This window comes from Pygocentrus nattereri, chromosome 3 (assembly GCF_015220715.1).
Source record: "Pygocentrus nattereri isolate fPygNat1 chromosome 3, fPygNat1.pri, whole genome shotgun sequence".
NCBI classification, from domain to species: domain Eukaryota; kingdom Metazoa; phylum Chordata; class Actinopteri; order Characiformes; family Serrasalmidae; genus Pygocentrus; species Pygocentrus nattereri.
Window position 1 is genome coordinate 38,399,372 of NC_051213.1, and position 120,531 is coordinate 38,519,902.

Here is a 120,531-nt window from a genome sequence, read left to right on the forward strand (position 1 = left end):
CTGTGTAGTCCACTGCATCTGAACTAGTCCACATTGGTTTGATGAAGCAGACATAAAGGAATGGCTGGTCATTTGTGGTTAGCCTTAGCATGGACAACAGAATGGTTCCGTTTCCTCTCATCACGAGTCGTGGATCAGCTGATAGCGATTTGACTGGGACGCATGAATGAGACAAATCATTTGATACATTTTCGGAGATGATGCATACAGGGAAGAATGATTAAGGAAGAATGGACAATTCTTAGGCTTAAAATTCTCATTTTGTCTGGTTGGCTTCTCATCCTCCAGCTTTAAGACACGTAACAACATTTAGCACAGGTTTTGCTGGGCCTGCGGGTCTAGCGTTAGAAAGTAAAACTGACTGGTTTATCCATTTTTGGTTCAGTTTTGTTTTCACTATTTTGCACATTAAATATTCTTAATTTTCTTTGGTTATTAAAATGGTCCTTATTAAAAGTGAAGGGACATCCCAGCATTATATTTTTGTCATTCCATCCACTACTAGCAGGATCACCTTCCTCCATATAAATGACAAAACTGGTCCTAGAATTCACTTAGATGCTAGACTGAGGGAAGTAGTCATTTGCTTTTTTAAAAATCACTATACTTTTTTCCTAAGCCTACAAAAACTTCTGTATTCTTCAGGTCTAATCCATGTTTGTCTGAGGCACAGAGCATCAAAATCATGATCCGTTATGATTTTTATTAGTAAAACAAACTTTGTGAGCTTTGTGTAGTAAATTCAAGGTGATGAAAGCCTGATACTATGCATCACAAGTACATTTCTTGATTAAGTTTTGATTGAGTGGGACACTTGAACAGGTTTTTTGTTGCATTCAGTCTGAATCCCAAAATCATAAACATCCAAATTTATAAATATCAGGTTTGCTTAAATACAGCTTTAAAGTAACACCAAAATGGCATCAGTCCTCCCCTTTAATTATTTTAAATTTCTTCTTACATTTCCCACGATTGCATAAGCGATGATTCAGATCATACAGACAATGAGAAATAACACTGGGATCTAAAATTCAAAAAAATCAAAACTAAACCAACCAGTTTTAGAACTTGTACAAGTGACCTGGCCACTTTTTCAGTACAAATACAAAACTGCGACTAGCAAATAAACCATTAAAAATAGACATAAAATTTCAATCCTGAAGCCACACAGTGCCCCAAATCACTATAAATGTCAAGAACCTTTTCATTAGAAGTATGCTGGCTTTAAACTGACTTAAAGCCCAAATTCTGGCAATTCCTGATTAGTGTCAAACAATACCTGGCCTTTCCATGTGAAGAATCTAATCCAGTCATGCAGTCAAAACTTCAGATTATTTGCAGTTCTGAGTGTGGTGGGACAAAACTGTCCACTCCTCCTGTCCAAACAGAGAGATGCCCACACAATCCACTGAGGCAAGGACTACTTCAGTCAACATCTTAAATATTTGGCTACAGGTAAAAAGTAAAAAAGAAAAAGAAGGATAAAGCCCTGTCAACTTTTTCTCAAAAAATCTGAGATGTACCCTTTCAGACTGTAAAAGTAAACTGCTAAAGCTTGTGCATATGCTTGAATATAAAACTGCTGTCTCAGGATGGCAGTCCAGTTTCTTCTTTGTTCTGCTGAATGCGTTCTTGCAGAAGATTCCAAGCCTTTACTACCTGTAGAAAAACACACACATACTCAGTAATTATAGCACTTGGAACTAATTTCAGACATCATAAAGTAATTTGAAAGCAGACTATGTTTCTAAAGATAAACAAACACCACTGCAATTCTTATGTGAGGTTTGAGTGTCCAGGAGAGTATACTTGTCTCTGAGTAACATCTGGCTCCCACAGTGTACACAGTACTACATTCGCCTGCTCCACCAGCCTTGCATTAGACCACTGACTCTGCAGTCTCCTCAGTGCATCCTCCTTACTTATACCATCACGCTCCACTATACGCCTTACTGCCTGAGAGAGAAGAAAAAAAATACTAGGGATGTTATACAACACATCAAATTGTATCACAGCATGTATATTGTGGCCAGCATATTAGCTAGAGCATTAGGGGCACTAAAGCACAGCTTTTGTTCCAAATGTTGTCCTTTGAGAATCTTGAATGCTGAACAAACTGAAAATGGGAAAATGGAACAAACATTTTCTTCATATATCTGCTGTATCAAAAAAACATATTGAATCAAGATACAACAGTTAAATGAAGATTGATTTGAAATTTTTTGTATCATGACACCCCTTTTGGGTCCCATATGTTGGTGCATTTTTGTGAAGTTCGATGTGGAAATAGAAGGCATGGGAATACACTACCTCTTCCTCTGGTATAATGGCCACCCAAACCTCATGCACCATGTCTTTCCATCCAGCCTCCAATAAGACTGCTGCATCCAGAACACACACATGCTTCCCTACAGAAAGAGTGGGAGGGAGTCAAATATGCAAACAAACACTGCATCAAGTGTGACATTTTCCTGAAGTTTGCAGAGAGACAGGGAAAAAGAGGACAAGACAATGTCAAATAATCTTGATTCATTTTCCAGCCCTTTCAATGAATGTTTACAATATTAACAATACCAGTTTGCAGAACTGAGACATTGAACCAATTTATTCTAGAATCTACAAAGCATCATTCCTCCTTCTTCAAGAATTTTGTTGCATCTAGCTCAGTGGAGGTGTGTCTATATCAAGCCAGGTTTTCTCTGAAATTAACATCTTTACCTTGAGCCAGTCAATATGGTGACATGTCCTGTTAAAGATGTGCTTGAAGCAAAGCTTGTATTTATGTACTGCAAAAAAAAACTATAAGACGTGGAAAAACACTTCAAGCTAGAAGACCTCAAGAAGGACTTAAAGCCTAGCTCAGGGGTGCACAACTCTGGTCCTGGAGGGCCAGTTCCCAGCACAGTTTGGTGATTTACCTGCTCCGACACACCTGATTACACTTTTCTGTTAATTGCCAGGTTAACTGGATGTGTTAGAGCAGGGAAACCTCCAAAGTGTGCTGGACACTGGCCCTCCAGGACTGGAGTTGTGCACCCCTGGCCTAGCTGTTCTAAACTGCCATCAAATACAAGCCTGGAGTTCGTTCTTTCTGTGGACCCTATCCATAGTAATATAGCCAAAAGAGAAGACCAGACCCAAGGTAGGCTGTCTGTAATTGCTAAGAAATGTTAGATAGCTTGGATAGCACTAGAAAATGTCTTAGCACAGTAAACTTACTTAGGATATACTGAATTATGTTCAGTTTGCACTGATAAACTAATTTCCCAGACTCCATTTTTTCCCTCTCATTCTGTAGTTTGATGACTCATTGTTTGTGCTGTTGTTTCTCTTCCATCACTTTCAACAGGTACATTTTTTTATGATCGTTCCAAAATGAAATCCGTTTCATATTCTGCCATCACGAACCCTGAAAATGTAAATGTATCATTTGACTAAGCCATGTTCAAACTAAAGTCTGGTCTAACCCCTGCTGTATCTAGTTCTGTATTCACAGCTGGTGTTCCAGGCTGCTGTTTTTATTGTGTGTGAGTATAAAGTTGATGTGTCAGTGGATGGGAGTGTGTAAATCATTTCTGTTGTGCATGAGTTTAAAAGAGATGAGCTAGCGGACGGAAAGAGAAGCTTCACACTTCTGTTATGTGTTAGCTACAAGGAGACAGGCTAGCACCACGATGGTCCTCTCTGTTTGAGATAGGACCAAAAACATCACTAGACTGTTTGTCCTCACTTTTTTCTGTGATATGGTTTTAACTGTAAACTGCTTTTTTCAAACCTCTGGCATGTCACAGCACATTCTGACATTTAAAAATAGCAAATCAGGAATGTTTCCCTTTAAATACACACACCTCATCAAAAGTAAGGCCTTTGTTAAAAAGCATGATTCATTTTTTACTCTCAGCAGCTTTCTGATTGGTGACTGCGTGGTCACTGTCAGTTACTTGGCTCATAAAATGTAATTTGTAAAATATTGTGGTATGTTTAATAACTTCTGCAGCTTTCTGATTGGACAATCGTTTTAAGCCTGGTACTAAAAATGGCACCAAGAAAACATTTAGCTAATATTTTGCTTGATAATTGAGAATTTTTGTTTTTTGATGTTTTCATTTGAATTTTCATACAAACATACAAACCAATAGGAAACATGTAAATAAAAAAGCAGAAATGATTTGTAAATCCTTTTGACCTGAGGTAAATTGAAAAAATACAAAGACAAGATACGTAAGATTTCAACTATTCAGCTTTATTTCTTTCTGCACCATGCACCTGCACCATGCTACCAAAAAAAGGGCATGTTTCCCACTGGAAACATTTTTACCCATTCTTGCTTGATAATACTTCAGCTGTTCAACAAAGCCATGCAGTTGTAACAAATGCAGAATGTGGCTTGGTGTTGCCTTTAAAAAAAAAAAGCAATAAGGTTTCTTGAAAAAGAGTCTAGATGGCAGCACATGTACCCCTTAATACTTAGTGTCTTCACAGATGTGAAAGCTGCCGTTGGCAGGAACACACCCAAAAATAATGACAGACACTGACTTAGGAATTTTGTTGAATCGTGGTGACAACCTGCATGTCCCTTTTCTTACTTGTTCTCAAGAACTCGACACCCACTTATTCCAAAAAAAAAAAAAAAAGCAATTTGAAAAGTGGACCGTCCCAATTTTTCTGGAATGTGTTGCAGGCATCAAATTTGGATTAGTGCATATTTACAAAAATCAATAGTTGATAAGGCAAAATATTAAATATCTCTCCTTTGGACAGTTTTCAATTAAATATGTGTAAACAATTTTACAAATCACTGCTTTATGTTTTATTTGCATTTGTCCTACTGTCTCAACCTTTGTAGAACTGGGATTGTAGTTTATTTCACTACGATTTGCTGCATGCCCCATTGCTTTTGTACTGCATCTGGAATGCTCTGCTTGCGCAACCCATGTGAATGCTCAAACCTTTTAACATGAACAGCATGTTCCGCATCAGTCACACAGAGGTAGTATAGGTGAATCAGGCCTGAGACTTTCTTCACACGCTCAAAAAGTAAGTCAGAGAATAATTGGTCTTACCTTCTTTTTCAGCCTGCTGTATTCTTGCTTTAACCAGAAGGGCAATCTCCGGCCATACTATATCAGTCAGGGCTTTCAATCGCTCCTGGAAAGAGGCAAACATATGTTTAGTGTAATAGAAAGTACACATCTTAAGATTCTTCTCAGTTCAATACAGGTTGCTTTTATTACCTTGTCCCCAAACACCTTTGTCCCCAGATCGCGCCTGTTAATGGTCTGATCCTCATTCAAAATATCTGACATGAAAGATTCAAACACATTATTTATCAATAATACAATAAGCCTTTACACATATATAGTCATATGCAAAATATGAATCAAAATGCATGTTTTGTAGATTGAAGTGAAAATTATTTAACACATACAACAGTGAACAAAATAAAAATATGGCAATTTATTTTTTATTTGCATTTATTATATCAGAAAATATAAAACATGGCATAACTTTTGCACAAGCCACACTTTATATTTTTATTTTCCAATATGTTTAATTTAGAAAATATACAACTTTTCTATAGAAGAATGTAAAACTGTACTTTCACTTACTTAATGTAATTTGACTTTGGTGGGTGGGGGTTGGTGCCCAAACATATGCACATAATTATAGTCACATTTATTCCCAGGTTGTTTATGTATATTGACTTCTAATGAGGAGTTAATGGGTATACCTCTAACATTCTAACATTCATTGCCTCATGTCACAAAGAGGTAGAAGTATCGTTCACATGCAGCACAATGTGTCAGTTTAGTACAATGACAGTTTCAAGAAGTTTTACTGGTTCACTTTCATCTGTTTCTACTGATATGACCTTATGACCTGTGCACTTTTGGCAGGTCATTTAAGGTGTTTGTATGGATTCCCATAACTTTTGTTCATTCACCCAGCAGTTACACACGCACGTTGTTTCAGGTTGAAAAAGGAAAAAAAAAAAAAGTTAATTAAAAATCAATTTTAGTTAGGCTGTAATGTTCTATTAGTGTTTTGTGCTTTGCTAGATAATGTTAGCCTTGTTAAACAGTGTTTCTGCAGTTAAGCGGGCTATTAATAATTAACAACTACTCTTGCAAAATCCTGCTATGCCAAAACAATGCAATACGTCTTTCACTGATGCCAAGACAGAAATGAATTTAATTCATTCAAATTTTCATTTATTTAGCATTTTCTATGTTCTATCCAAAAACAGACAGAAGAGGAAGAGGGAAAAGATGTCTTCATCTTTCACTGACTGTCCTACCCTGATCGCATGGAACAGATATCACTGTGCAGATATGACTGTCACTGCAATACAAACTGTAATGTGAACCCATGCCAATGCAAGAAAAGTACACCTGGATCATATTCTAGTGCTGTACAATAACCCAGATGCATAATATAACTGAATTACTGTTTTAATTGGTGAAACATACTCAGTTACTCAATTTACTTTTTGCAAGTACATTGTGTGTGTGTGTATATATATATATATATATATATATATATATATATATATATATACACACACAGTCATTTGCAAAGGTTTGGGCATCCCTGGTCTAAGGACATTTTGTTGATTTTCTAAATGAAAGGAGTACACATCATCATCAGAGATTTCCTGTTTAATTACTGTTTTTATATATACACACACCGACCAGTCACTTCATTAAGCACGCTTTCTTGTTTCTATACTCAATCTCCATTTTATCAGCTCCACTTATCATATAGGTGCTACAGCTGCAGACTGTAGTCCATCTGTTTCTCCACACACATTGTTAGCCCTCTTGAACCTGTTGTTCAATGGTCAGGACCCTGACAGGACCAGCACAGATCAGATAGTACTTGGGTGGTGGATCATTCTCAGTGCTGCAGTAACATTACTGTGTTGCTGGAGTTTTTAAAACACCAGCAGAGGTTCATGGATGGGGGCCAGGCCTGTACTAGGGGGTCTGTGGGCATGGGCCCCAAGGAGAACTTTTTAATTGCAAAATGTTCATGACACTTAGAGCAGCGAAAGAAAATGTTTTAAAAAATGTCTTTTGGCCAAATTGGCACCAGGTAACTTCATAGCACAAAGCTAGTATGACAAATACTATATGCATCCACTTACAACAGGCTCAGATTAAGCAAAAGTCAGGTTATCTTCTTTCGCTTAGCTTAGCTGTAAAGTCCTATATATATATATATATATATATATATATATATATATATATATATTATTCAAATACACAGATTATAGATCAGTTCATTCTCAGCTGATGGAATCAGAAAGAGTGTGATTTGCTCTTGCTTAAAACAACTCCCAATCACTTTCTTCTTTCTTCATTATCCTCCACAAGATCTGCTCATTCAGCTCTGTCAGGCTCTAGGTTTCTTTCTCTCCCTCTCCTTGGCTGTTTAGAAAATATATTATTTGATTAAACTCAAATTTCATGAAAATGAAAATAATTATTCATTTGTTTTAACTGGTAAAAATCTTCTCATTTGGTTTTCGACAGAGCTGCCACCTCTCATTTTCCCTCTATAGGTTGAGGAATATAAAACTGTTCTCAACAATACTATATGACCTTTTCATTGACATTAACTTCACTTTAAACTTACTTATACAATGACATATGGTAAATACTGTTTTCAAATACACTGCTCAAAAAAATAAAGGGAGCACTCATAACACATCCTAGATCTGAATGAATGAAATATTCTCATTGAATACTTTGTTCTGTACAAAGTTGAATGTGCTGACGACAAAATCATGAAAATCATCAATGGAAATCAAATTTATTAACCAATGGAGGCCTGGATTTGAAGTCACACACAAAATTAAAGTGGAAAAACACACTACAGGCTGATCCAACTTTGATGTAATGTCCTTAAAACAAGTCAAAATGAGGCTCAGTATTGTGTGTGGCCTCCACGTGCCTGTATGACCTCCCTACAATGCCTGGGCATGCTCCTAATGAGGTGGCGGATGGTCTCCTAAGGGATCTCCTCTCAGACCTGGACTAAAGCATCCGCCAACTCCTGGACAGTCTGTGGTGCAACGTGACGTTGGTGGATGGAGCAAGACATGATGTCCCAGATGTGCTCAATCGGATTCAGGTCTGGAGAACGGGCGGGCCAGTCCATAGCTTCAATGCCTTCATCTTGCAGGAACTGCTGACACACTCCAGCCACATGAGGTCTAGCATTGTCCTGCATTAGGAGGAACCCAGGGCCAACCGCACCAGCATATGGTCTCACAAGGGGTCTGAGGATCTCATCTCGGTACCTAATGGCAGTCAGGCTACCTCTGGCGAGCACATGGAGGGCTGTGCGGCCCTCCAAAGAAATGCCACCCCACACCATTACTGACCCACTGCCAAAACGGTCATGCTGAAGGATGTTGCAGGCAGCAGATCGCTCTCCACACTGTCTCCAGACTCTGTCACGTCTGTCACACGTGCTCAGTGTGAACCTGCTTTCATCTGTGAAGAGCACAGGGCGCCAGTGGCGAATTTGCCAATCCTGGTGTTCTCTGGCAAATGCCAATCGTCCTGCATGGTGTTGGGCTGTGAGCACAACCCCCATCTGTGGACGTCGGGCCCTCATACCATCCTCATGGAGTCTGTTTCTAACCATTTTTGCAGACACATGCATATTTGTGGCCTGCTGGAGGGCATTTTACAGGGCTCTGGCAGAGCTCCTCCTGTTCCTCCTTGCACAAAGGCGGAAGTCGCGGTCCTGCTGCTCCACGTCTCCTGGTAGCACCTCCAGCCTCTGGACACTACGCTGACAAGACACAGCAAACCTTCTTGCCACAGCTCGCATTGATGTCCCATCCTGGATGAGCTGCACTACCTGAGCCACTTGTGTGGGTTGTAGAGTCCGTCTCATGCTACCACGAGTATGAAAGCACCACCAACATTCAAAAGTGACCAAATCAGCCAGAAAGCATAGGTACTGAGAAGTGGTCTGTGGTCCCCACCTGCAGAACCACTCCTTTATTGAGTGTGTCTTGCTAATTGCCAATAATTTCCACCTGTTGTCTGTTCCATTTGCACAACAGCATGTGAAATTGATTGTCAGTCAGTGTTGCTTCCTAAGTGGACAGTTCGATTTCAAAGAAGTTGAACTTGGAGTTATACTGTGTTGTTTAAGTGTTCCCTTTATTTTTTTGAGCAGTGTATGTTGTCACTGTTTGCAAATACTGAAGAAAACTACATAAACAAGGAATAAAAAGAGCAGCCAATTAAATTATTTATATCCCTGTCACTAGTTCACACTCCCACTATGAAGTGAAGTTTCTTTGCACACTTGTTGGCTTGTCACTATCCAGCTAATGTTAGCATGTACACTAGGTACCTAACCCCTTCTCTTTGCCTCACATAAACCCAAAACTAGTGAGCCAAGTTAACAAGCAACTGAGTAAAAGCTTTACTACACTGTATGCACAATTATTAGGCAAGTCTTATTTTTGAGGATTATTTTTATTAATGACCAACAGTGCTCTCGGTTAATCAAAAATGTTAATAAACTTCAAACATTAATGTTTAAGAAAAATAAAGTGAAATCTTGGCTTTCTTAGGAGAATATCTATATGTGCACATTTATTGGGCAACTATAATGATGCAGAATTATTACGCAGCTAAATGAAAAACACATTTTCCCATCTCACTTTTTTATTTTCATCTGTTCAAGTGAGAATTCTAAACAAACAACTCAAAGCTTTCCAATGAACATTTCTGAGAAATAATAATAATAATAAAAAAAAAAAAAATCTGTGACCATTATAGCCACCCTTCTTGTCAATAACAGTGATAAGCCTTCCATTCGTGGAGTCTGTCAGTTTCTTGATCGGTTGACGATCAACTTTTTGTGCAGCAGCAACCACAGCCTCCCAGACACTGTTCAGAGAGGTGTACTGTTTTCCTTCACTGTAAATCTCCCGTTTAAGAATTGCCCACAAGCTCTCAATTGGGTGCAGGTCAGGTGAGGAAGGGGGCCATGTCATAAGTTTTTCATCTTTAATGCCTTTACTGGCGAGCCATGCAGAGGAGTACTTGGATGCATGTGATGGAATCCTGCATAAAAATCATCGTCTTTTTGAAAGATGCAGATTTTTCCTGTACCACTGCTTAATGAAAGTGTCTTCTAAAAACTGGCAGGAGGCTCGGTAGTTGATTTTGAGTCCATCTTCAACATGAAAAGGTCCTACCAGCTCATCTTTAATAATACCAGCCCATACCAATACCCCACCTCCACCTTGCTGGTGTCTGACCCGAAGTGGAGCTCCGTCCCGTTACTGATCCAGCCACAGGCCCATCCATCTGGTCCGTCAAGAGTCACTCCAATTTCATCAGTCCATAAAACCTTTGAAAAATCTGTCTTCAGAGTCTTCTTGGACCCGTCTAGACACTTCATCTTATGTGTCTTGTTCAGTGGTGGTCGGATTTCAGCCTTCCTTACCTTGGCCATGTCTCTGAGCGCTTAACATCTTGTACTTCTTGATACTCCAGCTAGGTTGCAGTTCTGGAATATGACAGAACTGGAAGATAATGGGTTCCTGGTAGCTTCATGCTTGATTCTTCTCAAATCCTTGGCAGTTAATTTGCGTCTTTTTTTCTCAGCACGTTTTTTGCAACCCTGTTGACTATTTGCAACAAAACGTTTGATGGTTCTGTGATCACACCCTAATATCTTAGCAATTTCAAGTTGCAAGTTCTGCATCCCTCTGAGAGATTTTTGGTAATTTTTAACTTTTCAGAGTCAGTTCAATCTCTTTTTTGGCCCATTTTGCCTAAAGAAAAAAGCTGCCTAATAATTATGCACACCTTGATATAGGGTGTTGACCTCCTTAGGCCACACCCCCCCTCATTACACAGATACACATCACCTGCTATGTTTAAATCCATTAAGCATTCAAGTTTATCCAGCTTGGAGTTAGAAAATATGCCTAAAATGATAATATGGTTAAAATACTCACTTGTCTAATAATTGTGCACACAGTGTATAGCCTACATATGCCAAAAGTATTCGCTCATCTGCCTTCACACGCATATGACATCCCATTCTTAATCCATAGGATTTAATATGATGTAGACCCAATCTTTGCAGCTATAATAGCTTCAACTTTTCTGGGAAGGCTTTCTACAAGGTTTAGGAGTGTGTTTATAGAAATTTTTGACCGTTCTTCCAGAAGCGCATTTGTAAGGTCAGACACTCCACACCAAACTAGCTCATCCATGTCTTTATGGAACTTGCTTTGTGCACTGGTGTGCAGTCATGTTGGAACAGGAAGGGGCCATCCCCAAACAGTTCCCACAAAGTTGGGAGCATGAAATTGTCCAAACTCTCTTGGACTGCTGAATTATTAAGATTTCACGACTGGACTTGTTGCACAGGTGGTATCCTATCACGTTACCATGCTGGAATTCACTGAGCTCCTGAGAACGACCCATTTTTTCATAAATGTTTGTAGAAGCAGTCTGCACGCCTACGCGCTTGGTTTTATACACCTGTGGCCATGGAAATGATTGTAACACCTGAATTCAATGATTTGGATGATTGAGTGAATACTTTTGCCAATAACGTGTGTGTGTGTAATTACAATTTGCCATAAATCCATTCTGTAGACTCTGCAACTACATACTGTTTCTCAGATTTTGATCAATGTCTAATGATTACTTAAGTTAGCTTTATGCTCCTGTCTTCAGTTTTGGCAGCTGCCGAATGAAATTATTTTACAGAGTGAGCAAAACCAGAGATCCTAAACCAGGTCTGTTATGATTGGCTAACAACTTGTGAGGTCTGATATGATTGTCTGAGCTGCCAGCTCCAATTTTCACTTTACATAAATAAATCTCTGATAGCACAGCAGAGACAGAACAAGTAGTGCCCTGCTATCACAGTATACTGTGAAGTGAGACATGATGGCACGGTTGAATAATGAAGTATGAACAAGAAAAAACTACAATGCACTTTGAACTAATAAAGTACATTTATTTGGGAAGGAGGACTAAATAACACCCCTAAATGTCTCTGCTGGATTAGAGACTAGAGAATAACTAACGCAAACTGTTCAGCAACAAATTAACTACTGTCTCTGACTTTATATCTATGGTGGACTCACAGAGTAGGTGTGTCTAATACAATGGACGGTAAGTGGACACTGTGTTTACAAACTTCAGCAGCACTGCTGTGCCTGATTCTTATTCTAGCACAACATACACTAACACACCACCACCATATCATGTGTCCCAGCAGTGCTGAGAATAATCCACCACCCAAATAACACCTGCTCTGTGGTGGTCCTGAGGGGTTCCTGACCATTAAAGAAGAGGGTGAAAAGGGTCTGTCAAATTATGCAGAGAAACGGATGACCGTCTGTAATTGTAGGACTTCAAAAAGCATCTGTAAAGCGGAGGTGATAAAACTGACAAAGATTGTAAAAACTAAGAGGTGTACTTAATCAAGTGGCCAGTCAATATATAATTACTGTTTATTTGCCGAATTTAAAATATTTCTAATATGTTAAACTTAGCAAATAAACAGAAATGTATTACTAAATGAATCCTCTGCTTTCTCTCACCTCTACCAAATTCCTGCAGTATCTTATGGTAGGCGACAGAGCCAGGTATGTAGGTTTCATGGCCAAGTTGGTCAGCGTCAACCCGTACTGCTCCAAGCCCTTCTAGCCTCTGTGACAAAGCACTCTTCCCGCTCCCGCTGCCCCCCGTCAGACCAACCACATAAGGCACCTGAGACAGAGCAGGTCGAGGCTGGCAAGAGGGAGGAGACGTGACAGAACGTTACATCGCTGCACAGAGCTGCACTGCGAATTTCACTGAATGAAATAAACAGGTTGTAAAAACAATGACTTTTCTCAGTAACAATCTTGAGATTCGCAAGCCTGCAAAACACTGTGTCAGTTTCCTGTCAGCGATTAAGCCTAGTCTTGGACTACACATTTTCATTCAATGGAGAACATCCATTCAGGATTCTGTGCTGTCCAAGACTATGCTTAAGTCCTGTCTGGGACCCTAGAACTATCACACATGGCAAAGAAGCTGAAAAATCCAAAAAGCTTACATAATGTCCATTCACCACACAAAATCATAAGTAACCGCAGATTTGAATGGCATTATTTGCTTTCAATAATCCATGATATAGGAATTCATGTCCTGTATATGTAACCAACATGTGCAATTTCAAATTTAAAGCTTGACGTGGTTTTGTATGACAGAACATAGTTGAATACTGTTCTACTGCCACTGACGAAACATTCGAAGGCCACACTGCATAACACCATGCTCCAAACCACAGCACTGCATGCTACAGCTAACAAAGCTTTCACACTACTTTGTCCAGAAAAAAAATAGACATACTGTACTCTACAAGAGTTCAATTAATCCCCGTGTCCTCCAGCTCAAATAGTTGGAGGTTTTTTAATAGTCCACTTTTGAATGATTAATACTTTTGAAATTTGAAGTAGCTGAAAGAATTGAAACACCTGCACTCTCAAATAACCAGACCTGACCGGTGTGGTTATGTAAATGGATAAAACCATGGAAAGTATGGTGAAGTGAGATTGGAGGCCTCTCTTCTTTCATTTATCAGTTTAACATTAGAGTGATTGAATGCTTTGACAAATGTTCACCAAGTTCACGGTGCTTCCTGTGCTGTGCTGCTCATATTCACAATCGGAGTCATGCAGTCAATGCAGGTTACACATACACACGCAATATATGTACAGAGATATCATTTACTATTTAAATATATTAAATACTGTATAACTGATGTTGTTCTCTTAAAAAAGACATACAAGTAAAGCAATTAATGCAGTTCTTTTTAAGCCAGTGACTTGTGTTGACAGGAATTTAAACTGTAAAATGTACTACATTATGACCAACACTGAACTCTAATAGATTTAAAAACGCCCAGCGGGTACCATTCTATTTGCTGCAGACGATGGATTGCACATACAGGATTTTCACTGTAATCACAGTAAACCGGATGCAATAAGGATAGCTCAAATAGCACCTTCCAGAAGATTAAATAGACTGAACGAATACTATAGACCCCTTGCATTTCATAAGGTGTCCTAATATCAGACCGACTGACAGGACAAATGAAGAAAGGAATAAACAAATCAATAAACAGGTGAAAGCAAGACAATTATGAATAAATATATTACAAATCAATAAATGGACTGGCAATTACCGTGGGAGGCTTGAGGAGTGTGCCCAGAAGTCGTGACCGCAGACTGGATGAACTGATCTTCTCCTCCTCTATGTCTGTGTGATGTGCATCTTTAATAAGTGGAATCTCATACAGGACCAGCTCTGATAAACCCTGTAAATACACAGCATTAAATGTGATGAAAATAAACAGTTAAAACCAGTTGCGCTCCCCAGATCCGATTCTGAAAGGCCATAGCATCCATGATAGTTAAAAGTTTTAGCAGGGAATCTACTCACAGAAGCAGCGTAGCAACAGGTAGAGGGAGAGAATATTAAGCAGCATTTTTTATGGTAATGAAATTTGTTTTCTGTGAGGGCTGTTATTGTATTATGGTCAACCATAATACAACAATGACAATGCTCTCTGCCATACAGTAACTGCTTAGCAACCATTGCCTCAAGCCTTCAATTTGTTTAAGGTCAAACACTGACATGCTGAACTTCCAGTCGCAGTTAAAAGATGTAGATAAAGAGAACTGGAAAAGTAAAATCCTATTCCTGGTAGAGCAGAGAATGTCATTTCCACCCATCTTCAAATTTAAAAAAAAAAAAAATGCAGATCAAAAAATATTTTTTGATAAATTCACCATTATATGCTTTCATGAACACTGAACAACTGCATGCATAATAAAACTGCACTAATGAGACATACTATGAACATGTACAGAACCTGCATAAACTGCATAGTAACAAGTATGTGACAATGTAAGCCATTATCTTATTTTATTAATTTATTTTTACTTATTCATTTACTCAGTTTTACATCACTGCCAACCAAGCCCCATCAAATAAATTCATCACAGACTTAGTGCTGGACAATTCGAAGTGTTGCACTCCTGTTGAGTGATTTAAGCCTAGCATCTAGCATCTTCATATCCTGTAATGATGGACTGTTCTCCAAGTAAAAGTTTGCCTAGACTACATGTAACTGGTAGCTTTGCTGGAGCCATGTTGGGATGACTGATGCATAATATGAGCAGAATAAGTTAAACAAAAAATGTAGTACATACAAAAATACAACAAAATACAATGAAAACCCTCAAATCCCAAAATAAAAGTGGGAAATTTTGCGTGATCCAATCCTGGTCCTGGAGATTTACCACCCTGGAGATATCCGATCCAACAGAGCTGGCACTAATTTTCTGATGCTTCTGACGGCCTTCATTACCTAGATAAGGTAACCTCTGCAGTGTGGCAGATCTCCAGGACCAGGACTGGGCACCTCTGATCTAAGGCATGAATAAATGATAGGGTCACAAAAATGTGTGCTTGACAATCTATGTATTATCTAGCTAAATCAACTCCTACACAAAAACCAGTATATGCTAATTAAAATACCAAATCATGATCAACAATTATATTCCACAACCATTATACAACCATGAGAGACATCAACAAGTATTTTGATGATCAGTAGCATAAAAGTACTCCAAACTAAAGTCCTTAAAGCTTCAGGTTTCACTAAGGAAAATTTTTAACTGGAGGACAACAGTTTGGATTTCTAGTCTGAAATTACTGACTTACTAACAATATACCCAGTAAAATAGCAAGGTATTAACCTGATGCTTGGACACATTGAACTCATTGAACCCTGCTCACAGCTATGCGGAATACAGTGAAATACACTTCTAAAATGACCTGTCCTCAGATCACCTCTTTTGTAACCTTTCCCCTATTTCTTACAGATTTTATTTTACATTAGCATTATCACAACTCTGAAACTGCATTAGTACTGTTTTTTTTACTTTGTTTATTGAAGTTTGGTTTTAGTTAGCTTTAAAGATGCAGTAACAGAAACCAGGCCTTACAAACTGGACTCGGTTAATCCCTCCCAGTGAGTTTTACCAATTTAGGAACACTACATGTGTAAAACCGTAGAGTATACTCAGCTATGTGGCAAGATTTACACAAAGGTATGACCCTCTGAATATTTAAGGTATGACATAGAAGCAATCAGCTTGCACACTGTCCCTCAGGCACTGAAAATAGTTATTCCTCTACAATTCTATCCCTTTTCATTTGTGAATACAGAAACAAGAAAAAAGAAACCATAGCCTGGACTTCGCTTTGTCTACTTTGTGTACAGTAGCCACTGAGAAACGTACATTTTCTGCCCGTTTCCTGTTGACAGCCTCACCACCTCTCCTAGTCTCCTCACTGACAACGATGCACTGCAGCTGTGGGTCAGTGACAGACGGGCCAAAGGGGTCAGACAGAGGAACAATCTCATACTGGAGAGACGGCTTGACATCATTTAGAAACTCCTTGAGCTTCTGCACGCGCCGACTATATGGTTCAATCAGCTCCTTCAACACCTTATCTACAAGTAGAGTAAGAGAGAAAGAAAGAAAATAAAGCAATGGGACTAAATTCACCACAAAAAAGTACAAAGAAATACTACACATGAAACAAGAAGGAAACCAAAACTGAAATTTGACTAAAAGGAATACTAGTGCTCTCAGCTTACTTTTAAGGAGCTCTTGGTCACACACCCCAATCAGAAAGCGCCTATTGGCCAGCAGACAGCAAATATTCAGCAGGGTCCTATGGGCACCATGTAGACGGTCAAAGGTTCCCCCCACCACCACGTCACTGTATGTCTCTATAGGTTCTTCTTTTTCTATTCTTTTCTGCTCCTCATCCTCGCACTTGAGCTGTGGATGCAGTATGACTGAGGACAGCTCAGGCGTACAGACATAGCAGTAACCTGCATACTTCTGCAGGCACTGAGATACCAGCGATGACTGGCTAGGATCCTGAAGGGGATAATCTGTCAAAACCACCTCAGGGAAGTGGGACAGGGTCTGCGGTGAGGGGAAAGGATTGGAGACTGCACTCGCCCCCACCTGAGACACTCCCGACCGTGCCTTGAAATGAGTCAGCAGCACCCTGACGTCTAGATGACTGCACACGTCAGCTGCGTTACTGTAGAGGCGAGAAATGACACTGGGAAGGTCCACCACAGGTTGGATGAAGGCGGGTCGAGCCTGTGTGCCCGTGGCCAGGTTGAGACCGGGGTGAAAGTGCACATATAGGGTGCGTTCCACCACCTGGGCAGCAGAGCTGAGGACAGGCGCAAGGCGGAGAGGGAGGGTCTGTAACGGGGACGTGAGAACCAGGAGACCAGTGCTGAACATTGACATTATGAAAAACTATTCACCACAGCCTCATCCAGCAACCTGAAAGTGAGAGAATAGAGACCTCATTCATTCAAAAGAAAAGTGTTACAGCTGAATGACATTTCTTGTCTTCTTAAAGTGCACTACACTGTCTACACTACAAAGCAGCTTTTCCTTCATTCGTATAGTGACCATCGGTCCCGTACAGTTTTCAACTCCTCCCTGCATTGATGTTGGCTCAGTTGTGCTGAAACAGGGAATAACGCAGTGGGTCCTCAGGTGCCGGATTAAGAAACTCTCATAGAGAGCATTCTATAGACAGTTGTACAATTTTTCTGAATTTGCACTTAAACTGAGTGCTTTCCATCTATGCAAAAGAACAGTATATCAAGCACAGGATCAAGTATAACTGCCAAACAACCTACTTTTCCTCAATTCCAGTTGTCATGAGGCTTTAGTTACACATCCCTTTTTTGGTTAATTTTATTATTTTGTTATTGAAAGCAGCTAAAAATGTTTCTCTCATAATTATGACTTAGTAACTCATTATAATGGCCTATTAACTTACTATGTCATGATTTACAATTTCATAAATTTTGACTTAGCATCTCATAATTATGACCTGTCAAAATAATGACAATCTTATTATTATCATCATCATTATTATGTGAAACTAACTCACAAAAATAATAATAATAAATCATAATATATTAAGTCATAATTATGTAATACTTTCTCGTTATTATGACTTACTAAGTGGTTATATATTTTTCTCCAGTCACGGAAAACTTGCTTCCATAAAGAAAAGGATAGAGCCTGACCAGCTAACTGGCAAACGTGCAGATACTGGATTTATCAATACGTTCCACTAAGTTCTATAGGGAACCATTAGGTTACTTGTTTGGACAGTTTTTCTTTTTTGGTAGCCGCTTTTACTTAAGTCGTAACTTAGTTTAGGAAACAAAACTTTTACTTCGGTGTGGTTTTAGACTCTTATCTCGGCATGACTCCTAGCTACCTCTGTCAAGTGTCACGCCAAGGTTTAGCTGGCAGGCTAGTACAAGTTTTCAGCGGCATGCTAAACAGAGACGAGAACCTGGTTTAGGTAATGCCTGTTCAAACACTGCAGATGAAATAAGCAGCTAACGCAATTGAGGTTAAAATGGAGGAGGTCTGAGGAGCCTGTGAGCTGCCAAAAAAATCGCTATTTGAACAGAACGAGCCACCAAACCTGCAATAAGGTCTGTCTAGATTTACCACTTGCTTCGCTCATACGAAACGGCCACCTACCAGAATGCCCTTCTGATCCAACGTGTACAGCCAAGGCACGTTGGCAAACCTCTCAAACGACAACTAAGAGCTAGATTTCATCATTTTTATACACATCGTTTCTGCGCTGTCTCATTACGCTTCCCTCAAGGCAGTCTCATGCCCATTTGCCCGAGCTAGAGAACACGTGACAGCCAAACAGGCTGTTTATTGGAGGATGAGCGGAAACACAGCTGTGGGATTTTGGGATTTGTAGTACAAAAGTAGTTTAGCGGTAAAGACCAGCGTTGAGACTTGTAGGTGATGTTAGAGCTTCAGAAATAGTTCTGGTGAATAGTTCTGGTGAATGTACGAGATTTGTTAATGTTATTTGAAATGTTAATTAAAGAGGCATTCCAAAAACTAACGTTTAACATGTTACTTGTCTATGTTGTATATGGTATATCAATAGCGCTGTGTTCCTACAGAATCATGTCATTATCATATATGCAATGTTGAGCCCATAATATAAATAAATAAATAAATAAATCAATAAATAAATCAATAAATCAATCAATCAATCAATCATTTCAACACTATGCTTTTAGTTTGATATTTGGTATGCTAGTACAGACATTTAATTTACACAAAATAGGTAACTTGATTTAAATTAAATTTATTTCCAGACTTGTATATTTATACTTAATGTGATTCTGCAATAATTGTGTCAAAGCGATCATTTAAATGTCCATCCATCCATCCATCCATCCATCCATTTTCTTTTTTTTTTTTTTGAACAATATGTTTATTACAATTTTTCAAAAGTGTTATGTACAACTAGACAGGTAAACAACAGAAAAAATTATACATTATGCTTAAGAAAAAGGAATGACAAGAAGATTTAAAATGTGAAAACGCACACAAAAACAAAACAGACAGGGCGTACAAACTAAGGCAATGACTTATCTTCACTAGTGCAAAGCCAGCATTAACAGAAAAAAATTTTTTAAAAAAGGAAAGAGGCGGTTAGCCTATCACATTGTTTCAAGGTCTCCATCAAACTCTTCGAGATGGTCCAAGAATGGCCGCCATATCTTATAAAATTCTCTGAGATTATTAGACAGATTGTACCTGATTTTCTCCATGTGCAATAGAGATGTGAGCTCAGATAGCCACATCTTGAAAAGGGGCACTGCCTCTGACTTCCAAAGCATTAAAATGAGTCTTTTTGCGACAACCATTCCGTACATTATGGTGTGTTGTACACGCTTACTTTGCGGCAACAGAACCATTGAGTACCCAAAAAGTGCCACCTGTGGGTCAGGCTTGAAAACACAATTGTACATCTCAGAGAACCATTGGAATACACTGCACCAAAAGTCATACAGTTTTGGACATGACCAGAAAAGGTGGGCTAAGGTGCCATCTGCAGACTTGCATCTCTGGCACAAAGGGGAGACAGTTGGATATATTTTATGCAGTTTAGTTTTAGAGTAGTGGAGCCTATGCATGACCTTGAACTGAATAAGGTGATGTCTAGTGTTGATGGAGCAATATTGTATTCTACTGAGACCTTCCCCCCAGACAATATCATCAATCTGGATACTCAACTCTTCTTCCCAGGCACTCTTCAAAGACTGGGTGGCACAGTCCACTTGTTCAGAAAATATTTTAACAAAATTTGAAATCAGGTGTCTTGAATCCGGTGGGCCAAGCAAAAGATTATAAATCTTACTTTCCTCAGGAAGAGTTTCAAAATTATGTATGTTTTGGTGTACATAGTTCCTAACTTGCAAGTACCTGAAGAAATGTGTTGCTGGGAGGGAGAACTTATGTTGCAGTTGAGTAAATGAGGCAAAATGCTTATTAAGGTACAAATCTTTTAAAGCAACTATGCCTTTTAGTTTCCAACTGTGAAAAGTTGCATCAGACAGTGAGGGTGGAAACGCATGATTATGACACACAGGAGCATAAACAGAGGTACCAGGTAGTTCACAACACTTCTTAATTTGCTGCCATATTCTCAAACAGTTGCGAATTATTTGGTTATTCACTTTTAAGTTGAGAAGACTAGGTGTTGAGAAAAGAAGAGCTGGGAGTGAAGTGTTTTTAACACCAGCCTTTTCAATGGCCACCCAGGCTGGAGTTTCTGCTGAGACACCAGGATTGTAACCTTCAACCCAATAAGCAAGAGGTCTAAGGTTTGCTGCCCAGTAATAGTGCTGAAAGCATGGCAGTCCAAATCCACCCTTTTCTCTTGGTTTTTGAAGATGCTTTTTGGATATCCTGTGAGCTTTAAACCCCCATATAAATGGCATGATTATTGAGTCCAACAACTTAAAGAAAGACTTGGTTAAAAAAATTGGAAGATTTTGAAACAGATAAAGAAATCTTGCCAGCGAAACCATCTTTATAGCATTTATACAGCCCACCATTGAAAGGGGAAGAGTGCGCCACCTTCCAATATCTACTTTTAGTTTTTCCACATTTTCACCGAAATTCAATTTAAAAATTAATTTTGGGTCTTTTGGAAGGGTTAGTCCAAGGTACTTCAACTTGTCTGTAACTTTAAATGGGAGTCTATGCAAAAATTCTGGTTTGGGATTTTTCCCAAGAGGCATGAACTCACTTTTTTGCCAATTGATTGTGTACCCAGAAATGTACCCAAATGACTTAATAAGATCTAACAGAATAGGAGTGGATAATTCGGGCTGTGACATGAAGATTACCACATCATCAGCATATAAAGACAGATGGTGGTCCACACCTCCTAAATGGATGGGGTTGAGAGTTTCATGCTGTCTAATACGGATTGCAAGGGGTTCAATACATATTGCGAAGAGGAGTGGGCTAAGGGGACACCCCTGACGCGTCCCACGCTATCCATCCATTTTCTAAGCCGCTTCTCCGTGAGGGTCGCGGGGGGATGCTGGAGCCTATCCCAGCAGTCTTCGGGCGGAAGGCTTTACATTTACATTTACATTTAAATGTAATGTATCTTATATGCATTTTCTCTCTCTAAAAACACCCTTAAACTGCATTATACTGCTTAAGCTTTTCAGTTGCTCGATCCCTGGCTCGGAACTGAGTGGAAACTCATTTTTTGTGATTGCAAATGTAGTTGTTGGCGGTCTCAGTTTTTTGCTCACTTTTCTGCTAACTTCATCATAAAACTAATGAGGCAAATGACATCACCCATCAATTCATCACAACACAGTATTTGGAACCAGGCCACTGAATGGAGACTAAACCGGCAGATAGACTGTGGGTTATATTTTGCTTCAAATGTCTTGTGTCTTGTCCTGCCTTCCGCCCATTGACCGCTGGGATAGGCTCCAGCACCCCCCATGACCCTGAGGGAGAAGCGGCTTAAAAATGTGTATGTTCATATGTGTGTATGTGTGTGTGTCTGTCTTATCAGTTAAGATTAATTCCCATCTGAGCTGAAGTTAAAGGAGTCATTACTGGAGAAATTATTTTCACCATGCATAGTGCATTAGGGGCCCATAACATAATAAACAAGTGATTATTTTTATGTGTATAAGAAATACAGGACATTAGGTGTGATGTGAATGAGAACGTGTCCAAGTAATGCACACCAGGTTAACTAAGCATTTACAGTATCTGTGACTTCTTTCTTTGCTAAATTAAAAGTTCAGTTTTTTATTTTCTTCATTTGTTCCCATATAATGAAGATACCATTTTGTATTTTTATTTTTCTCTGATGTAATGATTTTTCTTTTTCATTCACTGTAAGAAATGGCTTGTCAGTTTAACATAAGAATATTTCATGATATAACAAGCAATTGAAGTGGTTTAATTTACATTTATGGCATTTTGCTGACGCTCTTATCCAGAGCAACTTCCATTTTACACAGGTAGGCCAAGGTGATGTTAGGAGTCTTGCCCAAGGACTCTTATTGGTATAGTGTAGGCTGCTTGCCCTGGTGGGGGATTGAACCCCAGTCTACAGCGTAGAAGGCAGAGGTGTTACCCACTACACTAACCAACTAATTAACTCAATGTTTTTAGTAAAACAAAACAAAGTAAAATTAGATGAACAAAATCAATTTTTCCATCAGTTTAAACCTCAAAAAACTTCAAATCAACTTTTACCCTTTCCCACTTGTTTACATGATCAGCAAAGGAATAATAAACTGATCATAAAAAGAAGCATGGCCTGTGAACTACAGATTCCCATTAACACAGACAGACACCCCTCTTTCTGTACATACAAATGAATACAAACATTTGTGAACAAATGAAGAGGTCAGGATATTCTACAGGCGGGCTTTATCTGAGAATGTTGCTGCCATTGTGGAAGACACGGTGTGGGGCCTGAGAAAAGTATAGGTCACAAATGTATGAAGACGTTAACAATAGACATTATGACCCTTCTTGTCGACCCGTCTGTAGTCTATCTTTAGCTAATCTTGGTAATCAGAAAAATATTACATATATTTTGGCAGTAAAATGTGTTTTTTGCTGTATTTTCCTGTGTTCCATGTGTAATCACGTGCTCTGGTTTTGCTCTGCCCCAACAGCTAATCTGATTGACCGACTTCATCTTGACAGATCATAGCTGAGCTCTGACTGGAGCTCTATAGTTGTCCTGGCATGTTGTCTCTAAAGACAATTCGAACTTTACGTTTTTAGAAAAATATGCACAAATATTTCTTATCAAATTATATATATATATATATATATATATATATATATATATATATATTTTTTTTTTTTTTTTTACATTTATATACATTTTAAATAAATGTATATAAATTTTTCCCTTGTTAATGAAAAAAAATGTAGATGTAAATACAAAAAGGAGTGTAGTTTCTTGCTAGGGTTCAACAAAATGAGTATTTTTGCGGCTCTGGCCACAGCCTACAAATGGGAAACAGCAGGTCTCCTCTTCACAATTACCCATTCTTGCCTAATGCACTCATTGTGTGGCAAAATGCCTTTGAAAACGCATAGACAAGATTGTATGTTCATGGGCTGTGTCCAAATTAGCCTACTACAAACTGATCATGCTCAAAAGTAGTTAGCAGTATGCAGTATGTGCCCAACATGATTTTTTTTGTAGGCTAAAGATACCCAGGTGATTTTCTGGGAGTATGTAACCACTGATGTAACCTCCTAGATGTTTAATTAATAAGCTGTGTCCCTATTCAGGGGCTGTGTCCCTATTCAGGGGCTGCATCCTTCAGAGGCTGCATCCTTCAGAGGCTGCATCTGAAGACCGATTGCGTCACAGCGGCATGACTACACTGCCCCATGTTGACTGCGCGCCAGCGAGGCTTCGAGAACATGGCGACGTCAGCAGAGCAGCCAGCGATGCCTGGGGAGTTTTAAATGTAGGCATTGGGTTTAAACTCGTCAAATCGCTCAGATACATCACACAACGTATCTGAGACTGCCGAAGCATCTCCAGCTCTAACAAATGGAAAAAAAAAATAAATAAATACATAAAATAAAGTTTCTGGCTCAATTTTTATAGAACGTGACAGGAGCGGCGTTTCGTGACGCAACGGTAAAGGCGGGAACAGCAGTGCTGTGACGCAAACAGGAAATCCGCTGTATAGCAGACACGCCTTCATAGACCGCGTCCTTTAAAAGACTTCGAACAGCTATAAAGTATTTGATTGGATCATTAAGACCACGTCCACATGTTAGCAGGCAAAGATCTGCCTGTGCTCTGATAGAGCTGGTCTCATCACCGTTACTGCAGAAGGATAATAAACAAGCAAAATAGACCAGAACGATAAGCAGAAGCTTCAGATGCAGTCTCCAGAAAACACTACAAGGAGAAGGTCATCTGGCAGGTGGACTGGAGCCGTATAGCCTGCACAGCATTTAGAACAGAGAGTTAAGAAAATCCCGGTCCGATTGGTTGAGATGTTGGTTCACAAACACTGTAACATTTTGCTGAGATGCCGTTGCTAAGAAACGACTTTGACAGCTGTAGGAGAAGCTCAAGCCATTTGAACGTTTTTACTTCTTACTTTGGCCTCAAACAGGGAAAAAAGGACAATTTTAAAACCAATTCCGAAATTTTCATTACCACTGAGCAAGCTTCTCAGTCAGCACCTGTGACAGAAGAACTAGCCAGAAATGAACCGAATACCATTCCGGCTAATTCCAAGTTGTTTAGGTGTTCTTCTGTCACAGCTGCCGACTGAACAGCTTGCGCAGTGGTGATGACAGTTTGGGAATTTAGTGTAAGGAGCCGGAGAGCGAACTGCTGGCTGTGCAGCCAGTGAGCCGGGTTCATTACTCTGACATAGCAACATTAAAACATATTAAATGCTACATTCATGACCCTATTTATTTATTTAGTTATTTACTTATTAAACTATTGCTTAAAAACTAAGAGCAGTGGCTACCAATGCTCTTAAATGGTAAACATCATACATACATATCAACCCCAAATCAGCTTTCTTATTCGCCAGCTTCTCATCTGAACTTTCCGTTTCAGCTTAAATGGCGCTCCAGTTACACTAAAGCGCCTTAAACGTAGAATAAGTTCGAAAAATGGTGAATACGAAGCGAGTACCGGCTTACCTCAATAAATGATCCACAATCAACGACTAAAAAGGTTTACCGAGCAGCTAACGTGGAGCACAGCGACGCTATAATCAGCCATTGATTGGAGCTGCTGAACGCGATTCACAGACTGATCTGGTGCCGCGTCCCAACCACACACTTCTGCCCTTCACCTGCTACAGTAATGAGTGCACTTCTAATGGTATATGCGCTGTTTTCCGAATACTAATTAGTGAGGTAGTGTGCGGTTTATTTTGTTATCACTACAACCACAGATCAAATGAAATGAAGTCGAAACACTCAAATATATTGCTTAATGTGCTTTGAAAATAAAAATAAAAACGTTTAAACGTGTTTTACAGCCTTCGCTGGGTTGGTTATGCCTTTGTTATCTTACTCCAAACAACCACAGCGCCGCTGGTGGCAGCGCGACTGTGACGTCATCTGAATACTATCACTAGACCACTGTGGTCGTGTCCTCATTTTGCAGTGGGCGCCATGTTCTTATGCCCATATTAGGAACTCCGGGTCTAAGCCCCATCTCTCTATGGCCAGAATGAATAGGGGATTTTTTGAAGAATTGCCTCTGTCGCACTATGTGTTAAATAAAAATTTTCACAACCCTTTTGTCCTGTGTACATTTTTCTCCCTAATACCACTGGATCCTCCGAATTATGAGACCGTTAAGGAGGCTTAATTAATACTAACATTGCTATGCATGCTAAAGTTAGAGCGTGTCAATTTGATGTCACTAAGCTACACAAAACTAAGGCTGACTATGCCGGTGTTGTATCAGAATCAGTTCCCCCTCAAATTCACGTTCCTTGAAAATAATATTTATCACATAATGTTAATTATGCTGTTATCTTGGGTAATTTATATTGGTGATTGGGTGAAAAAAACGTAAAATTTTTAAAATCTTTTTTCCTCCCGTAATTCTGGTGTTGCTTGGTGCTGTTTTCTGTACAATAATGCGCGCCCGAAGACCTGATTTGTCAAAGGGAATGTGAATTTGAAAGGAAACTGATTCGGATACAATGCCGGAACTACAGTGGCGAGCTGGCATTCGATCAGATGTTTTGCAGTCTGGTTCCTGCACCGTGAGCTGCTGTAAATAACGAAAGACCAGCAATAAAATAATGACATGCGTTTGATTGTGGATTGTAGAGCACATTTTTGTCAAAGCATCGGTTTACTTATTTGTTAAATAAGACTGAAGAGCACTTTACAGTTACAGACTCCAGCAGCACTGCTGTGTGCACTCGGACATTACCACAGAGAAGACATTACCTTCCCTGTGGTGGCCCTGTAGGGATCCTGACCAATGAATAACAAGGTGAAAGGGGGCTAATAAAAGTATGCAAAGCAACAGATGGGCTGCAGTCTGTAATCGCAGAACTACAAAGTGCACCTATACGATATGTGGTGCTGATAAAATAGACAATGAGTGTAGTTATAAGGAGGTGTGTTTCAGTATATTCCTTTGTGAAAGGTAATTGTTCTAATGGTCTGACAGCATCATCACTAGCCATCACCTGCTATATAAAAGCACTGTCTCCTCACTGGGAGTGAAGAGAGCGAGGCAGCACGAGAAAGGTAGGCTGTAATCTCTTGTACCTGCATTCATTTTAAACTAATTTGATTTGGCTTCCCAAGGCTTACGGTTTGGGTTTTAGCATTTGACAGAGAGATGTTATTATGATAAAGATGTTATTTAATATTTTAGCCCTGAAGAAAAACACTGCAGAAGACACATAATGAGAGCGGTAATAATGTCTCCTTAATATTGCAGTGTATAAGGACATATTCATATTACCACTGAGATGTGTAAACACACTGATTTCACACTACAACCTGATCTGGAACTAATTATGCGTTCTGCTTCTACAGTATTCACAAAATCTCTGCAGGATGAAGAAGGCTGTGCATGCTGTTTTGGTGCTGTGGGTGGTCTCTTTTCCAGTGGGAGTCTTGGGCAAGTCAATCTTCGAGAAGCTCTGGACGCTGGAAAATGCACAGAACCGAGACCTGGTGAGCTAACAGTGCACTGTTGTACCTTAGTATTCACTAATAGTAAATTTGATGATTAATTTGCAATATTTTAAGGAAAGAAAGCAAACCAATGTGTTCAGTAAAGCTCTTCTTTCTCTTCCCTAATATATTTTCTGTTCTGCACTGCTGTTTCTTTCATCTTCTGTTCTACTATTTACATTCTTTTTCGACTCTGCTGTGTTCTGTTATTTTAAATTCTGTTCTATTATTTTATCATATTTTATCATATTCTGTACTATTCTACTCTGTTCTATGATTATATCCTATTCTAATAATGTTTGGATCTTCTCTGCTTGATTATATTCTACAGTATTCTATTCTGATGTACTTCATTTTTTATGCTATTTTATTTTGTTCTCCTCTGTGTTATATTCTATTTTGTTCTATACTGCTCTGTTCTCCTCAGTTCCTCAGTGCTCTTCAGTCGTATTTCAGTGACAGGGGCATGTACGTGGATCGCACAGCTCCAGAGTTCCCAGCGCTGGTGCTGAAGAGCATGCAGGTCAGGGCAGCTCAGAGGAAAGAAAGATACTCTGATTACCTGGAGTCGTCCATGGAAAACATATATCCCACAGGTTAAAGCAGGTAGAATAATTGTGGTTTTTCCATTCTGCAAATGCACCACTGATCTGTTCACTGTTCTGATTGATACCTTTTCTGTCTTTCTTTACCAGATGAATGAGATGCCAAATGTATTTATTTGTTTTTGTTCAAGTTTTACAAAATAAATACTGTACTGGTCAAATCTTAAATGTGCTCTCACTTCACATCTATGCAGTTTAAACTGCAAAGCAAGAACCATCAGTGCATACATATGTGATCAAGGATGCTTCATATACACTATTCTACACACAAACAGGCCACTTTATTAGAAACCCATACCTTGCAGGCCTTCATTGGGGGTGTACAGTGGTGTACACCGATATAGTAGATATATAAGGTAGATGTATCTCATACAATAAATTACCTTTTAATGGAAGTACAAAATAGGGTTTCTAGTAAACAGTGAGTGTAGATTACTATACAAGCCATACACCATCCACTTCCATTTGTAAGAAAACCTTTTCACCACCTATCAGACATTCACGCCTTCTTGATCACATTTAAGATCAGCAACCTTAAGATGCCTTCACAGTGACAGCAGAGAGCATGCGTCATTTGAGACATGAAGGGAACTTGGCCTTCATCCTTTGTTTTGTTGTCCTCTCTTCTCTATTTTTGTCTAGAGAAGAGAGACTCTGAAGAACCTTTAGATTTCTACTTATCACAGGACACGGACAAAAAGCCTTAAGCTTAGACTATGCTGTAGCGTTCAACCTTCAGTTATTCATCTCATAGAAATAGAAACCATTTAGGCTTTAAAAACGATTTTTTTTACAACCCCAATTCCAATGAAGTTGGGACGTTGTGTAAAAACATGAATAAAACAGAATTTGATGATTTGCAAATCCTTTTCAATCTATATTCAATTGAATACACTACAAAGACAAGATATTTAATGTTCAGACGGATAAACTTTATTGTTTTTTGCAAATATTCACTCATTTTGAATTTGATGCCTGCAACACGTTCCAAAGAAGTTGGGACAGGGGCAACGTTTCTCAACACGCATTTCATCATCTACAGTCCATAATATCATCAAAAGATTCAAATAATCTGGAGAAATCTCTGCAAGTAAGCGGCAAGGCAGAAAACCAACTGAATGCCCATGACCTTTGACCCCTCAGGCGGCACTGCATTAAAAACTGACATCATTCTGTAACGGATATTACCACATGGGCTCAGGAACACTTCAGAAAACCATCGTCAGTGAACACAGTTCATCGCTCCATCTACAAGTGCAAGTTAAAACTCTGCCATGCAAAGCGAAAGCCACATATCAACAACACCCAGAAACGCTGCCGGCTTCTCTGGGCCTGAGCTCATCTGAGATGGACTGACGCAAAGTGTCCTGTGTCCTTTTTTTTGGAAATCATGGACGTCGTGTCCTCTGGGCCAAAGGGGAAAAGGACTGTCTGGTCAAAGTTCAAAAGCCAGCATCTCTGATGGTATGGGGGGTGTGTTAGTGTCCATGGCATGGGTAACTTGCACATCTGTGAAGGCACCATTAATGCTGAAAGGTACATACAGGTTTTGGAACAACATATGCTGCCATCCAAGCATCCTAGACTGGCATGCCTGCAGTCCAGACCTGTCTCCCATTAAAAATGTGTGGCACTTTATGAAGCACAAAATACGACAACGGAGACCCCGGACTGTTGAGCAACTGAAGTTGTACAACAAGCAAGAATGGCAAAGAATTCCACCTACAAAGCTTCAACAATGAGTGTCTTCAGTTCCCAAACGCTTACTGAGTGTTGTTAAAAGGAAAGGTGATGTAACACAGTGGTAAACATGCCTCTGTCCCAACTTCTTTGGAACGTTGCAGGCATCACATTCAAAATGAGTGAATATTTGCAAAAAACAATAAAGTTTATCTGTTTGAACATTAAATATCTTGTCTTTGTAGTGTATTCATTTGAATATAGGTTGAAAAGAATTTGCAAATCATCGTATTCTGTTTTAATTTATGTTTTACACAACGTCCGAACTTCATTGGAATTGGGGTTGTAAACAGATTTTATCTTCTTTGAGTCCAGCTTTAACAGGATATGTAAGACTTGATGAAGATGTTCAGAACATTTAAAAAAAAAAAAAAAAAAAAAAAAACCAGCATACATTTCCAGAAGTAAGTGGTTAAGTGGTTTTAATGATGCATTACATTTTTTCTTCTTTGTTAGCGTGAAAGAGGCTACAATTTGAGTTTGGTCCATAAATGAATAAATACTTTAAAGTGTAAAAATGATATAACTGCGGAAAAAACTCTTAAATGTACCATGAAGGACAGACATTAGTGATAGGAAAAGAATAGGTTTTATTCACCAAGATACAAAAATAGCATTTCATTTTCAGCAATTTCTAATCACATTCAAATGGATTCCTGACAATTAATGCTACTTACACTCATAAACGAAAGTGCTCAAAAAGACAGACAGGCACTTGTACTCTACTGGGTGTAAAATACATAATTTTGAACTTTTAGTCCTGCATTAAGATTTACTGCTTGGTAATAACCTTCTGAAAGTAAGTGTTCAAAGTGTTCAAAGTCATTAAGTTCAAATATTTTTGTGATACATGTTCAATGTTGGCTCATTTTTTTTTTTACTTAAAAAATATCCTGCTTCGGTAAAATTCTTGATTTTTTTTGTCCTCCCATAATAAAAGTAGAAAAGTGTAAACAGTGATCTAGAAATAGATTTCTTTATAAAAGTAAAAAACAATTTTCAAAACAGAAATAGCATAAGACAATAACAAAAGGTGTGCATTATTATCAGCTCCTTGACTTTACAATTACACATTATTACATTATCCTAGCCAGTAACATTAATAATAGACATTTTCTCATAGTGTTTCATCATGACTGTACAAGTGATTAAGACAGATGCTGGAACTCTAGCTTCTTAACATTTATATAGATATTTATAAACTAAAATATTTTCCATGAGATTTGGACTTACGAAATATTTACAACATTTCACAATCTCATATTTAATATTTACTCTGGCACCTGAAAATTCAATAGAAGTGGAATTTCTAATTCAAAAGTACAACACAATACACAATAAACACCGTCTTGAATCAAACTAACTTTCCTTCTAACTTTACTCTGGACTTTTACCTCTGAGCATGTGACCTTCCTTCCTGGCCAAATTGGATTCAGCTACAACATAACATGCACATGCAGCATAATACACACTCAAGAGCCAGTTTATTAGAAACAACTATCTTGCAGGTCCACCTTGTTGAGGTCAAAAACTGACCAATGATTAATGAGGTAAAGGGTGTCTCAGAAATTGAGCACCAACAGATCTACAGTTTACAGTCTGTAACTGCACATCTATACTGTAAACCTAGAAGTTAAGTGGACCTCATAAACAGGTGAGTGAATGGATGCTTAGGGTAGTGGTTTCTGATTAAGTGGACTGTTAGTGTGTTTAAATGATTTATGATCTGTACAATAATTTTTGTGCTGCAATTTGCTCACCCTTTCTACATTTAGCTTGAAAAGGCTTTATAAAACAAATCTGTTGGTTAAAGGTAGGCCTGTGCCCAGTGATGTTTAACAGAGAAACAGAACCATGGTAACTGATGGTACAGTCAATTTAAAGACCTGTTTTGCATTTGTGGATTTATTTCATGTAAACCACTAAGATTCCCAAATGTGAATGTAACATCCCATTTATTGTACCTAGAATGGAAGAGATTATTGTAGAAATGTAGTTCTTGAGCTGCGCTGCTTGAATGCGCTCAGGAATGCAAGCAGATTTCAAAAAATCCTACAAAAAAAAAAAAATCATCTAATGAGCTTGATCTTTAAGAACAAGCTTTTCAAGCATTTCATAAACAAACAAATTTCTGGAACAGAAAGCATTGCTATCATTATTATGACTATTAATAGTACTAGAAGTTGTAGAAATAGCAGTATTGGTATCTCAGTACATCTGTTAAAGCTTCTAGATCAACCTATGTTCCTGGAAGTATCAGCAGATGTACTTAAAATAATAATAATAATAATAATAATAATAATAATAATAATAATAACAACAGCAACAGTTTTCCTTTTCTGAGTAATTGAGACTACATCACATGCTAAATGTGTTCACTCACATAAGCTAAGCTGACCCTCTCCTTCTTTTGTGGTCTATAGTATCACCACTTCAGTTAGATTTGATGTTGGTGTGTTGTGCTTGGCAAATATATTTTTGCACTTTTTATATTTTTTTAATATTCAGTCTATGATAGCTGAGACAAACATGCCTTACTTCAACCTCTTCAGTGCATGTGGATAATACTTGAGAAAGATCCGTCGGGCAATGTCGTAGGTATCCCCGCTCGGCTTGGACGGGTATTTTCTCTGGTTGTAGATGAAGCCTTTCTCCACCTGGAACACAGCCTGGTTAAAAGTGTCCTGCTTGAAAGGACGGCTACGGTCCAGACACTCCACAAGCATGTTCACAAACAGGCCCCAGCGCTGTGAGTAATAGTCCTCCATTAGCCCTGCCCACTCCTTGCTGGCATAGTCGAGGATGTTGCCATCAGGTCCCCAGAGTGTGATCTGGTTGCGAGCGTTCAGGTCATACAGCTGTGCTTCCTGCTCATCGAGGCCCAGTGACCGTGCCTGCTCTATCCATGCCCCTAAAAGGAAATGGGCATCGCTGGAAAGGAGACGGTCCAGTTCAGGTAGCAGGTCATAAACAAGCACGCCACCAGCTGTCAGGACTTCTGAAAGCTTCTGAGCCTGAAAGTCAAATTAATTTGATTAAACTAGTTGAATGCAACTACTAGTTAAACTAGTAGTGTGCAGTAAATAATAAGAGCTCTTTAGAAGCAAGTCAGTTTTAACACACAAAACATTAAATTCAACCTTGACCTCAACATTCAGACCTTCAGAAGGCCTGAAATACATGTATGACTGCGTATCAGCCAAGTAAAGTACAACCCCAATTCCAATGAAGTTGGGACGTTGTGTAAAACATAAATAAAAACAGAATACGATGATTTGCAAATCCTTTTCAACCTATATTCAATTGAATACACTACAAAGACAAGATATTTATTGTTCAAACAGATGCAAATATTTGCAAATATTCACTCATTTTGAATTTGATGCCTGCAATACATTCCAAAGAAGTTGGGACAGGGGCAACAAAAGACTGGGAAAGTTGAGGAATGCTCAAAAACACCTGTTTGGAACATTCCACAGATAAACAGATCAATTGCAAACAGGTGAGTATCATGATTGGGTAGAAAGAGAGCATCCCTGAAAGGCTAGGTCGTTCACAAGCAAGGATGGGTGAGGTTCACCACTTTGTGAACAACTGCGTGAGCAAATAGTCCAACATTTTAAGAACGTTTCTCAAAGTGCAAATGCAAGGAATTTAGGAATTTCATCATCTACAGTCCATAATATCATCAAAAGATTCAGAGAATCTGGAGAAATCTCTGCAAGTAAACGGCAAGGCAGAAAACCACAAATTGTTTTTGGAAATCATGGAGGCTGTGTCCTCCGGGCCAAAGAAGAAAAGGACTGTCCGGATTGTTATCAGTACAAAGTTAAAAAGCCAGCATCTCTGATGGTATGGAGGTGTGTTGGTGCCCATGGCATGGGTAACTTGCACATCTGTGAAGGCACCATTAATGCTGAAAGGTACATACAGGTTTTGGTGCAACATATGCTGCCATCCAAGCAACGTCTTTTTCAGGGACATCCATGCTTATTTCAGCAAGACAATGCCAAGCCACATTCTGCATGTGTTACAACAGTGTGGCTTCGTAGTAAAAGAGTGCAGGTACTGCCTGCAGTCCAGACCTGTCTCCTATTGAAAATGTGTAGCGCATTATGAAGCGCAAAATACGACAACGGAGACCCCGGACTGTTGAGCAACTGAAGTTGTACATCAAGCAAGAATGGGAAAGAATTCCACCTACAAAGCTTCAACAATTATTGTCCTTAGTTCCCAAATGCTTATTGAGTGTTGTTAAAAGGAAAGGTGATGTAACACAGTGGTAAACATGTCCCTGTCCCAACTTCTTTGGAACATGTTGCAGGCATCAAATTCAAAATGAGTGAATATTTGCAAAAAACAATAAAGTTTATCCGTTTTATCGTTAAATATCTTGTCTTTGTAGTGTATTCATTGTCATAGTGTATTCATTCATCATCGTAGTCTGTTTTTATTTATGATTTACAAAATGTCCCAACTTCATTGGAAATGGGGTTGTACAAAAAGATTTACTCTACGTAACAAATTTTTTTTCTATGTAACAAAAAAATCTAATTTACACAGTCTTACCCTTATCCCAAATGTAGTCAGTCAGTCAAAAGTTTACAGCATACTGCTGTCAATAATAAAGGGGACATGTATTGACAACACTCAGTGTTCAATATGGCTGCTACTACAGTATGTCCAGTGTCAGGAACCTCATAAGCAGCTGAACGACTACATTTGAGGTAAGAACAAAATTGTTAAAAATCGTATTTTTAACCAAACTATTGCTCTAAAGAGGCAGTGTTTCACCTGGTATGCGTCTCTTATTTCTTGGTAGAATTCTGCAGTAAGGAGCTGTAGAGCCTGTCGCGTCACATCCACCAGATCATACCGGAAGGTTTCCACAGAAAGCAGTGAAGGTGCAGCCTCAAATAGCAGCCTCCATGCCTCATAGATGTCAGCCGGGTCATACCAAATATCTGTCTGCATCTTTAAAGACGGCCTGCGCACCAGTGGACTTCGGTTGTGGTTCTTGTATCCAGGGATGGTGCAGTTGTACGCGCTCCGGAACAGGAGGCGCCAGGCGACTGTCAGATTGTCATCCATGCTGCCATAGCGGCGGGAGGCATACAGCGACACCCATTTGACCAAGTTTACGGGTTCCTTTCTCCAGGCCAGCTCAGACATCAGCTCGTAGACCACTGGGTTTTGCTCGATGCCCTCAGGGGCCATGCCCAGCCCCACCAGTGTGGAGTTGTGGAAGCGGAGGGCCTCAAAGGGGCCCAGGTTGATCCTCTCTACTGTTCCAAACAGACCACTGTTTCCTCCAAAGTTATGCAGCATGCACCAGATGAAGGGCTGCCCATAGAAGGACTGAGTGAAAGAGTACGCAGGCATGGACTCTGCAAATAGATCCAGCACAATCATGCGGCCCAGCGGGACACCACGTAGCAGGGCCTCCACCTGGGGAGGCTTCCAGAACTCGGGGTCATTGACAAACAGCCAGGCCTGCATCAGCCAAACCGCCTTTGGGTCCACTGCCAGAAACAGACAACAAGAGAGGAAGAGAGTGAGGGAGGCAGCCAGGGAGGGCATGAATAAACAACAGTGAGGAGAATCTATGATGGCCAATGTATGTGAGCACCAACAGGGTGTGGGAGTAACACAGTTTTCATGACACCTCGAATAAGAAGCAGACAGTCTGGGGTTGAGGACCCCGACTGTGTCCCAGAATTGCAGGCGGGTCAGTTCTGGGTTATGAAACTAGAACAATTACAGTCAGACGCGCCATGGACTGAACACGGTGCTGGAACATTAATTGAGGCCGTCTAGCTGACACTGAGCTTGTGTGTGTTCTTCACTCAAAGCAGGCAAGCCTTTTAACATTAGCCACTTCTCCAATAAGAGAAGCTCTCAGCCTTCTCAACTGCTAATAGATCTGTCCTGTAGCCGATGTATTAGTGGCCAACATATTAAATAAAAAGGAAATTTTAAATTAATATTATAATGAATAATTATTATTATTAAATTATTGATATTATAATTAACAATAATTTAAATTACAGACATTAACTTGGTGCCTCTTTTTGGCTCATGTATGTTTGTTAGTGGTAGGCTTTTTCTGTTTGCTCACCAATATGGCTAGCATAGGGCCCTACGTTTCAAACCAAACCTCTAGATAGTACAGATTTTTGCACCAATGTAACTTGTAACAAATAGGAATAGAGTGAAAACGTGGACCAGGACGGTTTTGAGAACCGCTTGACTAGAATGGAATGAAGCTACCCAGCACTGGATACTAGGGCAGTGGATACCTGAGTTTTAACTAAAACGTACAAGTTTTAAAATGCTTTGGTTATTGGTATCTGTATAAACCAAATTCTGTCAATAATCTGTTTAAAACAGTGCACCCCCTATAGCAACCAATCATTTTGGACGTCTGTAATACCTGAGGTCATAGTGGTGAAAACAGCACGGCTAACTGAGGCAAGATAGGCAGGGTCAGAGGAGGCAGGATTCATCTCATTAAAGGTGTCAGTGTTGTAGATGTGGTCTGTCCCAAACTCCCTTACAACCTGGGACAGGAAGAGAGAGCCGATTCTCTGGAAGAGTGGGTCACGTGGGTCCAGGACATAGGCACAGGAATAGCTGCAGTTAAAATGGCTCCAGGGACCCAGCTTGGTCACATTTGCTTGAGGAAACAGGCTAAAGACAACATAATGGTGTTTAACTCTTGAACACAGGATTCTGAAACTGTTCCATTTGGGCCTGCACACTATGCATAAAATGGTGACTATAGCATTAAATTATTAAATAGTAATAACACATGACAAATCATATTACACAGTCACAGTTCTGTACCAACTCAATTTCATGAAAAACACAGATTAAGATGGACTAGTCTGAAATATTTTGGTTTTTACTGAAAGTTGTTACCGAGTGATTCCCTGAGGCACAATCCCTGAGAAGGCCGGCAGTACAGGAATCATTCCAAAAGCTCTCATACGATCCAAGATCTTAAACTAATGGGAAGAAAGACATCTGAAGTCAGATTTGAATAATCCATTTGATTGTCTGCAGCATTAAACTGCACAAATAAAGTAAATCATCTTTGTCTTGTAATCTGCTTTAATGTAAAACACAAAGACTGTCTGGCTTCATAACATTCTATAGCAGTGTAAGGCAGTGCTTTTTTACCCCAGCTGTGCTTGCTAATTAGCTAGTCTTCCTCACAAAAAACTTTTTTTTTCCTCAAGAAACATGAATGCAAGTTGTTTTGAAGTTGTGAAAACATTTGTTAAAAATGAAAAAGACATGAAAAATACAACCCACTTCCAAAAAAGCTGGGTCGCTGTGTAGAATGTAAATAAAAATAGAATGGAATAATATTCAAACTATGTAAACCAAGTAAAAAACTACAAAGACAGCATATCAAATGTTGAAACTGAGAAATTTTATTTTATTTTTTGTGCCCATTTTGAATTTAATGCCAACAACACATTCCAAAAAAGTTGGAATGGGAGCATGTGTTACATCACCTCTTCTTTCATCAACACTATGCAATCGTTTGGGAACTGAGGAGACCAATTGCTGTAGTTTTGAAAGTGATACGTTTTCCCATTCTTGCTTGGCATAGGATTTCAACTGCTCAACAGTTTTGGGTCTCTTTTGTCATATTTTTCATTTCATAGCAATCCAAATGTTTTCAATGGGTGACAGGTCTGGACTGCAGGCAGGTCAGGTTAGCATCTAGACTTTTAATATAGAGCAATGCAGTTATAATACATGCAGAATGTGGTTTGGCATTGTCTTGCTAAAATAATCAAGGCCTTCACTGAAAAAGATGTCATCTGGATGGCAGCATATATTGCCAAAACCTGTAAATAGTGTTTAGCATTAATGTTGCCGTCACAGATGTGCACATCACCCATGCCATGTGCACTAATGCACTCCTATACCATCATGAATACTGGCTTTTGAACTGTGCACTGATACCTAGCTGAGTGGTCTTTAGTCCAGAGGACACAGTGTCCATGAACTCCAAAAAAAAATTTAAATGTCAATTTGTCAGACCACAGGACACTTTTCCACTTGCCCTCAGTCCATTACAGATGACCTCGGGCCCAGACAGGGTGGCAGCATTTCATGATCTTTTTTATGTAGAGTTTCCTCTTTGTGTTTTAGAGTTTTAACTTGCATTTGTGGGTGCAGCGACAAACTGTTTTTACAGACAGTGGTTCTCAGAAGTGTGTCTGAGCCCATGCAGTGATTTCCTCTACAGAATCATGCCTGTTTTTAATGCAGTGCTGTCTGAAGGGCCAAAGATCACAGCCAGCAAATGCTGGTTTTTGGTCTTGTCCCTTGCATACGGAGATTTCTCCAGATTCTCTAGATCTTTTAAATGTTATTATGTACCATAGATGATGAAGAGCAAAAATTAGTTGCTATTTTATGTTGAGAAATGTTATTTTTGAATTGTTGCACTATTTGCCTGTGCAATCTCATTCTACCCTGCAGCTCCATCTCCAACATTCTTTGACCAATTTATCCACTATTCCTCCTCAACACATGTCCAAACCATCTCAACCTGGCCTCTCTGGCTTTATCTCCAAACTGCTCCAACTTCACTGTCCCTCTGATCTGCTCATTTCTAATCTTGTCCATCCTTGTCCATATCTTGGACTGACCCAAGATATTTGAAGTCATCAACCTTTACGACCTCTACTCCTTGCATCTTCACCTTTCCATCTGCCTCCCTCTCACACACATGTATTCCGTCTGGTCTCTACTGACCTTCATTCCTCTCCTCTCCAGTGCAAACCTCCACCTCTCCAGATTCTCTTCAACCTGCTCTCTACTCTCACCACAGATTACAATGTCATCTACAAACATCATGGTCCATGGAGCCTCCTGCCTGACCTCATCTGTCAACCTGTCCATCACCATTGCAAACAAGAAGGGGCTCAAAGCTGATCCCTGATGTAACCGTACCTTCACCTTGAAACCATTTGTCACTCCTAGTGCACACCTCACCACTTTCTCACTATCCTCATACATGTCCTGCACCACCCTAACATACTTTTCAGCTACACCTGACTTCCTCATACAGTACCACAGTTCCTCTCTTGGCACCCTATCATATGCCTCTGTACTTCTCTACCAACACTCTCAATGCAAAAATTGCATCTGTGGTACTCTTTCTGGGCATGAAACCAAACTGCTGCTCACTGATCTGAACCTCTCGCCTTAGCCTTGCTTCAACAACTCTTTCCCATACCTTCATGGTGTGGCTCATCAACTTTATACCTCTGTAGTTACTGCAGCTCTGCACATCACCCTTGTTCTTAAAAATGGGGACCAGTACACTACTTCTCCACTCATCAGGCATCCTCTCACTCTCCAGGATTATGTTAAACAACCTGGTTAAAAAGTCCACTGCCTTCTCTCCTAAACATCTCCATACCCCCACAGGTATGTCATCTGGACCAACTGCCTTTCCATTCTTCATCCTTTTTAAAGCTGCCCTCACTTCCACCTTACCAATTCTCTGCACTTCCTGATCCACTATCTCTCCCCCCATTGTCCTCTCTCTCTCGTTTTCCTCATTCATTAGTTCTTTAAAGTACTCCTTCCATCTACTCAACACTCTCTGTTTACTCACTAGTACATTTCCTAACCTGCTGTACATCCTTTCCAGGTCTATCTCTCTTTTTAGCCAAACGATACAAGTCCTTTACTCCTTCTTTACTGTCCAGCCTCTCATACAGCTCATCATAGGCCTGAGCCTTTGCCTTTGCCACCATTCCTTTTCGCTATGCGACTAGCCTCACAGTACTCCTGCCTACTTCCTTCATCTCTCTGGTTATCCCACTTTTTCTTAGCTGTCTTCTTCTTCTGAATACTCTCCTGGACTTCCTCATTCCACCACCAACTTTCCTTGTCTTCTTTCTTCTGACCAGACGAAACACCCAACACATTCTTGCCAGTTTCTCTCACCACCTTAGCTGTAGTTTCCCAGTCCTCAGGTAGCTCCTCACTGCCCCCAAGGGCCTGTTGCAATTTTTCCCTGAATTGCCTGCAACCATCCTCCTCCTTCAGCTTCCACCATCTAATCTTTGGCTCTGTCTTCACTCTCTTCCTTGTCTTTGTTTCTAATCTCATTCTACGGACAACCACCCTATGCTGCCTTGCTACACTTTACCCTGGTACCACTTTACAATCTCCAATCTCCTTTAGGTGGCATCTCCTGCTAAGGGTATAATCCATGTGCACCTCCCTCCACTCTTGTATGTCACCTTGTGTTCTTCCCTCTTCTGAAAATATGTGTTCACCACAGCCATTTCCATTCTCTTTGCAAAATCTACAACCATCTGACCTTCCGCATTCCTTCCGTCTTTCACACCATACATACCCTGCACCTCTTCAACCCCTCTGTTCCCTTCACCAACATGTCCACTGAAGTCTGCACCAATCACTAATCTCTCCTCTCTAGGGACACCATCTACCACTTCATCCATCTTACTCCAAAATTCCTCTTTCTCCTCTAACTGACAACCAACCTGTGGTGCATATGAACTGATCACATTCAAAATTACACCATCAACCTCCAACTTCAGGCTCATGATCCTGTCTGACACTCTCTTTACATCCAGAACACTTTTCACAAGCTGTTCCTTTAGGATTATCCCTACTCCATTTCTCTTCCTCTCTACACCATGATAGAACAGTTTGAATCCACCTCCAATGTTCCTGGCCTTGCTTCCTTTCCATTTGGTCTCCTGGACACACAGAATATCTACCTTCCTTCTCTCCATCATGTCTGCAAGCTCTCTGCCTTTACCAGTCATTGTCCCTATGTTCAGAGTCCCTACTCTAACCTCCACACTCCTGCCTTTCCTTCTCTCTCGCTGCCTTCTAATCCACCTTACTCCTCTCCTGTTTGATGGTCTTCGACCTACAGTAGTCCAGTTTCCACCGGCACCCTGCTGGTCAACAGCACCGGAGGTGGTCGTTGTTAACCCGGGCCTTGATCGATCCGGTATGGCAATCATATTTGTGATCCGCATGATAGTTTTGGCACAAGTTTTACGCCGGATGCCCTTCCTGACGCAACCTGCACCATTTATCCGGGCTTGGGAGAGGCACCAGAAGTACATGAAGTACACCCCTAATGGCTGGTTTGCCATTTTCAATTAAATATAGGGCTTAAATGAGTTGCACATCATTGCATTTTGTTTTCATTTACATTTTGCACAGCATCCAACTTCTGTGAAAATGGAATTGTACATATTGATAATATACAATCGTAATATACAATAATACTATTAGATATACTGCCCAAACATACACTGGTAGTACAGTGTCTTTTTTTCTAGAAGACACTTAAATAGACTCTGTGCAGCAAAGTTCTAAAAATGCAAAGATCATACTTGCAGAGAGAGCTGTTTGATGTGCCAGGACTGTGGCAGTGGCCCTCCCCACTCAAACAAGTTCCCCATCCGATTCCATGCCAGGAAAGCAGGACCTGTGAAGAACTGATTGATCTCTGTCTGATTTAGACCCAGAGACATATAAACCTAGAGCAGAGCCAGAGAATGAGAGACAGACAGCAGGTGATTCAGAGGTAGGAGATAGATAAAGAGAAAGAGGGAAAAGAGGAAACAAATGTGTCGTCAAATCATTTTCCGACTTCTGGTGACCACATGGATAGTGTTTCTCCGGAATATCCTGTCTTCTGTTTGGGTTTTCAGGCTTCTTTATGTGCTGGTTCTTGATTCCTCTGATTATATCTATCCGTCTTGTAGCTGGTTGTCTTTTGACTCTTTTACCTTCGACTCTTCCAAGCATAATAGTCTTTTCCAATAAATTGATTCTTCTCATCATGATTCTTCATTCATTTGTTTTCTTTGCTGATCAAGGTACTCAAAGTTTGTGCCAACACACAAGTTCAAAGACATCTATATTTTTCCTGTCCTGCTTGTATATTGTCCAGCTTTCATGTCCATAAAGAACCACAGAGAAAACGAGATAAATTGTTGCATTTAAAGATCATTTTCTTGGTACAGAAGTGGTTTACCATTCTTCTGCGCAGTTGAATTGATGTCTCTGTTGTTGGCATTGGTGATCATCCATTGATGACATGGTCCTATATTGCTGCTGCCCAATATAGGTGGTAGGTTTAGTGTGGCACCTCTGCTAAGACCCTAAAAGGAGTTAAATCTCCAGGCAGCATAGCTCTCTGTTTTTCCAATGCATGCAAGCTTCCTTGCCTCAACAAGGCACCATACCATGAGTAGGAAGTAAATATAACGCAACTTATATATTTTTCTTGTCCTGTCAGTGGCCTGTTGGCCATGCCGAATTGACCTTAAACCACTTAAAAACAAATGAAATTATTTGCTAGTATAGTACTGGAAAAGCCCATGACTATTAATAATCTTATATTACTGGAACAGTAGACTAAAGGTAGGTAGAATTTGGAAATCGTTGATAGGTGACTCTAGGCGGTCAATCAGTTCTATTAACAGTTTAATTAACTAGCAGTGATTAAAAAATCCAGGACTGAAAACTGGATTCATGGTCTGTAGTTGAAGACCTCTGCTGTAAGGTCTTCAACTATGGACTTCATGTACAATAAACTCACCTCTGCACTAATGATTTCTCTGATGAAAGGTACCTCACCTCTTGCCATAATGCCTCCTGCCCAGTGAATGCCAGGGGCAGATTGATGCCATTCAGCGCCATCCAATCGATCTCTCTCTGCCATCGTGGCCAGTCCCACCATACAGTGGAGTAGCTCTGGGTGCACACATTCTGGTAGTACCTGAATCTAAATACACACAAAATTAGACAAACATAATGGAAAATTAGACCAGAGAGTTGGGTCTGACCTACATATCATTTGCCCTATAAACGCAGTCTATATTAAAGGAGTGATTCAGGGATAAATTAAATGTACACAATGCTCCACTTAGATCAGATCTAGTCAATCAGTTAAGACATGATTGGGGTCCATTATGCTTCTTTATATTTGTGCTGGACATATGAGGACTGTTGATGTATAAACCTATAAAACATACAGAATCGTAAACCACAGAATCCGACTCACCTTCATGTGCACGCATGCAGGCATATATACATTACATTCACAAACTGTATTGTTACATTCACAAACTCTATTTATAAAAATCTTCATTTGAAAAATTTAAGATTAACAGTAATGCATAAACAGAAAAAAACAGTAATTGTATATATACGGCATGACATTCATGCATGCACAGTAGACTTCAGCACAACACTGTCTAGAATGGTTGTTCCCAGTGTTCAGACAGCTTGAATTTAATTTATATTTTATAGATTACAGTAAATCATAATGTGCCCTAAAAACCACATTGGCATGTCTGTTTCACTTTAAAGGGCCTTAAAGTTGAGAGAATTTAGGTGATTTGTTGAAAAGATCTGAGTGACTACTGACTTCTAGTATTGCTTATCAACTTTAGCCTACTTTAAGCTAAATAAGCACAATTTAGACAACAAACATGTCTACATTATCAGTTTACATTATAATACTCTGTGAATCTCTGCTTCAGATTGAGGACGTACAGTCATATATGACAATTCACTGTTTAATTAAAACTACTGGGGGCAGATTTACTAAGACAGGCACTGTTTACCAGCAGTCTACTGACACTTTGCACTGGTGGGGATGGCTTATTTAGCGCCTTACCTACGAAGAACTTCCATGCAAATGAACACAAGAAACAGCTTGTAAAGCTCAACATGTCCGTTTATGGGAAAAATCCCATTCTTCAATAAAGCCGCTAACTATTTATATTTGTAGATATTTGTCATTTTGTCATATATTCTACCTTTCTAAACCTAAAAAGTCATTCAGGCATTTGCTCAGTATTCATTTTATCACTCATCTTTAGTCTATAGAGTAAGGTCACATTCTGATTGTGCGCTATTCCCAGGCTTGCAGTGTGTGCGTGCATGTGTGTGTGTGTATTAGAGGGCATAATGCATGACTGCCCATGTGTATCTAATGAGAGAAACACACAACCACAAGACTTAAAAAGCTCCGTCCACCACGCAAGTGTCCACTGTGCTTCCACCAAACAATAGCAAAGGGGACACCAACAATGCACCATTTTTCATGGGCTTTTGAGTCGCACAGAACACCGCAGAGGCTGCCCTGCGGGGGCCCGCATAAATACATACATAAGACAAACAAACATGATCCTAACCCGATCATACTGAGCAAATTAACAGAATGAAAAGTTTCTCAAGATAAACACTGTCAAAGACAGCTGTAGCCTAAACAGAAAATGCTGAGCATTTCAACAGTATAACAGCTGCTGAGGGAAATTCTTTAAAACGGGCAATTCATGATATGTTTGCCATGCTGATGTGTCTGTTCATGCACATATTAAAGATTTCACTCTAAAGTTACAGACACACTACACATGTGCAGTTTCCTTCATGTTGGTGCAGCATACAAGCTAGCTAACCTGCTAATTATAAAGACAGAATAGTGAACATAATTATACAAGAAAACTCTATACCTCCATGAATGTAGTTCCACACTGATCTGTAGCAAAAATGTACATAACTGGCATGGTTGGTGACTAGTGTGGGGCTGCAGTTAGCCAAGGAGCTAACACTGCAGTCAGCAAGCTGGCTAACTTGTCCCCCACAAACACAGGTAGGTCATGGATCCTAGCACCCAATGGGCAGAAGACAGAAAGCACCCTGGACAGGTCACCAGGGGCACCTAGGGGCAATTTTATTATCTCCAACTGGCTTGTCTGCATGTCTTTGGACTGTGAGAGGTCACAGAAAGGACACAATCAAACTCATGCCCTTCTTGCTGTGAGGCCACCGTACAACCGACTTCACCATAGTCCCATACTGAAACACCATGGTAGCTATTTTCAGTTTGAGTGCTATTCTTAGTGATATATACTTGCTAGATAATGAGCATTATTTCCATGACATCCACACATCTAAATACTGATATGTCCATTGCATGCATTGTTTAGATTTCCTTTTTGAGAACTCTGTTTCCAAAACCTGACACTTAACTGCAATGTAGGCAATTCACTGGGTGCTTCAGGTTGTCTTGAAAGATCAGAGTAAAGTACATTAAAACTACACAATATTTCATTTTCTTCTGGAAATGCATTTTCTATCTGGTTAACATTTACCACACTATGCAAGGTTTCATTTGGTGTACATTTAACAGAAAATAGAACAAAACTGTCCAATCCAAAGAAACAAACCAAGGTCAGTAAGACTTTCTTTTTGCTTAGATGCAGGAAGCATGGGTTCAATCTCTTTGTTAAATATACAGTTAATAGCTTCATTAATGTTAAGTTACTACAATTTGATACCACATTATAACTATGTTTAGATTAGGTGCATTTTTTGCATGTAATTTGTTTAATAATTAGAGATAATGAGAGATGTTTCACTTCTTCTATTCCTATACTGAAACTGAATATCATCCAATATCAACATTGACGTATAACACTTGCAGCACTTCAAATGAGCATCTAAAAATCAGCTATCATGCTGAAACTACTCAAACTCTTACTAAGTTAACAACATCAGATCGCACAATGTGAGTGCGTGCTGTTTCAGGTTAGATTCTTTACAGGATTAGATGGAATTCACTTTGTTTTTTACTCTCTGATATCTGATCCATCATGTTCTGCTGATAGCATCCTAATACTTATACTCTGTACTGGATCAGTGCAATGACTTCAACTGATTAAACCCAATGGAATCAGGCATGTTTCTGCTTGATTGGAATGAAAACCTGCAGCCACATCAGCACTTTGTGGACAAGACTGGACTTATGGGGTTATGTATGTCAGTCTCTTGTGGACAAGACTGGACTTATGGGTTATGTATGTCAGTCTCCTTTGCTGAACATGGCTGATTTGACCACAATGCATAGCAGTCGCAGATACACCTCAGACAATCCAGGTCTGTGCTCATTTGTTTTAGTTTCCTTTCCTGTAAATGGATATAGCAGCTCTGTGGCCTGTGTTTCACTCTACACGCTTAAGATCAGGGGTCACCAGTCTTGTACACAAAGGGCCAGCATGGCTGCAGGTTTTCAGTGCAATCAAACAGGAGGAATTGTTTAGGAGAAGACAAAGAGGAATTGTTTGAACACTGAAAGCAGGTGATTTTAGTGAAACCTCTGTATACTGAGAGATAATTTTGTGGGTTTTTACCTGCCAATATAGTGATATCATGTGACCTATTAAAACCAATTAAAACAAATAAAACATGACTAGAAATATCATATTTTAATAAGCTTATAACATACTTTTAGGTCATAAAATAATAGCTCATATTTTATGCTACTTTTAAGTCTAATAAATAATAAAGGCAATATTTAACTAAAACTAACAACTAACCTTTATTTCTGCTTTGTTTATGTTCAGAAGCATCTGTAAAATAGGCTAAAATAGGCAAAAAAAGGTTCCTCCATGTTTGTGTACAGCTTTGTTTACTGCTTTCATATAAACCACATGAATGCATCAGATGCACAAGTTCCTCTTGAGAGAAAACTACCAAACCCACCTGCATTTGAAAGCAGCTTTGGAGAAGAAGCAGAACTAAACTGTGCCATTCAGAGCTACTCCGAGTACAGCACTGGGAACCACTGTCTGAGTGAGACAGGACATTCAGCTGATTTTCATGTGATCTCCTGACCAAGACATGACATTTGTAAAAGTACTTCAGTTACTTACGTGGCCTGTTTATTTGTTTCAGTCTCCAGTCTTGGAAATGGGTGATAGCTCTGTGGTCTTTTGGGTTTAATTAGATTACACACTCAAGCATTAAGATCAGGACTCATTTCCTTTAGCATTTTTCACTTAGTCCTGTTGTCCCTTTGTACTGAACATTTTAGTACTTTCCAACATCTTAAACTCACCAGCTTATTTCCAAGCACCCCATGAGAACATGCTGAACTTGTGTCACTGCAGGGCAAGGCCACTCCAAGACCACAGCTGGGGACCAATGTCTGTAAGGGCCTGTGCTTTTATTGCTTCTGTCTCCAGTTTTGCAAATAAGTGACAGGTCTGTGGCCTGCATTTCACTTTAGATCAAGGGTGTCAAACTTGGTGCCTGGTAGGCCACAGCTCAGCGATTTAGCATTTTCCCTCTCTAAACACTCTGTATTCAACTTAGGAAGGCCTTGCTAATTAGCTGGTGAGTTGAATCAGGTGTTTTTAATGAGGTAGAATGCCAAATTCCGCAGAGCTGTAGCCCACCAGGAACAGTTGGACACATGTGATGTGCTTTTGAGAGTCCGGGAGCTGGACTGTACATACTCCTCTACGTACAATTTTCTGTGACAAAAAAATAATGTCAAGACGTTCTTTTCGGAGTCTTGGGTAATTCATTTGAACACCTTTATGTGTTATAAAACCAAACTCTGTGAGTAAAATCAACCAGTGCTGTACTATATGCAGTGTTATAATAAGTGAATGAATGTATTCTTATTAGTTTATTTGTGGAAACACTGATCTAAAAAACTGAAATAGTTATTGGCACAGTTCTATATGTCAGAAGAACTAGATATCGGGATACTTGCTGTATGTTGTGAAAATGCCTTCACATCCCATATCTAGTGATGCCTATGTGTCTGCGCATCGCATCACATATCGTCCACCCTTACCCAGGGCAGTGGGCACCAACCCTGGTTCTGCAGATTTACTTTCCAGCAGCGTATGTTACATCCTCTCCATACCTAGACTAATGCATCCAATCCTGCCAATCAAGGACTTCTGAAGACGTTATTTAGCAGATGTGGCAGGTTGTGGCTGGAATTAAACTCTGCAGGAAAGTACATCTCCAGGACTTGGTGACCACTGCACCACTATCATCACAGGTTATCCAAGGACAGTGGACACCAACCCTGTTCCTGGGGATCTACTTTCCTGCATATTTTAGCACCAGCTTGTTTCTAACATGCCCCACCCTTACCACTACTATATTTGATCCAGCCATCACAATACACCACAATGTGTAAATTATCTGGAGCAGTTGTGGTTTGAACTACAGCCCACAGGAAAACAGATCTCCTGAACTAGGGTTGGTGACCATTGCTCTAGTGGGTATCCTATGTTGAGTCCATCGCTCACGCACGCTCGCTCTAGGAGGGAACCGCTCACCTGTACTGGCTCTGGATCCGAAGCACGCCAGTGAGGGGAGGTAAAGGACGAGGCAGGTCCAGCTGATCTCCTGACCACGACACATGGCAGTTGCAGAAGTATTTTAGATAGTTGTATATTCCGGTGGCCACCGCCACGCCGGTGTTTCCCACAGCCACGACTTTGTTGTTTTTCGTGGACCGAAGCTCGCACATGTCCAAGCCGTCGCTGGACAGACTGCCGTTAACGGAGACGATAAAATCCCGAGCGCGGTCTCCCAGCAGCCGCCGGAGCAGCTCCGTCACCGCTCTGGACTGCGTCTGATCGCCAGCTTTCGCTCGTAGGTGCTCCAAAGCGCCGTCTGCAGAGGCAGCGACGACGAACACGAAGAAAATAGTCAAAAACGAACCCCGCCACGAACGAGACACTCTACTCATTTCGAACATTTCGGCGACATCAGTTGCAGGAATGCATGAACACATCCAAACTTTTCCCCCCGCACCATTGATTACCTCGGAGGAACAGGAAGCAGAGTGCGACGACCAATCAAATGTGACTACGAGAGAATTCGGACCAATAGGATCGCTTCAAAACGAAAACACGGCGGTGTCCATCACATGATTCAAAAAGTGAGGAGGACTAGAATAAAGTCAATAAAGGGCATGTTTCGTCTTCTAAAACCCAAATTATAAAAACGTCATTTCTAATAGCGCATATCGCTATAATTTAATACTGTAGAACTTCAGAACCCCATAAATCTCAGTTTCGTCCGTGTCGAAAGGGCGCAAAAACTTGCTGTCTAGTTGTCAGTTAACATTATTGACTTTATTGTGTTTTTTGTTTGTTTTGGTAAATGCATTTCTTTGGTTCTCCTTGGTTTCTCCAGATTTGTACTAGGTGAAGGTTTTTTGTCCTTAATACTTTAGAGCAGAAATCTTGTCAGAACACTAACTAGACCAGTGGTCCAGCCCTGGCCCTGGAGATAGATATTACACCCTTCCTGCACAGTTTGGTTTCAACTTCTATCTTATAAGCCCCTTACTTAAATCTACTATTGATCCAGCCAATCATGGACTTCGGAAGAGGTTGATTAACTGGAGCAGTGGCAATGTGGCAAATTGTGGTTGGAACTATGCTCTGCAGTGTAGTAGCTCTCCAGGACCAGGATCGGAGACCACTGAATTAGAGGAAACCTGCCAGCACACAAGTACTCAGTACAGTTCTGGTACACAGTCCAGGTGTGCCCAGCCCTGGTCCTGTAGATCTACCATCCTGGTGCCATCCAGTACTATTTTCATTGTGGACTCACTCATGAGTGCCCTTTAGCATCTGACAAACCTGGAGGACATTACTGGATGGCAGTTCTTTTCTCTGCACATATTTAAAATGATTTTAAATGTAGTGGTATGGGCTGAGGGGCCTTTCTCTTTCATTTATAGCCTAGTCATTACATATTAAATGGCATTTCAATCATCAAATTTTTGCATCTGCAAGGGATTGCCCTAGTCTTTGAACTGTGTCAGCAGTCAGTGGTCTCTAGGCACTGGCTCCATCGATCTGTTCAGCAACTCAACCCTCCATAGTGGTATACTCTAGTAGGAATAGTGGCTAGTGCATATGTACTAGTCCATCAGTACTCAGTACAGTTAACAGTTTTTTATGCTGATGAAAGTTAACTATTTTTTCCCAGATAATACCAAAATATGAAAAGATTATTATTAAGTGACCCTAATTAGTCCCACAACAGGGAAATGTAACTCATCCATGCATTGAAACACCACATACACACTAGTGACATACTGTCAGCTCAGGGGATCGAACCAGCGACCTTCCAGTCACAAGGCTGGTTCCCTACCCTCCAGCCCACAGCTGGCCCCAAGATAAACATAATTGTAACTTGAAAACTGTTGCTGGTTTCTTCTTCAGAGAAGGAATAAGGGCAAATTCCTCAATAGAGTAACAGCTAATTTAATTCTAGGAACAAATGGTCCAGCCACGTTTGCATTGTTGTAAACTGTAATTTTGCTGTTTCATTTATATAGAGCCTTTAATGAGCTGAAACAGTATCAGTTAAATCTTACAAAAAAACACCAAACCCACATATACATATATGACTTCTGTGAATTTCTCTTTTTCAAATAAGGATTCATGTTTGTAATAATAAATGAACTTGCAGGAGTTTCAGTAAAATTCACATTAGCTTGTTGCATTAATTTTTTCACTACAGTGTGCATCTATATGGCTCGAGAACTACATTCTCTAGAACCTCGAATGCGAAACCAGCTGGTGTAGTTCACTGCATGCATAAATTCATTCATTTATTCATTCATTCATGCATTCTTCATTCATTTATTCTGTTAAATCCATTTCTTCTGAATAGGAATGTGATGTGAGAGGTTTTTTAGAAGGCTGTTTTTTTTAATCCAGAAAAGAATTCCACACTGATGAAATTCATATGTTACAGTTACACTGCAGAGCAAACATACTGAAAAACATCACAGTCAACATCAGAGCATATTTTACACCAGTAAATGGGTAAACAAATGTAAACTCTCAACTGGGAGAAGATCCGCTTTGGGATAGTCTGGCATGTTGATTTTACAGCTCTGTTTTCATGAGCTTCCTGGCTTTCTCCATGTTGCTCAGCACTGTCAGAATGAATGTCGTCATTAATGGCAGCAATATAACATAATGAAATCTACAGTACTCAGAGAAAGCATTTTTGGCACATTATAACTGAATTACATTTGTAATCAAGCGAGTAATTTGAACTTACAGATTTTTATATCACTTGGTTCGTAGGCATACTTGCGGTTGGAGTAGCGGCCAGTGATGTCAGCCCGAACAGTCATTGAGGGATCTGTAGAAACACAGAGGGATGAGTTAGTTGTTGATGAAAAGGATCTCTTATCAACTCAACTGGAACTTAAAAACTCCAAATACAAAAAATATCAATTTCCACATTCTATAACCAAAATTGTTTCAAAAGGATGTACAGCATTTTCCAGTTGGATATATATGTAAGAATACTACATAAAAACAAATGCTCAAAAACATTAATATAAAAACAAACCAAAGCTTCAATAAATTAGATGTATGTGAGAACTTACTAAAATAAAATGACAAACCTATTTTCAAAAAAGTTGGGCCACTGTGCAAAATGTAAATAAAAACAAATGCAATGATATGCAAATCATATAAACCCTATGTTTCATTGAATATAGTACAAAGACAACATAGCAAATGTTGAAACTGAGAAATTATATTGTTTTTTTTAAATATATGGCCATTTTGAATTTGATGCCAACAAGACATTCCAAAAAAGGCTGGCAAAGTTGTGTAATGATAAAAAAACACCTGATGGTTTATTGGTAACAGGTCAGTAACATGATTGGGTATAAAAAGATCATCCTAGAAAGACTGAGTCTTTCAGAAGTAAAGATGGGGAAGTAATGTTTATCAACATAAAATAGCAAAGAACTTTTGCTTTTCATCATCTATGGTACATAATAACATTAAAAGATTCAGAGAATCTGGAGAAATCTCTGGAGTCAAGGGACAAGCCCAAAAAACAGTATTTGCTGGCTGTGATCTTTGGGCTCAGGTGGCATGATTCTGTAGTGGAAATCACTGCATGGGCTCAGAAACACTTCTGAAAACAGCGATCTATGAACACAGTTCATCACTGCATCCACAAATGCAAGTTAAAATTCTAAAATGCAAAGAAGAAACCACATATACAAAGGATCCAGAAATGCTGGCACCTTCTCCTGGCCAAAGCTCATTTATAATGGACTGAGGGGAAGTGGAAAAGTATCCTATGGTCCAACGATTCAAAATCTGAAATTCTTTTGGAGATCATGGACGCTGTGTCCTCTGGGCTAAAAACCAGCCAGCTTGTTATCAGTGCACAGTTCAAAAACTGAAAATTATGGTATTAGTGCACATGGCATGGGTGATGTGAACATCTGTGAAGGCACCATTAATGCTGAATGATATATAAATGTTTTAGCAACATATGCTGCCATCCAGACGATGTCTTTTTCAGGGAAGGCCTTGTTTAGTAAGACAGCAAGACAATGTAAAAACACATTCTGCAAGTATTACAACAGCATGGCTCCATTTTAAAATAGTCCAGGTGCTTAACTGACCTGCCTGCAGTCCAGGCCTGTCACCACTTAAAAAGTCTGCATTATGAAAATAAGACAAAGGAGACCCTGAACTGTTGAGCAGCTGAAATCCTATGCTAGGCCACAATGGAAAAACATATCACATTCAATTCTGTTTTATAAAATATTTTTTGTTTTATAAAAAATAAGAAATTTTCTCAGTTTTAATATTTAATTTGTTGTCCTTGTACTATTTCAATGAAATATAAAATTTAAATGATTTGCAAGATTGCTTTTTGTTTTATTTACATTTTACACAGCATCCTAACTTTTTTTTTTTAATTTAATTTAACAGATTTAAAAGAAAATCACAACTAAACAAATATTTACAGACTTCTGAAAGATTGCATGGTTGCATGAATTAAATTTAAGTTTTTGGGGAAATGAATTACGTAAGCTGCCAGGCCCTTGGTGAGCTGACAAGGAATAAAAAAATAATAATACATCTGTCTATGCTCTGCAGAACCTCAGTCCACATCTTTCAGCCGTTGACTCACCAACAAAAAGGATTCTGGGAACATAAATCCCATCAGGCGACAGATGCTTGTCTGTGGTTTCATGCTGTAATGCAAATGCATTCACAAGATTACAAACATGGTTCATTGTTTTTTGTTTTTTCATAATAAACATAATCCATTTGAATTAATGTGTAGGAATTAAAAATGTGTAATGTTTAAATTTAAAAACTCTCACCACCAGGTTCAGGAGAATGAAGTTCTCATCAGCTATCTTCTGGATCTTTTCATCCTCAGCAAAAGCTTTCTTCAGAGCTGAAGAAAGACCAGAACGAATAAAGTACTGTGTATAAGGCAGAGACAGGTTACTCATTTTTCAGGAGATATTTCTGAGGAGATTAAATATGACAGTGTTTTAGTGTATTGAAGGGGGAGGTTGAAGGAAAATAAGTGAAAAAACCAGGGGAGCCAAAACTGGATTTCAAAAATTATCAAAAGATCCAGAAAAAATTCTTCTAAATCAAGCTCCACTCTTGCTGTCCACTGCCACTCAGTCCTGATCAAGTAGCCAATTTGGTATATAATTATCAGAGTATGACATGAAAGCCTTTTTCTTCAAGCCTAGCCTGAAGTTGGATCATGAGGACAAGGCTGCAACCGGCTGACTTATTAGCTGGAGTTAAAATCTTACCCTGGCTGTGTGGGCAGTCGTCCAGGTGGAAAATGACCATGAGAGGCTTATTCCTGTGGTAGAAGATTTCTATATTAAAACATGGTGATGCATTTGTGAGCTCACAGTGTTCAATACAACCATACACATATTATAGATGGTATAAAGCAGGTATGACTGATCAAATGCATATAGTAGCAGAGCTAATGTTTCTCACTTTGAGCGTGCCCAGAAGAGTGCCTCTTCGTATGTCTGGGCCCAGATCAGCTGATCACCCCATCCTGAGATAGAGTGAAGGCAAATTCACAACACTGTGTAACACTTCTCATCCCATCCCACAGTCCCATCATTTGTTACTGAAACTATATATTTAAAAATAAAGGTGCCATAAAGGACAAAAGGAGATTTCTGATTATGAAGAACATTTTAAAAATTTAAAGAACATTTACATAATGCAATCATTCCATACCAATTTAAGGGTTCCTTTTAGAGCTTTTACATCCTGTAGATGTTCTTCACACTCGAAAAGATTCTTTATTTACAAAAAATGGTTCTCTTGTTTCAGTGGAAGCTTCTACTGAAATATTTGTACCAAATCAGAAGTGGTTTTAAGGCAAGAACCCTTTGTGGACCTTTATTTTTAATATAATAATGTCTTTGTCACAAAAATAGGAATAACCAAGATTTTCTCTATTGGAATCAAACTGTGCTGTGCAGGGTTGAGAATTGTTCCAGTGCAGTTCCACAGAGAGTTGAGTAGTAATGAAATTATGTAACATGGTTAAATAATCAGGATTCAAAAGTAACAGAATTCCATTACAGGTACAGAAAAATGGCAGTAATCAGATTATAGACGCATTCTGTAAAAACACAAACTACATTCAAACCACGATGCACATCAGATGCAATTTTTCAGATGGCAACAACTTTGCAAACTATTACAGGTGACGTGAACTCACTCCCCTAATTTCTGTTATCGCCTTGTTTTGTACTGCAACAGCCAAGCGGACTAGATGGTTGTTTTTCAGCCACATCAAAAAAATGAGTTTGTCACATGTAGTGTACATTTTCAATAGTAGCTCAACCTCAGCTACAGGCATCTGATATATACATGCAAAAATATGTTTCAGCTCCTGAACGAGGGACTAGACTCTTTACATAATGGAAAGAAAATGAAATGGAATGGAAGAACTTTATTAACTGCTGTTTTCAGTTGCCACCCCAGTAAATTCACTGGGTCTAACCTTGCCACCCTGTCATAAAAGTTCTGGCTACGACTCCCTTATACATGTTGAAAGCAGTGGTAATCATCCCTCCACCTTATTGCAGATTTTCCCATCAAGCTAACTCTCCATCCATAACACCATAACACCCATCCATCAACTGAACCAGGACATCTGAAGCTAATACTTAAAACTATCATGTGGAGTCGTTGAATTGAAGCTGAAGTCTGCAGGATGGCGGGTCTCCAGGAGCAGGGCTGGTGAATACTGGTTTAGAGTAACCCTGCCAACCCTGATTCCTCACAACTTAACTATAAAGGCAGGCATATGGAAGAAAGTCTCACCTTTGGAGAGAGTCTGAGGAACTCTTTTCTCCTTCTTGACAGTGGCTTTCTGTGTTCTCCCCATGATGGAAATCACGACCACAAGGACCAGGAATATTGACAGCAATACTTTAAGCATCTTCTCAATCTAAGAGTTTAAAAAGACTGACTACAATTATTAGGAGCACTAAAAACCTTCATGGTTTTGTCTTGCAAGCTTTATTAAAAACAACAGCACATGAGATAATTGTGATGGTATTCTCTTCTATGCCAAAATCCATGATATACATACACAGTTAAAGAGAGTATCTGAGCATCTAAGACAAAATATATAGTACAAAAGAAGAAAAGAAATAATTATTGTTGTAACAGATGATTTGCTTTATAAGGCATTATAAATCATTTTTCATGGCCTAACATTACAAAATATAGCTAGCTTAATTAATTTATCTTAGAAAGACATGTAAAAAATAAACTTTCAATAATCAAACTAATAATCAAACTCTATAATTGATTGTATCTATTTATTAATGTCAGTATGAATACTTTTCAACTCTTGAATTATTATAACAATTCTAACATCAATTTAATGAGAATGTATTAATAAAACAAAAGTATAGTTTTAAATTAATCTTAAAATAATACTTCAGAGTTATTTACCTTTGCTTTTCACTTCTGGTTGCAAAGTGAGATACAGGCAGAACTCTGTTTCTCTCTCAGGTATGAGCCGGTATTTCTAGGAGTGAAAAAACTACAGACATGCTTAAGAAATTGCAATACTGTAACAGGAAACTGTTTCACAACCTCCCTTAACATCTTACAGTGGTGATTCAGCATTCGTGTAATGATGACTCTGTGAACGGTTAGTTCAAAAAATGAAACACATTGTTATATGTTTCACTATGTTTCAAAATATACAAGGTATTTATTATTTTTTCATTTGGGATAGCACAAACAGTGGCACTGCTGCAGGTTCACAGATGCATAAATATGTAGTTAGTAGAAAGAATAGATATTTCAGCAGCTATATTATATATCTGATAATGATTAAGAACAATGATGTATAAATTCCAGAGGGAGAGCAGCATAGACATCGCTGATATAAGAAGTGCAGTCTGTGAGTGTCTGTTTTCCATCGCATTAGATTTATAATGAAACAATAAGGCTAAAGTGCAGAATGTCGGAAATTCACCTTTAATTTAAGAGAATCTTTATTGGGTAATAATAACACAAACTCAATTCCAAAAAAGTTGGGACATTGTGTGAAGTCCTAATAAAAACAGAAAACAGTGATATCAGTTGACCTTTATTGCATTGAACACCGTAAATAAACACAATATTTGATGGTTTACCTTAAAAACTGTTTTTTGCAGCTGTGCTTTTGCAACATTTGCAGAATGTTTGTTGGCGCTATTATGCTGAAATAAGCATGGATATCCCTGAAAAAGGTATCGAAAAGGCCACATTTGTTGCTCTAAAATGTGGATTTGCTGTTACCTCTCAACACCAGGACCAAAGAAATGCAAGTCTGTTAAGTCAGAATAAGTCAGTCATGATCTTTCTTTGCTACACGTTTGAGCTGCACATTTTAGTGCTTTCTTGCTTACAACTCATATGATTCAACTCAGTAGCTCCCTCATGGTGCTAGAATAGGTGTATTAATGGGCAAAACTGGGAGAATCCAGGATCAGGAATAGTAAACACTGCTCATCTTTGGTTTTGTACAATAATGAAAATAATTCATTCATAGTTCATTGTGTTTTTCATCATAAACATAATCCTTTGAAATGCAGGAAATAAGTTAACTCACTGCACAGTTCAGGAGAATGAAGACCTCATCAGCTAGCTTCTGGATCTTTTTATTGTACGCAAAAGTTACCTCTGGCTGGACATTGTACATAGTGCTAATATGTTTGCACATCTTCTACAAGAACAAACCATTTCTATTTATCTGCTAAGTTTAACATATTGAAAATCTGCTTTGCATCATGCCTAACAACTCCCTTCCCTTGATAAGACTGCAGTAACTCACAGCCTTTTGTGGTTTATTGCTTTATTATTCCACCAGGGGTGGAGCCACAGATTTTGTTCTTGCTTCTTTTGAAAGGGTCAAGGCATACTCTGTGGCAGCAAGTTTGTGGAACTGGTTGACAGGAAGTGTTACTGTATGCTTGTTAACAATTTGCATGGCTTTATACAAGCAATACACAAGATAGAGTACAATAAATGTGATAATACTTAGTTTTAACAAATTTTTAAAAATACGATTGTTGGGTGGTCTTTTTAAATGACTGTGTTCAATATTTGTAGTGATTTTGTATATCATGCCGTGTTTGTTATGTTGCCTTTAGTTTGATTTCTGTCTTAGAGACCACAATGTAAATTAGGCTTTGGCTTTTTGTGTTAACTCTGACTTTTTATATTATGACATGACCCAGTTTTGAGGTGGGAATAATGCTTTTATCCCAGGCATCTTAGGTGGATGCTAATATGTGTATGAGCGCTAGTTTGAAACTGTATACAATGCCTATGAAGTACAGGGTGAGAGTATGTCCAATCTGTGGCGGTTAGATTTAAACTTTCTCAACATTCTGCCATTCATTTCTCCCTCAGAACTGCCAACTTAATGAAGTGGAAAAACAAACAGAAGGTTTTTCTGTTGCCCAAGGTGCTTAATGAGAAATCTACCCATGTAGTTTAAGTCATGGCCATCAGGAACAAGAGTACTGACAACAATGATTTAAATATTATTTCAAGCTGGTCAAAGAAGATCAGATATTTAGCAAGTTTTAGAAAAGCTTGCGCATGTTTTCTTTCTTGTAAACTGAGCAGCCATTTTGTCACTGTTCGATGAAAATGTTGGATATCCACTTTTCTTTTTTTCTCTCATAGCTTACAGAAATGCCAGCTGCCCTTTGCACTGTATAATGATTCCAGGACAAATGGACCAATAGATTTGATCCAAAATGACTTGGAATAAAAACTTTTTGTATTAATAAAACTGAAAGCTTAGAATGTTTTTTCCTTCTCCTGAAAAATTATCATTTCAGGAATAGAATGTTTTGCTCTGACAGTGACAACATGCTTTTACAACCCCAAATCCAATGAAGTTGGGACGTTGTGTAAAATATAAATAAAAACAGAATACAATGATTTGCAAATCCTTTTCAACCTATATTCAATTGAATACACTACAAAGACAAGACATTTCCATCCATCCATCCATCCATTTTCCAAGCCGCTTCTCCGTCAGGGTCGCGGGGGATGCTGGAGCCTATCCTAGCAGTCTTCGGGCGGAAGGCAGGATACACCCTGGACAGGTCACCAGCCCATCGCAGGGCAGACAGACAGACACAGACAGTCACTCACACACTCACACCTAGGGGGAATGTAACATGTCCAATTGGCCTGACTGCATGTCTTTGGACTGTGGGAGGAAACCGGAGACAAGATATTTAATGTTTTTAAATATGCCTAATAATTTTAAAGTTTAACACAATTTACTGAGGTTTGTAATAGATAATTGAAATAGGACATAACTGTTCCGATAACATATATTCATGCACATATGCACATATATATTCATGCCCCCTTTTATGAACCTTACTAAATCTACTTACAAAAAAAACAGCATGTGTATGTGTAAACAGGTGACAAGAAGGACTGATGAGCTGATTTATTTCATTTAGCTCTGTTAGAAAACTGCATATATGATAAATGAAGCAATGCCGCTGAGAATACTCATGGCAATTTAGAAATAAATATGCTTGATATTACAAAAAAAGAAAACTTCAAAAAATATTTTGTACTCAAATTAATTTATTATGATGTCTCCATATAGTGCATATAGTACATGTTTACTAGTAAGCAGCAATGTATGCTATCTTCTTTCTTTCTTAGATATCACCTAATATAACAGAGTGGTGAGTTGGAGGAACGTCTAAAACTGTACAAAAAGCAATATTGGAACAGGAACAGCTTCACAAACACCCTTTAACATCTTACAGGAGAGATATGACAATGTCATCCCTCCACTAAGACGTTAAAGGTCGTTGTGAAACTGTTCCATAATGACATTAATACTAGCGTAATGATGACTAAGTGAACGGGACAGTAGCATCCTCAGGTCATGGTTCACATGTGCGCTATTGGCATCAAAATTCAGTGGTAAATTTCTATATACATACAGTACTGTTAAAAATCTCAGGCAGCAACAAGTTATCTTCACAATAAGTGTGTTTTTGCTTATAAAAAACATCATTAGAATAAATACAACCAAACATTACAGGAAAAACTAATAAAAATATCTTTTTTTGAAAAAAGAATTTGATATTTTGTGAACTAATTTGAAGAACCATCATCATTATCATGCGGATCACAAATATGATTGCCATACCTTATCGATCGAGGCCCGGGTTAACAACGACCGCCTCCGGTGCTGTTGACCAGCAGGGTGCCGGTGGAAATTGGACGGTCGAAGACCATCAAACAGGAGAGGAGTAAGGCGGATTAGAAGGCAGCGAGAGAGAAGGAAAGGCAGGAGTGTGGAGGTTAGAGTAGGGACTCTGAACATAGGGACAATGACTGGTAAAGGCAGAGAGCTTGCAGACATGATGGAGAGAAGGAAGGTAGATATTCTGTGTGTCCAGGAGACCAGATGGAAAGGAAGCAAGGCCAGGAACATTGGAGGTGGATTCAAACTGTTCTATCATGGTGTAGAGAGGAAGAGAAATGGAGTAGGGATAATCCTAAAGGAACAGCTTGTGAAAAGTGTTCTGGATGTAAAGAGAGTGTCAGACAGGATCATGAGCCTGAAGTTGGAGGTTGATGGTGTCATTTTGAATGTGGTCAGTTCATATGCACCACAGGTTGGTTGTCAGTTAGAGGAGAAAGAGGAATTTTGGAGTAAGATGGATGAAGTGGTAGATGGTGTCCCTAGAGAGGAGAGATTAGTGATTGGTGCAGACTTCAATGGACATGTTGGTGAAGGGAACAGAGGGGTTGAAGAGGTGCTGTATGGTGTGAAAGACGGAAGGAATGCGGAAGGTCAGATGGTTGTAGATTTTGCAAAGAGAATGGAAATGGCTGTGGTGAACACATATTTTCAGAAGAGGGAAGAACACAAGGTGACATACAAGAGTGGAGGGAGGTGCACATGGATTATACCCTTAGCAGGAGATGCCACCTAAAGGAGATTGGAGATTGTAAAGTGGTACCAGGGTAAAGTGTAGCAAGGCAGCATAGGGTGGTTGTCCGTAGAATGAGATTAGAAACAAAGAAGAGGAAGAGAGTGAAGACAGAGCCAAAGATTAGATGGTGGAAGCTGAAGGAGGAGGATGGTTGCAGGCAGTTCAGGGAAAAATTGCAACAGGCCCTTGGGGGCAGTGAGTAGCTACCTGAGGACTGGGAAACTACAGCTAAGGTGGTGAGAGAAACTGGCAAGAATGTGTTGGGTGTTTCGTCTGGTCAGAAGAAAGAAGACAAGGAAAGTTGGTGGTGGAATGAGGAAGTCCAGGAGAGTATTCAGAAGAAGAAGGCAGCTAAGAAAATGTGGGATAACCAGAGAGATGAAGGTAGTAGGCAAGAGTAATGTGAGGCTAGTCGCATAGCGAAAAGAATGGTGGCAAAGGCAAAGGCTCAGGCCTATGATGAGCTGTATGAGAGGCTGGACAGTAAAGAAGGAGTAAAGGACTTGTATCGTTTGGCTAAACAGAGAGATAGAGCTGGAAAGGATATACAGCAGGTTAGACTGATAAAGGATAGAGAGGAAAATGTACTAGTGAGTGAACAGAGAGTGTTGAGTAGATAGAAGGAGTACTTTGAAGAACTAATGAATGAGGAAAACGAGAGAGAGGAGGACAATGGGGGGAGAGATAGTGGATCAGGAAGTGCAGAGAATTGGTAAGGTGGAAGTGAGGGCAGCTTTAAAAAGGATGAAGAATGGAAAGGCAGTTGGTCCAGATGACATACCTGTGGAGGTATGGAGATGTTTAGGAGAGAAGGCAGTGGACTTTTTAACCAGGTTGTTTAACAAAATCCTGGAGAGGGAGAGGATGCCTAATGAGTGGAGAAGCAGTGTACTGGTCCCCATTTTTAAGAACAAGGGTGATGTGCAGAGCTGCAGTAACTACAGAGGTATAAAGTTGATGAGCCACACCATGAAGGTATGGGAAAGAGTTGTTGAAGCAAGGCTAAGGCGAGAGGTTCAGATCAGTGAACAGCAGTTTGGTTTCATGCCCAGAAAGAGTACCACAGATGCAATTTTTGCGTTGAGAGTGTTGGTAGAGAAGTACAGAGAAGGTCAGAAGGAGCTACACTGTGTTGTGAATTGTGGATCTAGAGAAGGCATATGATAGGGTGCCAAGAGAGGAACTGTGGTACTGTATGAGGAAGTCAGGTGTAGCTGAAAAGTATGTTAGGGTGGTGCAGGACATGTATGAGGATAGTGAGACAGTGGTGAGCTGTGCAGTTGGAGTGACAAATGGTTTCAAGGTGAAGGTAGGGTTACATCAGGGATCAGCTTTGAGCCCCTTCATGTTTGCAATGGTGGTGGAAAGGTTGACAGATGAGGTCAAGCAGGAGGCTCCATGGACCATGATGTTTGTAGATGACATTGTAATCTGTGGTGAGAGTAGAGAGCAGGTGGAAGAGAATCTGGAGAGGTGGAGGTTTGCACTGGAGAGGAGAGGAATTAAGGTCAGTAGAGACAAGACGGAATACATGTGTGTGAATGAGAAGGAGGCATGTGGAAAGGTGAAGATGCAAGGAGTAGAGGTCGTAAAGGTGGATTCAAATATCTTGAGTCAACCATCCAGAGCAATGGACAGTGTAGAAAAGAGGTGAAGAAGAGGGTGCAGGCAGGATGGAGTGGGTGGAGACGGGTGTCAGGGCTGATGTGTGACAGAAGGATAGCAGCAGGAGTGAAAGGGAAGGTTTACAAGACAGTAGTGCGTCCTGCTATGATGTATGGTTTGGAGACTGTGGCTCTGTCTAAAAGACAGGAGGCTGAGCTGGAGGTGGCAGAGATGAAGATGCTGAGATTTTCGTTGGGAGTGACAAGGATGGACAAGATTAGAAATGAGCAGATCAGAGGGACAGTGAAGGTGGAGCAGTTTGGAAATAAAGCCAGAGAGGGCAGGTTGAGATGGTTTGGACATGTGTTGAGGAGGAATAGTGGATATATTGGTCAAAGAATGTTGGAGATGGAGCTGCCGGGTAGAAGGAGAATAGGACGACCCTTAAATCTGGAAGCAAAAACTATTTCAGTTCCAGTGGCTTCTCTGCAAACGACAAAAAGAAAATAGGCATGTGGAATTAGAGCTGATGTAGGAATGAACCTTTTCATATGGAGAGGAAGTACTTTGGTACAACTGCTGGCGAACGTTACACTGACACTGACAAAATTGGTGCTGTTCCCAGCCATATTAGTGTAACAGTTTTAATGTTTCCCCGGACCGTGACTAGATGGCACGCCCTACATGTGCTTTTTTTAACTTTTTGCCATGTAATTTATTGTTAGCAAGCTGTTTCAACATCTCCAGTTAACATGGCTAATCTAGCTTTTTGGTCATGGATAGCGTTTACATATGCAGTGTTTTGTTATTCTATAGATTCTAGCTGACTTTGTCGTACTCTGATCTGAGTAAAAGTACTGTATACATGCACTGAGAAATATGATTACTGAGCTAAAGTCCAGCTCTCTTTAATGGATTTCTAGACCACACTCTGATTGGAGTACGCTGTTTACTAGGGGTGGGAGTCTTTAGGCACCTCACGATTCGAGTCGATTACGATTCAGAGAGCTGTGATGCGATTATCGATGCATCTTTTTTTCTATACAGGATTTTTATTTTTTCACAGTGTGAGGACTCGGTAGTTTTAAGTCAAAGTATTTGTAATGATCCATAATGCATTTAAGGTGGAACATGCTGCTGCCACTAATCTGCGATAAAATGCGAAGTTAGGGTGATATAAGATCCAGTAGTAATCGATGCCCACGCAGCACAAGTTACAGCTGTCCTAACCGTTTAATTCAGTGATTTTATAACTTCAGTTTTAAAATTTTTGGAGTCTCTCAGTCTTACTTTTTGGAGAAATGTCCTCTGGTCTGATAAAACAAATATGCAACTGTTTGGCCATAATGACTATAATTATGTATGGAGGAAAAAGGTGAAGGCTTGCAAGCCCAAGAACAGCATCCCAATTGAGAAGCATAGGGATGACAGCACAATGGTGTGCTTCGCTGCAGGAGGGACTGTAGAAGCAACATCTCTAGACTTCAGCCAGGAAGTTAAAGCTTGGGCACAAATGAGTCTTCCAATCGGACAACGACCCCAAGCATACTTCCAAAGACGTGGCAAAAACAACAAACTGAAGGTAATGGAGTGGCCATCATAAATCCTTGACCTCAATCCCATAGAACATTATGGACAGAACTTGAAAAAGTGTATGCGAGCAAACCTTACTTAGTAACTCCAGTTCTGTCAGGAAGAATGGGCCAAAATTTCAGCATTCAACTTGTTTTAACAAACAATTTAAAGGCAATGCTGCCAAACACATTTGACATTTCACATTATTAAAATGTAGTAGTGATCCCAAATGATTGAGAGGGAACATGTAACTGCATATATATATATATATATATAGGGCGGCACGGTGGCGTGGTGTGTAGCGCTGTCGCCTCACAGCGAGGAGGGCCTGGGTTCGATTCCCCGGCCAGGCGGCCAGGGTCCTCTCTGTGTGGAGTTTGCATGTTCTCCCTGTGTCTGCGTGAGTTTCCTCCGGGTTCTCCGGTTTCCTCCCACAGTCCAAAGACATGCAGTCAGGCCAATTGGACATGCTGAATTGCCCCTAGGTGTGAGTGTGTGAGTGACTGTCTGTGTCTGTCTGTCTGCCTGCCCTGCGATGGACTGGCGACCTGTCCAGGGTGTATCCTGCCTTCCGCCCGAAGACCGCTGGGATAGGCTCCAGCATCCCCCCGCGACCCTGTCGGAGAAGCGGCTTAGAAAATGGATGGATGGATGGATGGACATATACATACACACACACACACACACACACACACACACACATATATATATATATATATATATATATACATATATACACACACATATATATACACATATATATATATATATATATACACACACACACACACACACACACACGTACGTACATACATATACACACACGCTTACCCTGACACCTACAGGACACCTTTCAAAATCTCTACCACATTTTACTGTAGCTCTATACTGAAATCCTGAGTCATTTTGTCTTGATGAAAACATATTTAATAGAGGTGAAAAATAAACTCTTACAACGTAAACACACATACAGCAGAGTGCCAAATATATCACAAACAGAAACGTTCATCTTTATTCTGTGGTACTGTACTGCAGGGTTGATAAACAGGACTGTGCTGATTTCCTGGCAAATCTCACAGGCTTTGGTAAAGGTTGGTAACTGATTTTTGAGAACTTGGTGTCTTTGTTGTCTAGCATATGAAATCTGTACCTGTTGTCAATTAGAACAAAATGCATTGGTTGAATGCTGCATTAATATTTTGGTTTGTTTCTGAAAGTGAGCCTCCATTTCCCATTCATATTGAGTTTTCCAACAAAAGTCCAACAAAATAAACCAGGAACAGCCACACACCATAATAACCCTGATTTTCTGTATTTTAAAAAGTCTTCTATTCAGCAAACATTCATAAACAAATAAATACATGCATTCTAATTCACTTTACAGAACAAAATGGAAAATAGAAATTATTCACCATCCTAAAAGTAAACTAAGCAATGTATTGTTTTCCCCCCCAAAAAGGGTAGAACTTTTCTGATCAATGATACCATCACTATGGAAGGCCTGAAACCATATGGAGTATAATCTGAATTTATAATACAGTGAATGTGATGATAAATGTATTTAAATAAAATGTTCATATTTAAAAAAAAAAAAAATTCTTCAGAACGGTTGAAAAATACACAAAGTCAGTCAGAGTGATCTGATGTGTCCTGCTCTATTTTAAAAAAATAATTACCGAATTACTTACTGGTAGTATTGTGAACTGGACATCTGAAAGGTTTAATACCTCAAAAATCCTTCAAACAAAGCTATTATATGAAATGGTTACAGATACTCTGCCTGATAGTTTGCACCTAAAATGTATAACTAACATGCATGCACAGTAGTGTTACATGCAGGGCGTTGTAATGCAAAACTCCCCTTTTTTCACCATTATCAATGGTAAATTGATAGATGTAGGTTCACTGGTCACTTTGCACAGCTATACATAAAATGGTTATTGTCTGTGTTGTAGACATGGTCTTCCAGTTCCTTTTTGCAACCAGTGTAAAGAAAACAGACTGATAGGTTTCCTATCAAGGCAGAATTTCACATCAAACCACTGACCGATTTTGTTTACATCTCAACCCCTGAATTATGCAATAAAAAAAAAAAAGCCAGAAAACAGTTGGGATAATTACTCGACAGTCGTGAATATTTGATCTGTGTAGTTTGCAAAGTGACTGAGGTAACATACAGGTACCACAGGTGAGCTTTCCTACATATGTATCTCCTTATTTTTAAACCCGGGCACTTTAAAAGAGGCCTTCAATTTTCATTACATTACAATCTTTTCTCTCATTTTTGGAAATGCCACAATCAGGGATTTATGGACCACGAACATCCACAAACTACTTGGCTCCAAGTTCCAACAGTGGAAACCTGTCTCTTGTGAGGTCTGAGGATGATTCTCATGAGATATTTGAGCGGGTTCAGAATGTTTATTGCTACATATTCTGCAGGGATTGAAGGAATGACTTTAATGTGAATATTACACCATATGTTAAAAACACTATACACACTTCAGACATACGTATTGTCGAGGCTAAAGAGGAACTACTTGTGGTCCATGTCACACATCAAAAACACTTCAGACCTATTTGAGGGCTGAGTGGTGTCCTTCCAGTGACAAAAAAAGAAAGGAGAAAAACAAATGTACTATCTAACTCTCAAGAATGTCAGTTTTTAACCCAGCATGTGCACTAAAATGATGAAACATTTCCAAGTTAGAGGATATTTAGACAAAAGGTTCCTATAAATTTACACTATATTAACCTAAAGCTCCTTCATATATGGCTACTAGAATAAAAAGCCATAGAAACACTGAGCAGAAGGACTAATACTTTCTACACACTTACTATATTGTTTAGTAAGTGCAAAAAAAGCAAAATAAAACCTCATTGAACAAAATGATTATTTGCTTAGTTTCTTAAAACCCTTCTGTACATAACCATGCCACGGGCTCGTAAGCAACCTGTCTATTATCAAACTTACTTTGTTCATTTGGGCTTCAAAAAATAGATTACTTCCTTGAAGTCTTGCCTTCAAAATAGTAGTTTGTAAACAATTGAGAACTATTAAGCACATTTGGCAACTGGCTAAAGCAAATTTGACAGGGCTTGACTGGTGTAGTTTAGATGTGTCTATATGCAGTGTATATTCAGTGACATCCAGAGGAGAAGGTCACAGAAAAGGTAGGTGCAAACTATGAAGAATAAAGCCAGAAAGATGTTTTTGAGGGGGTGCACAAGGTAAGACCATATTGGTCCATTCTGAAGAATGAGGCTCAAGAGCTTTGGAAACTATGGAGGGCAGAAATCTGCAAAGTATGGGTGTTGTAGTGCCTCCTCTGCCGAAATACGCTGCACTGGATTGCATTTCAGAAGATTCTACAATGAAAAACAATGCAAACAGACACAATCACTACAATCAGAATACCTGAGGGAAAAAAAAGCTTCTGAAATAATGGATTTTATACAAAGGGACTGTTTTTAATAACCTACCTGAAGTAAGTCCCGTCCTGTGCTACTAAGTTTTGGGACAACATTCACCAGCGATGTGGTTGCAGGATACATTGGATATGGCTATAAAACATATAATCCATTTTTAGTTATTCCAAAGGAAAGGTGCATTCAACAATAAATCAACCTCTAAAGCTATATTTTAAATGAAGCTTTTGATTAGAAATATAAATTATTAACTGATGAACCATTTAATGACAAACAGTTGTTCAGCCAATTGTTACAATAATCAACAGTTTCTATTTGAACAGCAGTGATGTTTGAGAGGATGACAGCACAACTACAAAAAAGTACCATATCAAAGCAAACATGTATAAGTGATTAGACAGACTAATAGGTCTCAAGGTTTAAGGTTAGGGTAAATGACAGTAGATTTTACAGATAATTAGATGTGAGGTGAGCATCTACAAAGCATTTACAGTCGGCTATCCAAATAAAGTGTTCCATCTATTCCATCCATGTTCTCTTAAAGAAAGTGTGATGCATGGTGGTGTGAGGAAATCACACACGAGCAGGCAAAATTCTAGACAAGAACATAGTGGATGGTGAGACTTTCAAGAGCTAGTGAGGCACACTGGGCCGAACCTGCACTGGTCATGAATTTGTGTTTGTTTTAACTTGAGCTGAGTAATGACTGATAAACATAATTTTGAATTTCAGAATACCAAACTTTCAGTAGCTCATCATTCTATATTCCACTGATTTTGTTTTTGTCTTTCATGAATACATTACAGTTCTCAACCCCTTGGTCTAAACAAAAAAGGTTATTACTTGGGGTAAGAACAGGGGTGTCCAATCCTATCTGTAAAAGGCCTGTGTGGCTACATGAATTCACTCCAAACAAGCTAGAGCACATCTCCACTCCACTTGTTCAATCAGTTGGTCTTAGTCTTCAAACAATTTATCAGGTGACCTCCTACTTTGTTGGAGTGAAAACCAGCAGCCATACCTGCCATTTGCATATAAGACTGGACATGTCTGTCTTAAAATATGGCTCAGCCAAACATATTTCGGGACTAGAACCATTTGTTTGTAACTGTCACCGGAAGAAAACCTTGTATCTCCATTTCTGACATAATTTGAAAACATCTGGTACCCTTTACATTGTATGTAAATTTAATGATGAATGGACTAACAGAAATAACCTAAACTGACTTAGAAAAATTTTGGTTCCATTGACTTACAATAAAACATTAGAAGTAAATTATGTTTTTTCCTTCTCCTTAAAGTTAACAACAGTGACTAAATATATACATATCGGTGTATTTATATAATAGATCAGACAAATATAACACTGTTTAGTACTGGATTGTGTGTGTGGTGTTGACACTGGACTGCAATAAAAAGATTTTGGGGAAAAAAAGCAGTAAAATGATTGTTATACCTTATAATCTGGGAGTTTGGTCATAGTCTGCCACTGCTCCTCTGTTGGGGTCCCCAGCAACGTGCCAACATGTTAAAGAATGCCAGCAGTTCATGAAGAGATATTTGCCTTGCAAATTAGCAGAACTAACTTTCAAATGTTACTTTACCATCTCGAGTCTGTATGAAACCACTACTCAACTTAAGCCATACAGCAGTTAGCAGGAAGGAACTTCAGAGATACCTCTGCATATTATGATGCAAGGACAAGTTGACTGGATGATAAACATGCCTGCATTATGCTAGTACATGTATTAGGCAAGTACAAAATAAGAACTACCCAAAGACTACCAATATACGGTTGGAAAAAAACAACACAAACAAAAACAGCTAAAGGATATCTAAAGATCCTTTTCAACTGGTCATCCACATCATTCCCAGGAAAAAGTGGCCGACCTGCATTTGCTAGCTCTAAATGCAAACAGAAAATAATGTTAACATTTAAAAAAAACAATTTTGTAAACAAGCCACATTACTGAGATTCTTTTTTTTGTTTCCATTTCTAACCTGCAAATATGCATCCAGCTGACCACATGTCGATTGAGGTTGAGTACAATTTGGCACCAAACAGCACATCTGGTGGCCTGTACCACAATGTTACCACCTAAAATGAACCAAAACTAGTCAAGCCACACAATGCAAGCTAATCAATTGTGACACGTCATGTTTTTCAGTGAAAGAGTTAAGGAATTTAAGAATTAAATTCATTTGAAATGAATCTGAGAGCAAAAGACACATGTACTTAGTCCTACCTCAGCAGAATAACACCGAACAGGAATTCCAAATGCCCTGGCCAAACCAAAATCAGCTAATTTCAGCTCACCATTCTAAAGAACAATAAATAATGTCAAATGTAAAGAAGCATGCAATTAAAGCCAGGTGTACCAACCAGGTCCAAAAAAATAAGCTTGTTTTAAATATGAAGGAGACTTTAGATACTGTGCAGTCTTATTTGACATTAGCTGTATTCTGAAGTACTGGAGTATTAGTTCTTGTAGCTGGACTAGTAGCAGTAGTAGTCTAACTATTAAACCTTTGTGCTACTATTGGTTTCATGCAAGGTTGAAGTGTAGCATTGTGATAAGGGATCCATGTTCAGAATCAGCCAAGACCAGAATTGGCTACTTTTTGCTCCAAACAACAAAACAGGCAAGTGAACTCTTGCTTTATTTGAATGCTGCTAATACACCTACAACAAAATATTGTAGTATAATTATAATACATAACTAACTGTGTTAAATAGCCAACTGTCTCTTATTACACCTTTTATTTGATTCATGTACTTTAAATAAGCAAAATATGCTATTTAAATAGGCAGATTTTTCATTTCATAACTTTGTGCCTGTTTGGTCCATTAAAGAGCAAATGGTGTTAATTACATCTCAACATTGGCTAATTCAGTGCTAATGTGTTTCATGTTTTTGTTTAGTTTAAAAAAATAAAACGCATGTGTCTAGGCACTTTATTTCCACAATTGTCATTCTGTCATCAGTATGCAAGTTTCATCATAAATGTATCAACACTGCAGTGTTGTTTCTCTTGAGCTCAAGAGGCTAAACTGCCTGATGTGCAGCACTTAAATCAGGTGTGAGCAGTCTGCACTTAAAGGGATAGCCATCTCTTTGACACAACAGCGAATCCAGCTATTGTTAGGCTATCAAGTACAGAATTCTCACTGAAAGAAAACCCCAAAACCCTCTGCATTTCCCATCTCAAATGCACCCGATCCAACCATGCATGAAACCAAACATGTACCTTCTACAAGATCAAATAATCAACAGGAAAAATGTTTCTACTCTGTCCCGTTTGCAATTGTTGCAGCTATACATACTGTACTTCATATTACTTTGAATTATTTGATCATGCACACCAACAGTCACTCTCAGCAGTCCGATTTTATTCATTAAGGAAAAGAAAGCATTAGTTAAAACAGGTGTTGGCACTCAGAGTTAGAACAAACCGCTGTAGAACCATGACCATCAATAGACCAAATTGAGTATGAGGTGATTGGACAATCGTACTTACTCTATTAATAAGCAGGTTTTGTGGCTTAAGGTCCCGGTGAAGTACATTGCGACTGTGGCAGAAGGCTAGCCCTTTCAGCAACTGATACATGAAGGACTGTAGCAGAAAAGGAACACCACCACAGTCAAACATTTGGCACGTGAAGAATGCTTTTGTGCACATTTATGACAACTTATACATAATCCAGCCTGCAAATTAAGGTTAAGTGACACAGCAAAAATGTATTACTTATAGACCTTTTCATAATTTACAATGTGCATTGTGCTGCTTAGTTTTCTTTTGAGATTTGCAAGCACGTAAGACTGCATATGGACCAGCAAAATATTACTTAAAACCTTATACAACTAGAGGACCTGCTGTAAGGGCTAAGCAATATTACTCTTTTGAAGAAATCTGTACAAAAACCAAAAATAATAATAAAATATAAAGCTAGAAAATGACTCCACTGAAGTGGAACAGAGATGCGTTGTCTTAAAGATCTTTCATCCCAAACATTGTCATGTACAACATAGCCAAATCTTGAGCTGATCATTTGCACTTTAACAACCAAATTCTATTTATGTATTCAGTATATCTATGCAGACTGCCTGCTAACAGTGAGCAACCAGTCTGTTTGACTTATGGAGACAAACAGAGCAGCTTATAGACAGGGCAAGCTGTTAAAGATTCACATTAGGTACGCTCAACTCTGCTTCTGAAGATAGATTAACTGTAACTGCAGTTAGTTCTGGGTTAAATCTACCACTCTTCAGGATGGTGCATGCCCTGTAATAGAGTTGGGTGCCCTTGGAGGTACATTGTTCAAGTTACTGAAACAAAAGATTCACTTCATAATGCATTTCAATGAGATGGTGTTTCATGGCTTCATATTAGACAGCACAAAGAAAACACTTACCTTTACAATCTCTGGATCCAAGTCTCCATTGCAGCTGTCAAAATATTTCTTTAGATCCTATTAATGAAGACACATACATTGTTGCTATTTAAAAGGTTTTGAGTCACTGTTTTCAATAATTATTAAGAAATTAAAATTAAGCTATTTTAGATGTGTCCACATCTGAGGATGATCCATTAAAACTGAAAAATGTGGGCAATATTGAGAATAAATATCCAGAATACCCTGTATTTAAGAAGTCATTATCAAATCTCCACAAAATTAACTTAACAATAAACAGCAACAGTTACAGTATTATATTAATCATTCACATTTCTTGAAAATTAGGAAAACACTGAATAAAAATCTAAAGATACTTGCTGATGCCTAATTTACAATTAATTAGTTTGTATGAATTGGAAATGTTCATGCATACTTTTATGAATAAAATGGAAAGTTTATATATTTAAAATATGAAAATATTATTGTTTAACCCAGCCCTGAAATCACAGCCGTTGCTGTGGAATCAGTCTGCCTTCTTGAGAGAGTACGCAAGTATTTTCTGTTTGGAAATCAGCAATGGCACTGGATCCTTCGTATGGATCCTGTGGAGTGCCTCCACTGGATCCTATCCTTTGTAGCTAACCTAACACTGCTCATTACAGGGACTTATTTGAGAGACGGTCATATAGTTGGGACTTCTTCAGGGTGGAATATGATTGATACTGATGGTAGCCATCAGCACAGACCCACACGTTTCAATATCGAAGTTACATTTTTCTGACTTTTATTATTTTTTTGCATAAACAGTAATACACGTAAACATACATTAAACAAATCTTAAATACTTTGCCTTGGTTACAATAATTCTTCATCTGGATAACATGCAGCTGTCCTATCCAGTACATAATAACAAAAGCTAGGAAGCTTATCAAATCACTACTCTGTACAGCTTTGAGACACTTCAAGAAGACATTTGTCTGACCAAACATTGCCTTACCTGGTCACAGTATTCAAACACTAGCGTCAGCTTTTTATCACTGTGTAGAACGTCGTGCAACCTTAATAAACAAAATAAAACAAAACAAAAGCAAACAGAAAAAAACAATCAGGACTAACAAGTATTTAATATTTCAGTACAGTATGTTAGCGAAATAGAAAATGATAATTATTTAGTGACTTTAAATGTGTCAAATATGAAAAGACATGAACTGAAATTCTAGTAAATAACTCTACCTCACAATGTTTTTATGTTTCAGCTCCTTCAAGAGGCAAATTTCTCGTAAGGCTGAACTGGGAACTCCCTACAAGAGACGGTGGTTGATTTAAAACAAACACATTACAATATACAGTTAATAAACTGCCAGAAGCACTGTGTGAATGACTTACCTCATCATCATCATCCAGCCTGACCCGTTTCAAAGCCACTATCTCATGAGTCTCTCTGTTTTTAGCTTTGAAGACTGTTCCATAGGTACCTGTTGGACGAGACCAAAATCAAGCACTGATTCCCAGTTAAGAAAAGCACTGTAAACCATCACATTGTGTAAAAACGCACATAGCCACAAATCATGGTTTCCATTAGGTTTTAAAACCCTATAAAGACAATTAGTGTTCTCTATTATTCAATGTATTATTCTCATTATAGATGGCACACTTTACTATACTGACATAGATATAGTTCTTTCTTTCAAATCTACCAAGCTTTAAAATGAGCTATATTCAATTGAACACTTCACTTAAAATGAGAATCTGAATGCAAGCGTTCATGCTCAAACGCTACTACCCCACAGGAACAAATAAATGGCTAACAAGCAAGGATGCACCAACATGAAAATTGTAAGTTGAACTCAATATTTGATGTTTTTCATGTACATTTTCCCACCGATGCCTATACAGATCAATAAACATTTATAAAACATATAATCTATCAATCTGCCAGGTGACATCCCACAAAGTGTGCTACTACAGGCTAGATTCATAACAGGAATGAGGAATTTTCTTTCCTGCAATACCTGATCCAGCATCTTGTCCTGATACCATTACCTGAAATCAGTGCCATCTCTAAATTTAGTTATTAAGCTGTCATATTTAGTGTGGAGAATACAACAATCCAATGCTACCAACATGCAAGGATGTAAAACTACTGGCGTCCTTCTCTGTCTTGGTGGACACAGGAACCAAAGCAATGCTCTCCAGAAAAAGGATCCCTAGCAGCTGATGGACCATAGCTGGATCAAAACGGATCTCACATACTCACTGGTACCAAATGTCTTACTGCTGAGCTACTAAATGAGGACTTTGAATAAGCATGTATAAATAGTAGGTGCCAAATCTATAGTTTTAGAGAGATTAAAGACTGTCAACATACCAAAAGCAAAGACAGGCCGAATATTAATTACTGATTTAGGCGAGTTCTTCTAGTTACCTGGAATGCCACATTTATAACCTATGATGCACAAGTCATTTTAGAATACTTGAGGAATTACAGGAGGCAGTGTCTGTATGAATACAATAGGATAGTGCTTTGCAGCATATTAGCTATTATTATTAGACGTTAACGAACTGTTACGGGACCTTAGCGAATGGCTAGCTAGAGACACACAGACACCGGACACTTCACTTTTGCCTCATTTTTCAAACTTCCAGGTCTGTTTTTGCCGCGACACACATAACTATTTATTAATGGCAACCTCTTAATCACCTTCCATATTTTCTAGCTACCTCTTTAAATTACAACCTACAGGTAAGCTGAGGTAGACAAGCTGGCCTTCGCCGGTAAAGCTAAGCGGCTCTGTGCTTGCTTAGCTAGCTAGCTGCTATCCCTTGGCTAGCAACAGCACTAGCGTCTTTCCCAACCAGCGGCAACGGAGGCAGCTTAAGGCATCAACTTACCCTCTCCAATTTTCTCTAGTTTTTCATACTTCTGCATGTTGAACCAGTAATACTAGCTGTAAGCAGCTAGCCGGCTGCCTGGTTCCACTGTGTACTCCGATATTTTGTTCGCTGGCTAAGGCAGTTTTATCCACTTGATACCATCAGCTAGTCAACAAGAGAAGGGGCGTGGCTGCCTCGTCAACATGGCTAGACTGAGGCGACACTTCAAAGTATAAGTTCTAGCTTTACCACAACCAGCCAAGCAAATGAAAAAAATTACCCATGACGTTTGCAAAACAGCAATATTTGATCACATTTACAAACATATTTACACAGGGGTCCTGACGTGTCCCGTACACTTTAGGGAGCCATTTCAGAATCTACCACAGAGAGATGAAACTATTTAGATATTTTGAAATGAACGCACCAGTGTTTTCATAATTCAGCTCCTTCAGAAAACAAAATTGTCTTAAAATGGAATTAAACCGATTTCTCAAAAATTCTGTTTAATTAAATTAAGATCTAAGCAAAAAAAGTGGTTTGATGTTGAATGTTTCGTTCTAGAAAAAAAAAGGTCTACCTTTTGTCTGAAGTGTTTAATGCCCCTAAAGCTCATTTCTTGAAACGATTAACATGATGCATGAAACGATTAACAAAATGTTGCCGGCTGGAGGAGTCATTTTAAGGTAGATATACAGCGTATTTTAAAAGTCTTTCATGACCGAGAGGTACACGCCGGATGTTGTACCCATCTGTTGTACCCACGCCCGATATATAGTACCCATATAAATCTTTTCTTTTTTTTTTCAGATTGCAACTGTTTTACCATTATCAACACCGCAAAGAACACAGAAGATACGTCTAGGCTCGCAAGTGATTTTCTGAAGAGTAAACTTACGTTGTAAAGAGCAACTCCTGGTTCCTATCACCACAATGAGCCTCTATTCATTGGTTTTACTTCAAACCACTAATTACTTTTTTATGCTATAACGACTGAATCATTCGGAAGAAAAATCGCCTTTAAGGCTGAACCAGGAATTCCCAAGATGGACTTCAAACCAATGCTGAACATACTGCTGACACTGTCACAGACACTCATAGATCCATCATGATCACTCAGTGAAACCTTTAACTCCGCCCATTCGTCTTCTTAAAGGGCGACTCTGGGGCTGCTAGGCGTATAACCACGCCCCTTCTGCTTTCGGTAAACGTCACTGTTCGCGGCACTGAACGTGGGGCGGGACTAAATGTACAGCGTTATTAATTGCAGATGTTAGCTGCAACTACAGCTTTCTTAGTAACTACATCGATTTAACAAAACAACAAACATTGCAATTTTGTATGGAGATAGCACCCGAAATAGTTAAGATGTAAGGCAGATTGTTATGCACATCTCAAATATATGCAGGAAGGACAAATTTGTTTTGTCCATGTTGTGTTTTGCAACTAGGTGGCGCTGTGTTCTCATAAATAAACAAAAGCTGTGCCCCCAAACTGTGCCAGTAGTTTATTGCACTGATTAGTATCACGTTGTTCCTTTACATAGGTTTGTGGCAAATAGCACATACACTCATTGAGCACATTACTAGGAACACCTACTTTGTATCTACACTCATTGTCTGTTTTATCTGCTCCACTCACCATATAAGAGCACTTTATAGTTTACAATTACATACTGTAGTCCATCTGTTTTTCTGCATACTTTATTAGCCCCCTCTCAATGGTCTAGACCCCCACAGGACTGCCACGGAGCAAGTATTTGGGTGGTGGATCACTCTCAGCACCGCAGTGACACTGATGTCTTGGTGGTGGTGTGTTAGTGTGTGCTGCGCTGGTACGAGTGGATCAGGCACAGCAGTGCTGCTGGAGTTATTAAACACGGTGTCCTCTCACTGTCCACTCTATTAGACACACTCCTACCTTGTTAGTCCACCAGGTAGATTTAAAATCAGAGACAATAGTTAATCTGTTGTAGCACAGTTCGTATTAGTCATCCTCTAATTCTTCATCAGTGGTCACAGGTTACTGCTCACAGAACATTACTGGCTGAATATTTTGGTTGGTGGACTATTCTCAGTCTAGTAGTGACACTGAGGTGTTAAAAAACTCCAGCAGCATTGCTGTGTCTGATCCACTTATACCAGCACAACACCTACTAATACACGACTATGACCCATGATCCACTACTCAAGTAATACCTGTTCTGTGGTGGTCCTGACCATTGATGAATGGGGTTAAGGTGGGATATCAAATTATGCAAATAAACAGATGGACTACACCGATATGGTGAGTGGAACTGATAAAATGGAAAGTGAGTGTAGATACAAGTTAGGTGTTCCTAATAAAGAGCTCTGTGAGTGTATGTGAATAGTAATACAATGTACAGATTTCTATAAAAGTATTTTTGCTATTTAATATTATATTACATCTATATACATTTACATGACAGACATGAGTAATAAATGAATTTATTTATTCCTAGTACTCCGGTTACATCAAATGTACATGTCGACTCCTTTGTACGGTCATTCACAAATTCTTTGTATCACAGTAAAACATTCATACACTTAATAATTACTGTACAGTGATGTACATACATGTGTAAGGAAACACTACATTTCAATTCAAAAACTGTATAAAATATATTTGTTAAAATACCTGCAGTCTGGAGACAATATACTCTGTAATGCTTAGCAATAACGTCCATTCCGAACACAAGCCTAATCCAATCCTGAGTTCATATTTTTACAAAGCATCGATCTACAAGTGGTGTGAAGCACCCTGTTAACAAATGGTATACAAACAGAGTTTAAAGTCAAATGTAATTTTAAGATATCATTTACATCCAGTAAACATTAAACAAAACCACAGTAATGGTGCTTTGGACTCCATAGCTCTTCTACCTGGTCATTGATTCACTGTTGGCCATTAGATCTTTGTCTTCTTATTAGCTCAGCATACAGACCGCATTTACTCAGTAATTCCAGGTGTGTTCCAGCCTTAAAAACAAACAGATGAACAATCAAATATGTCAGGAGATTGGACATTTTAATGTAAAAAAGACATCTTCCTATGAGTTTTACAAATACCATAAATAGGCCATATGCAAAATATCAGGAGATGAATGTATTCTAAACTGGAGTCAGGTCAAGCTCTCCATGACATAGGAATTAATGAGACGTGCCTTAATTTCTGTAAGGTTCTGTCCTTTCTATTAAATTTCTTTAACCCTATCCTAGATGTCCTTTAGCATCTTTTGAGTCTTGCAGAGGTAGAAGTAAATATTATTTTTTGGTATGGTGATTTTATATAATAAAATTATACTGAACATATATTGAAATTGCCACAAGCATTCATTGTGACATCATTCTATGATCAGCTCAAGCTGGTTCAACAGCTTAGTGCCTTTTTAAATTGTAGGAACATCATGCAGACTATGCACTGCGCAAACTGGTGCATACAATGCAAGTGCGTACACTTGCAGTTTGCATGAAATCACCAATAATATCAACTCGTTGCAATACAGATAACTGGACAGAATGAAATTTAGCCTATCATACGTTTTGACAGGGCTGCAGGTGGGCAAGATATTACAATCTAGGCAACAGTTGCTGAAAGAGATTTTTCAGATTCCAACAAACTTAAAAGGCCAATATGTTATTTGTAATATTGTTACAGTATTCTCAGCCTCATCAGTTTTTGTGCAATTTTTAAAATATTTTTTTTACGATTTTGGATTTTTTTTGTCATTTTTGTTCTCTCCCAATAGCACCCAGCATGCATTATGCAAATGTCATCAATCCTGACTGTTTGCTTAGCCAATAAGCCATAAACTCTAAATACCAGGCTAGCATTAGTGGCACTTTTACCTCCTCACTGATGATTTATGTAGCAGAGAAAAGAAGCCAAACAGGTAAGGTATCTAGATGTCCAAGTAGCTACTTTTAAGCTTTTAGCTTATTTCCTCATCTTACAAGACATTTCTGCCATTTGAGTAACCCATTCTGTCCATTGTATTGAGAATTGAGTTGTTCCAATTTATACAGCTGCTTCTTCACAATTACATCTGCTATCTGCCTTCCTTCTGCAATTACCGGAAAAAAAAGGGAAAAAAAGGAACCTGCAATAATTTCATAAACTGCAAAAATCCACCCCAATGGGGTTGTAGTTTTTCAAAAGTTTCTTCTACCTTCAAGATACTTCATCAAAATGTATTTCCCAGTCTTTAAACCAGAAAACCTCACTCTAGAGACTACTACACCACTCTAGTATGATAAATGGAATGTTTTCAGCAAGTGTAGTGATTGCTATCCTGGCCATCTGAAGATATACTTTGTGTTAAAGCCATTGATATGTGACTAAGAATGGATGTGTATGGCCCCTGAGAGAAATGTCCTAGAAAAAGAAATAAAAAATAAATAAAAAATTTTGGCATTGTGTCCCAAACTACATGATTGGAACGATTCCTAATGGCTTGTTGCAATTTTAACAGGTCTCTTATGTCCTCACCTCCACCACTTTGCCATTGCTCATGACGCAGATGAGGTCAGCCCCCTGGATGGTACTGAGGCGGTGAGCAATAATGAGGACGGTGCGTCCTGTGGTGGCTCTGTCCAGTGCTTCCTGGACCACGCGTTCCGACTCAGCATCAAGCGCGCTCGTGGCCTCATCCAGGATCAGGATACTTGGGTTTTTAATGAGGGCGCGAGCAATGGCAATCCTCTGCTTTTGACCGCCTGACAGAGTCACACCACGCTCACCTACATGCCAAGAATATGGAGAGAAAAGGTGCAGTATGAATTTCTCACTCAAATGACACCTAAAATGTTGCATTCTAATAAGGTATAATTCAAAATGGTCACCAGCAGCAGACAGCAATATGTTCATCACTGTGGTTATGCAAATATAGAAATATATACACATTAATTTTTAAATTAAACATTTAAAACACATATAATGTAACAGTCTGAGTTATTATTCTGTAGAGGGAAGAAAAGGACCATAACACTACTGAAACTTGTAAATTACTAGTGACTGGTATCAAAACATTTTTCAAGAAACACAAAAAGGTTACATAATTGCAGGAAATGTGTGTTTTGGGAGTAAAATGTCTTCATGTTAAACATTGATTTTAAAACTTTTGGACACATGAACTTCAAAACAATGTGACCTAACTGCTCACCACATGAGGGACAGGGATGCACTCTCACTTTCTGCTGTAAAATGCAGGGGTGTGGCTAAAATAAGCCTCAGTCTATGCACTAAAACTGTTTCAGTAGTTACATGAAAACTCATGATTAATATACATTTTTCAACTTCATTTTAAAAGAAATAAAAAAAATTATCTTTTTCAAAAACACACACTATGATATATACTAACATGAATGATAATGTCTTTAGTAAAGATTACATGGCTTGGAAAGGTTTGATTTACAACAGCATTTAGCATTTCCTGACGTAAAATGTGTAAAAGTGTCAGTTATGCTGCAGTCGCTGATCATGGCACAGAAATTGTTTTGGCAGACTATTCTGAAATGTGCTAAATATGATCCTGAGCCCAGTACTCACCCACCACAGTGTTGTAGCCATCTGGAAAGCCTGTGATGAAGGTGTGAGCATTGGCCTGTTTGGCAGCAGCCACCACCTCTGCATCTGTGGCACCAGGCTTTCCAAAGCGGATATTCTCCAACACTGAAGTGCCAAACAGCACAGGCTCCTGCAACCAACAAAAGTAAAACCAGTACTTAAAATACACTGGCAAGCAAACATGTGGATAACAGACTGTGGAATATGTGGTAAGTGCATGAATCATGTGTTTTTTGCAAGACTTTTTACAGACAGGCACATGCAATTGGGGTGGTCAAATACAATATCATACAATACAATAGAGTGGTCAAAAACAGAGCAGTACTCTTCTTTGTTCTCTGAAAAGTTTTAGACTTTGAGGGACATGCCTGACTAATGAATCCAATCACATGTCCTCTTAGCCAAGAGGGGTCCAGTGTTCTGATGTCTAGGCCATCCAACATTATCACTCCACCGCTTGGGTCATAGAACCGTTCCAGCAGTGCTGCCACAGTGGATTTACCTGATACATAAAACAGAGAGAAAGACAGAAATCTCTGAAAAGAAGCAAACAAACTAATAGATCATCACTCAAGTCTATTCTCAAAACAGCTGTGCCATATTAAATTTCTAGTGTTCGTTAGATTGATCAATAACTCTCAACAGATTTAAAAGGACAAAGTCAAATCTACTGGAAAATACTACATAAATATCCTTGTCCTTGCATTAATATTATGAGATGGCTGAGCTGGAATTCTGTACTACAAGAAAGAGGAGGGAGAAATTTACCTCCACCAGATTCTCCAACTATAGCGACAGTTTTGCATGGAGGTAGAGTCAGGTTGAAGTTCTTCAGGATCTGATTACCTGGGCGTGTTGGGTAGCTGGAAAGCATAGCATAAAAAACTAACCTAAAACCTTCAACACAAAGCCTAGCAATACACTACACAAATGAAGGGGGTTTTACAAATAAAAATATGTTCGTTGACATACTGACTCCAGCAGCACTGCTGTGTCTGATCCACTCAAACCAGCACAACACATACTTGTTGTTTTACAAATTAAAAATGTGTTGACATTAACTGCATTGTTTATTGAGGAAACCATCTGCATATGAAGATTCGACTTTGAATGTAAACATGAGGCATAATTAAATTAAAGGACACTTTAGCAAGACTAGGAAACCTCTCTTCTGATGATAACATTTATAAAGCCATTGAAAAGCTCTGGGGTAAATTATTTAAGTTGTCATTTATTTATTTTACCCATTTCCCCTCTAATAAACTAATGTACAATTCCCACCTGCTAGACAGGTTTCTGCTGATCATACAACGTTACCTGGGAGGGTCAGCATTTGTTTGTGCTTCCTTCAAGATACATGAAGCACCACTGAATCTTTTAAACTTCCGTTAACATAACATTAGTGGACAACTCCAGACTTTTGGAGGAAGACACATCTGTTATGTCAGCTTTCAGATATCTTGTCTAGCACCATCCTGCGTGATGGGGAGATGGAGGACCATCCTTCCCACCCAGAGAGAACCAGAAGACAATTACACAATAGACACATTTTAAACACACAAAAGGCAGCATGAGTGTGTGCGTGTATACACAGGCCTCGAGCACTTACTGTACAGCCCCAAAACAAATCTAGGCCAAAACAGCTGTTGTTTTTCAAAACTTCCACCCACCTTCATCCCATCAGAAGAGGTTTTTCCTTATTTTCCTTCCTTTAAGCTAATATAACAATTTACTTTTGTGAGTACATTCTTGTTTCAGAGAAAGCAGTCTACCTGAAGTTGATGTTCATGAAATCCACTCGTCCAGTCAAAGACTTGTGAGGGATACGACCCCCTCCCATCAGAGGAATGGTTGGTTCAAGTGCCAGATACTCAAAAACACGAGCTCCTGCACTAATGCCTCTCACCATCTGAGACACAAGACAGCACAGATCACAATTCCTAGCTGGTTTAAAATTGAATCAGATTATCTAGCAATAGAACAACAATATGGTCAATTTGTAATAAATGGAATTTGGACCCACCTGCCCAAAGAGAATTGAGATGCTGGCCAAGGATCTGCAAAAAAGAGCAGATGAAGTACAGCTCTGAGCATTTCTTCTTCAAAACATCTTTGATCCCATAAGACAATACAACAGTGTATTTGTATCACAAGCTACAAAAAAAGATATATGTGCTATTAAATCCCTACCTTTGAACTGTTTGGGACGCAACTAAAAATGACATTAGGTCACCTGGAGACATGTCGTTATGTGCCATCAAGGACCCACCAGCAAAAATAGTGCCTAGGACTATGCCTAAAGGAAAAAGGCAAACAAGAAGTGACAAACAAATGTAATTAAGCTTCTCTTTAGTGATCTGTATTTGGGTAATTTTCTGATAATGGAAATGGCACTACAGTAAACACTCACAGTTTAATACGATGTTCGACAGGCCCTGGAACACCGCGATTCCTGTCCCTAAAGCTTCATTCATCACAGCAGACTTCTCCACCTCTGTGGCATACATCCTGTACCAGACATATGGAGGCTGGTTTTTTCTCAACATTGGCAATAGCCATTTTTAACATTAAGACACTAGCTAATGGAAATGCTTCATGATGATATCAAATAAATATATTAATCAAATAATCCCTTCAATACACAGCATTCAACTGCGAAATGGGTTATAATGCCCAAAATGCTGGGAGACTCACTCCAGTTCTCTGTCCTCCATGGCAAAGGCTCTTACTGTTCGGACATTGCCAAGGGCCTCATCTGCCACTCCTGTAGCTTTAGAAATCTGTGAGTTAAACAGAAATGAATTAACTCACAATTTAAATTTTTTGGTGAATTCCCCATGCCTTAAATGCTGTTGATACAATCATTCAAGTATTTAAAAAGGTTCTTCAGAAGCCAAATGAATCATAAGTGCAGAGCTGCAAACTCTCAAGCACTAATAATTAGGTCTAAGCTCATAATTCATGGCGTGCTAAACGTCTTGTTAGACATTGAAGGTTGAGTGGAACAGTACTTCCCACATTCCTTTTCCCTCAACACAAACTAAGACAAATTTCCATTATCAAGTGTTCACCTGCTCCTGGGCTTTTCGTGAAAGTCTGCGCAGAAAGGAGCCGATAAGAGCGCCTGCACCCACAAGGCACGGCAGCACCACCACTGTCAAACCGGTCAACTTCGGAGAGATGACATACAGAGAGACAAAGCAGCCAATCGTCTGCGTAATGCTCCTCAAACCCTGCAGACACAAAAGCCAGCCTCTACAGCATTCAATTTCAATGGCTTAGCGCTTATATGAAATACAAAAAAAGAGTAAAACTTGTAAACATCTGACATGCTTTGATACTGTGCATCTACTTAAACTCATTGTGGAATACCACACCATACCTGAGAGATCACCAGCTTGAAGGAGGATTTGAACTCCTGAATGTCAGCAGTGAGGCGGTTAACTAGCTGCCCCGTCTTATTGGCATCAAAGAATGCAACATCTTGTCTGCAAGAGAACACAGTCACTGCACACTGTAAGCTACAGATCCCAGAATACATAGCATTACTGCATTCAAAGGGTTCATATAAATATGGCATCAAAATATAAATATTTATCAAAATATGGCAAAAAAAAAAAAGATCTGTTTGATTCAAAAATCATATTTGACATTGCACCCCCTGCCAAGTGAATGGATAACGATAACAATTTTGAGCAATAATACATTTTTCAAGCTCATGGTTTTGTCAATAATAATGCTTGGTAAGTCAAAACAAAGAAGGAGGCAAAAAAGGCAAATGTGGCAAACAGTATACATATTTACTTTAACATATTTAAGGAAAGTTGAGTATAATATTTAAGCAGTGAAACAAACCTTAGCAATGATGTGAAGAGAGTTTTTCTCATGTCAGCAGCCACTCTCTCACCAACTCTGGACAGGAGGATGATGTACCCACTGGTCAGCAGACCCTGAGGAACAAGCAGAGATGCCCAACAAACAGGGTATATGGCTTAGTCTTGGTAAAGTTGCCATCTGATGGACTTGTGTAACTTTTGCTCCTTTGGTGTTTCCTGTCTTCTGGCCAATGACCGCTGGGACAGGTTCCAGCACTACTCGTGACCCAGGAGGACAAGCAGTAAATACATAAAAATTGTGCATTAAAACTAGCTGAAAAATGTGTTGTTTAGACGTGTTCTTGGCAGAGCTTGTGTTAACTTATTTTCACTTATTATTAAATCAAAAAAAAAAAATTTGACAGTGGTGTTCAAGTCTTTTCATATGACTTTATAAACAGCCACAAAGAGCTCCTGAGGCATTTTTTTTCGTAAATGTTTTCCAAAAAGTGCAGTTGGTTCACATACTTTCCTATTTTTTTTTTTATATGAAAAAAGTATTAATCCTTTTTCTAAGCAGAAAAATAAAGAAATAATACTGGGGTGGGCCCCTAAGCAAAATGTTTCTTAACTCTCGTAAATGTTCAGAAACAGCCCTGAGTGAAACATCCCTTTAGTATCCTGTCCATCTGTTGTGCAATGACCACAAAGAAAAGGAATCTTTCTTTAGTCACACTATTCTTACTAGTATGAGCATTCTTTAGCTTGATACACCATACGTGACACAAAAATGGACAGCGTCTCACCTGTAGACAATACAGGCCCAGCAGCTTGAATGCAGGCGCTCGAATATCCCTCATGTAATTTCCAGCATGTTCCCTCAAGTGTTGAGCTACAACGTTCACCAATTCGCCCAGCATCAGTGGGATCTGGATGTTCAGAGCCGCTGCGCCAAATGCAAGCTTTCGGACAGCCAGGAAAAAAAATAGCAGCGTTTTCTTAGCCATGCAAAGATAGATACTCCAGTCTTCCTTTAGCAGCCCTCTTCTAATAATAATAATAATAATAATAATAATAATTAAAGCACTTCAGTAAATAAGCACATATCCAAAACTCAGCATGAACAAATGTATTGAGCAGTGTTAAACTGCTTCTCATTTGCACTTGTTTACAGCATGGCTGTAGTCTTACATGTATTTTAAAAAAATGGATAAGGGGGTGTAAAATGGATTAGTCAACAGCAATAGTTTTGGAATATTAGAAGTGATTAACTTGTTGAATTTTATTATTATTATTAATTACATGCTTGTTTTTTTTTACACAAATAAGGTATGTGGGCTGTTTTCAGTTTTAATCATTCTGAATCATGCCAAAATAATACAAAATTGAACTGAATTTAACTAGTAGTGAAATTACATGTGCATACAGAAATTATTCATGGACTGTTCCCTAAAGATTTGTAAGAGGTGAGAGATTTACAGCCCTAATGAGTAGCATTCACATTATTCATCAATCTATAAATAGTACTTTAACTTTTTTTGCCTTTAACTACTGTTTCAGTCACACAGGAACATTTATTTTTATCAAAATAACAGACTTCCCAAATTTGATTCTGAAAAAGAATAAGTAACTGCAATTTCAAAATTTCATGGAGAGTAATTTACACATCTTGGAGAGTCATTTACTTACAATAATGGCCCCTATGAGGGCAAGGAGCTGTGGCCGGACAAACTCCCAGAGGACAGCCCAGCTGAATTCCGGCCCCTTCTCCTTCACTTGGACCTCAGCAGAAAGGTTATTGTTGAAATCAGCGTGACAGTAAGCTACACCACCCAACAGTCGTGCAGTGACTGTTAATGTAGCCGGCCCCACCAGCAACGTCAGAGCCACTTTTGGGGACACTTTAGGGTGTCGTTGGACAGCCAGTCTCAACACTTTGTGTGCTTGACCCCACAGTCGTATGACTGTGCTGCTTGTGGACTGAGAGACTGGAGCCTTGGCCCATTGAAGTGAGTGCTGTTCACATCTGCAACATAATACAAATTATTCAGCTGTTTCTGATGAGATTAGATATAAAATTATTTATTTGTTTAAAGAATAAGAAGGTCACAGGAAAATAGCAGATGTTTCCAAAAGTGGAGCAAAGAAAGGTGGTAAACCACCAAACCATCATCATCAGATAACAGTAATAAAAGTTCCATTCTTGCTTTGACAAAATTGGGTTTCTGCCCACGCCACTGTGAGAACTCAACACTTGTGATGTGAGCACAAAAAACATGCAAAAAACATGCACTAATGTGTTCTGTTGCTGTTCTGTCACCATTGACATTGACATCATATACTTCTGGAACTTTGTCATGCACTTACCACTTATTTTAAACAAATAAGGTTCTGTATATGTCTCACATTGAGCTTGATTAGGGCTGAGGGAGACTTTTACTGGGACAACTAATCTCAGCTGGAAAACATGACATCACATGTAAATACACTCCATGCTTCACAGCGTTCTAAAACCTTTCTGAGTACTACTCCTCATATGTTTTACATCACTGACCTTGACATGATTAAACAGCCATGCATTCTGGGACTTAATGTGTGTTATCTCTCTCCTACCAATTGTTTTATGGCTGTGACTGGGTCTCAAATTGAGTCCTGTCAATAGTTCATTACTATAAATGAAACAAAAGTAACTGCCTTGATTAGGTCATAAGGTCATAAGACCCACTAAGACACTATAACTCTCAGATGCTGATCCTGCTAAAATGTACTTAAAACTCAGCAATATGACAACATTACATATCTCACAATATGCTTTTCTGAGTATATGGCGGATACAATCAGTACTTAAGCACTTCCCAAATGCGTGTGACAGTGTTTTTAAATGAGGCAATACGTTTCTCAGATGACAGAAGAAATAAATATCAGGACATGTCATGTCTCCTGAAAACGTCTTGAAATAGTTATACTAAATTTCTGCCATATCACCCAGCTCCACCCAAAAAGCCCTAAAGGCGTCGAATTCAATGCTTTACTGTCAGAGAGTTTAATGTGCGACGCAACCAAGGGCACACTAGACTGGTTAGGGCGAGAATTGTCCTCCTACATTTTGAGTTGCACTGTGGGACGTAGGGGACAGACGGTCCAGCGCCCCACGCCCTCTTTGTACCCTGAAGGTAACACCTGTACTGGCGTGTGGTCTTAGTTCGCTGAAAGGTGACAGTCCTGTGTCTTATACTCACACACACATACCGGCTGTGCTGGAGCAGCAGCTCTCTTGACTTAATAACGTTATTTCGTGCTCGCAGTAGTCGGTCCGAGCCGCGCGTCAGCCGACTGCAGCGCACGAAGTGAAACATCGTTACTCTCCGGTCCAGACACGACAGACAAAATGATTTCGGAGAAATAACGCTGCCAGTTAGGAAAGGGTACAAGGATTTACATGTACGTCGCCATTTTTAAACAATGAGAGGGGGCATGTGCTTCTTTAGTGGCCTGTGAGCGTTTGGCTTTACCGCCATCGACAGGACTGGAGGGGAAGTTCAGCTGAGAGTGGAGTCCAACAAAATGTACAAAATTCTCGATAGATAGATAGATAGATAGATAGATAGATAGATAGATAGATAGATAGATAGATCAGAACAAAACCTTGCATCTACATTTTTGTCATTTTAAGTTTTTGACATAATTTAAAAATATGTGTGCCCAGATAGCAGACAGTTCTGTGCCAATCCTGTTTTCCTATGTGAGTGTTGGTTGACTACCAGGTAAATACTAGGCATTGCGGCCAGAATAGGGCCAGATCCAGGACAGCTTCATACGGTGCCTCGTGTCTACATTTGTGGGACAATGCTAGTGTGAATGTTGTGGACAACAATGTAGTTGCGCCAGATTCTGGCCAAATTTGGGCCATATTCTTTAGTTGTACTCCCTTTACAGTATGTGGGCCATATCTAGGCAGAGGATCCGTCCGTATATTGGGCCAGAACAAACCAAGGATGCCTGTATTTGAAAAAATGCTTTATTATGACTTTCTATGAGGGGGTTTATATGCATTAAATACCTCATAGGTCTGATACTTTTATTATGTTTATTAAATTCAGCCATCAGTCTTTAAGTAGTATCATATGTTTGTATTTGTTTGTCATGTCAAAGATCACAGTCCAGATTTCTCTTCACAGAAAATGTAATCATACTGTCACAGTGAGATTACAGGAAGACATAGTCTAATAGACAATATTTTACTCGTTCTTTGGTTTACAAAGTCATCCAAATCTATAGTAACACAGCTTTTAATAATCTATAGTTTTTTAAATAATTATTTCCACCAGCGACAGCTGGGATAGGCTCCAGCACAACTGAAGAAAGTGTGTGTGTGTGTGTGTGTGTGTGTATTCATGTGTCGGAGTCGATACAGCTGAGGTCCTCAACACTACGCTGACCAGAAGCCTCAGCGAAAAACGTCAGCAGCACAGCGAAGTGACATCAGCGAGGTTTGTTGACATGTATGTGTGTTTTTGTTAAGGAGAGAAGAAGCAAGAGAACCGTCTGCGTCCGGATGGTAAGAGCTCAGAGCTTAAAATGTGGACATGTGGACATTTAAAATTACTGCAACTCGTAATAAAAGTAACAGCTTCTCTATTTAGCTACGTAAACGGTCTGTAACCTGCCTATGAGTCAGCTAACCTGCTAATTCAGTTAGCTTGTCCAGCTAGTTGGATGGTGGTGACATTCATTTCCAGCCGAGCCGGTCAGTTATGAAAAACCTTTTTACTATTAACACTGTTCTTACAATACATAAAGATAAAAAACCTAACTGTATTGCTAACGTTATATGGAGGTGAGATAACCATCAGTGTTAGCTGGCTTATATAACTTGTATTGCCATCTTTGACATTAAACAAAAACATATAAGACAGGTTTGTAACTAGAAGGATCTGTTACTAAGGCACTTGTTACAAACAAAATGTAAAATGATTAGAATCAATCTTTCACCGATTCCTGGTTTAGACAAGTCATGTTTTAAGCATTTTTTAATTCTAGCCATTTTTGTGTAATGTGTCTTATGTTCAAAGACCAATTTTAAGTTCAGCTTCATTTGTGTAACAGATGACAGACAGGAGCTTTTCAGGAATGCAGGTTCAGGCCTCTAATGAGCAAGCCAAAGGCAACATTAATACAAAAAAACCTAGAAATACTCTCTAAAAGAGAGGAATCAAGACACAAAAGGGGAAACTACCCTCTTTTCGGCCACACCATGAGCTGGAGCAATGCAAGTTTACAGGGAAGATTTAATAGAGGCACATGTCCATTTGGCGGCTTTGGGAAAAATGGACATTGATGTTTCTCTCTAATGGTACTGTTATCTCCTTTCTTTAGGACCTGTCCTGTGTTTTATAGACGAGAGAAGAATGTGAAGCACAATGGCTGATTTTGAAGCCTACCAGGAGTACCAGAGAATAGAGGATTATGAGGAAGACTCACCTCCAGGAGAAGAGGATTTGCTGATTCATGTGCCAGAGGGCCTGAAAGGTACAATTTCCTTCTTTAGATTTCTGATGAATTATATGAACTTAAGACCATAACAAATTGTTAAAAGCTAAATTCTAAAATATAGTGTACATGTGGTTGCTATGGTATAAAACATATATCTCCAGGGGTGTGCATCCGACTGTATTTTCCACAGTTTATACCTTACATACGCTCATGCTGCCACAAGCTGTGTAAATTGAGTGTGTTTTCTATAGTTGGGTTGAATGCATAAAAAGATAGAAGGTGATTGAGACACTGCACGGGTTTTATGAATGCAGCAAACATTCTAACACAGCACTGGGTAGTGTTTGTTTGTTTGTTTGTTTATTTGAGCTCAAACTGTTTCTGTCATCATTTTTGGAGCTACTAAGTATTGACAGCTAGGAAGCAAGATAACAAATCAGCCACTTTGGCCACTTTAGGTTTATACAAATGAGCATAAAGGCAGTATTTTTAATTTTTAATCTTTTAATTTTTTAATGGCTTACCTCTGTAAATATATTGCCATTCTGAAAGTGATGCCTGTAGCATGTCCTAAAACAGTTAGGACAGGAGGAATTTAAACCTATAAACACGTGAAATGTTCCAAAAATGCTTGGGTATAAAAGGATTATTCAGGAGAGGCCTAGTCCTTTATGCGTGAGGATGGGTTGAGGCCCGCCAATTTGCTAAAAAATGCCTCAACAACTTTTTTCCGAATATCATCAAAAGATTTGGAGAATCTGAGAATGTAACTGCCTGGGCTTAGGAACACTTCAGAAAACCATGGTCAGCAAACACAGTTTTACAAATACAAGTTAAGGTGTGCAAAGTGGAAATGTGTGCTGTGATCTGATGACCATAGCAGACCTATATAATTCAGTTGTTGAGATGTGAAGTCATTTAGAGTGCTTTGATATAAAATGGTTAATTGTATAGAAAATTGACAGCTCAAATTTTTTTACAGTGGTGGTAATAGGTGATGGCACAAAAATGGCCTAAAATGATCAGTGAACCTACACATATGTTTGTTTTTGAAATGTTGAAAATAGTGAAAACTAAAAAATTAATAATTGTGTGGACCTCTCCTCCATGAATATGTTTTAAAAATATGTTGTATGCTACAATCTTATCTCAAAACTATCAGAAAACAACGTATCAGGCATGGTATTCATAACCGTTTAGTGTACTAACCTTCTGTGATTCAGACATTAAAGTCTTTTGTCATCTGGTTCCTATCACCAGCACTGTGGAAAATAGCTTAATATCAATGTAATTAAGCAAAAATATGGCAATTACCTTTTAATAATAATGCGTATTAAAGATTTTATTCCACATTTCTATACTATATTGCAGCACCCCTAAGGGGCCATGGTTAAAGAAAGAAAAGGTTAATGACATTGCGTTCCCTCACAAATGTTTTGCATTCCCTCTCAAAAAAATTGCATTACTTTGCAAAATATATGCTCATCAGACAGCAAGCAAACATAGGACTACAGGTGCCCAACGACATTGCCTCCAATAGAGCTTTGTTTTTAGCATATCTAACATTAAAAGCTTTTTCCCAGTTTCGCCAGTCTATGCTGAGTTTATTCAGCAATTGTTCTCTGCAGTCCATGTATATGGACATGGATACTCAATGTCAGTTTCAGTTTGCTCTCATTAATAGCATAATCATGTTTGATTGAAGCTAAACTATGTCTTTATATTGCAATACAATATCAATGTAAAATTCAGTAAGCTGCTTCATGTTTGAGCTTGAGCAAGCGAATACAAACCATTGCATCTTAATGCAAAACATTTGCGAGGGAACACATATTTTTTTACTATTTTTTTTTAAACCACAGCCCCTTAGAGGCTCTGTACTATTGTTCTTTTCAAAGAACACTAAGATCAGGTCAGGTTTGTAATTGGCTGATGATTAATTGTCATATAAATAGTTATAATTAATGATATAATTGTCTTTTTTTTAATTTATTCTGTGAATCTATAAGTACAAGCCAAAAGTGGCCAAATTGGCAAATTGGCCCATCTTGCTTCCTGGCTATGTTTACTATGCACTCTCGTGCAAATGTCTCAGGTACACAGAATCATGTATATTCAGGCAAAACATGTTAAGCAAACTTTCCCACAAGGTGTCTAAATGAATGCATATACTGCTTTCTTTTCTTTACATTTATTTGCCTCAACCCACCACCCTCAGTTTATATTGTGTTTGTTATGTCTTAATATTGCTGTGAAATCTAATGTGGAAAATGATAATTGTAATCATCATAAATAATTGGGATTAGGTGATTATGTAATAATTGTGACAGGCCTGTCTATATTCTACTAAGTATTATGCAAAAGCCATAAATGAATCCTGGATCATCATTCTTAATCTGAGATGTTTGATAAGTGCAGACCTTTGCTTATAATGTATATATATAATATATATAATATATAATCTGTGTATGACAGCTACATTTGCACAGAAGTGTAACATCGCAGTAATTACACATAGGCACTGATTCTTCATCTGATGCTACTTTTCCTCTTTCTGATTGTAGACTCCTGGCATCACATCAAGAACCTTGACAATTTCTTCACTCGAATATCCTTTTTTGGGGAAGTCACATTTCTTGGCTGCTGATTTTTTTTAGTCATTTATTTATCACGGGGTTGCATTGATTTCCAGAGTTTTAGACTGTAGAGCATTAAAAGAGCTCTTCATTCACAAGCAGACAGTTAGATATTCACTGCAAGCAAGGAGGCGTGTTTGATATTTAGTTGCAGTTCTGCACCACTGAAAAATGCTGGATGCAATGAGAAGCACTGTATACAAGCAGACATTCTGTCTTTTTTATAGTTGATCAAACTTTTATTTCTGTAAAGAATTTTGTTATTTTAAAAGCAAATATATTAATGTTTTGATTATTGTGATTCCTTAATTAAGTTGCTCACATTTATCATTTCCATCAGAAGAATGGATTTGCCTGCATGATGTTATCAGAGTTTTTCGAGCTTGTGTAAGTAAATAACTGTTTATGCTTACAAGTTTAATTTAACCACAGGCTCATCTTGGATTCATTTTCTTTTTAATTATCTTTGAATTGCATTGAATATTCATTCAGAAATCCAGCTTTTATGTTCAGTGGCATAAACTCTTTTTTTTAAATAAACTATTTAATCAGTGATCTACATTCTGAATACAAACTGAATCTTTGATTGGTTTCCCCCAATTAGGCAGTTTCTCTTTGTGGTCACTTTCACAACTTTTCTCTTCAACTGCGTGGAGTACGATGTGCTGTTCGCCAACCGAGCGGTTAACCACACTGGCCAGGGCCTGAACCCACTGGACAGGAACAAGGTCACCCTGCCTGATGCCATCCTACCTAGTCAGCAGTGCACTGAGAGGTCTGTATTGTCCATCCTAAATGCTTACATGTAGATGTGACCAATACCACAGTCCAAAAGTATGAAAGCAACCAGTGATTTCTAAATGACCCCAATTTGCCAACAACTAACAGAAAACATGTGTGCTGACATCCATTGTAAAGATGTTTTTCCAGGATATTTAATTGGTTTGCAGTGATGTGTTTTTAGTGAGGCACTCTGCTAAATCTACAGTGTTTTGGCTTAGAAGGAACCCAGTACTCAATTATATCCGAATAGTCTTCACAGTCTTCTAAGTCCCTTAGATTCTTTTTATTATTCATACACTTTTCATTAGAACATTCAAAAAGAACATTTTTCCACCTCTCAAAAGTTCAGTCTTAGAAGTTGGTTGCATTTTCTGCATCACATGATCCAAGTGATCTCAACACATCCAGTGATGTTGAGGTCTGGCCTCTGGAGTGGCCAGTCCATAGTTCTGACAGCACCAGATACTTTTTTGTTTCATTTGCTAATTTTTTTTCTTTGTCTGTGTCCTGTTCTCAGTAATGGCTTCTTAATATCTACACATCCTGTCCATCTTCTTTCAGTAGAAGAATGCACAGTATTTTTGAGATCTGAAGCATCTCTGAAAGCTAAAAGCTTTAAGTACTGTTTATCTGATGGTGGCAGTTTTGGTGGTCTACTAGATCTTGCACAGATTGCACAGTTGTTACTCCCATCTTCTCTAGATCTTTTAATTAGTTTTGAACTCCTGTTTTTTTAACTCTGGCTTTACTTTTTCTTATGCAAGTGGATTATTTTGTATATAACCTCTTTAGAAATATCTCCAGAAAATGAATAACTTGTTTTTAATGGTTGTTTTAACTCAAAATTCAATAAACAATGGGGAGACTCTGATTTTCTGTACTGTAGGCTAGGGTTGTAACAAAGCATTGTAACATGGTTATATTGCCATGGAAAAACTGTGAGTGTTCATTATGGAGAATAGACATTTATCTAATGCAGCTGTATTATTTGAACACCAAAGTTTGCAAGCAATCAGAACCAGCTCACTACAGCACTGTTGCTGCCTCTTAGCTTTACTATCATTGATAAGTCATGCAACATTTTTTCCTCAACATTTTTCTTTTTTCAAATTTTATTTAAAATAATAAGAATTCAGACTTGTGAACCCAGTATTGAGGATCACACCAAATTGAATCATATATTAAGTGTTTCATTACACCCATTTTATTGAAACACAGCAGGAACACTCTAGGCTGACTACCTGTTTCCTGTCTTAGGTTGTATTTACAGCAGTATGGAAAGGAATGAACGCTTCTAGTCAAATTATGTATTTTCTTGAAGTAAAAATATGTTAACAACCTGTATGAAGGATCAACCTAAATTTAGTGTTTTTCTTCAGGTTTTAGTGCACAGTTTCTAATAATTTGCTGAGTTAAAACATACAGGAAAAAATACAACATAACTTTTGCACAGGTAAAGTTTATTTTAATTTATTTATTTATTTATTTTTCACAATGAGTAAAATTCAGCAAATAAGCAGCAATTTTGCCTTCAAATATGCACAAGTTTCTGAATTAAAGTTATTGGAGTTCTTGTAGAGAATTCTTGTAAATTGATTTTCTTTGGTTACGGGCCACAAATCTGCAGCTAGCTCTACTAAAGCCTTGGAACCAAATTTCTGCACCTTCTTTCATGCCTTATTGTGCATGTGACAGCATATGATCTAGTTTGGTGTTGGTATCTTGTAGTCCTGTTACGTCCTTGCCTGCCCTATGCTAGCTGGGCCGTAAACTAACACCTTTATTGCAACACCATCCAAGGGAACTTGCTTTCTCAGAGCTTGCTATTTCTGTTGCTCTACAAGGAATGGATAGCTTTTCAGAGTGATTCTGAGAAGAACTGCTATGCATGTTTATTAGTTGTCTTGTTGTTTATTTATTATGTATTGCTTCTGAATTCTAAAATGATTTCTAATGTCATTTTTACTCATGGCCTGTGTGGCAGTCTCTTCATTGGTGCCTTGTTAAGAAAAATCACTTCCAACAGTAGACTTCTTTTTTTGTGTAGATGCAATCTTTTCTTGCCCTGGACCAGAGGGGAAACATGTTTGTATCAAATATGATGTGGTGCCAGTATGAGCTGAGTCCAAGAACAGTTTGTGCCTCCTGGTCCCAAGTTATTGAAGCCCTGCTTACTTGGTATTAAAGGGGAAGGAGGCAGAGAGTGAAAGCACACGCTGATCTAAATCCCAGTATTCTTTCATCTCTTATCATCTGCTGAAACCCATAAAGCAGTTATGTTTTACTGCAACGTTTTGGATATTGGTGTGTGTGTGTGTGTGTGTGTGTGTGTGTGTGTGTGTATGCGTGTGTGTGGTGGTTTGTGGTGCTGGGTGCTAGCCAACCAAGTGGTCACAAGACAGAGAAGTGTGCTTAGCTTTCTCCTATGAGGTTGTAGATGTGGCCTACAGTGCTGCCTCTTGGTGGTTTAAAAGATTCAGTGACAAGCTTCATATATTTTGGAATACAGTGCATGCTGGATTTGCTCTGTTTGGTTGGTGGTGCTGTCACACAGTGGGAGAAAGGTCTACATAACAAACAAGTTGTGAATCAATTTAGAATTAATCAATTAAATAAATTGTAGAGTAAAAAGCTCCACCTTGCTACAATATGTATATTATTTAGGGCTGTGAGTTTCTGCTGTTTATTTAAAGCACCACAGTTGAACTGACGATCATGTCATTCTGCAAATTACTGTTTAACTGAAACAATTGGAGTATAACAAAATCTAAAAGCTAAATATAAAATTGTACTGGCTGCTATTATCTATTATCTGCATTTTTAGCTCCTAAATAAGTAAAATTGGTTACACATATTGGTTTGGCCCTGTTCATGGGGACACTTAAAATGGCTTAAAACTACCATTTAATGTGTTATCTGTCAATATTCTGGAGTGTAGCATTGCATCTCTCAGCCATGATTCTGCATCCTTTTTGTGTTTATGTCTGATAGTGTTCTCTAACTACAATAATAACCAAGCAGAAATAATTTTTCAATATGTATATGTATTTCACTATTTACCATATCATGGAAAATCTAAATTTCCTCACTTCTTTTGAAAGAAAAGAGTTTAATTTAACATTTAAGCAATAGAACACGAGAGGGAGTGTGTTATCGCAAAAGGTAAGTATTATGTTTTATATGGCATTAAATTTGTTTTAATGTTAGCAATTCCGTCTGTAAAATAATAGTTCTGTAACAAGCAGCTTGTTGCTACATCAGAGTAATGAACTCCGCTTACTCACTGAACTGTATGCTATAAGCCTTGCCTTTTGAAGTACGGACTGAGCCATACAACAGCCACAATATCAAGTTTAGCTCAGTGTTGTCTTTTTTTTGCTAGATCAAATAGGAAATTTAAGTCTACAAACAGTGACTAAATGTGCCATGGTTTATTGTCCATTATTTTATCAAGTATGCAGGTATGGTTAAGTTTATTGTGAGTAATATGCACAGAAACACTGGGCAGATAATGGACATTACAAAATCAAATTTCATCATTGCAGCACTGTATATGATTCTTATAAATAAAACACAAGACATAAGGGTACAGTATATTCATATAAAAATTATGCAAAAATCTTGTATCATCATATAACCATCTTAAATTTCTCTGTTTCAGGATTCAAAGCAACAGTTGGATCATCTTCCTACTTATAATGGCGGCCATTTTTTGGATCTATCGCCTTGGGAAGGTGATCTGTAATGTCCTCAGTTACTGGGAGATCCGTCAGTTTTATATAAAGGCCCTGAAAATCAGGATGGTAAGCATGAAAACATCATTGGTGGAGCAACTGATTCATGACATCTAGTAGAACCATTCTAGTGCATTTGAGAAATTACTGAGCAGATGTTCCATAAAACAGGTCATAGTGGGACAATCAGCTAACCATCAGTGCCTATAAAATCATTTATCAATGTATTTCCTTCCTGTCAGATTTGCAGAATTATTTTATCTTTGTCTTTTTGCCAGGACGAGTTGTGTAACTTCAGCTGGCAGGAAGTGCAGGGGCGCCTGATCAACCTGCAGCGCGAGCAGCAGATGTGTATCCACAAGAAGGAGCTTACCGAGCTGGACATCTACCACCGCATCCTGCGCTTCAAGAACTACACTGTGGCTATGATCAACAAGTCACTACTGCCAGTCCGCCTACGTGTGCCCTTTTTGGGGGACGTGGTCTTCCTCACACAGGGCCTGAAGTACAACTTTGAGCTCATCCTTTTCTGGGGGCCCTGCTCGCTGTTCCAAAACAAGTGGAACCTGCACCCCAAGTACAAGCGGGCAGGGAACCGCTTGGAGCTAGCCCGGCAGCTGAGCCGGATTATACTGCTAGCAGGGATCGCCAACCTGCTGCTGTGTCCATTCGTGCTGGTGTGGCAGGTGCTGTATGCTTTCTTCAGCTATGCCGAGGTGATCAAGCGCGAACCAGGAAGTCTGGGCGCACGGCGCTGGTCGCTGTATGGCCGCCTGTACCTGCGTCACTTCAATGAACTGGACCACGAGCTGCAGGGGCGACTGGGCCGGGGCTACAAGCCGGCCGCCAAGTATATGAACGCCTTTGTTTCGCCGCTGCTGGCTGTGCTGGCCAAGAATGTGGCGTTCTTCTCAGGCTCTGTGCTGGCTGTGCTCATTGCGCTCACTATCTACGACGAGGATGTACTCACCGTGCAGCACATCCTTACTGCCATCACTGTGCTGGGCGTGGTCATCACCATCACCAGGTAGAGGCCTTTACTGAATCTACAGCTCTTTTTGATTACTTTACTATATTTCTGAAGTCTCATCTGAACAGAATTGTTTGTGAGAACATGTAGTTTATTTATTTGAATTAAATGTTTCCCATTAAATATAGATGCCAGGTTAATCGCATGACACTAAATTGAATTGGAATTGCTTTTTTCCTGTTAAAAACAGTTCAAATACTGTGTATGGTATGGTTTTACCAAAAGTTTCCCTTTCCATTGCCTACTTGTCCTAATATTTGAAAGCGTTAAAGTCATAATTAAACAATGTCAAATTGTTACTAATGCTTATGCATTATAATCCCCCAGATAATGCTTAAAATTACACAAGAGCATCGTTAAGCCTTGATACTCATTGAAAATGCTAATATTTATGAATACGCATGGATATGCAAATTGTAAACACCCCCCTTTCCATTTAAAAATCTCACTCCTTTCCTCACTACCTTGCCCACTTTGCTTTTATCTTGAACAACACTGGGCAGATAAGATGGTACAGCAAAACAGAACCAAAATAAGCTCCCAGTGCAACTTTAATCATCAGAAAATAAATTTACAAGATTTTTAGTTTTAAGCCAAATCAATTACTAAATGCTGAACACAGCTAAGGAGAGCACTATGGAGCTTATTATGGTAGCACTGGCTTAGCAGGGTAATAACGTAGCTCAGCACACCACAGAGCAGGTTAGATTCTGTCTGTCAGTCACTCCACCACTCACTTCATTTCACCCACTCTGTTTTATCGTCTAAACTGGTGACTGGTAACTCAGTGAGCCAGAATTACACGTGTTGTAGTATGCAAAGCTGTTTTAGCTTGCTTGCTAAGAGGGCAGTACAGTGGAGCAAAAGTAGCTTAGCTAACACCTAACACCTAAACATTTGCCTCCTCAGATTTTAATCTTTATCCTAAATTGTGTCAATGGTGCTTCAGTATGCTGGAACTAAACCTGTGTTGAGGTGTCTGAAGCTGTTCTAGCTTGTTCAAAGGACAGTATTGCAGAGCAAACATAGTTTAGCTAATGGCTCTACACATAGCAGCATTGGTTTGCCCCCTCAGATTTGAGTCTTTATCCTCTAATCAAGCATCAGTAGAGCTTTAGTGAGCCAGAATCAAAGCTGTTCTGTAATATTTGAAGCTGTAGCTAAGCTACTAGGACAGAACACCATATTTCACAGTCTATTTGACAGAAGTGGAACAGAAATTTGATGCTGGCATAATTAGCTAATGGCTAATTAGCTAATGGCTAACTGAACAGTCTAAACATCTCAAACAAGTAAGCTACGTTAGCTCAGACATGCTCTGTAGCTGTTGAGATCCCCTCATTAGCATATTATTTATATCGTATATTTGACCATGATGGAATCTAACTTTCTTGTGATACAAAAAAAAAAACATTTTTTGCTTTCTACGCAGTGCCTGACAAATTGTTTTTTTTTTTTAATTATTATAATTTTTTTTTTGTTTATTAAGGAAATACTTTTTTCTGTCTTCAACAGAAAATCTGTATGGTCATAATAAGCCACCCAGAAGTTAACCATTTAAAATCCATGGTTTTGAGTGCAGGACATCTTTAAAACGCAGGTGGCAACTTCCAGGACTATAGTTCACCACCCCAGCTTAAAACATTTATCACTCCATTGTCTCTCAGGTGGTCTAAGCAAATACCATTAATTGCCATTTCTATTGCTTCCTTGATCAAACACATCAAAGCGTTAAAATGTCATTCCTCATCTATTAAAGTACCACTAAAATCATACACGTGAACTGAAAAAACTATAAATATTGTTATTGGTAAGCCCAAGAAACTGCTAAAATGGAATAAGGGGTGTCCTTAAACCTAGGAATATGCACGATTATGCAAAGTGTAACCACCCCTTGCTGCCTTGTCTCTAAATCTTACCCCTTACCCCCCCTTTTGAGAGATGAGATGAGGCAGATCAGAAACAACGCTCCCTCTGTAACTTCAATAAACAGAAAGATTCTATTTGATTTCATTCGCTCAGCCTTGCCTCAGCTCAGTGCCAGTGAGGTGGAATTGCTGGTGGTTTAACCTTCTTGCTAAGCTGATGTTTGCCTCTGGTGCGAATAATTATATGAATTAAAAGTATCTCAAGCCAGCTCCACCACACACAGAAAACAGGTTTGTCTACTCACATCTGAGTTTTATTCTCCAAACTTATGCCACTGAGCTAGAATGAATGGTGTTGTGTTGTAGAGGTGTTAAGTTCTTCTTGCTAAGCTAACGCTAGTTTCTAATGCTAACATCCAGCGGCACAGCCATGAGACTTGAGGGCCAAGACAATGGGAGGCCGAGCAACAGGTTCTCCCTTTTGGCTCAGGTTCTCGTGCTGCTTTTTGTGAAAGCCAGCTGATGCTGCTTTAGTATTGCCAGCACAGACTCATGCAGCTTCCTGTGGCTCTTCTTGGTGTTTGGAGCTCGGGTGCTAACCTGATGCTGTCTCTTACAGCCCTTGTCAGTTTGTGGAACATCCTCTGGCTAACATATTGTAGTATATTGGACTGTAAGAAGTTCCAAAAAGCTTATTCACGCTATCCAATACTTAGCTGGTACCCGGTGCCACACAAATAACTTTTTCTGGATGTACTGAAAAAGCCTGTGTTTTCAGAGGAAAAATGTTAACTCTGTGCCATAATAATACCTTTGATACAAATATCAATATGCCATCCAAGGGAAGTTAACCATTTAACACCTTTTTGACTGCAGGGGTATTATATAAAACTATGTCTATGAACATTGGGCAACATTCTCAGCTTGGTTTGCTTGCACTTTATCCTCTCCTCTGAGCATACTGTACATGTAAGCTTAGCACCTGCTAGGTGTCCTTGCATTAGGGTTACATGGTTTGTGCTCTCTTTCAGATCCTTTATCCCAGACGAGCATATGGTGTGGTGCCCGGAGCAGCTGCTACAGTGTGTACTGGCGCACATTCATTACATGCCCGACCACTGGAAGGGCAACGCCAATAAAAGTGAGACACGTGATGAAATGGCCCAGCTGTTCCAGTACAAAGCGGTGAGAATATTGCAAAGACTGAAAATGCACTGGCGTGACACCACCCTAATGGACAGAAATATCTGTCTGTAAAGATTACAAAACTCTTTTGAATAGGAGCAGCTTGGTGTTCAAGCAGCACAGACAGTTGAGCATTTACATTGAGTTCTGTATGTAGTTAATCTAAACAGTATGTTTTTGCTGGGATTCCCAAAGGTATTTACAGATGCCTAAATGGTTGAGTGAGCATCACACTGAACGCTCTGTCTAGTTAGGGTGATTTTAACACTAAGATGTTTTTGGGAAGTATCCCTGGTTGGTGGATATTGAAATTGATCTATAATATTGACAATTGTATTTATTCATGGTTTGGATCAATGTTAGTCTTCTTTGCTCAGTTTGATGGTATATAAACTTGGATCAGAAATAAGAATATAACTTTAGTTTAAATCACAGCTGTGTGTGTGTAAATGTTCTCTGCAGGTATTTATACTAGAAGAGCTGCTCAGCCCCATCATCACTCCCTTCATCCTTATCTTCCTCCTACGGAACAAGTCTCTGGAGATCATTGACTTCTTTCGCAACTTCACTGTGGAGGTGGTGGGCGTCGGTGACATATGTTCCTTCGCACAGATGGACATTCGCCGTCATGGCAACCCACAGGTCTGTATGGCTCTAAGTGTATGTGTATGATTACTGTTCAAACATACAACTGATCTCCTTAGAGCCAACACAGAACAGTGGCTATTTCTGCTGTTTTATCTGCTGTTTTCTGTTAATAAGGCCATTTCTGAATGCTGTTGTCGTGGTTTCAGCAGTTTCTGTTTTGGTATATTAACTATTCACTGCTTCCTCCCACACAGTGGATGTCAGAGGGTCAGACGGAGGCCTCTGTGTATCAGCAGGCAGAGAATGGCAAGACAGAGCTGTCCCTCATGCACTTCACGATTAAGAACCCCCGCTGGCAGCCTCCCCAGGACAGCTCAGTCTTTATCAGCCACCTGCGTGAAAAGGTGCAGCAGGATGCACAGAGTGGACCTTCTCCTCAGCTCCTCCTCTCTGAGGCTCCTCTGTGCACCTCACTGCTCTCCAATGAGTCTGCCAATGCTGTGAGTCACACACAATTTTAACTGAAATGTTGCTGTGTGCTGTGTTTATTTTATTATAGATAGTGTATTATTTTATTATACATACATATTTTATGATATGTATGTATATATATATATATATGTATATATATATATATATATATATATATATATATATATATATATATATATATATATTACAATATTAGGTTTTTAATAAGTGGACAAGACATGTTTGGTAAGTTATAACAGAGAAAAAAGCTCCAGCAGTGCCACGAAAACAAAAACACTGTCAAAAATGATAAATATGTTGAATATATAATATATATTTTATAATATATTTCACACCCTGCCCTCACTAAATTAAACAGGACTAATTATACTCCCTTTGAAATGACACATGCATGTTGGTCAGTGTTCTTTATTTACTAATGATAGCTGCCATATGCTCACAAAAGTGATAAATATCATTGTTTTGTCCGTCCCTAGGTGGAAATGTGCAATCTTTGTATATGAGAGCATCATCTAGTGGCTGCTGAACAACTTAGGTTGTGTTGAAGGAATAACTAGTCTATTATAACCATAGACAATAATATGTTTTCACAGCTATAACTATCCACAATTTCTTTGTGGAAGGTGGAGCATGATGGAGTGGCAGACTTATAGGAATTGTAATCATTTTTCTTTTAAGAATTACACTTTGTTAAACAAAGAGTATTTATATATACCAACATGAAAATGTTTACATTGTTATGAGTTAAAAAAAAACAACAGAGAAGGTGTAAAAGGGAATTTCACCAGTTTTTCAAAATCTCTGCATAATTATTTCGTTACGAGTCATTCGGAGTGGTTTGATGTTAATTTCTGATTGTTCACAGTGGTGGTGACAGGATCCAGACATCTGAAATACCTCTAAAACCTACCACATAGGACGATATTACCTGAAGTGGTAACAAATATGTTTTGTGATGTCTGAGCTTTTGGTTCATCATGGTTTTGAGATAAAGTTTTAGCAGAAAGTTGTCAACCTCTGTGCACTATGTGCCTCAGCATCTGCTGATGCCACTCTGTCATTTTAGGTAGCCTACCACTTTGTGGCTGAGTTGCTGTCATTCCCAGTCGCGTCCACTTTGTTATAATACCACTGACAGTTGACTGGAATATTTTCACAAATGTTTGTAGAAGCAGTCTGCATGCCTAGGTGCTTGGTTTTATACACCTGTGGTCATGGAAGTGATTTGAACTCCTGAATTCAATTATTTGGACGGGTGAGTGAATACTTTTGGCAATATAGTGTATGACACACCTCAAGTAACTCCCAGGTACTTTTAATTATAGAGAGACTCAGGGCATTCATTTGAGAAATTGTAGAATGCATATTTAAAATCACCAGCAGAACAAGGAGGATTACAAAAAGCTTTTCTTAGCATATTGTGAATATTGTCAGTGCTTAAAGAACACTGACTAACTGCATGTTCCACTACAAGAAGGAGCATAATTAGTCTTGTTTAACTGGATTTAGTGTGGTGCAGTATGTGAAACACTGAATAAAATTTAAATTTTTGATAGTTTGTTAAATTTTTGCACTGCTGATTAATTTTTGTCTGTTCCAACTTATCAGATGAGACATTGTGAAGCTTATCATGTATTGTGAGAATGTCTTGAAGTATCATGTATATTTCTGACATATTAACCACCTCTACTAATTACTTACTCTGTGCTTTGCTGTGTCTGTTGGCCGTTTTCCCTCACAGCCTGACAATCTGTTGGCAAGTGTGCTAGCCCACCCAGTGCTGACGGCATCTGGTTTGCCAGGGTGGAACCGTCGCTTCGTTCCTCCAAGCAGCACAGCCTCTGCCGCAGCCAGCGTGCTGGCCTCACTCTCTTCCTCCCAGCAGCCCCATGCAGGCCGTTCCCGCTCACATGTTCTCCTGCCTTCTGCCCACCCCCACCATGAAGGCCCCATGTACCACAGTGACCGCACTGCTGCAGACAGGTACATGTGCTCTTGACCACAGACCATAACTGTAACATCATACTTTAATTCAAAGTTTATTGAGCCAGGGCAAATAGTGTGAAAACGAACAAAACATGAATGCAAAAATGAATACATTAGTCATGCCAGCTTGTTAATCTGAATGCCTTACTGTATTATTGGTCTGTAAATAACTCCCTACCAAGTCCATTTTATTTGAAACAAATTAAGGCAATAACTCTCTGTCAGTTGAATTATTAAGTAATTAAAATAAATTAGGAAATTAAACAACACTGCTAATGACTCAAATTAGCATCACACTGAAGCTAATTGAACTGCCCTTTCATTTAGAACAATAGTTCCAGTCATTTGAATTAGGAAAGCTTAGGAAATTAAATAGCATTGCTAATAGGCTCTTATCAAAATGAACCTGCAGCAAATTGATGTATTAAACTTTTTCATTTTAATCTAGCATGTCTGCCAGTGACTCCAAGATCGTTGGTCAGTCCAACACGGCCCTGCTGTCCGAGTTTGCTTCTGCAGAAATGAGCCTGCATGCCATATACATGCATGAGGTAAGTGCACCTATTTTGTGCATCTCTAATACGATTTATCTCCATGTTGTACACTGCAAATGAAGCACTTACTCTAAAAGTGTCAGTGGTTATAGTAGTTGCAGTATTTTTAAGTAGAGCAAACATGCTCAGGGCCAAAAGATTATCCAGGCTATACTGTGCTGTACTGCTCTGGTGTGGACACGAGACCAGTTACAGTTTCTTTTTCCATCTGTTATCCTCAGAACCATAAAACACCAAAGAAAAGAAATATGGGTAGTCCAGTGACTGCTAACTGGCTAATAGCTACATATACACAACAGTTGATTTCTTTGCTCATACTTGATTTTGTTCTGTCAGAGTTTTCTGTCTCAAGTTTGCATCAGTTAGTGGGAACCAAGCCTGTACTGTGGTGAATGGCACCTTTAGACTGCTAACTAATATTACACTAGTGTTAGCCTAGCTCAGCAGGCTAGAGTTGAGAACACTAACCAGGCTGTGTTTTCAATGAGGGGCCAGATTAAAGGATCGCGACAAAAAGCAGTGAGAAAAAGGAAAATCAACTATTTTAATATAATAACTATGTATTATTCAACTATATTCATTCATGTTTGTACTCTCATCAAGCGCTAGTGAATATGCACTGAATCCTCGCACTTTGGTGCACAGCTGATCATAAATATCAGCAGACAACTCACTGATCCGCTCGGCTACAGTATTCGCAGTGAGAGTTAAGTTTCTGAATAAACTCGCCTTTTCTGGGCAAAGGATATGAGCAGCCTGAAGCATGCAGTCCTTCAGAAACTGTCCCTCTGTAAACGGCTTCACAGCTTTGGCGGGGAAGCTGCCAAAAGAGCTCACTCACCACATAGCTCACCAAAAGAGCTCATTTAGCACATAGCTTGCCTCAACTGCAGCATCACTTTCTCTTTTCGCTCGCTGGAAATAGTTTTGCTGCAGGGAAAGATCTTTGCGAAGATGAGCGTCTCGTCTCTCCCTCTCCTCTCCCTCATACCCAGCATACTGCTCTGCGTGTTTAGTGCTATAATGACGCCTAAGATTGTGCTCCTTAGGCACGGCAGTCGCGTTAAACTCAACAAATAAATAATCGATCGTCCACCTCACTTGAAACTGTCTGTGCTCCAAGTCAACTTTTATTTTATTTTTTGAGAGTTTCGAAAGAGACATTTTGGCTAACAGAAAGTTTTTGCCGGGAATGGTGAGCACATATGCGTAGAGACGTGCAGCCTACGAGTGGTTTGGACTTACGCAGTGCTAATCACCAGGCAATGCTGTGTAAGCAAAAACACACACACACACACACACACACAAAAAACACCAAAATACAACAAATTAAGATAAAATATAAAAATTAAGACAATAAAGCATAAATAACTCAATTTAATTGTGGGCCAGATTTATGCTTATTTTGTTAACCTGTGAGGGGCCGTATGAAACTGCATCGCGGGCTGGATGTTGCCCACAGGCCAGCACTTTGAGACCCCTGCTATAGATGGAGTTAATCAGAACTGAACCTGCTCTGTGGTGAGCAGTGTTGATAGCAAGCTAGCTAAGCTAATGTTAACAAGGTGAAACAGCACTGTTTCAACCAAACAATTTGGTGCCATAGAAGCTAGCATCTGTAGAGCCCTGGAAAGTAATGTAGCATCCAGCCAATGCTGAAGTCATAGGCCAGCAAAGGACCCCCCTGTCCCCAAGCCCCCTGTCCCCGGTCATGCCAGGGGGTATGTTGCACACTGACTACATTACAGGGTTCAGATGAACTAATGAACTGTCAGTATAAAGAAGTGAAATTAAATGGTGGTAAAACAACGCTAACAGGGTGACCCCTTAACAAAACTATATTGTAGTGGATTTTTTGTGCACATTAACTAATTTCCAGTGTTACAATAATCACTTTCTGTAGACTTTTAGCATCTGTTCTATATGCACATTATCTAGACATCATCAGGATGTGCTCATTTATTTTTATGGCCTTAAGTCTTATATAATTTGTACGTGTGCCCTCAGAATTCAGAAATCTATTTTCAGTGCAAGTTCCATACCAAGTCAATTTTAATCTCGATTCAGCTTCAGTCTTACATGAAAACGGTTTTCATATAACAAATGAGTTATAAACTCTCACTTATTCTTCCAAAGAGCAGCTTTAGCAAGCTGCACTGATATGAGCTTTATTACAGTAAGACACAAACCAGTTCAGATGCACCGTCGTATTAATAAGCATAATATCGCTGCTGTTGGAACAAAACCTCTCCATGTTTCAGTTGTTGACATAATTTGAAAATATCTGTTGTCCTTTACATTGTATGTAAATTTCATGATGAGTGGACCAATAGAAACGGCCCAAAATTACTTGTAAAAAAGTCTGGTTCCATTGATGTATATGGAAGTAAACAGTGGTGGACAGTAACTAAGTAAATGTAATTAGTTACTGTACTTAAGTAGTTTTTTCGTGTATCTGTACTTTACTTAAATATTTCCATTTTGGGCAACTTTTTACTTTCACTCCACTACATTTCAAAGTCAAATATCTTACTTTTTACTCCACTACATTTTGAGAAATCTGTCGTTCCTTTTGGATTTTGTGTGTATAAAAACATGTATGTCATTAGATTTTATTTTCACAGATTAATGACATTAGAGCTTGTTTTATTGTTATTTTATTTTTTTGTCACTTTATTTATTCTACTAGGCTTGCTTTAAAAATAAGGTTCTGCTTCTTTTGAACTTCTGGGATAAAGCTGCCTCATTCTTCTGCTCTGTTTTGGTGTCTTGCTAAAGCCAAGAGCAAGGGCAGGTGGAAAGTGTAAATGCCATTTAAAAAATATTTTAAAAAATACTTTTCTTTAAATATCAACAATATAAGGAGTGAGGGTTGACTAGTAGAAGGACAGCTATTGGCTGAGAATATGGGTATTCTTTTTGTAAATATCAGCAAGTTTTGTGCAAATGTTAATGTACTGTACTGACATGTTTAATTTTAACCTACATTAATATGGATTTGTTTTAGGTCCACCAGCAGAAGTTCCAGTCTCAGCATGGACCAGGCCAGTTTCAGCCTCCTGTGGCCATGAGGGACACTGGCGCCTCTGCGGGTGAGCTGTATATTCGGACAGAGCCACTTTTAAGAAAATGTTGTAATACCTGACAGTGTTTCAGACTCTAATTTGTTATGTGGTCCAGAGTGACTGAGGGCTGGGGTTTGTGGCACAGATTATCATTGTTGTCCAAAGAAATCATGCACCTAGATTTTTATCGATTTTTTTTTCTTTTTTTTTTTAATCGTTTGATTTACCACAATGACTGCTGACTGCTACATAATTTGAGCCTGGCAGCTGCTCTTTACACTGTGTGCCAGTTTCGTGATGAATGGATCAGTAGAAATGGTCCAAATTTGCTTGGAACAAAATCACTTCACATTAACTTACTTTGAAATTAAAGAACATTTTTGACCTCCTGTGAAATTACCATTTTTGAGAGTTTTTCTTTGGACCGCAACAATATGCATATATTGCATTTAGGGTATTACTTTTCATTTCCATTAAATATGTTGAACTACGCTCGATTTGTGTCTACATTAACCGTATGATTTTAAAATCCACTGGAGTTATTACAGTAGGAGGTACAGATGTGTCATTTATTGATTAATTTATATGATTATATAAAAGTCGTTCACATCCTGTCTCTCCAAAACCCAGCACCCCCGCCTCAGATGCAGTCGACCCATACGGCGAGCCTGGTGTTGCCCAGCCCCCTCCGTCTGGGAGGCTGGGTGGAGGAAGAGGAGGAGGAGGAGGAAGAGGAGATAAACAGCAACCCTGCGCCAGATCACAGTCAGACCAGCAGGGGGAGCAGCTGAAGTGCCTTAAAGCCGTAGGGTGTGTTCCCCATTCGCTCCAGCCCTGCTGTTAATATTTCACACATATACACACACATACTTGAACACTTGTATTCTTTCTCTCTTTTTGTGTTTTTCCTCCCCTCCCACCCCCATTTGCTATCTTTCTGTCATCTCTTCAGGGGATCTCATTATATTACCATTTCCAACTGCCTGGATACTGCGTAGTAATAGTCCTGTAAGGCCTTAAATTTCAGGCATCTAATTTTTATATTAACCTGAAGGAAAATTCTAGTATTTTGATATTAAATGGTGCATTGTAGAGAAACTTAAGACCTTCTTTGCAGAGTTGTTGTTTGCTTTACTTTAGCAAACAATATGATGTAATAGTGGAAAAAATGAACAACTGCAGATGTTGTGCAGAGTATAAGCTTCCTGTGTCACACACATAGCAGCTGGACTCCATGGATGAGCACCCAATGCGACAATGCCTCTGATTAATCACTGCTAAGGACACATGCCTTCATTCAAAGATGCACAAAACTGCAGAGTGTATGTAAGCTTGTGACCTCACAGAGGTCATTTCAGTATCCTGCCCCCGCCCCCCCCGACCACACACACAGTGGTGGTGATAGCAAGCAGGGGTCTAGAACACACATTAGCCATTTTATGGACTATCGAAATGACCAGTAAATGTGCACGTCTTCTGAGTTTTTATGTCCTGTTGATAATGGTAAAATTATGGTAAATCTGGGAAAAAAAGTTTTCTTTAGATGCTACTGTGCCTTAGACTGCCCTGCCTGAACTGCTCCACTCTGTTTGCATTTTAAAAATACATTTTAGATGAAAATCTTATCATAAAAACTTTCTCTCTCTGACAGCTTACTCATAACAATTTTATGTGAGGACGTTCTGCAGTGGATCTTTTAGAGCCATTAAATACTTCTCACATCTGCTTCTTATCATTACTGTGGATACTTCTCTGAATGACTGTTTGCATTTTTTACATGTTTTACAAAGGGATTTTAACTGATTCTTAAAAATTTCTGCATTGTTTTTTAAATCATTGTTGCTGGATAGGTATATACAGGTTCAATGGACGTTTTATTGTGATTGGTCACAATAGTGGTGTCCAAAGCATTTAATGCCTCCTAAAGCATGTAAAAATTCACAAAAAGTTATTACATGAAATAGTTACAAATACGCTGCCTGGTGCCTAAAACAGTTTAACAGTAGTTTTGAGATCAACTTTTGGCCTACAACATACTTTTTTAAAATCCATTCATGGTAGAGAGCTACATGCAAGGTGCTGTAAGGAAAAGTGAATTTTTTTTTCAGATTTACCACAATTTTATAATCAGTGACATTAAATATAAAGACTCAGAAGACATGTTGGTTTACTGGTCATTTTGGATAGTAAATGAAATGCCTATGTTGCAGTGTAGATGTCACAATCCCTGGTTGCTATCAGCACCGCTGTAAAGAAGGTCAGTCAGTGAGTTTCTCTACAATGTTAGGTGTCACATCAAACCTTTGGAGGACTTGCTTTACATGTCAACGCTTGAATTATCCAGGCATTTGGGAAAACTGGTGGAATTCCCCTTTAAAAATGGATTATGCATAAAATAAAAAAACAGAAAACTTCTCATTTTTAATAATGTCTTTTTTTTCTTTCCATTTGCAGTCATTTTCTGGAAGAACATTGTGGCCTTAGTTTAATGTAAAGCTTTTTGATCAAACGCATCGGTCAGTGCGAGAACGTGTCCGGCCGCAGCCGTGGGATCAGAAACTTCACTGCACTGTCTTCCAGCCCAGAGGAGCTGTGGCATTCTGGACTACAATGTATGTCAACCACCCCTCCTCTCGCTTCTTTCATGAGAAATATATTTAATTTTGAGGACTTTTTTTGGAATGTGTTTGATGTGTATGGATGAGTGTTCGTCCTGAGACTAAGGATGTTGGTCCTTAACTGCGTTACATAAAAAAAAACATTATTGATGCTAGAAACATCAGATCGTGGTAAACATCGAATTTTCGTCACTTTGATAAAAAAAACAAACAGTAGTGTTTGGCAGTGTGTTTTTATTTCTTTGTGTGACACCCTAGCAATGAACATAAATAGATTTCTCCTCTAAGTACAAAGAAAACAAACAAAAAGGGGCTTGGTATGTTTGTTAGTATGTACTATGGAAATGCTGCTTGAGCTTAAGTATCAAAAATGTGTATCCCAACTTCTGTCCCTGCTTTATCCTGAGGGTGTTTGGAGTCTTTTACATTGTTGAGACTTATAAATACAGCATCACTGAGTATGATAAAATATGAATTTCAAATCTTAAGATTCTGTATTTTAGTGTCTCAAACATTAGAGTGAATGTAACTGTCTTGAAAACATAATTATTCAGCTGCTTTTCACTTTATGGGTTTTTTTCCATACCTGAACACAAGTTGTTTGTTAAAGCAGCACTAATTTTACTTTCAACATTGGTTGTCAAATTTATTTTCATGCATAAGTGAAACTATTGCACAGCTCATGGATAATTTTAATATTCCACAGTGATTGTTAGCACAGCATAGTGCATGAAAGAAGAAATAAAAGGACAAGTAATTTAACCACCAACCAGTTTAAGTAAGAAAAACTGTGGTCCTCAAAATTTAAGTAAGAAAAACTGTGGTCCTCATGTAGAAGTCAGTGTGTTGGTAGAATGATTATGATACCTATTTGCTTGAATGCCAGATCCACTGTACTGTAGATTCAAGTAGGAATTATGACACTAGTTGACAATAACAATGAAAACTGACATTTAATGGTGATGACATTGTGATTAAGTTTCTGGAACATTCACAGCAGAGCAGAAAGTGTACATAGGTTTTTTCCAGTATTTGTGAAATGTCCTAATGGTGCTTGTACAACTGCTGAGTTGGTCCTATGAAGTTGACATATGGTTTTCTCACTATAGCTAATTAGCTAACTGATTAATTGGGTATGCATTAGCTTTTAATCAAGCTGTAGAGCTGTTGTCATCTTGACAAGTAATATTAATAGATTTTATTAATCTTCTCTCTCTTGCTGTTCCCAGATAAATATGGCTCTATTACATATCATGGACAGGCTATTACGAAAACCAGAAGGCTATGACAGTTTCCATAAACTCTGATGTAGTATTCTCTCGCTGAGCTCATACAATGAGTTGCTGGTCCCTTGCGACTAGCAGCAAGCACGAGGCTCAGCTGTCCACTCTCCACACCCATGGTCATTAGTAACTAAGCACATCCCATGGGTATGACATATCAATTTTAAACAACATTACTGATGGTTTCTCAAATATGAATTGTTTTTCCTTGTGAGTGGAGAAAAAGTCACGTTGTTGTAGTTCTTTGCCTCTGACAAGTAGGCAGTGCTTTGGAGACACTTTCTTTTTGCAGCAGGGCAAATGCATTGATATTTAAAGGAATAGCTCGACCAAACGTGCTAACATGGCTAACAACAAATGGGAGGTGCTAGCCACCAATGAGCTCCTCCATTTGCGCACTGCTAATAAGTGGCTATTTACTTTCATTCATTGTTAACAACATTAGCTTCTGTTGACTGAACTATTCCTTTTACACAAACTGAAATACCTCCAGATGTGTGTTCAAACATCAGACTAGTTAATGTACAGTATATATTTTGGTGGATGTTATGTGTTGATGCAGCTTAAATACAGAGAGAAATCAGAGCGTGCAGTCCATCAGATCATGAATATTCACATTTGGCATGTTATGACTATTAAAGGTTTGCAGTTTTTGCTTAATGCCAAGCATGAGTAGAAAAGGTGGTTCTCCACACAGTCTCGGAATGACAATTGACTTAATTGCGATAATTTGTGATCTGTTATTTTACATCTTTATCTTCATGTCCACTATAAGCAGTCTGAAAACGGACTGTGCAAGGTGCTATATATTTTGTTTGGATGGTTTCGATATTTATCTTTTATTTTTTATTTTTTTGATTGTTTTGTCTAATTAAATCAACTCTATTTAAAAATAAACCATACCAAAAAAAAACCCTCTTTTTTTGTTTCTTCTAAACAATTATGATAGTGTGGTGAAGAACTTATTAGGCCTTTATTGTATTATTGGGACTGGTTAAACAGGTCAAGATTTCTACTTATCATCGACATCATCTGATGACAATTAGAGTGTGTTATAAATTCTCTGACTCAGCAAGTGAAGACTTTTATGACCTCATCATGTCTGAAGTATGCAAATCTTTTGGAAACAAATGCTGGGGTCTGATGAAGTAAAAATGAAACTCTTTGGCCACATTCACCAAAGATATGTTTGGAAGAGAAAAAGGAGCAGTATTTGACGAAAAAGGGTGGTGGGGTTGTATGGCAACGAGTTTCAATGGAAACATTGCACAGGTAGATGGAAGAACGGATTCCACTAAATTCAGCGAAATCTGGAAGCAGATGTGACCGGTCAGTTGAGAAAATGAGGCTGGCTTCTACAACAGGACAGTGATCCAAAACATTCCACAAAATCCACCATGAACAAGAAAGACACGCTGAAGCTTTTGGAATGGCACTCATAGTCTTCCGACCTGAACATCATGGCAAATCTGAGGGTAGATCCTTAAAAATGTCATGCATGCAAGATGGTCCAAGAATTTCCCAAGAAGTTATGCAGAAAAAAAGGCTGAAATTTCCTAAAAGAAGAAAGACTCCCGGCAGATTTTTTTTTTTTCCCCACCTTAAATAGTCCAGCGGTATTGACTCCTGAAGTGCCAGAATGCAGGTATATATAACTGCTGCACCATTTAAGGTGGAACGGGAAAAGTCGAACAAGAACCTGGTGAGTATCACCAAAGAATTAACGGTGGGCGATAATAAATAATTGTCTTATACGCCCTCTTTGAAAGCATATGATGCCCTAAATGTAACTAAAGCCCAGCGGCGAGGTTGCTGAGCTTTTCCCTCCTCTGCTACTGAAGACCGGCTGGATTGCCTGCAGAGCAGCGCCAGTAGCTGTTAATGAAGAGATTTTTAAAATTTATTTATTTATTTATTTTATTTGTCCCATTTCATAGGGCAAGATTTCAACCACTACCTCTTGTAACTCAGTTCCAAGGGGTCAGGGTGACACATGAAAATAAGGGGTAGGGGTAAAAAGAAGAAATGGGATTGGGCCTAAATTACTTATTTACATCTCAGAGTGTGTATCATTACTTAGTTTAGTGTATTATACAGGCTTGGCTTAATGTCATTATTTACCTTCAGATAAGGTGATTTGAGGATTAAAATACTGAATAAGCACAGACGTAGTCATGGACAACATTGTATGTACAGATAAATGCTGTTTTATTTTGAACTCAACAGACTCAACAGAGGCAGTGAAATGCCCGGTGCTACCCCAACATGAAACACAGGCAGGAGGTAAATGAGGGTAGACAAATAAAAAACACAAAGACCACTCTCCTTGGACACAACTACACACTACAATAAGTGCCCCTTTTTCACCCACCCTTTGCATGACCACACCCCCTAAGCTCTCCTAAAAGATCTAATGTATTTATCCTAAGTTAAATGCATGAGGGATAAATATACAGCCAGTCAAATTTCAGCTGAAGTAAAAATCTAATACATTTTTTCAAAATTTAATTATTACATGTACGAATTGAACTCTTACATGATCAGTGACCCCTGATTATTTTCTAACAGCAGAGCTCGATGCTTGATGATTAAGGGTTCAAAACTTTTGCAATGTAGTACACCTGGTCAGGGAAAGGGGTGGAGTTGGGCAGATGTGGGGGAACTTTCTTCTTTATAAAGGTAAATTGTAGAAATACTCTTCAGCCAATTTAGGTTTTAGATTAGTTTCTTAGACAAAAATGACAAAAAAATGGTGTTAAACCATATACTGACTTATACTCCAGTCTTCATCTCAGTGATGGCACTTAAAGCCAGGGTCATACTCAGTCTCACTCTGTCCACAGGAAGCCAGCTTAGAACCAGATTTTGTTCTGATCCCTCTGGTTGCAGATCAGGTCAACAATTTACTTGCCATTGAAAGAGATTTGAGCCAAGCTTACTGTATTCAGGAGCATCTTTGACCACTTAATGTAGGAATGACGGAGCACCCGGTCTTGATCAGAACACACTCCAAGTGCTCAGGAAATCTTTTGATGGGATCATGACAATTGGGAATTCTGAATTTTACAACACTGTTTGAGGTCAGAAGAAATGGGCACCAACAGTGAGCTTTGGCTGAGGTGTGCATATAAAGAGCTCTTAAAAACCTTTACATGGAAGTGCTTTGATTAGTGATTCATTATTTTTTAATTGAATCTAGGCTGTGGCCATTTATAATTAACAGTGCAGAAAATGAGTTTGCATTAATAATCTTGCATAGAGCACTGCATCCCCCTGTGTTTACTGACTTAATACACAAACAGCATATCACCCACTAGTAGAAATGTGAAAATCTGCTGAGAACACAAAGCATGATGCTATTAGTCATCCTACTAGAATGAATACCATGTTGAAGTGACATCATGGAACTGGAATTTGGAGAAGTCTGAGCTACTGAGAAAGGTCATGAACACAATATTACAAGCGATTGTATGGTTAGCTTCCAAACCTCCTGTTACAGTTTATTGGACAGTAACCCTTGTTTAACCATCTTGCCAGGGTACTGAACCAGGACATATGGGTGGAGCTAGAAATAGTGCAGACCATTTGATCTGCATGGAGGTTACTAATGGAATCTTGTTGGGGCAGCTTATTGGACACAGGTTGGAACTAGACTCAGCAGGAACGTGGCTCTCGAGGACCATGGTTGGACATCACTGGTCAAGTCCAAAGAAGTGTTCATAAAAATGCTTTCTATTGTTTTCTTCACTTAATGAGAAGTGATGTGCTGATATGCCTAGCAGACAGTACACATGTACATGTATACTAAAAAAAAAGTCACAGTTAAACATCAAGCTCAAGCTCATTTGGACAATCTACTAATACAGATTTAATGGATTACAAGTCATTTACAGAACTACCTCTTCACAAATATGTTTTTTGATCTAAAAGAAAGAAATACTGTGTGACTAGGATAGTAACATTAGTTGAGGTGAAAACAGATGCTTGGGATTTGTTTGTTTATCATATTCTATGTTATCTCCCTTTCTGTGTAAATTTTAAACCACGTCACTTAATCTTGGATTTTAGGTCTAGGACTAAGTTTAAGCTATTCCGCTGCTAGTAAGAGGTGTTTTTTTTTTTTTTTTTTTTTTTTTACTGGACACTTGGTCTACTTCAAGCGTCTGGTTTGCAGTAGCCTTTTGAGAGGTGAAAGAATGCTTACAAATCTGTGATCACATGTTTTGTGCTTATTTATTTATTTTTTTTACTGCTAAGTTGTCCATTCCATACTTGAATGCCTGTCCTGAAATAGTGCAACTATTAACTGGCCAAAAGCAATAGTTACAGAATTCTAATATGTTGTCACTTGAGTCAGACAACCACCATTTCTAAAAACCCACTAGCTACTGGGGCAGTCATGGGCTGGAGGTCAGGGAACCAGCCTCGTGACTGGAAGGTCGCTGGTTCAATCCCTAGAGCCAACAGCACATGACTGAGGTGTCCTTGAGCAAGACACCTAACTGCTCCCCAGGCGCTGTGGATCGGGCTGCCCACTGGCCCTTAGTGTGTGTGTGCTCACTAGAGTGTATGTGGTGTTTCACTTCATGGATGGGTTAAATGCATTGGAATTTCCCTGTTGTGGGACTAATAAGGGTCACTTAATCTAGCAACTGTCTGTGACTCCACATAAAACCAAGTGCAAAGGTGAATCTGAACTTGAAGCGGCTGAAGAAGAAATGATTTGATCACTGCACAACCTCCAGAGGACTCTGCCTATGTCTGGAAATGGACGCAGTACTTGATCAGGCAGAGTATGGACAGTTGCGTCTTAGTGTTATGATCATGTTCAGTGCTGAGAGTGTTCAGTGCAATGCTCGTTCACAGTTTAGTACCCATACCATGCCGTGCTGCACTCTCTGGTGCAGAGGGCTGCCAGGTGTTTGAATACCTTGAACTCATTGTAGGTCATTGTTTGTGAAACGTTTCCCTTGTTTGAACGGGAATTTGAGGAACTGAATGGGAAACCACTTCAGAGATACTAAGTTAGTGTCTATGTTATCTACCACAGCTGATAATCTTAGATAATAGGAAAAAACAGTTAGCTAGGTGGAACAAGGTTTCTCAATGCCAGTTGTGCGGAGCCACTGCCCTGTACAGGTTTCTGACTCACCTTATCCAGCTAATTATCAAGCCGTTCATGAGTTGGAGTAGCATTAAACAAGGCAGTGTGTCCCAAAGACCCCAAAGACTAGAGTTTAGGACAGCCAGAGCAAGAATATCTATGAGGAATTTGGGCATCATTTTTGATTCTCAACTAAATTTCTTAATGTGTATAAAAAAGCATGTACAGGTCTGTTGTGTTTAATTGAGAAATATAGTTAAAATCAGGAAAAATGCTCGCCTTTCATGACAGAGAGAATTATTCACGCTTTCATATCATCACAGTTAGACTATTGTAAAGTTTTATTCATGTCTTAGTCAAGGAGCTGTGACACGGCTTCACTTGGTCCAAAATGCTGCTGCTTGCTTACTAACAATGATCAACAGAAGGGAGCATATTACACTAGTTCTGGCATCTCTGCCTGCAACTTAAAGAGTACATTTTAAAATTTTGATTCCAGGCGGTGCATGAAGATGAGTGTATTTCTGAGTTGTTAGTCCTGTATTCAAATGCTAGGACACAGAGGTCCTCCAGCCAAGGGTTCTTAATAGTTCCTAGGACTAAGCAATTAAGCTTTTTAAGCTAAGATTTTTGCTCCTAAGCCATGGAAAAGTTTGCTCTTAGATATTAGACACACTGGATCTAAGAAGCTATTTAAACCAAGGCACATCTGGTTGCATTAGCCTTTGTGGTTGGACACAGCTAGTTTTATGTTTTTGTGGGTGATATTTTAGTTTTTTATTTATTTTTATTTTAATTGTTGCTTTCTAGTATATCTTGAAAAAAGCTCCATAAAAATAAATGTTTACCTACTTACTACACTGTTTATTACTACACTGAGTATTTTTCCATTGTTTATTGTACTGCACTGTGTATTGTAGTTTATTGTATTGTATTGTATCTTATTGTTATTGTATTGCATTGAATGGCACAGAGTTCTGCGTTTCTTTTTCTCTTGGTGTCTGCAGTGACATTTTGTTTCTAGCAGTATCTGAGCTCAGGACCGTCTTTTTCTCTAAGCTATTGGTAACTAGCAAAGATACTTTCTCTAGATTGACAAAGCACTTCTTGTAAGTCGCTCTGGATAAGAGCGTCTGCTAAATGCTGTAAATGTAAATGTCCAAAGCAGGGGTGTTATTAGCTGCGCTATAACCCAAAGTGGCCATTGTTTATTTAAAAACCACAAAAACTTCAGCAGTAAAATACAGATACTTGTTATAGACTTTGAAACATTACATAGACACTTGAAAGATTCCAAATTTAAATGTCCCCAGGTGCTCTGCCTTTTAAAACATACCTATTTGGATGAACCAGACACATGGCATGCTTTCTTTGCTCTAAGTTCATTTAGACTTGGGCTCAGTTTCTGAGCTACTAAGCTAATGTAAAGTGTTTTTATTGGTTGAACTACAGCTAAAATGTATTTTGGTTATATGACTGTGGAATTGCGTAGAATGGTGTAGGTGTAACTGCTGTCCCATAGGCTGTTGTTGTGGTAGTAGAGCTGGAGCACACTATGTTGCAGTGTCTGCTGGGGACTGTAGTGCAGTGCACTGTGAAACAGACTAATATTAATAGAAATTTAAAATAATCTGTGGGCCAGATAGGATTGTGTGGTGGGCCTGATCTGGCATGCAGACCTTGTGTTTGACACACGAGGTCTAAAGAATAGCTATGATCGCTGCTTCCAGCAAAATGAATAATGTGATCTGATGATTCTTGAACAGTGTTTACTTGCCTGTTTGCTAGTTTCACTGCCAGTCATATAAAAATAAGCTTGCAGGACAGTGATTTATCTCGAAACATGAAGTTTGGAGTCACTTGCTCTCTACACTTGTTACATTGGCATCCCACAGTGTACACTGCTGTAGAGTGCTGCGCTAACAGACACTCTTAAGTGATTGGTAGTGTCCTTGGTAGGTAATCATTGTAAAACATCTAATCAATTATACAGTGCAGCAAGACCTTATTTCACTGTACTGCTTCACTCGCTTTGCACAGTTATGGTCACTAGAAGGGAGGCCCTGCTTAACACTAGGGTGGCACTGGCCATCACTTGCCCACTATACTGCCCCTGAAGTTATGTAACTAATATCAATCCTAAAGCTTTGTTTAAAAAACACCATCTTAGACCATTGATGGTGTATTATCTACTATGTAATATACTGTATATTATATGTATCCCCTACGCTGTAAAAGGTTTCTCTCCTTATAAAATAAAAATATTTATTTTATTATAAGTTGATTAGTTAATTTACTTGTTACCAAATGAAGTCATTTTTAAATAGATCTGATGAGCCACTTTTTACAGTATAGTTTAAGGGGTGTTATGAACAAGAAGGATACCACTCTACGGGAGGCAAATCCAGCCAAAAAGGAATTGAAAATGAAAATAATAAAATGTAAATGTAAACCTCTTTTTGCCATTTCTTTTTCCAAACATCTGCGCAAATATCCTGCCAAAATTGAAAATGAAATGAAATGCCTTCATTTGCAATTTCATTTTTCACATAAGCACGAGTCATTTGTGACAAAAATAAAAATAAATTTGTCATTTCGTTTTAGTTGTTATTCTGGTTTTTCATGGCCAAATCTAAAATGAAAAAGCTAACAGAAAAAAGAAAATACAAAATTCACTTTGGCTTTGGCTTTTCTTCGTGAAATTCAGAATATGTGTTAAAACTAAAATAAAAACGCAAAGTTTACTTTCTTATTTCTTTTTCATAGCGATCGGCTGCAAATCTGACAAAATGAAAATGAAAATGCTAAATGAATAAATCAACAGCAAAGTGGCCGTCTGTGATTTAGTTTTTGGCGCTAGTGCGCTTTAACTGTCAGAATGAAAAGGCATATGTAAATGAACATCAGCGCCACCTGCTGGAGATTTACATTTCATTTTCCACTTTTCATTTTCTTTTTCAAACTGACCAGCATGCAAATATATGTTAATTAGCACTAGGCAGGGCTATGGGGTACATTTTAGGACATCCTCAGCCGTCCACATCAGAATCGCCATCATTCCTCAAGATAAAATACTTCAAATCTCCAGAAAAACCACCGTCATGACTCAGATCTGGTGAAACTGAACATCAGACCAAACACCATCAGAGCAAACGGTCTGAGAGAAAAGGTATCAGACCAAACACAAGCCTGGTCGAGCATAGACTGGTTCGTGTAACTAAGAAAACTATTGTGTATCTCGATATAAATGCCAGTGTAACATTTTCACAGTTCTTTCTGAGGCCTTTTGGTCTGATACCTTTTCTCTGGGGCCATTTGGTCACCAGATTTGAGACATGATGGTGTTTTTTCTTGGATGGCTGAGGATGTCCTAAAATGCACCCTGTAGCCCCGCTTAGTGCTAATTAACATATATTTGCATGTTGGTCGGTTTGAAAAAGAAAATGAAAAGTGGAAAATGAAAAGTAAATCTCCAGCAGGTGGCGCTGATGTTCATTTACATTTGCCTTTTCATTCTGACAGTTAAAGCGCATCCACGCCGAAAACTTTGCTGTTGATTTATTCCTTTTGCATTTTCATTTTAATTTTGTCAGATATGCAGCCGATTGCTATGAAAACGAAATAAGAAAGTAAACTTTGCATTTTGATTTTAGTTTTAACACGTATTCTACATTTCATGAAGAAAAGCCAATTCCAAAGTCAAGTTTGTGTTTTCTTTTCTCTGTTAGCTTTTTCATGATTTGGCCATAAACAAAACAGAATAATGACTAAAATGAAATGATAAATAGCTGTTTTCAATTTATTTTTATTTTTCTCACAAACAGCTCGTGCTCATGTGAAAAATGTAATTGCAAATGAAGGTATTTCATTTCATTTTCAATTTCGGCAGGATATTTGCGCAGATGTTTGGAAAAAGAAATGGCAAAAAGAGGTTTGCATTTACATTTTATTGTTTTCATTTTCATTTCCTTTTTGGCTGGATTTGCCTCCCATAACCACTATGTAAACCTGAGAGTTTGTCATTGGCTGTCTGTCAAAGGGAAGGCAAGGGAAGTTCAGGCTCCTCAAAAATGCTCTAAATGAAAAGCTTACGTATTTTTGTTACTCTTTCATGCATTTAAAATATTTGCTTTTGTTTGCTGAACTCTTCTTCCATGTGTGATATGCAAAAATAAAAATTGTTCAAGTTAAATTGAAGCCTAGAGCATTCTCTGATCAAGAAACTGGCGAATCAGAATCTAGATTCAACTTAACAGACCTCATTTGCTTTTGTCAACAAAAGCTGCTAAAGGTGAATCAAATTTGCCTCGTTTCTTATTGATAGCCAGTCATAATCAGCCACTATCTTATGAGCCACTCTGCTGCAAGTGTAATGTGTGTGTGTGTACCAGCATCACTAGACTGTCTCTGTCCGTTGATTCAAAGCAAGCTAACATGGCTCTGACCTCGAAATACTTTAGAGGAAATAATTTTACAAGCTGCCATTTGAAGCTTACTATTTGAAGCGCTGTTCAAAGCATGCTATGAACACAGGACTACATAAAGAGTGAACAGGGTTGGGATATAACAGAAGTACTGGGAATACGCATTCAGAATCCAGAAATTAAGTATCTGTATTCAGCCCATTTTTTAAGGCAGCACTCAGAATACAGTTCCTTTTAACATATTTGGGAGAATGTATTTAGAATACTTATCCTCTAAATGAAAAAAAAAAACACATGCCCTACTTAAGGGAAACACTATCAATTGTTGTTTTTAACCATTTAAAAAATCAGTGCATGGTATGTAAATACTTACTCTAAAGATGCATATTGTTGTTCCTTAAGCCTGAGTAGACTGATAAATATGATGAGCCAATGAAAGACTGTGTTATTGAGATATGGTGAATTGTTTGCTTGGTTCATGAGAGGGCAGTTGGATTGTGGGAGAAACAGTGGGATTAGGGGAGCTGCAGTGAATTGAAGTAGGCGGTGAGAGCCAAAATAATGTTGCAAATTCTGTGAAATAAGTGAATTTTTCATGAAACTTATTCACAAAAGCATAACATGAAGAAAACTGCCAATTAGTAACAGTGAGGAACACACACACATTTTCTAAGCTG

The 120,531-nt window shown here is 38.8% G+C and overlaps 6 protein-coding genes and 1 long non-coding RNA gene across 12 annotated transcripts; 2 read left to right on the top strand and 5 right to left on the bottom strand.

Annotated features, from left to right (window-relative positions):
• Positions 1-683: 683 nt before the first annotated feature.
• Positions 684-25,289, bottom strand: coasy (CoA synthase). 2 transcript variants are annotated; one of them, XM_017700734.2, is made up of 10 exons: positions 25,187-25,289; positions 16,723-17,434; positions 16,361-16,575; positions 14,236-14,367; positions 12,605-12,794; positions 5,235-5,299; positions 5,064-5,148; positions 2,311-2,408; positions 1,810-1,956; positions 684-1,659 (listed from the first exon to the last, which is right to left on the bottom strand). In XM_017700734.2, exons 2-10 carry the CDS (start codon positions 17,396-17,398, stop codon positions 1,588-1,590), a joined length of 1,680 nt encoding a protein of 559 aa, XP_017556223.1. In that variant the 5' UTR covers positions 17,399-17,434; positions 25,187-25,289; the 3' UTR covers positions 684-1,587. The 2 variants fall into 2 exon arrangements, with proteins under 2 accessions (XP_017556223.1, XP_017556222.1); XM_017700733.1 differs by lacking the exon at positions 25,187-25,289 and adding an exon at positions 18,665-18,809.
• A 1,441-nt stretch (positions 25,290-26,730) lies between these two features.
• On the top strand, positions 26,731-27,804 carry LOC119263038. Its single transcript, XR_005130059.1, has 3 exons — positions 26,731-26,764; positions 27,059-27,199; positions 27,627-27,804. It is a non-coding gene; the product is annotated as an uncharacterized LOC119263038 (long non-coding RNA).
• A 2,310-nt stretch (positions 27,805-30,114) lies between these two features.
• On the bottom strand, positions 30,115-48,194 carry naglu (N-acetylglucosaminidase, alpha). The gene is made up of 8 exons (XM_017700732.2): positions 47,724-48,194; positions 42,211-42,358; positions 40,959-41,105; positions 36,466-36,551; positions 35,978-36,234; positions 34,339-35,066; positions 32,083-32,558; positions 30,115-31,596 (listed from the first exon to the last, which is right to left on the bottom strand). Exons 1-8 carry the CDS (start codon positions 48,182-48,184, stop codon positions 31,587-31,589), a joined length of 2,313 nt encoding a protein of 770 aa, XP_017556221.1. The 5' UTR covers positions 48,185-48,194; the 3' UTR covers positions 30,115-31,586.
• A 1,905-nt stretch (positions 48,195-50,099) lies between these two features.
• On the bottom strand, positions 50,100-55,305 carry LOC108429157 (anterior gradient protein 2 homolog). Its single transcript, XM_017700706.1, has 8 exons — positions 55,203-55,305; positions 54,564-54,690; positions 53,214-53,277; positions 53,018-53,070; positions 52,565-52,641; positions 52,369-52,432; positions 50,479-50,562; positions 50,100-50,350 (listed from the first exon to the last, which is right to left on the bottom strand). Exons 2-8 carry the CDS (start codon positions 54,679-54,681, stop codon positions 50,301-50,303), a joined length of 510 nt encoding a protein of 169 aa, XP_017556195.1. The 5' UTR covers positions 54,682-54,690; positions 55,203-55,305; the 3' UTR covers positions 50,100-50,300.
• An 8,510-nt stretch (positions 55,306-63,815) lies between these two features.
• Positions 63,816-73,795, bottom strand: cdk5 (cyclin-dependent kinase 5). Its single transcript, XM_017700731.2, has 12 exons — positions 73,629-73,795; positions 72,123-72,211; positions 71,970-72,037; positions 71,734-71,794; positions 70,755-70,811; positions 69,860-69,955; positions 68,587-68,661; positions 68,342-68,438; positions 68,176-68,245; positions 67,797-67,857; positions 66,395-66,475; positions 63,816-66,280 (listed from the first exon to the last, which is right to left on the bottom strand). Exons 1-12 carry the CDS (start codon positions 73,663-73,665, stop codon positions 66,194-66,196), a joined length of 879 nt encoding a protein of 292 aa, XP_017556220.1. The 5' UTR covers positions 73,666-73,795; the 3' UTR covers positions 63,816-66,193.
• A 1,307-nt stretch (positions 73,796-75,102) lies between these two features.
• Positions 75,103-86,472, bottom strand: abcb8 (ATP-binding cassette, sub-family B (MDR/TAP), member 8). 4 transcript variants are annotated; one of them, XM_017700729.2, is made up of 17 exons: positions 86,261-86,472; positions 84,701-85,037; positions 83,818-83,973; positions 83,052-83,146; positions 82,579-82,684; positions 82,268-82,429; positions 81,891-81,976; positions 81,607-81,704; positions 81,387-81,492; positions 81,220-81,253; positions 80,969-81,105; positions 79,965-80,059; positions 79,565-79,698; positions 79,179-79,326; positions 78,120-78,370; positions 76,514-76,609; positions 75,103-76,391 (listed from the first exon to the last, which is right to left on the bottom strand). In XM_017700729.2, the coding sequence occupies exons 1-16, from the start codon at positions 86,365-86,367 to the stop codon at positions 76,526-76,528; spliced, it is 2,136 nt and encodes a 711-aa protein (XP_017556218.1). In that variant the 5' UTR covers positions 86,368-86,472; the 3' UTR covers positions 75,103-76,391; positions 76,514-76,525. The 4 variants fall into 4 exon arrangements, with proteins under 4 accessions (XP_017556218.1, XP_037392187.1, XP_017556217.1 ...); XM_037536290.1 differs by having other exon boundaries at positions 75,103-76,609; positions 82,268-82,366; XM_017700728.2 differs by having other exon boundaries at positions 75,103-76,609.
• Positions 86,473-87,440: 968 nt separating this feature from the next.
• Positions 87,441-109,259, top strand: atg9b (autophagy related 9B). Of its 2 annotated transcripts, none has more exons than XM_017700726.2 (15): positions 87,441-87,501; positions 88,388-88,540; positions 91,069-91,112; positions 91,463-91,527; positions 91,745-91,915; positions 95,585-95,726; positions 95,936-96,684; positions 99,587-99,740; positions 100,203-100,382; positions 100,583-100,828; positions 102,562-102,803; positions 103,255-103,357; positions 106,368-106,452; positions 107,056-107,235; positions 108,880-109,259. In XM_017700726.2, exons 2-14 carry the CDS (start codon positions 88,432-88,434, stop codon positions 107,214-107,216), a joined length of 2,451 nt encoding a protein of 816 aa, XP_017556215.1. In that variant the 5' UTR covers positions 87,441-87,501; positions 88,388-88,431; the 3' UTR covers positions 107,217-107,235; positions 108,880-109,259. The 2 variants fall into 2 exon arrangements, with proteins under 2 accessions (XP_017556215.1, XP_017556214.1); XM_017700725.2 differs by having other exon boundaries at positions 87,478-87,569.
• The last annotated feature ends 11,272 nt before the right edge of the window (positions 109,260-120,531 follow it).

What these genes read in the sequence shown, in the direction of transcription:
- coasy (XM_017700734.2), bottom strand. Translation starts at nt 17,398, where the DNA reads ATGTCAATGTTCAGCACTGGTCTCCTGGTTCTCACGTCCCCGTTACAG. An exon ending in TGACCAAGAGCTCCTTAAAA is followed by an intron (nt 16,576 to 16,722) that starts GTAAGCTGAGAG and finishes CTCTACTTGTAG; the next exon opens with ATAAGGTGTTGAAGGAGCTG. An exon ending in ACAGGAAACGGGCAGAAAAT is followed by an intron (nt 14,368 to 16,360) that starts GTACGTTTCTCA and finishes GTGTATTTACAG; the next exon opens with GGTTTATCAGAGCTGGTCCT.
- naglu (XM_017700732.2), bottom strand. Translation starts at nt 48,184, where the DNA reads ATGTGTTCATGCATTCCTGCAACTGATGTCGCCGAAATGTTCGAAATG. An exon ending in TCAAACAGCTCTCTCTGCAA is followed by an intron (nt 36,552 to 40,958) that starts GTATGATCTTTG and finishes TCTTCCCATTAG; the next exon opens with TTTAAGATCTTGGATCGTAT. An exon ending in TTTCACCACTATGACCTCAG is followed by an intron (nt 35,067 to 35,977) that starts GTATTACAGACG and finishes TGTTTCTGGCAG; the next exon opens with TGGACCCAAAGGCGGTTTGG.
- LOC108429157 (XM_017700706.1), bottom strand. Translation starts at nt 54,681, where the DNA reads ATGCTTAAAGTATTGCTGTCAATATTCCTGGTCCTTGTGGTCGTGATT. An exon ending in CGACTGCCCACACAGCCAGG is followed by an intron (nt 52,642 to 53,017) that starts GTAAGATTTTAA and finishes GTCTTTCTTCAG; the next exon opens with CTCTGAAGAAAGCTTTTGCT. An exon ending in TCATTCTCCTGAACCTGGTG is followed by an intron (nt 52,433 to 52,564) that starts GTGAGAGTTTTT and finishes TTTGCATTACAG; the next exon opens with CATGAAACCACAGACAAGCA.
- cdk5 (XM_017700731.2), bottom strand. Translation starts at nt 73,665, where the DNA reads ATGCAGAAGTATGAAAAACTAGAGAAAATTGGAGAGG. An exon ending in AAACATAAAAACATTGTGAG is followed by an intron (nt 71,795 to 71,969) that starts GTAGAGTTATTT and finishes TTGTTTATTAAG; the next exon opens with GTTGCACGACGTTCTACACA. An exon ending in CAGGACGGGACTTACTTCAG is followed by an intron (nt 66,281 to 66,394) that starts GTAGGTTATTAA and finishes TTTTCATTGTAG; the next exon opens with AATCTTCTGAAATGCAATCC.
- abcb8 (XM_017700729.2), bottom strand. Translation starts at nt 86,367, where the DNA reads ATGTTTCACTTCGTGCGCTGCAGTCGGCTGACGCGCGGCTCGGACCGA. An exon ending in CCCTCATAGGGGCCATTATT is followed by an intron (nt 83,974 to 84,700) that starts GTAAGTAAATGA and finishes GCTGTCCGAAAG; the next exon opens with CTTGCATTTGGCGCAGCGGC. An exon ending in TTCATGAACATCAACTTCAG is followed by an intron (nt 80,060 to 80,968) that starts GTAGACTGCTTT and finishes TATGCTTTCCAG; the next exon opens with CTACCCAACACGCCCAGGTA.
- atg9b (XM_017700726.2), top strand. Translation starts at nt 88,432, where the DNA reads ATGGCTGATTTTGAAGCCTACCAGGAGTACCAGAGAATAGAGGATTAT. An exon ending in TGTGCCAGAGGGCCTGAAAG is followed by an intron (nt 88,541 to 91,068) that starts GTACAATTTCCT and finishes TTCTGATTGTAG; the next exon opens with ACTCCTGGCATCACATCAAG. An exon ending in AGTCAGCAGTGCACTGAGAG is followed by an intron (nt 91,916 to 95,584) that starts GTCTGTATTGTC and finishes TCTCTGTTTCAG; the next exon opens with GATTCAAAGCAACAGTTGGA.